Source organism: Empidonax traillii, unplaced genomic scaffold, assembly GCF_003031625.1.
Source record: "Empidonax traillii isolate 1590-97213 ecotype Southwest subspecies unplaced genomic scaffold, ASM303162v1 scaffold10:size5872457, whole genome shotgun sequence".
Taxonomy (NCBI): Eukaryota; Metazoa; Chordata; class Aves; order Passeriformes; family Tyrannidae; genus Empidonax; species Empidonax traillii.
Window position 1 is genome coordinate 3,155,716 of NW_020955203.1, and position 118,088 is coordinate 3,273,803.

Below are 118,088 nucleotides of genomic sequence, written 5' to 3' on the forward strand. Positions count from 1 at the left end.
GAGAATCTGGTCTAATTAAAATGCACATTGATTACTGTCAGGTTGTGGAAATGCTGACATGCTGACACGCAGGGATTGATCCTGCTTGGAGATGGTCCACGAAGCAGCAAGCCCCAAAACTGGGAACTATCCATCTCTCCAAAGCCACAACGAGTAGCTGCTAAACCCAGGCAAAAAAAAAAAAAGTCCTCCAAAGTTAAGTATCTCAGCCTATCACTTCAAAACACTACTGGTCTGGGCAATGATCATCATTGTTCTTGTTAATTTTCAGTATGGAATGCCGCAGTTTAGACACTTTGGTACAGAACCATGCACATTCACTGATCTGCCCACAGCACAGAGTCTGCAAGACTTCAGGCTATGCAAGGGATCAGCTCAATAAAAGCAAAGCAGACAAGATGTGATGAGCAAGAGTGGTCAGTGTCTCTCCAAGCCCAGTTTGCTTACACAGTGCAGCAGGACAGAATCAGGAGCCAGCAGGAGGGGAAGGTTTCAAGATGTAGATGAAATCAGCAGTGAAAGAAAAGTAAAGTAACACAAAACTTTTCAAACAAAAGAAGCTTTTAACAAATCTGCCTCCTTTACAAGATTAGGGAATGAGAGAGAGTAGACTAACAGGAAGAAATTCTTGATGGTGAGGGTGATGAGACAGTGGAACAGCCAACCTGGAGAAGCTGTGACTGCCCCATCCCTGGAAGTGTCCACGGCCAGGTTGGATAGGGCTTGGAGCAACCAGGTCTAGTGGAAGGTGTCCCTGCCCATGACATGTTAGAATGAGATAATCTGTAAGGTCCCTTCCAATTCAAACCATTCTGTGATTCTATGAAAAGTATTTTGCCCCCTAATGATTTGTTTCTCTGGAAAAAGTTGCCTTTTTTAAGTGGACATTTCCTCCCTCCAGCATTATTTTTTAATCCCTTTCTTCCTGTCTTCATCCTCCTACTATCCCATTTTTCCATTATGAAAGAAGAAATAAACTTTAAAAATGAAATTACAGCTGAACACTTTTAATAAAACTTTCACAAATAATCTCAAATAAACAAATATTAATCTGGGTTGGAAAGACAAATTTTAGTAAAATATTTATATATATTTTTCCTTACTTAAGTAGATTTACTGGAAACCACCTATAGCCAGAAATAAGTTCATTTATTTTCTTGTCCTAAAAGAAGAGAAAGATCAATGGTTTTGGTTCATTGTTGACTAGTTTTTAAATTTTTTTCGCTACATGCCCACATTGCAGATTGAGTATATGTTGGGAGAGAAAGCCAAATAAGGATCTAACCGTGAATAAATTCACAGTACATGCATTGCTGAGGAGAAAATATGTGAGGGCTCCCAGTGAGTGGTTTGGGTGCCCTTTGTGTTGAGTTGTGTCACACTCAGACACATCAACAACATCCACATGTGGATGTTTCAATGCCAAAGACAGTATAAAATGATGCCTACATTTATACTACTCAGACTGTATCCCCTTAGGTAAAATTACGTCAATTTTCCTTGTGTCAGGTCACTCACCTTCAGAAAAAGGAAACCAATACATCTTATGACCACTTGAAAAATTCTATTTAATCCATTGACAAAATTATAGACAACAAATATTAAAATACTTTGACCTATCTATCTAATTTATTGATACATTTTCAATCAGTAGATAAAGTGATGCTATACACCAGAAAAATAATGCAATTCACTGGACAGAAGGAATGGAAAACATGACTGCTCAACTTTGACTTATATTCTTTAGCAAAACAAATAATTGCTGTAGTAGGTAATAGTTCATAGGTGATTTTTCAGGTAAAACAATACATGTCACAGGTTTGTGGACAGAAGAATTTTCCCTTTTGATGGTCAAGTTCTAAATTACTGTGACAGACATTTCACTGACAACCTGTAATGCTCAGAGATGGGTCACAGTGCCCATCCAGTTCATGTACTGGATGTAGCTTTCTGAACTTACAAACCTTCCAAAACTGCAAACCACCTTGGACAAATCTCCACATAGAACTTCACATAGGCACATCCTTCTTCCTAACACAAGACATAAGAGCTCTTCTATACCATGACAAAAAAAAAAGGAGAAAAAAACACCAAACCCTGGATTATTGACAATTTGCAGCTGGAAGGAGGTGCTTCACGATTCATGCCCTGCTAGGAGGATGCTGTGAACAAAACATTATTTTGCATTGCAAATAAATGGGTCTGCTCAGTGCTGTGTAAATCCCTCCAGGTACCAATGGTCCATAGCTCTGAAAAAAAATGCATTTGCAGAGCACTCACTGTCAAGAAATCCTGTCTCTTGGTGCCAAAGGGTTAAGAGTCTCTCCAAATCAGAGGATAAACTCACTAAAATGGGCCATTACTGGAGAAAGAAGAAGCCCCAAGACTCCTTCCCCATTTCTTTGCCAGGTTAGCAGGAGAAGCCAAAGAGTGTAATACAGGTTTGAGTGCACATAAAACAATAGTAAGCTCCATAAGGAGTGAGGATTCCAAAGTAAATAGAATACTGAAAGTCAGCAGAGGCAGAAGTTAACTTAATATAAAATACTTGACTCTCAGGTAAGGCATTAAGATGCTGTTTTGGCAGCCAGAACTAATAGCAGACTTGCTGAAAGGGTATTGGCTTCAGAAAGAAGACAAATACAATCCTAATCCCTTTTTGCTGCCACACACTGGAGATGAGTGAAACCCAAGGGGGAAATTCTTATTACAGCAAATAGGTGCAAGTCCACAGGAAAAATTAAGTCAACTTGACAATTTACAAATTTCCTTTCAAGCATGAAAGGTGGATGAAAACAGAAGGTTATTTTTAAATCCAAACCACAGTATTTTGTATCTGTTAATATCACTGCCGAAGAATAAGGGACACAGGAAAAGAGTTCATAATGAACCTAAGCTTCATCTCACTGGCACGAAGCCAGGACAAAATAACTTTTGTCAGACAAGCAATATTAGAAAATCTAATACCAGGAAGAGACATTTTTCCTTCTTCCCATCAGGGGCAGTGAGACCTGGCAGTTTATCCACAGCTTTCCGGGTGAAGATGCAAACCAAGGTAAAATCTACTTATCCCTGACTTTGCTGGGTAAGGAATATACAGTACAATGTTCCTCAGTTAAAAAAAGAAAAAAAAAAAGAAAAGAAAAAAATTCCTTTGCTGTGTGCTTCACGTTCCTCCTGATTTATTCCCCTGCAGACAAAAGAGGATTAGGGATAATCAAAGTTTGCCATCAGCATACCCATACTATTCCACAAATGAAAGACCTTGAGCTTTGTGGAAAATACCCATACTGTTAGGTGGGCATCTGCTTAACTCTTGTGGACCTTTAACATGTGTTTTGAAATGCTCAGGCATGCCAGGACCTAGCAGTATTAAATCTTGCTTTTGTAGGTGGAAAAAATTGCAATCCATGCTCTGTTACAGTGAATTGACCGTACAGATAAAATTATATCCTACCCACTACATAGAGACGGACACACTCCTGAATCTTGGTCTCAAGTGCTCCTGACTCCCTTCTGACTTCCAGCAATCTGCACTTCCACTGCTCCCTTGGAGAAAATGCCTCCCTCTCCCAGCTTATTTTGGTTTGGGTGTACAGTAACACAAGCATGGTAGAGCCAGTGAAGATCATACCTGGGGCAAAAATAGGTGGTTTGGGGGTGAAATGCCAGCTGCTGAAACCACAACTTCCCTTGATTTTCCAAAAAGTGGCTGCTTGGCTTTTTTAACCCATCATATATCCAGATGCCTCTCCCTGTTAGAGTCAGGAAATCAAAGCAGATCATTCTGTTCAAGGAGCTCCAGGAACACGTGGCTGCCATGAAAATGTGCCCTACAGCCAGAAAAGATCTGATGCTGAGGGGTAGAGAGATGCTGGAGGAACAGAAACTACATTTCAGGCTCTGAAAGAAGGAATTTTACCCATCCCTTGCAGACCACAGAGAAGTTGAAGGGGATGAGAAAATTAGTTTGGAAGTTTGCTTTGTTGCTGCTCACAGAGGTCACCTGGGTGGAGAAACATATTCATTCCTGGGGGCAGTCTGCAAACTTAAGGCTGAAGCTGAGGTGAGTCTTGCAGAGATAACTGCCCTGAGGAGAGAACATCAATTAAACTTCTGAAATGGAAGACACCACAGAGGATCATAAACAAGACAACATTTAAATGTCTCTGTCAGCAGATACGTTGGATTATCATCTGCTACCTCAGACAGCAAAAGGATGACCAGCCAATAAACACAACAGAAATGCCCAACCACACAAAATGCTACTGGAAATTTCCACGCCATGACAATAGTGCATTTAGCAGTACCTTTTTATGATTTTCCTCTATATGACTTATAGCTGAATGTAATATATATGTGCCTTGGATAGTCTGATGAGGTCCAGTGTCATATAGAATAAGTTAATTACATAAATGCTACCATGACTGCACTGGAAAGCTATTAATGTACAGAAGGTGTTCGCAGGATTGGGACCTAAACTGCTACCTCATGAAACTTACCCTTAATTCTTTTTGTAATACTGCTTTTCTTCAACAACAGCACTGAAATTGAGGATTGCTTAGTGAGATATCTATATGACTATCTCTATGACTATATAAATATTCATATAAATAAACATTTAATATCTGCAGATGAATGTATAAATATCTTTACATACAGAGATTTGAGCAAGCTTTAAAATACATATTTGTTCCAGCAATGTCAACAAAATTATAACAGATGAAGTACAAAATTTTGGTTGGTTTGGTTTTTAAGATTTTTCAGTACAGATTTGTCCTCTCTAACTTTATATATTTTGTTAATTGCTGTAAGTTAGGTCACGGTCACCCTTGTATTTCTCTACAGTTGAAAGAGAGAAAGAGATGAAGTTATTCTTTGAGAAGGTGACTCTGATCTTTTTTGGGTTGAATCACCCTCTGACGGTGCCTATTTTACCCCTGCCTAAGTGGCCAGTATAGGAACACTTCTTAATTAGCATTCTGGCTAAAAAAAAAAAAAAAGAAGTTGAATTTGATCCCTAGTTCCAATTCCTTGGTCAGCCAAATAAAACAGCGTTTTTCCTTTTCTGAGACAGATCAGTAGAAAGGTGTTTTGAAGTCAGTGAATTTTGCCTGGTTTGCACAGTGGTTGACCTCATCTGGGGAAAGACATTTGGGACTGGTGACATCAATTCTAGAGGTGTCAGCCCAACATGACTGGTCTCAAACACTAATGTTACAACTTTTTGACAGCTGAAGTTGCATGAGGTGCTCTTCTCCCTCCTCTTTTTAATATATGCATGTTTCCACTCAGCTGGGCAAATCTCAGGTTACCTTGCAAAATCACCCCTTAAAATTCAAACATAACCAGGATGAAACACAGTGGTTTTTATCAAATTCTTAAGTTGTTGTGCCTACCATTCAGGACAGAAAATTATTTAGGCCTGAGCTATACATGTAGGCTTCATCACAGATAATAGAAAGACGTAAACATCTTCAGAGGGTAATTAATCCGCAAGCTCAGTCTTGCTTTTGGTAAAGTGAAAGTCTTTTTGGGGTGGGTATGAAATGCAGGACTACCTTGCAACAGTGAAAAATGGAAGGTGTTATGAGACAAGAGTGAAGATAACAGTACAGCTACTAAAGCTCTGAGCTAGGGGTACACAGGCTGGAATTCATCTCATCCAACTTCATCCTCTTAAAAGGTCATCATCAGGTTCTAGGTTATGGAAAGAGACCATAGAGTCCACTATTGACAGCTAAAACACTCATGGCATCTGTCAACATTTGCCATCAGCTTTAGCAAAAACCTTGATAACTAGTGATCAGGTGCCTTAATTTTAGTCAACTTAAGTGGGGTGAGATGGATTCCATACCAGATATGTCCTATGGAAGCGTATTTGTTCAGTTTAACTGTTGAGTTGGGAACTGGTCACACTCCTTCAGAAATTCTCCTATGCTACAGGCTCAAGAATTTTGAAGCCTGGAAAAAAGAGTATTAGCACACCTAGTCTAACCACTTGGATACCATCAGCTATTTGCTGCCACAGAATTATAACTGTACTAAACCAAGTCATTTGTTTTTGCTTAAACTTAATCTGTATTTGGCTACATTTACTTTTCAGTTTTGAACTGAAGACATCAAAAGCAAGAGACTTTCCCTCATCTCTGTAGTTTGTTCTGAGAGTTAATTCCCTTCTCCACTATAAATGTGCACCTTTTTCCCCATCTGAATTTGCCTGGCTTCCAGTCACCGACTCTTGTTAAGACTTTATCTTCAAGATTCAAGATCCTTTTACAACCCAGTATATTTCCCTTCGGAGGCAACCTGCACATGGTCACAGAGGAAATATATAACAGAGCAGGGAGCCAAACCTTACAGTCTGAAATCTCAGGATAATGCCCAGATCATCAGCTCATCCATGCTGCTGACAGCACTTTGGAGAATGGGGATGGATAATGGTTATTAATGCAGCATGTAGAAAGGGTTTTACAGGTGGGACTGTGAGAAAGGACAGTGCTACCTCTGCCTCTTCCAGTCATACACACTGCATGTGGCAGCTGGGGCACCACAGAAGACACCTGGATTTACAGGACACAAACGGAACTCAGGAACTCAGCAATGTCTGGCTCTGGCCTCTCATGAGACAGAGTTTCCCACATTTCTGCTTCAACCTGTCTCTAACCTAATAGCAAATGTCTGACTTGATTGTACTCTGACTTTCATGGACCAGATGATGCTCTCTGCAACACTGCAAGTGCCCCTGAGCCTGGTACCCTTCATCCTCCTCCTTCAGCTTCTCCTCCCAGCACCCTGAGATTATTGTGGCAAAGACACATGAAAGGGCACACAACTTATATGGAAAGTGGCAAAATTCATACATGAGAAAGCACCTTCTCCCTCCCTGGAGCTTCACCTTGCTATTGTGAACTGAAGCTCTGCTCTCAGTCTGCTGCAGCCCCACATAAAAAGAAAATTGGTTCTCATAAATTACCTCAGAAATGCACATTGCATGTTAATTGTAAAATAAACAGTTTAAATTCATTTCATTGAGCACAACATCAGAAATAAAATGAGCCAACTGCAGTAGATTATTTTTGTTGGATAAGTTTCAATCATCTTTACTGATGCCCTTCATTCTTCTCCTGATTACCATCACTAAAAAACCCCATAGCAAATTTCATCTGAGTATCTAAAAATAGAGATATTTATAACTTAGCTGTTTTTGTCTCGCAGTCCTCCTCCCCCTTTCCTCCTTGCATTTCTGATCAGACTTATTTCAGACCCGGTGAAATATGTAAAACATCCATGCAAAGACTACGTACAGAAGGGACTCTGGGGGCTTCACCACCTTCTTTTCTATCTGTACCAAAGGAGTAGCCTCAGTCCACCCCCATTTGCTCTGCCAGAAGTTGTTGTCCCATGAGACTTGCTCTCTCAGCTGCTTCTATGAAGAGTGCCTGTTGTCACTGAGATTCAACCAGGTTAGCAAAGAACTCCTAATTAGACAGGTGAAGCAAACCCAGTTTGCTTTCACCAAAAAAAAAAAAAAAAAAAAAAGTGAAGTGGACAACACAAACAGTCCATCCTGCAGGTCAGTAAGAGCAGAAGGGAATAGATGGAACCAGAACAGAGAGTAGCATCTTCTTCAGCTACTTGCACTGCAGCCAGGAGATGTGTGATCAACGCATTAGTACGAATTCTCATTTGGAATAAGAGTGCAAGAGTGCCACAGCTGCATTGACTTCAACAAGGAGCCAGCTGATAAGGTGGATAAAAAAATAGCAAGATTCTTTCACAAGTCTCAGAGACAGGTGAATGTCACCCTTCTGAGTGTGATCTTTTGGTTGACATCCCAAAAATTAAGCAATTCATATTGAAGCCAGGAGTCTACATGTTGAGCCTACATGATCACTTTTGTAGGTTGTAAGTCATACCTTAAGGCACAAGATAACTTGAAACTTAGCCCAGGCTTGTTTTAAATTCAGCTCAGGTTCATAGAACTACAAACCTCTGTGAACCCTGAGAACTTGGCTCGGTTTTAGGGTTTGAACAGTCCAGGTCTAAACACATTTAAAATACTTTTTCTTTTTACAAAAGCAGCTTGGGCAACAACTCGAAGCCTTGGGAAAAGTTCCTTTGCATAGGAAAATAGCTAATGCATCAAGTTATGGTTTCTTAATGGCATTCAATTAACACATCACCGTTGTTAGTTGATTAAAAATTAACTGTGAATACACATTTAACATTTAGTACTTATAAATGTTCCTTGATTTATTAAAATTGTCAGGAGTTAAGGAGTCTTGGGATAAGCAAGGAATATTTTCTTTGCCTATTTTGGTAACTCTGTAATGAAGCAAGCAGCTTTTAATAGAGAATTCAGACTTGCTGAAAACTTCTGTAAAGCACATTATAAATCATTCTTCAGAGATTAAACACTCACTTTGCTCAGTTCATGTTGTTCGTGAAAGTGTGTGCTGACCAGCAGCACTTGCACCAGAAGAAACCCTCTATTTCAGAAGTGCAAAAGAAGAGAGTGTTGTTGGGAGGATGAGCACAGATGAGTTTCTTCTCGTGTTGTGTTTGCTGATGGCAAATCCTCTCCACACTGACTTTTTGGATTGCAGCATGGGCAACAAATGCCACCATGGGCCTCTTGCTGCATAGCATCCCCGTGGCAGTGCTACATTAAAAGGCAAGGGGTGACACCTCAGCCTGTTATCCGGAGCAAGCAGCCAGACAGCCAAGCTCAGGAGAAGCACGGCCACAGGGTGAACACGGTGAGCATCCCCCACATGGAGGGTTTTAAGTGACTGGCAATCCCACCCGACCTCTGATGTTACTTATAGGACCATCCCAGGCAGACCCATCAATGCAGCCAGCCTGTACTCCCTGCCATTTGGCACTGGTGTAGTTCCTGCTCCTATGTGGGATCCTCCTAAATTTGGACATGATGCTGAATGCAGGGCTGACTCTGACTGCACGTGCAGTTACTGCAATCACATGTTCAAATAGACATTTAAGCCTCTGAAGAAATATTTGTACTCTCAGATGTGACTAATGTGTTTATTGAACCAGGTTCAGGCAATGACAGGCATGAGGACACTGCGGAAATAGAAACAGTCCAACCAAGAAGCAGCAATAGCAGTGCAAAACGCTCAACATTTCAGCTAAAGAAGTCAGGGAAAAGAGGACTTTCCTCCTACCTGAGCACTGACATTTCAGGTCTGCCTGCTTTAGTTCACAGTCGTGCCTCTCTGATTAAGTGTGGGACATATGGATGCAGATCACAAAAACAAGACCCCTACAATGTGAGCATTTGGTCACCCTGCTCATGAAAAGCTGACAAAAATCTCTTAAACACAGAAGCTGATTTCCAACACTGTAATTTTACGTTTTTGCCCTTCTACATTGCTCTACTCCAAGTGAAAAGCAAATGAGAATAATTAAAAAAAAAAAAAAAAAAAAAAAAAAAAAAAAAAAAAAAAAAAAAAAAAAAAAAAAAAAAAAAAAAAAAAAAAAAAAAAAAAAAAAAAGAGAAAGAAAAGAAAACAAGCTTGGGAGCACTTTTTATCACATCCCCCTCTGACTTGCTCCCAGGGAACACAGCAGTGTTTTTCCCTAGTTCTGCACCTAATGAAACTCTTGTCATGATGCAGGGATTAATCTGATTATTTATTATTTGCATTAGGATGATACCATCTGCCCTTCCTTCCCCTCTCTTCTCTTCCTCCCTGCATGATTAGAGATCTGTTGTGTTGAGCAAGACGGGTACTGTGTTAAAAAAAAAGGTGGTTATCCCTGTTTCAAGGAAGGGAAGTGAGGTGGGGAGAATTTAATGATTTAGATGGAGTTCGCTGAAGCACAGTCAAAAGCATCCTATCCATTTCTGTGGGCTCTGTATCAGGCCCTAAGCATAAGCCTGCTCTGCATAAAACATCACTGTGAGATAGAGATTTAAATTGGCTCCGAAATAGCTGAGTGTCTGCACTGCAGCAACACCGCCCGAGGAGAGGCTGGTTCTGGCTGTGGGAGCAGACTGGTCATCCCAGCCTGGTGCTGGTAAACTGAGGTCCTGCAGCCTCCCCATTCAGAGCTGGCTCAATGTACAGCACTCCAGGGTGTGTAGAAAGAACACTAATGCCCAGGATAACCACCCTCAAACAACACAGGAAGCAGTAAAACGGGAAAACAGTGTTTCCATCCGTAAACTGTACTTTACCACCATCCAGCCTTAAAGAACACCTTGCCAGGCTGATAAAACAGGATTCAGGATGAACTGAAAGTAAGACATTGTTTTTGATTTCATCTCTTCTCAAGTCTTCTGCCATATTTATTGTGTCTCTCATCATGTTTAAAGATCCATTTTATCAGAGATGACCCAGAGGGAGTCTCATCAATGTCTACAATATCTGCAGGGAGGTCTCAGTGGATGGGGCCAGGCTCTGCTTGGTGGTGCCCAACAACAGGACAAGAGGCAATGAGAAGGTGTGGAGTCCCCCTCAATGGAGGTATTCCAGAACTACCTGGACACCATCCTGTGCCATATGCTCCGGGATCACCCTGCTTGAGCAGGGAGGTTGGACAGGATGACCCCACTGCGGTCCCTTCCAACCTCGTCCATTCTGTGATAACTGTTCCCCAGAAAAAGGAATCATGAAATATCCTGTGTTGGAAGGGACCCACGAGGATCACTGAGTCCAACTCCTGGCCACGAACAGCACAACTCCAAGAATCCCACCATGTACCTGAGAGAGAACTCTGGCAGGAAAAGCATTGCTTTATGATACCAACAGCGTAACTCCTAAATGCTCTACCAGAAATACTTTTTAATGCTCATTTTTAAAATGAGAGACTTTCTATATAGCAGTTCTTAGACAAGTTTTTTAAGACATCTAGATACTTAAAGATGCTAATAAGTGATAACTGAAGTTAAGATGCTTATCTTCTGCTGGAGTGAATGGGAATGAAACACATAAACACTTTTGAAAACCTTCCTTTGTGTCTGCTGATCTTTAATCTAAGCATCCTTGAAAATCTGAGTCTTGTGTGCTTTTAAAAATGAGATGTCTGTGCATGTCTGACACCCTTAGCCGTCAAAGTATTTTGTTAGTGTTACTCAAAGACAGTGATGACCCAAGAAAAATCTAGCACTAATGACCTTTTTTGCCCAGTGGGGATGCTGACCTTCACATTGGTCAAAAGTCCATGAGCTGATGACCAGAATCCCAGAGCCTCCCTGGCTACACCCTACTCTACTTACCAGACTGGTCTTGTCTCACCATCTGCCCACAAGAACCACATGCTGCTGTTACCAGTGTTTACTGCTTAAGTCTGAGCCTGACATTCTTCAAGGAAATGAAGGGAAAGGGCTTACTCACCCCAATGCTCTTTGTGTAACAAGTGTGACAGAGCTTATATGCCTCAGAGACAGAGAAGGATCTACCCAGGAAACAAAAATATCTCACATAAAGCAGGTATTTGTCAGGTTGTGAGATAAAAGGCTCATCTACAAACACACAGAGGAGCCCAGAGCACAACAGTGGGGAGGGGGAGGACCCGAATAACTTCATGAAAGAAATGCGCCTCTGTCATGCCTCATTTCAGGGGTGCCCATAAGGAGCATCACCCCACCATGGTGAGTCACAAGAGCTGTTTGCTGGAGCACCTCAGGGACAGAGAGGGGTCACTACCCAGTGCCAATTTTGAGAAGAGTGTTTTGGGATAGGAAGAGACTTACTCTGGGATGTTTAGGGGAAGTCAAGAACAAAAAAGGTGAGAAAGGGAGGACTGGGTGAGTCAAATGTTGGAAAACAGGAGAGAAAGGGGACAAAACAGACAGCTGTGTGTAAATAGGACTGGTCAGTGCTCTTGTCTGGATCCTCTGTGTGCGTGTGTGTCTGTACCGCTGGAGGGGGGCTGCAGGCTCAGGACCTCCTATGTCCAGGTGCCAGCAACATGGGGGAGATTGGGATTCACAGGCAGCTACTGGTCAGACTGAGTGTCCGAGCCCAGCTACTGGTAGATCCATATTTTATCCATATGTGCATATTTTGTGCCAAGAGGGGGGGGGCTGTGGTGGGATCTGGATTTGTATGGCTCTGGATCCACCTCTATATAAATACTTATGGTGCAAAAATGTGTTTGTGTGCCTGCTGGGAATACACGCTCTGTCTCTGTACTCGTTGGATCCCTGATCTGGATCTGAGGCAACCTCAGCTCCACCAGGCTGCCGAATTTAATCTTTCCCTAACAATATTTGCAAGCCACTAAAAAATTCCAGAGAACTAAAATACGCTAACCTGAAACAAATTCATCTATCTCAGAGTCAGACTTTGGAGGTTTGGAGAGACTACTGCATCGTAACGCTCTGTTTGATAAGCTTTGCCAGCCAGATCCGAGGAAGGGAAGGAGAAAAGGAGGTACCTTTGGACAGTCCTGCCAGGGAGATGGACAGGGGAGCTTTTCTTTTTGGTTGAATGATCTCAAGCACAATGGCAGGGAACAGTTTATGGTGCAAAAGGAAAGATAATAAGAATCTAATGTGGAGGAAATTTTCAGATTAACAACTGTCTTCTCACTCTCTCCACAGGCTGATATTGCTTGGTGCTTTCATTTTCTGTTACGCTTTAAATCCAAGCCGACTGTGATCTCTATTGATGAAGGCACTGAGACAAAGAGCAGTTGGGTGCCTAAATATCTCTGAATATCTCCGTGGACATAGCTCTGAAGACCCTGGGCATTCAAAATTCAAAATGAGGTTAGATTCCTCCAGCTGTAGAACAATAACTTTTATAGCCCTTTTCCCCAGACAGTCTCAAAGTCTAGAGTTTGAGACTATAATGAGAAGTTTAGAGCAATTGAAGTCTCTTATTTCATATTCATCTGAATGAGGACAGCCTGGAACCTGGGATATCTCACTTTTTTGTTTAAATAGCTGGACCTTTTTTTGTCTATGAAAGGGGCCTTGAGTAAAGTAAGGCCTTGCGCTGAACTTGAGGACATGAGGGGTGGTTCAAATTATACCTATCAGATTCAGAGGCTTAACTTTGCCTAATTCCTGGATCTCACTGGCATTTAGGTTAGAGTTAACCACTGTTCAAATTTGGGTAAATTGTAATAAGGTAAAGCATAATTGTAATAAGGTAAAAGCATAAACACCCAGAGAGTTTACGACTCCCATAGATTAAACAGCTGAAAAGAGGTGGTGTTCAGGTGACAATCTGAATGTATATTTGGCACCAAATTCCTTCTTTGGGAGTAATCCTGAGATGAATTTATGAGGAACTGAACAATGAGCTTTGCTATCACTGTTTGCAATGGGAAAAGGTTTCATCTCACCTAGCTTTTCCCATTCCATCAGATAGCAATGAACCTAGGCTCCTTCCAGTGATAGAGATAAGCAGAAGGGATCCCCTCCTTCTGCAAAATATGCAGCATGAATTACCTCTTTCATAGTTCTGCCTTCCTCTTTCACCTATAAGAAGGAAATTGGATGTTCAGCTTAAAACAAGAACAGGGAAGAAAAGAAGGACCTTGCTTGGAACCACACAAAGCTTTCTTCACAAAGCCCTGTCCTAGCTGGCAGTGAGTTTCAACCAGAGAAAGCTCTGAGAACTGACCACTTGTTTCAAAATCTTATTCTGTAATTGGAAGATGTTCACTAGCGTGGTGCAGCTTGTTAATTATGAAGCATTAAACATGCGAGGCCAGATTTTGACATCTTGACAATGATGGCAATCTTGTATACAAATAGTCCTGCTGTAATAAATTGGACCATTTGTGTAATGGGATCCACCCAAGGCTATGAGTGACTCCGTGAATCCAAATCTGACACCTAATATTTATAACAGGGGACTAGATGACTCAGGGCTTCGTAACAAAAACACAGAGTTTTCTAGCCTCGGGCTACCTGCTTTAATCTCGCCGCTGTCAGCTGTGACAAAAAAAAAAAAAAAGTCAGCACCACATGACAGCTGTTCAGAGACATCCTAATGAGCGGGCGATGTCGGGGGTCCCGGTGGGCATCACCCCGGGCAGCAGGAGCTGCGCGCCAGCCCCTGCGCTGGCGGCCTCCGGGTCGGGGTCGGGGCATGTCGGGTGGCACAGGGACACCGGCACCGCCTCCGCTGCTCCCGCGGCAGCTGCTCCAGGAGAGCGGCACGTCCCAGAGCGCTGGGCTCGGTGAGGGCACCGCTCCCCATCAGCATGCACAACCCAAAAATAACCCATCCCCCCCACCAACACACACACACACACACACACACACACACACACCTCCTCCCCGACAACTTTGGCTCACCAGCGAGGCCTAAACCATGTATCCTTTGGGGAGCGCAGCAAACCCGGAGACCATAATTAAAATATGTTAATCTACACTGGGCACTTACCCATGGATAAACACTTCAATTTGGCACAGTTTCCTGCAATCTTCTGAGACTTGCGACTGATCTCAGAACCCCGCTCCTTTCCCTTTTGACATTTTTGGTCTTACTTTTGAGCCAAAAAGGAAGAAATAAATAAAAATAAATAGGAATTTAAGGAAAAAGGAGGGGGGGGGGGAACCAAAACCACTTGTTTTTCTCATAAGCTTTGTAATTCCAGTATGTTTTTACTGGGGGTGGGGGAATGCTGTCACTAAGCTATGTGTTCATTACAGCCAGGGGCTAAAAATGAGGTTGGCTCCCAGTTTTGCTTATGTTGTTAAAAGAGCCTCTGAAGCTGCAGTTCTGGAACAGGTCTCCTCTTTCTTTGAAAGCATGCTGTTTGATAGACTGTCATTTGTCCCCTCCTTTCAGAAGAGCCAGCTGGCAGCTAAGTGCTAAAGCCAGTGACTTGCATGTGTTTTTCTGACATTTAACAAATGGGAACAGCTTGCAAATCTGCATTAACTCACTCTGTCTCACAAATAATCATCGGCTATGCGGTGTAGACATTCAGAACATTAGCGCAAACACAAAAGGGAGCGGGAGTCTGTGGGAAAAACAAGTTGGCAAACAAAAGATGTTTCACTAAGGGACAGATAAAGCTTTTTTGGTTCAGATGGAGGGTTTGGATATAGATCCTGAAGTTGGGGAGTGGATGGAGGTATGAGGGGAGCATGGTGAAGGTAACTAATCCTCTCCCTCAATCCACATGGGAAGCTATCAGATGTGCACCTGAAATGATAGTGCCTTTCCCCCACCATTCACAAGTGTTCATCAGTGGAGCGTTTTCATTCTGCCACCACCACCTGAGACAGTCTAAGGAAAACACAGAAAGCACACCCACCATCAAGTTGTTTTCTCATCAGTCCTTCTGTGTAGGAGCTTATGGATGTCCACAATTTTTTCTCTTTGTAAATTAACATAAGAGTCTTTTACTAGGATAATGGATACTATGGCACTGTTCAGGTAATAAAGGGACTTGGATAAACTCAACATGTGATCGGTTCTGAGGCTAAAATACAGCAAGCAACACATCTCCCTTCTAGGCTCAGGTCTGAGATTTGGACTTTTCACTTGAAAAAGAAATGGATATCTAATTCCTTTAGCCTCTCTGAAAACTACAGCCACAGATTTAGGGAGGGAAAAAAAAATCCAACTGTTACGTCATCGTAACCTCTCTTATTTCCCCCTTCTAAGGACCGAGAAAGCCTCATGCCCAGGTCACAATGTGGACATTTTCCCCTTCCTTTGTAGGTTCACACTCTTATAGGTAATGGGGGAAAATGAAGCACATGTAAAATTATGGGAAAGCCTTGCATACAGACCATATCAGTTTGTGGTGATCATCTTCCTTTGCAATGGCACTCAGGCCAGGACTCCAGCATTTAGACCAAAACCCCTCCCTTACTGAGCCTAAGTACTAGGTTCTGTGCCCAAGAGTCATCACAGACTCATGGCACCTGCATGTACATCTCTTAAGGCTGTGAATAGTGAGTTGCAGTAACAAAACTGGTCCCCTTTCCAGGGCAAAAGAAAACCCTCACAACAATGGCACAGTTACGTGGATATGATTTCCAGCCAGTACCTGACGGATCTGAGTGCCATTAAAAATCGTTTTGCCTAGCGAACTCAAAATACTTTGCATTACCAGTAGCTGAGAGGGACACGTCTTGGCTGCCTCGTGCAGCGCACTAACATTTCAGAAAATATCACTCCATGCGAATGCACCCATATTTCTGACACAAGGTAACCAAGAGGGTATAAACTATATACTGTGCCATTTTGTCCCTGAATTATCCTGCCTCACGCTAGTTACAGGCTAAAATATTGGCTATATGCAAGTTTTTCACTGGTCTCACTAACGCCAAAAAAAGCCCAGGATCAATCCTTGTGCCAGCTTTTCCACTGGGCAGAATTCGTCAGCCTGACCCCATGGGGACACAGTCCTTCAGGAACCTGCCTGACATGTAGGCAAAGCCTTAGTGTGCTCATGACATTGAAGACAGCTGGACTCTTCTTCCACTGGGGGCAAAAGCAACCCCATACTTTTCCTGGGTGTGCAAATCCTGCCCCAGAAAGAGCAGTAGGGCCACAGGTGTCGGCTGGCTGTGTCTCCCTTCACCTGAACATCTGCAGGAATGTTTTTTTTTTCTTTTGGGGGTTAAAGATTCAGGATTCATTGAATCAGAAACCTGATTTAGTGGGTGGCATCCCTGCTTATGCAAGGGAACTGGAACTAGATGATCGCTGAGGTCCCTTCCAACCCAAATGATTCTATGATTCTAAGTAAATAAAGAGCTATTTTTTTTTACTCAAGCTGTGTTCCCCTCCCCTACCCCCTCTACTAGTGTACTAGTAAAAATCATCTGGTCATTCCAATCAGCCACAGGAAGTTCAAGACCATGGATGATAAATTATATGCACCATCTCTAATTACTCTGTCATCTGTTTTCCCGTAAGTACTGGGCAATTTCAGTGAAGCCTGAAGTAGGGAACTCGAGTCACACTTTCTTGTCACATGTGCACTGTACTTTGTTTGCCTCTCTGAAATACAAATGCTGCCATTTTTCCTGTAGCATCCATATTTCTTTTCACCACATCCCTCTGCCTCCTTCTCTCTCTCATTCCCTCTCTCTCTCACAACACTTACAAGTTTCTTCCTGACAAAATGTCCATCTGTAAAAAATAAACAGAACAATAACACCTTGTAGGCATGACGTAAGTGTTGCTTGGGTTTTATTTTTGTATGAGTACCTATATATTTAATTAAGCACAGTCCTGGCAGCTTTGTAATTGCTTAAGAGTGTTCTAACAAAAGCCTAACTGCTGAAGTGGGCAGAATTGCATATTCCTTCATTTTTCTTGCTCTCCTTTAGCGCATTCTGTGCAGTGCAGCAGCGAGTGTATGATTTACTATTGTCCTGTAAGAAGCTCTGCAAAACCCTACCTTTGATTCCCTTTCCCACCTCGGACTTTGATACACACAGGTACACATTTCGTATCTGCAGTGGTCCCAAGGGAAGACTTGATTCATTCCTTATAACTACCTGCAGTCAATGGAGTTTCAACATCACAGATGAGTTTGGCCCCTCCAAGCAAAGCTCTGTAGTGGTTACAAGACATATATGAAACAACCCAAAAGGTATTCCCGTCCAGATTATGAAGCAGCAGATCAGGCAGACAGATGGAGCAGCAGGCAGACAGGAACAGATAGGATTTTATCTCAGGAAAAGAAATGGCAAATAATTCCATGGCTGAGCTAGGAGCAGTGCAGCTCTGGAACAAATATTTGAAAGGAATTTCAGGGACTTGGAGGCAAATTGCAACTAGTAAAATAGATATAACCAAGTGGAGGAAAGGGCAGTTCTCAGGCATGCTTATGTCAGGTTCTGCTCCTTGACCCCCCTGATGCTATAGGACACACCTGGCCACCAGATACAACCAGTGTGTGACCTCTGAAGATGCTGGGGCGAATCTTTATAAAACAGCAGGGAATAAAATAAAAACTGCCCAAAGTTTACTTTTGAACAACCTGCACCCTAGAAAATAAGTAACTCTGGGCCAGCAGGTGGTCAAACTGAGGAACTGCAGGGTAAAACTCACATTCAGAGGTTTCACCCGAGGTCTTATTACCCAAGCCAAACCCTTTGGTTCAAAGCCATTATGCAAGAGCAAATCTGAGTCATGAGATCAATGCTACAGCTATTCCTGAAACTTTGTTTCTGTGAAAAATGTTCCTGCTCACAGGGGCTGCCATGAGACTAATGAATAGACTTTGTCCTCAGGGAGAACTTGTCCTGTGCTCAAGGAGCTTTAGGTCAGGCCCAGGGCTGTTGGTTTTCTGTGATGAGGCTTGCCATGGACAAGCAAAGAAATATGAAGCAACACACAGGGACTCACCCTTCCTATGGAAAAGTTAGGTCTAGGTAACAGTCATTCCCTACTAACTCTGTATCATTTAACACTGTATAACATTTTTAGTTGCAACTTTTCAACCTTGATGTCATTCGCTATTGACATCATAGCGGGGGGGGGGGGGGGAGGTGCTCCTGGTTTTTTTGGTGGGTGTGGTGGTTTTTTGTTTCGTTTTTGTTTTGGTTTGGGGTTTTTTTGGTGGTTGGTTTTTTGGTTTGATTTGGGTTTAGTTTTTTGCTTGTTTGTTTGTTTGTTTGTTGCAGTTGGATAATCAGAGATACCAAACAAATATTTGGAGGTTTTAGGGCTCAGTGGCACAGAATACCTCAGAGACAAATCGTTTGAGATACTTTTAGAAAAGACCTGGCAGTATTTTTTTTTTTTTCCCAGGAATAAGGATCAGCCTAACCTTTCCATGTACATTAAGCAACAGTATTGATCTGCAAACCTCCAGGGACAGCTTATAGGCGGGAGAGGTCAGGAAGAAATGCTCCCAGTTGCACAGCAGGGTGTTCATTGGGAGGAACCTGAGAGAGATATTTGTTATTCACAATTTCCTGGAAAATCTCGCTGACCTCTCCACTGGTACTCCTGGCTGTAAAAAAAAATTTGGGGAATGAAGCCAAACCAAAGCACCAGATTAAACTATTGAGCCTGGGATGGAACGTGAGAGGTTACCCAGCACAAAGTGATCAACAGGTTTGAGTTAATGCTATGAAGTCAATTAATGCTGCAAGACCAAAATCTGCAGGCAAGGTACATTCTCCAATTTCCAGGTAGCCACTGCAGCATCATTCCTATGGCTGGAAATTCCTTCCCTCCTTACTTTTGGAAACTAGCAGTCGGAAAAGAGAGCTGCTGCAATTGAGCTGTCATCTCTCTAGACCTGCTCCCTATCTCTTCCAGCCTATCCTCCAGAAAATGTAAAAATTGCAGAAAGTCAAGAAGTAAGACACAGGCATTTATGGCTGTGCAGGTATGTGTTTGCACGCATGTGAAGGAGACAGATGGGGAGAGGATTCCTGACCCAGAAGTGTGATTAAATCCAAAGCAGGTTGATAAAGGATCTACTGTAGTAGGATGTATTAAAAAAGAGAGTTATTGTATCTTCCGAACTGATCAAGGTGATAAAGTAACTGATCACACAGAAGAACTGCTGGAGCTGCACCCAATTCTACTCTATGAGTAAACAGATCCTGTGGCTCATTCAAGAGGCTATAAATTTAAGCTTGGTATTTCAGGTCTATATCTAAAGAGTGACAGAACCTCATATCTCCTGATTCATCCAGAAAGAATGCATCATCTTTTTTACCAATCTAATCAGGAACACTTTTGCCATGTTCATTTTTCTTTTTAAGTCAAAAGAGGCACAGAAGAGATTTAGTTGCCTTATTTTTTTTTAACATATTTTTAAAAATTTTTTCCCCCTTCCTACTGGCTATGGAGAAAATAAAACCATCCTCGACTTTGCTAAGCCTCTGACACAGGTACCCTCACTACACATCTCCTAGCAGAGCAGCTAGTTCCAACCCTGTTCTTTAAGTACCATCTAGTGGTTACAAATATATTTGCATTTCTGCTGTTGGAGGATCTTTGGATTCAGATTTCTGTCTTTTAGAGCTGAATTAGTCTTACCATTTTCTGACATGAAATAAAAAGCAACACTCTTCCACCTATTATTCCTCCCCTTTTTTAAAAGAAAGTAAAATCTTCATGTCTTTTTACCCACCTTGTCTCAGTCCCACTGGGGGCAACTTTAGAGAAAAAAGGGCTCAAGAAAAATGTAGTTGTGTCTTTTTTTCTTTTATATATAGAAAATAAATGTCAATCCATGATCCTGCATTACCTCATATTTCTTTTTTTAAATAAAAGTAATTTTTTTCCATTAAGACCTCGACCCATATGTCTCTGAATATGCATTTGAGAATTGGCCTTCGATTTGAGCCATTTATTACTTTTGAAAGTACTGCTCCATCTATCTGCCTGTCTTACATTAATATCTCTCTTTGTGTGTTCCCCTTTCCATATTGCCTGCCATCTGTTATGTGATCACTGAGATATAAGCCTGGTCTGCTTGTTCGATTAGTTATCTTGCTTTCTATTTTAGTGGACATTGGTTAAATGTACCTGTGCTGTCGCCCCCCTGATATCAGCAAAGTTACACCATGAACAGGGAGAGGTGACCTCCTCTTTTCCACCAAATCTATGTGATCCTCTTCCAGCACAAGGCTCTGAATGTCAGCCCCCTTCAAACAATTGTCTGGGAGAAATTTGATTGTTGTCTCATTTTAAAATAGGTATTTATGAAAGGTTACATGAAGATGTTGCTGAAGGCACCTGTCTTTTCCCCTGATTACAAAGGTTGCTCATTGATGCAGGTCAGAGGGGGCCCCTGGACCATTCCTTGCCATCGATGTCCAGCATTGGGTCACACTCCTCGTGAAAGAGCCCTCAGGAGACCTCTCCTCTGCCTGACCAGGGCTGGAGGGAACAACAGCAGCTCAAAGGGCCAAAAATCAGGTACAGTGAGTTGAGACCTGGCATGCTCAGGCTTTTATGTGCAGGGCAGAGCCGTCAGGGCAGCTGTGGAGTGACAGTATGATGCTGTTCACCCTCCAGGAACCAGGACTGCTCCAGTAGCTCTCACTGGCTCCTTAACAGCTACAAGGACAGCCTGGACACCAGCCTGGGCATAAACATCCCTAGGTGTCTAAATTCAAGTGTTTTACTTACACACAATATCCCACTCAATACTTCAGTCAGCTAAAATTTGGCAAGACAAATTCCACCATAGAAGGTTACTAATTTCACCTTGTAAGTCTAACTGGCAAGTGATGTGAGAAAAATAAAGACAATAAAACATTTATCATTCTCACACTGCCTCAGCACGGGTTATTACCCTCTCTGAGTTTGTCCCCACAAACATTCAATTTGGTGTTTGTCACAAGTGATGGAGCAGGATCCCATAAAGAAGGTCCTGCTGCTGCTGGAAAATGTTTCTGTTCCTAGTTCTCAGTCCCAGCTGCTTATTTCCTCTCCTCCACACTGGAGATTTCCTGTCAGATCTGCAGGTAACCATAATCTAACTCTGGAGACATCAGGAATATGAGCATGAGAAGAATTCATATTATGATGGTTTAAAAAGTCAGTCAAGTTCCTGAGAAAAGCATCATTTAACTACTTTCCATTTGAAAAAATTTAGAGATTCCCCCCTTTTCCTGTTGGAATACAACTCATGCTGCTTGTATCATATATCATAAATTGCTGCCTAATGTTGAGCTGTGAATTTTCATCCTAGAAATTCTGCTGGAGACATTTTGACATGAGCACAAGATTTATTGCTGGGCAGCCAGTGGATCTGACGTCTGTGATGACAGATATTCTTTTTTCAAATGAGTATAATGACACTGAAAAGAACAAGATCAAACTTAATGTCCCTGAAGCCTTTTTCTGCGAGTTGCAGATGTACCCACAAGCAGATTCTAAAGGAATCCCCATCAGCAGAAGCAGCGGCATCATATATGTTTATCAAGTAAGAAAAATGTACATGTCTCTTTTATCAGGAAAATGTATTTTGCCTGCAGGGTTGGGGGGCAGGAAGGTGGGATGTGGAGACTTTAAGCCAAACCAGTGGGGAGATCCTGCTCTTACAAGGGAAGATATGGCACATCCGTGGGCTACAGCACATTTCTGTTACGTTACCCAGAGCGAATAGTTTATTACGTATCATTACCTCTGAACAACAGATAATCAATTTGGATGTGTCCTTATTTACCTGGACAAACACTGGAAGGCTTTGCAATTTAATGGCCTAACTGTTTGTTAGAACAAATAGACCTATTCAATTCTGAGATCACAGTCAATCTGACGGTTTATAGCTGGTTGGTTTCTGCTTTCAAACTGTGAAACTCTGATTTGTTTTCAAGGTGTAAAATTAGCAGTAACATTTTCACATGCTAACGGATAAGTCCCTTATTGAAACATATGACTGCACTTGCTCATTGCAGAGTGAAAATAGCCTTGCTCTAAACCCCAGCACAAAGCCTGTGGCCTGCCTGAATCTCACAAAAGCCCTGAAGTGATACCAGGTGTGAACCAGCCCAGGCAGTGGCTGTCTGCTAAAGAGTGAATTTCCTCTACTAATTTACAGGTTGGAGCAGGATGTTTTCCACTCATTATTAAATTATATTATTTGTATACAGCTCTGCAGAGTAGCAATGGAGTGCTTGAGCAGAGCATGGGCATTTAAAACACTAATTCTTCATTTCATCTCGGAAATGACTAGTCTCGGTAAATCATTCCGAACCCTGAAAAGGGGTGTTAAATCATCTCCCCTTGGTTTAGTAATATATTCCACAGTGTAATCACACTAGTGTAAATAATCACAGGATTAAAAAATGAAGGAATACCTGAACTCAAACCTCTGCCTGTAGATACCTGAAACCAAAGGAGGGGGAACAGCATTACAAGGAAGGGAAAAGCAGCACGGGAAGAAAATGCATTTTGCCATACTAAAACACTGGTGTTTTTTTTTTTCTGCTCAGTTGGGTAAGCCAAACTAAATCTTCAGGTTCAGGTAGCCAAGGCAAATTTTGAAAATACTGAACCAGACTACAGCGAGAGAGTTGAAGATGGAAAAAAGGGTGGGAAATGGAACACCCTGTAAATCTGGCCAGTATAGGGTGGGTTGCTGTGTCCAGTACAAACATCACCCTATCCAGAAATATCGCAGCATTAATCTGCTTGAGAGACTTACTGGAGTTTGGAATTATAAAAATGACACCTATTAGGATGTACTGAAAGATATATGTGGAGTGTCTGTGACAAAGGAGACACTCCAGAACACAGTGATGTTCCAAGAGGATGCTTCAAAGTGGTACGTGAATGCTTCCAGCCCTCTCTGTCCAGAGGATAGCTCCACCCGGATGTGCAATTTATCTGCACCTATCTGCATTTTTCATTGTTTTTCTTTAACTTTAGTGCCATTTGTTCCTACAAGGAAAGGTAATTACACCATAATAATGTTACTTTCCTGCTTTGACACTGCCCCTTTTGCTTTAAAAGCCCATTCCCTTGTTAATTTTAGTAGTCCTTCTCTGAAGCCATTCCTTTTTGGATTTCTCTTTTTGTGGCCTATAGTGCCTGCAAGATCCTGACTGAAAACTTTTGTACTTGCCTTTCATTTAGTTGCACCACTTTAATGATTTACAGACATCACACAACTTATATAAAGCCATGTTTTTTCCCCCTTCCTCAGTGATTACTAATGATCTATTTAAATCAGAAATAGTTAAATTAAAATTCATCCAAACCTTACAAATGACACCACAGAATAGGTAGAAAAAGGATCTTAACAGCAACCTAAAGGAAAGATCCACATCTGACACAATATTTTTATGAACTTCACTTACATTGTGGTTATCTCACTCTTGGCCATGCTGAGATGGACTACTTTCTATTTAATAAATATTCCCACTTAGCTCATAGAAACTGAATATAACCATTTTCTGAAATGTGTGTTAGTTAATCACCAACCTACAGAGAGCAGATGCCTTTCAGTTCCCAGTGATAGCTCTAATACCTCTACTTAAAGTCTTGATCACCTAATAACTAAGGTAACACACATTGTCACTTAGATTTCCACATCACAAAGCTTCTAAAGTCTTAGATTTTGTTTGTTTGTTTGTTTGTTTTCAGTTCTTAACATAAGTGATATTTATCAATCTTTTACCGCATTTTCAATTCAAGGTTTTCATTAAATGGAGGGAAAAAAGTCACACTGAATCCTTCTTATTACCATTAACACTAATATTATCATTGTCATTACCTGGCAGGGAAGTAAGTTCTTTAGCTTATTACTAAGGTTTCTTGCCTTGGAATAGGAGGCTTTTATTGGAGGTCCTGAATAAACTTCTAGAAACATTTTTGAACCATGGTGCTGTAAGGATTTATTCAGTTATTGCCAGGGATCAATCTTTAAATTAACTGTGCCTTTATAGCACTAAAATTCTGCTTTTTCATTAGTGACATAGCTTAATTGCTTCACAATCAGGAGAAAAAAAAATAGAAATAAGAATAAAGAAAAAAAGAAAAGCAGCAAATACCTGCCTGACTTAACCACATTAAGCAGCATGGTGCAGAATATAACTTAACAGTCCAGTGAACTGTCAGTGGCAGAAGTAATTGGAAATTGGTGGGATAGTTCTCCATGTGATGGGGATAGGAGTTTTTCATGCCTGTTTTTAATGGGCAAATAGCTCTCAGGGCAGCTTCATATTCTGTCATTAATTTGTAAAGATCCTTTATAATGTAGAAAAGTTAAGATAGCAAAAAAAAAAAAAATCCAATTACATGTTTAATGACTTGGCATTTGTGGTAATGCTATCTAGCACTAATTCACCTGTTAGAAAACAGTCTATCTTTTAGCCCCTGGGGTTAATAGAGTGCAAAAGCCTAGTCTTATCAGAGGGTGGGAGAAAAGTGAGTAATTTTTTCCTACCAATAAGAAAGAAAAGCAAGAATGACAAAATTGATTATGAATTTTCAACTCGCTTTTTTTAAAGCTTAGCACTACTATTTATGAAATGTTTTTTAAAAGGAAATAACAAATTTATAAATGCTGGTGCCTCACTGGTCCTCAGGATTTTGCAGAGGCACGTGGTGTTCCTTTTCCCATCTGCCCAACATGAGCACCCGCTGGAGTGAGGTGTGTACCCAAATCTTGCCACGGTGCTGCACTGGTGATGCTGCATAGCCTGCCCTCGAGATCAAGGCCTGCTTCACTTCTACGTGGAAGTGGGACTTGTAATCAAAAATATGGTTTGATCAGCCAATAGGTGGATGGATGGATGGATGGATTTATCCTGGCCTCAGCTGCGTGTTCATAACTACACCGAAATCAACAGCAGATGCTTAAATGGAACTAAGAGAATTTGTTCCACAACAGCAAAGAAATAGAGCTTATGCAAACATACATATTCATTTACATGTCTCCCTTTATCAGCCACTGCTTTATTTGCATCTCACCCCGGATAAAAGGTTAGCAAAGGCATTTGTAATGAATGCTTCCATTTTAAAACATTTAAATAGTCTGCAGTATAAATTGCATATTCTAACTGACTGCTCTGGTGTGAATTTCTAAGTCCACTAAAAGGAAAAGAGGTAGCATTTACCGTGTTTATGCAGCAACTTCTTTGCTTAATACCAGATTTGTCTGTGTCATGGCTAAACCAGGATTAGCAGCAGAAATGCTAAATGATGTTAGAATTCAAACAATTTTGTGTAGTCCATGTAGAACATGGAAATACTGGTACTGTAAAAAAAAAAAAAAAAAAAAAAAAAAAGCAAACAACTGCCATCAGTCCAGTCTCTAAAACCAGCAGTTGAACATTAAAGGTAAGTTTTGTCTAATGGCTGGAACACAAGCCCTGAAATCAAGGTTTATCACTCCTGTTCCTGGTTTATGGTTATCTGTCAGAAGAGAGCTAATCAAGGCTGAATACTGAGCATCCAGACTACTGAAATCCAGTGATTTCATCTGGAATTCTGTAACCTCCCATTTCTGAACAAGAATGCCTATAACTTGTACCTAAACCTTTTATGGGCTTTGCTCTTAATCTCAGTTGAACAAGGAAACATTGAACTTTATGTTACCTGTACTCCATGATCTCTCATCTGTGGCACGGAAGATACAAAATTCAACACACCTTGAAAAATTTGGATGTCTGTGATGCTTAGAGAATCAACACTTCCAGTGTGCCCTTCAGTGACCTAGAGGTTACAGAGAATATACATTTATCTCAGCTAAGGGAGGGGATTCACCCCATTTAAAATTAGCTTAGAGAAACAGGGCTTAATACAAGTAGGTCATGTAGGTCAATTTTTTGAGAAAAACAGGACTGCAAATGGTGGTACATCCTGACCTCACACAGTTATTGAAGGTGGGTGTGATTATATTGCTCTTGAATGTTACCTTGTAACATTCCTTGCCTTACTCCTTACCTTGACTCTAATGCAAGGGGAAGCCAGCCCAGATGAGGTAAAATTACGTATCCCAACACGACAATTTAATTTTAAAGAAATTAAAAATCGTTAGTTTATGGTCAGAATCCTTATTTGGATTTGGAAGCTATGAAAATAGAGTCTTCTGTAACTGGATGGATGTATGGATGGACTGTAACTGCAGGATGGATGAATGGTCTAAATTTTGTCTTTCCTGTATGGTCAAAACTTATGTTTGTGCTTTTTATGTTTGTTATTTTTTAAGTTGTTATTATTGTTGCTTCTTATTTGGAACAACCTAAAAGAGATGTTCAGCTACTTTGTGGATGCATGGGGTGCAGAGTCAAACTTGTTTTCCCTACATTAGTTGAAAGTGATATGCCCTCATTCCCATGGCAAGGAACATTTCCTTTAGAGCAGCTGACAAGTTTTTCAAGGTGTTTCTGCACATCCTGTAGGGAAAGCAAATTGTCATCAAAATTGAAAATTCAGAATATGTTTTTTTTTTTTTTTTTTCCCCTGAAGGTCCTTAGGGCTCTTGAAATGCTAAGCAGAAAACTGAGCTCAATGCATATGGAGGAGATTTTCATATTTTAAAAGTCAGACAGAGTGTCAGCCGGCAGACGCAGCAACTCCAAGAATCTTCAAAAAGGCAGAAGCAGGAAAGTTTACTGCTTGTTCCACGGACACATTATTTTAGCCTGTGTTCTGCAGATTGAGAGGCAGATTGCCTAAGGTCAGAGGGTGACCCTGCCCTGCAGCTTAAATATTACTTCTTCTTTTTCTTTTTTCTTTTTTTTTTTTTTTAAAGTGCAAATTTACATTTGGCTGCAACCTGCCTCCTTAATGATGGATCGGCCTTTTGTGCAGGTATGAGCTCTGATTGATGGGGCACAGGGATAGGACAGGAGAATGGAGCAAACAAGTTTATAAATTTGACATAAGATTTGAATCGCAGCAGGAACTCTGCCAGTCTCCTTAGGCATAAAATTGGACTGGCTGGAGATATGTAATGCATGTATGATGTTTCAGCACTTATTGCTTTCATAATATCTTTACTTACTCAGTTAACAGACTACTGAACTTGCAAAATCTGGCAGACTAGGTTTTTTTTTTTTTTTTTTAAACAAATTTTATGAAGGGGAGAGGGAAAGAAAGACCTGAAAAACCTAAAATTACATTCCAGGTCTTCATCTGGGGTAATCCAACGTAATTTACTTGATTTCACTGGAGTTACACTGATTTTCCCTAAGTGATGACCTGACTAAGTATTCTTATTTTATCTTTTTTTTTTTTCCCTTCTGAATAGGCTGTGTTGACATTTCATGTTTTCTATTATTATTACTCCTTCCTAGTCTTTGTTTTGGGAATTATATGGCTTATTGACTAAACAGCATTAGAAAACTAAAGTTAATAGGCCAAACTCTTCCCTAGTGCAACTTAATTGTGTTCAACTTATATAGAGTTGACTGAGTTCAGGGACTCCTCCAAAGGGGGTTATTGCAGAGGCTGATTCTACAAAAAAAAGGGAAGTCTACAGCTTTGTTGTCATTTCAGTGGAAATGAAATGTTGCAAGAAGTCCAGTGCTTCATATTTAGCTGATGTGATGAAACCAGAGTGTACTGAGCACAAAAAGGTAAAATCATACCTTGTTTTACTGGATTAGAACAAACACTTTAATATTATCAAGAATTCCTTTAATAATACACCTGATCATGTCTACCTGTTCCATGGAGAGCTCTGAGTTGCATGGCCAACCAGAACGACCATCTTCTCCACCATATTATTATCCAAGGAGGTATTTTAAAGACATGTAGATGTGGTACTTGGGGACCTTAGTGGAGGGCTTGGCAGTGCTGGGGGAAGGGTTGGACTTGAGGATCTTAAAAGGTCTTTTCCAACCTAAACGGTTCCATGACTTTTAAATTCTATCAATGGCAACTGAGGGAGGTGCTGACCGACTGGCATGACAAATGCCCCAGGAGCAAAGTGAGACTCTTGTGGTTGTGTCAAAATAAAGAAAGTGGTTTCTAATCAGCAATTTACAAGGACAGATTTGTTCCAAGGCTAGAACTATAAGAACAGTCAGTTTTTAGATCCAAATGATACCATGAGGTTTGACTTTAACTCCAGAATAACTGCTTTTTGTGGGCACTTAATATCATTCAGTATCTATAGTATAAGAATCAATGACCTTTTAATGCCCTTATAAATAAATATAAAACATACATTTGAGGAAAGGAAAGATGGGTTCTTTTCTAAAACTCCATTCTTATCCATTTTTAAAGGAAATACAACAACCACGAGTTAACCACCTCTCCACCGTGGTTCTGAAAACCTGGCCATCACTGTGGTATCCAAACAGCAGAAACTCTCTCTGCTGTACATCCAGCACGTAAAGTCTTTCTCAGGATATTACTAGAGGGAAAAAGGCAGTTGCCAAGTCAGTTTTGTTCCAGTTCATTAGTGACCAAGAGTCATTATCATCTGACAGATGTACTAAGGGTTATGTATAGTTCCTGGTTGTCTCAGTCCAGTTTTTAGTGGACAGATGTCCACATTCAGAAAAGACAAAACAAGTCTGACAACAGAGCAACTCTGCTAAAAATCTTTACCAAGAACATGGGCCTTGGTTGAACACCTGAACTGATCAGTCCTCTTGAGTATCGTGGTAGTCCCACTAACAGAAAATAGATGGTGTACGAGGCATCAGTGTTGTCCTCCGGAAGATGGTATATACTTCTCAGTAGGATTAAGAGGTTACATATTTCTCTGTGGCTATCAATCGAATATGAACTGCAAGTGATAGTTTTGCTTCAAAACAAGAAAAATAGCTCCATTTCCTCCAAAGAGAATCATGTCAGTAGCAGACCTCTCTATTGCTCCCACAGTTTTCTCGATGCTTCACCTCGCCAGACTTCTGGGACCTGACAAACTATCAGACTGAAAACCAGGAAAGGGATGGGGGAGATTTTAATGCATGAGCAAAGCAACGAAAAGTGTCAGTCTCCTGCTTGCCATATGTTTTCCCATGACAAGAATGGCATGACATAAGCAAATAACTAAATCTAGGTGCAGATAGCCAGTTACTGATAGTCTTAATGAGAAAAAAATAGATTCCGCTTTGTATACTTTCTTCTTAAAGACAGTGCAAATGCTTGCATGTGTTGAGTTAAATTGGTGTTTCAAGATCAGACCCTCAGGTAAATGTTAGGGCACTGCAAGAATGTGTGGCTGTGCTGTGCTGCGGCAGAAAGCCAGAGCCTGTGCCACTGCCAGAAAGCAGGAAAGACTTGTGGGGCAGCCAGGTCATGTCCAGACCTGGGCATCAGGCATCTCCATGGGGGATGGATCATTAGTCCAGGAGTGGGAATCGGCTCAGTGGAGTCCATGGCTGAACCAGGCAGGGCTGGGGTGGAGTACAAGACTGTTTTCTCTGGCCCTGCTGGGACACAGAACTGCTTGAAATGGGGTTCTGGGCATAAGAAGGTGACCAAGGCCTTTTAGTCCCTCACACTGCTCTCAATTTCACCCAAAGAACAGAAGGGACAGATGTCCCTTCTTCTGTTGGCATGATGAAGAATTTGTTTCACAATCCATCTGGAGCATCAGCAATCTTGACACTCTGGTTCACTTCCAGAAATTGTTCCTTCTATCACATATATGCAGTTGCCTCTACAGTGTTCATGCAATTTCACTCCCAGACTTCCTTCTGGAATATACTGATTAGTCTTCTTAAAGAAGAACCCCAAGCGGAGTTGTCATAAGACTTTGCTTATGGAAGTGCTACAAATCAGCAACAGAAGAATGGATGTGCCTTGTTTGACACTCAACAGTCAGAATAATCCTGCCCTACTTCAGTGGGCCAGAAACATAAACACTCAAACACCACAGAGTGCCCTCATGCCGTTGCCCTAGACGTGACACTATAAAGAACTTCCTGCAGGCAGCCAAACAACATTTACATCATAAAATCAAAGAATCACAGAATGGTTTGGGTTGTTAGGGATGTTAAAGGTCATCTTGTTTTAACACCCTGCAATGGGCAGGGCCACCTTCCACTAGACCAGGTTGCTCCAAACCACATCCAGACTGGCCTTGAACGCTTCCGAGGACGGGGCATCCACAACTTCTCTGGGCAACCTGCATTAGTCCCTACACAATGTCTGATACTACGTCGCCACTTTGAGATGAAAAACACACACACAAGCAATCCCGTCTTTTGGGCACAGAAGTGGTCACTGAAGCTTAGAGAAAAGACAGACCAAGTATTATCGCAGTTGGGATGCGGATGGACCAGTCTGCAGGGCCCAAGTCAAGAAAGGGCAGGTGTGACTCACACAAACTAATTGACCCAGGGGCAACAGCCCACTATGGCTGTTTTCATCGGTACAGATGTTGCCATAAATGCTGAGTGCCCTGAAGGACACACAGAAGTGGCAGCAGCTCTGTACCAAAGGGCCCTGTTCAGCTTCCCTGTGCCACCTTGGCTGTAGGCGTGTGGCATTTACAGACACTGCTCCTGCTCAGGCACCCGTCACCTCTGGCAGATCTGTGTCAGCAGCGTAGGCAACGACTCCCAGATATGTACAGTATGCTCATCACAACCTTTTCCAAGCACCTCAGGATCCCTCAGGTGAAAAATACTCTTTCCATCTGCATCTATGGCAGTATCTGAGAACCTATAACTGTAAGGTTATTTATATGAGATAGTGGTATAAAGTGACATTTCTGATTGATATAGCATCTTTCCTCAATTTTACTGTCAAAAATGTCTTTGCTAAACATTTTTCTCTTCTTTTGCTTCACCTAATTTACCCATCTAGTTAGACATACCAAAATCTGAAAAAGCTGGGAAATAAAACACTTCAAAAACTTTTTTTAATGCTGACTTCTGTATTTTTTTCCCTTAGGTTTTTTTTTTTCTATGATAAATAAATGAAAGTTCAATAATGAACTAAAAATGCTTGTAATGGAGAGACTGACTATGAGATAACTGATACTACTAATGCCATTATTCAAAAAACAATCTAATTTTTTCTGAGAATAATGTCAAAATAGGAACACAAATATAAAGGTAGTCAACTGTTTGTATACACACAGAGATAGCTTTGGAACCGTGAGATTTATTTGTCTTTTAAATTTTTATGCTTTTCTTCTTCTCCACACCCAGGAAGAACAATATGTTTATTTATTTTTGTTATGGTAAAAAAAGGGTCAGAAACCAACCAAACAGATGGAAATCAACAAAAATTATGAGGCAGGCAATAAATGAATGGTAGTTGCCAGGGCTATTGAAACTGTAAATGTGATCAAAAAGTGGCAAATTAAGAAAGAAAAAGCTGGATAAAAGATCACCTTTCCTGTGTAAAGGAATTTATTAATTTGTGTTTCATTCATGCTTTGCACTCATGACACATACTAGTGTGGCAGCGCTAGAAAGCAAAGACCATATTAGTGATATATGGTTCTGGGTCATGGTCTTCTCTGGTTTCCTAATTGTTTTGGAGAAATAAGGAAGAAAAGACCACCTGGTCACAGCACCTGATGGGAAAAAAAAAATAGTGTTGAGGTGAAAAAGTCCTTCTTTCCTGACAAGAAGTGTTCTTCCCCTGCCTTGGCCTCTTCCCTCAGAGCTACTGGTTTAGAAGAGAAGAGGATTAGCTGGTATGTCCTTCCCCATCCACCCAGTAACTCATTCTTGCTGTGAAAATGGAACAGAAGATGGCGGTTCCAAGTGACAATAATCTCTGTTTTTAGTAAGAGCTACGCTGGGAGAGAGCACCTCTGTCTGCTTCCTCAGGACCAACCCTGCTCTAAGCAGAATGAGCTACAGCAAAACAGCACTTTCTACACTTTTGTTCATCAGTGCTGAGAATTTCAGCAGCTGTGGTGGAATATAAAACACAAAACTCCTCTTTGTCAGCGTTGGCTGCTTTGCCTACGTTGACAGAATAAGCGTAGGATAGTAATGACAACATGCATATAATAGCTATATTTTTGTCACTTAAAGATGCCTACAACTTGTATTAATACTCAAAACACTAAAGACTTTTTAAAATCACATGAGTATTTACAATATCTAAGCTGGTGATTTCTAGTTGCCTGTGCCAGATGCGGAGCCATTCTGCACTTAAATTTTGCAATGTTGTTTTCTGTGAGGTGGTGATTGCTGATCACCTGCTGCTGCTGACAGATGAGGTTTCAGGGAAAAAAAAAAAAAAAGTCCCAAAGTCAGCAAGGTAATAACAAAATGATCACTATGAATTCAGCGATCAACCTGTCCTCTGGTGGCAGAAGGGCACAGTCATTTCTGCTTGGTCTCTGTCAGTGAAAAGGAGAAAAGGAAAAAATTCTTCCCTGTGAGCGGGGTGAGGCCCTGGCACAGGTTGCCCAGAGAAGCTGTGGCTGCCCCATCCCTGGAAGTATCCAAGGCCAGGCTGGATGAGCAACCTGGGATAGTGGAAGGTGTGAAAGGGCAGTGGAATGAGATAAACTTTAAGGGTTTTCCAACCCAAACCATTCTATGACTGGTGGACGTGCGGATGGTGAGGAGGGCTTTGAGGGGAAGCCGTGAGAGGAGCGGCTGAGGGCACTTGTTCTGTTCCACCTGGAGGAGACTGAGGGGAGACCTCATTGTGATCTTCAACATCCTTATGAGGGGAAGGAGAGGGGCAGGCACCGATCTCTTCACTTTCATCTCCGGTGGGAAGACCCGAGGGGATGGCACGAAGCTGAGCCAGGGGAGGTTCTGATTGGGTATCAGGAAAAGGCTTTTCCCCTGGAGGGCGGATGGGTGCAGGAACAGGCTCCCCGGGACAGTGGTCACAGCATCAAAGCCTACCGGAGTTCAAGAAGCATTTCGACAACGCCCTCAGGCGCGGGTTCTTCTTCGGGGTTCCCCTGTGCAGTTGCAGAAGTTAAACTGGATGATCCCTGCGTGTCCCTTACAACTCAGCATACGACTCTGTGGGGCTGCTAAAGCGCTCCAGCCACACCCGCCCTCAGGCGGGACCGGAGCCCTCCCTCCTCCCGCCGAACCCGCGCCCACCTCACCGCCCCCCCGTTGGGGGGGAGGGGGCGCGGCGCCACGGCCCGGCGGCCATTTTGCTAAAGGGCCGGTGCTGCTCCTTCCTCCCTTACTCAAGATGGCGGTGGCGGCGCATGCTCGGAGCGGGGAGCGGCGCTGCCCGCCGGCCCTGAGGGGGAGCGGCGGCCATGGGCGAGACGGAGAGGCTCCACTATGTGTACAGCTGCGACCTGGACATCAACGTGCAGCTCAAGATGTGAGTGAGCGACGCCGCGGCTCTGCGGGGGGAGCGGCCGCTGCCGCCGCCGGGGGGAGGCCGGGCCGCCCGCTCCTGGGCGCCCGGCGGTGCCCGGGTGGGTGCGGGCGGTGCTTTCCCAGCACCTCCCGCACCTCACGGCACCCGCGGCCGCTGTCCGGGGACGGGACGGGACGGGGCGGGCGAGGGGCTGGGCTGGAGTTGGGCTGCGAACGCGGATCTCCGTCTGCTCAGGTCCTCTGAGGCAAAGATTGGTTGTCAGTGCAGCCTGGTAACTTTTCACCTGCCGGTGTCACAGAATCACGGGAAGGTTTGGGTTGGAAGGCACCTTCAAGCTCATCCAGACCTACCCCCCCGCTGCCAGGGGCAGAGACACCTTCCATAAGCCCAGGTTGCCCCAGATCCTGTCCAGCCTGGCCTTGAACGCTCCCAGGGATGGAGCAGCTTCTCTGGGCAACCTGTGCCAGGGCCTCACCACCCTCACAGGGAAGAATTTTTTTCCTAATATCTCAACTAAACCTGCTCTCTCTCTCAGTTTGAAGCCATTCCCCCTTATCCTGTCACTCCAGGCCCTGTCTTTTCTCCAAGTTGCCCTCATTTGCTGTAAGGCCACCGCAGTGTCACAGCTCGATCCTCAGTGTTGGGGGAAGGAGACAAACTAGTGACACCGTTCCTGTTTCTTCCTGTTCTTCCGTGAAAGCAAGGTGCTCTTAGCCGGTTTTTTTTATTGGAAAGACCAAGTGCTGCAGCACCTAAGTACGTTCCCAATTGCACATATGGAAGCACTTCTGTTTAAGCTGAAATTATCGTTCACTGGTGTATTTACCTTTTTCTTTAAGTCACTTTTCTGCATCGCAGCAATGGGATATTTATAGTTGTGCAGGAAGGATGTAGCTGGCTCTAAAATGTAGTGTACCTGATGGTCATACCTTAAAGTACATTACACTTTTCTGGCAAACTAACTTTGAGAAAGTTATTCAGGGTTATTTAACTGAACAGGTGATGGTAGTGGAAGATGTCCCTGGTCATGGCAGGGCATTGGAACAAGATAATCTCTAAGTTCCTTTCCAACCTAACCTATCTGTGATACTGGAATCAGATTCATGTGTCCTCTTTGCTGTTTCATTCCACCAAACAAAATTAAATTAGCGCTTTTTTTTTTATTTTTTTTTTTTTTGCATTAGACTGTATGTCATCTTGGAATGTGCAGTGCTGGGGACTTGCAAGTAACTTGTTCATCTGCTCTGAAGTGTTTTTGTGGTACAGATAGATTTCTGTTTGCTGGAAGGTTGATCTTATTTCCTGTCACCACCACGACAATTCCTTTTTTGTGTTAACATGTGCATCCACTGTCAGATATTCAATGTGTTTGATTGTTTCCATCGTGGTCTAGCCAAAGCCTAAGAAATTCTGCCGTGACAGTAACAGTGTGCAAAGTGTTGCAAGGCTTTAACCAAGTTTTTCTTGAAAAGTCTGCTTAACTGAACTTTGTTTTGTTGATGATTTGAGAGATGACTGACATACAAAGCCAGTCATACGTTTCATAAATCTTAAAAATTAAGATTTACTTACCATAGCAGGTTTGGAGGGTTTTTTTTCCCCAAATAGTGTTTGGAATGCATGTAATCTGATGTTTGGTTTGGTTTGTTGATAATAGCAGCATATGGCATCTCGTTGTTGCCCTACTTGAGGTTCCTAATTTGAAAATATACAGATTGTACTAGAAGTTATCTCCATTGAAAGGCAAACAAGTAATTCTTGCCTCCCCTGCTTTTCCCTCCCGCCTCTAAATCAGGATTCTGTTCCTCTCTGCTATCTGGATTTCACTACCAGGAAATAATGCAAAGTAAGAATAGCCTTAGTACTGGGTTATCTAAATATGAGCTGTGGAAATACAATAGCATTTCTATTATAGATAAAACAAATTCTGGTTTATCTATGTTTTCTCTTTCTCTTTTTTTCTCCTCTGTCCCTCCCGTAGAGGAAGTCTGGAAGGGAAAAGAGAACAAAAGAGTTACAAAGCTCTCTTAGAAGATCCGATGCTGAAGTTCTCAGGACTGTATCAAGATACCTGCTCTGACTTGTATGTAACTTGTCAGGTGTTTGCAGAGGGGAAACCTCTTGCTCTTCCTGTTAGAACTTCCTACAAGGCTTTTAGCACTAGATGGAAGTAAGTGACTTGCCTTTTATTTCATATTCCTCTTAGTTGCTGGGGCATCAAGTTATATGGATAGATATATATGTGGTTTTTATTTCCGTCGGAAAGATTTGGTTTCTACTGTCTTTTTCAAATGAGTTATGTTTTTTCAAGTGTCTGTATTGGCTAGTGTTACTCTGACAGCACACCACCAATCTTTTGGTATAATAGGTAAGTGGTAAAATTGTTACTTCTCTTGTTACTTTGTTGTTTTTAAAATTGTTACCTGGGCATGTTTTACTATGTAAGTAACCACTGAGGCTTGGACTAGCACATTTTCATACTGTTTGTCGACAGCCTTGTCACATAGTCATCAAGCCAGACTGTTTTTCTTTTGGTCTTTAACCTTTTAGTCTTGCTCAAGACAGGTATTTGGATGGTTAAAGCCCGTAGGAAAATAATCCTTCTGCCCTTAGAAGTTGATATTCTGAAGAGAATCTGGGTTGTATAAACTAATACAGAGTAACTTGAATTCTAAAGCTTTATGACTAATAAAAAGTGTTTCTCTGCAGCTGGAATGAGTGGCTGAAGCTGCCTGTGAAGTATCCAGACTTGCCTCGCAATGCACAGGTGGCTCTGACCATCTGGGACGTGTATGGACCTGGTAAAGCCGTTCCTGTGGGAGGAACAACGGTCTCACTCTTTGGGAAATATGGGTAAAAGTGCTTCTTCTTCTGTGGTGCGCATTTGAAGCTCACTTGTGAATAGTGAGGTAGCAGTGGTTATGAGAGATAAGTTTTTAAATCTTCTCTAAACCATGTTAACAATTACATGTTTGAAAAATCAGATACATAGACTATTTACTCTCTTTCTTCCTGACTCTGATTCATTCATGTGACAGTGTGGTATAAAAGATGCCTTCTGTGTAACACCAAAATTTAGGCTTTTTTAAGGTCTGCAGGGTTGGATTTTAAGGTAGCAAATGCTGAAATCATATCTATACTTTTGTAATGCATGGATGCCAGTACTGAATACTTAAAATAATTGATTTAATTGGCTTGCAATTGGGCTGTTAATGTAATATTATTTATAGGGAATATCGCTCAGTAAATCAGGGGTTTTCAGAGTTAATATTCTATGATCCAACAGAGGATACATGGAAAGGATCTTGACTGAGTACAAAGGAGACTGGAAAAAATAGGATGTTGTTCAAGGAAAATTATGAGGCGTTGGTACTTTTTGTGGTTTGGAGTGAATGTTAAGTTTTGGATAGTTCAACATTGTAGTGTTCCTGTAAAATGTGACATGAACACTTTATGTGCATCAGGGATGCTGCTATATCCTTCTTTTCCTTACTCATCCTCTCAGCTGGGATGTGTTCCATTCCATACAACTGACTTTAAGTAAGTTTCTGACTATTGGGAGTCTGTATAATCGAGTGTTTAGCAAACAGGTGTGAGGGAGGAAGTGTAAATACTAATGAGACTGGAAAAAAAGACTAGAAATATTTTCCTAGTATTTCCATATAATGCTGGAAAATGGGGAAAAGTAGCCTGTTTTGTCTTACCAGTGGATAAAAAATAATATGGTTAAACTTAAGTGCAGAAAAAGTTTGGATTAGCTTTAGGAAAGCTGTTCTAATGATACCTGAATGCAGGAAGTGGCTGTAGAGGGAGAAGTTGTCATTGAGGATACTGCTTTGACAAAAAAAGATTCACGTTGTCTTAGGACAGAAAATTGAACTGCTGGTAGTGTGTTAAAGCATTAGAACACAGCACAGCACATGGAAAAAAGGTAAAAGTAAAGTAAATTTATAAATCTTTTTTCCAGCATGTTGGACCTGGAGGAAATGGAGAGACAGCAGTAAAAAAATTTTGAATTTTGTAGTTTGTAAATGGAAACCTTGGTAGTTGTATTCCACAAAGTGATGCGTAAATTTAAGGTCAGACAGTCCTCACTGTTAAGAGTTGACTTTTTAAGGTGTTCCTTTCACTTGTATTTACCTGAAGTTGTTAAAGTGATCAGCTCTGGCAAAGGTAATGCACTTGATTTCTTGGAGCATCTTTTATAGGTGCTTCTTTATATAGGTGCGCAAATATGCAAGGGAAGCAGGGTTTTGCAGAGAGAAAACGTGGTCGATTACCCTGCAAAGTTCTATTCACTGCACACTTTCAATTATCAATTCAATTTCAAGCATAGATGGAGAAAATGGTGTGTGAAGGGTTGTGGCATTTTTTTCTTGGTGTGTTTTTTTTTGTTTGGCAGCTCAGAAGGCTGCTTTATGTCAGTTGACCTTCAAATGAAACTTAGGTAGCTTTTTAGCAGATTTTTTTGGGGGGGTTGGCAGACCTAAAGTTACTATTATAATTTGCGCATGAAGAGGAATGCTTTCTGCTTTGTTACAAATAGTAAAGCTATGAAGATCGAGCTTTGTCCTCAGGCTGTGTTTGTACCTGACTTCAGGAATTACCCATTTTTCTTCCACTTGCCAAGTAAATTATCTCAGACTTAATATTTCTTCTAAACTCCGTGTGCCAGTAAAATGAAGGCTGTAGGGGGCACGAGGTGCAAGTCACTTCTACAGTAGAGTTCAATTTTGAAATTTTGTAGTTTTGGCAAATGAAGCTGCTTCATTTTCCTGCAGCTGCTGCTGTATTTTGATTCCTGACAGCTGCATTACTTTGAATTTACTGAAGTGATTCCGCATTTTTCCCTGCAGGATGTTTCGACAAGGAATGCATGACTTGAAAGTCTGGCCCAACGTGGAAGCTGATGGCTCAGAGCCCACCAAAACTCCCGGGAGAACCAGCAGCACAGTCTCTGAAGATCAAATGAGCCGCTTGGCAAAGGTAATGGAATAGCAAGTAGCCTTTAAAATGTATGTGACAAGCTTGCACTTCACTGGAGTGAAAGGAAGACAGGCTCCCCATTCTGTTTTTTCACAGGAACGCTCCCTTCCTTTGGTTGTTTGGGTATTTCACAGGATTTATACAAAGGAGCGAACTAGATCATGCTCCTTTGCCTCCAAAGTGTTTTTTTTAAAGGGGACTTATAAGTACCTTCTAATACACAAAGCATTGTGTTGTAGCAGCTTAACATCCAAATTCCATCAGATTTAGTAAGAGCACCTCCTACCAGTAACTTTTGAGGACAGTCTAGTTTCTTTCAGAAGCCATCCTTCAGCTTTAAGGCTGTCTGGTGTAGTGTTTACATGTGTGTGACATATCTCTGCATTAGAAAGGACTTGAATAGAATCTCAAAAGTTTCATTCATTTCAGCTCATAAATATATATTCATCTTAGTATTTTATTCTCCATACTTTTGATGACAGTGTATATTCTTGCCATCAAAACTACTGCTGGAATTGATCAGAAAGTGTTAGTTATTCAAATGTTTTACTAGCTGATCTCTGATTACTCAGGTAAGATTACCCCAAAACTTTGCAAACCGCTCAGTCGACTTACTCTCTGAGCTTTCTTAGTCTTGGTCTCCTAATTTTCATCCTCACCTTTGTACAACTTCCAGTGAAAGAAAATAGGTCCAGTGCCAAACAGATCCACTTTTTCATCTAGATATTTATCACAGCAATAAATTAACTTTCATTTAGGGTCTGTCTTTTATAAGTTCACATAGAATTTATAATGGAAAACTCATTAAAGACACTTGATCATAGTAGAATAAATCCCCTCTGGCCTACAGAATCTCCATAGACAGACACTAAACATCAAGGCTTGTTTACAGTTCATCAAATGGTTACATGATGTATGCAGTGGGTTTCTGAGAAAGGGTTTTACAGTGCAGACCTTCCCTTTCATGGTAGTTCTGTTAAGCAAACATTAGCACTTTCTTATTTATACTCCTTAGCTCAAGAAGCACAAATAATGTAGACTGTTTCAGTCTTAAAAATAGCTGGTTATGCTGTAGCCTGTTCTTCTGGCATTTCCTAATAGCCTCTGAGCAATAGGAGGGAATTCTTCTTTCACATCCTATTTGAGAGTTGTTGTTAATGGCTAACAAAAAGCTGATAACATCACTGCCCCCATTCTTTTCTTCTGAAAGCTGTTTTGGGAGATACTAATTTATGAAAGAGGAGAGTGTTTGCATTGGTACTTTGTTGTGGTCCTTTATAAAAACATTTTATATTTAGACTGATGCTAACGAAATGAGTAGGGTTTCTCAGTGGTGTGTCTGTGAGAGTTTTCATTTGCACAGCTGTTTACGCAGCAGAGGAGGTTCTTGTGTTGTGTCGTTCCTAAATAGCCATTGTTTGAGCACAATCGGCTTCTGTTTCTCTGTGACTTACTTGTCAGTTGCTGAATGCCTCCTCGTGCTACTGTGTAAAGGTATATTTGAACATAGGTAAGAGGATAACAAGTAACTCTTGAGAAGAGCTTGCTGAAGGACCTTTTCTCCATCTAAAAGATAACTTTTTTCTGGACATACTTCTGGGTCTGTGTCTGTATATGGTATTTATTATTACAGAGAATTTTTCATAAAAGTGACAGTGACTAGCTGGTGAAGGAGTTGCATCCTTTTACCTTGAATAATTGGTACTATGTCAAGTATTCCCTTCTGTGTTGAGGTACCATACCATTGTGCTCTTACAAAACACATGAATGTTGCTGGTAAAATTGCTACTGATGGAAAAACCATGGCTTGGCATCCTGGAGGCATTGTGAATGCAGATTTTTTTGTGTACTAAGGAATGTTAATGAGAAGAGTGTGGGGTACCTTACCATGCTCAAATATTAATGCTATTAGAATATCTCTCTCATGAGTGGTGCTTTAATTTATTCTGCTTCAACTAAAACTACTCTCAAGTTCTTTTTGATCCATTCATTTCCCTCGGACCTTCTGCTGGCTGAATGAAATTAGGTAATAATAATGTTGAGGCACTATCTAAAGGGATGCCTCCTATTTAGTAGCAGATGATGAATAGTTCTCTTCCTGAAGGGAATGCACTATCTTCTGTCTTATTTTAAGCTTTAAATATTAGTCCAAGAGAACAGTTCTTCATGTGTACATATAAGTCTGCAGATCTTCTGGGTCTTGTATGCAGATCTAATTATGTATTGTGACTTTTTTCCGCTGTAAGGGAGGCTTAGAGGTTTAAGATACTAATAATTTTCTTCTAAAACATACAAAATTACTTTTTTCCTTTATTCTCTAGTGCAGTGAACAAGAAAATGAACTAAGAATTTGTGACCAAGTTATGTAAATAACATTTTTTTCCCCAGGACTTTGATAAATGCTATCCTCAATCTGTGTGTCAGTGCTATATGCAAGTATGTGGTATTCTGAAAACTTTCATATGTTGGTTTAAGGTGGGGCTTAGAGGGGCTACCTTGAGTAACTCAATAAAAAAATACTTTTCTTAGATAAAAAAACAGTGGGGAGTAACTTAGAAGTGGGTAAAGTGATGGACATGGAAGACTAAGGAATTTCTTCATTGCTAAGGAATTTCTTCATTGTTGAGAGTGAGAAGATCTTTTCTGTGCACTATGTAGGATATTTTTGAATGCATTAAGTGATGGTGTCCAGCCTGCCTGAAACAGCATTTTGGGTTATAACTGGTGTGCTTGCTTCTGGTTCTCTGCTTTTGAAGTGTATTATGAAGTTGCATATGAGGCAAAGGCCAAGTTCTGTATTATCCTTTTAGTACAGTCCTGCCACATTCTGTCTCTGCAGTGTTACTGAGATGAAGTTTGGTGAACTGGCTGCAGACTATAGCATAAGATGGCAAAAAAATTATTACTGTATTGTGCTCCTGTTTACGTTACATTCAGCTAAGCTAAAAGAACCCAGACACTGAATTTTTGTTTTTGTTTACATCCCACATCCTGAATTGTTATTAAGAATTAGACTTTGCCATGTCCCCTGTGTCGTCCTTCCTTTTCTTTTTGTACTGTTAAGTTTCTGAAGTTTGTGGGATATAAAGATGAGCTGTTCCAGAGTTTACTGGAGACAAACTAAATGAGAAAGGCCCTACTGTATACTGAATGGAATTAATTCTTAGAAGTTTCAGTGGTCTTCCAAAGTTTACATCAAAATGTAACTCCTTGTATCGATCTGTGCTATGGTCTAGAGCCTAAAGAAATGTCAGGTGAATCAGCTGCTGCAAGCAGAGAGTCTCATAGTTGTTACTGGATTGTGTTTCTGTGTTTCATGGAACGAGTTCAGAACAAAGGACATCAAATGGTCATGGCTAGTTTACTATTTAGTGCCTTTTGAAATGGCCAGTCCCTAGCAAATCAGGAAATGGGTTAAAAAAATTAAAAAGGTAGGATTTTCCTCCCAACTGAATAGCTTTTTAGTTGCTTTTTAATTTGTGGCTGCTTTTGATTAGTTCTTTACTTTGGTAGAGCCAAGAACTATACTTGAGGATTAATATTCAGTGAAAAATTTTAAACCTTGTCTCTAGTAGACTTAATAGGAACTAAGAATCAGAAAAGCTAAATCAGATAACATGTTTGTGAAATGAATGAGTGTTGGCATTCAGAGCTAATGCCGTGCTTGCTTTCATAAGTCATCTGCCTTAAAATTTAATTCCGATCTTGAGAGGATGCAGCAATGTTATCATTGTCTTTTTTCATGCAGCTCACTAAGTCTCATCGGCAAGGTCACATGGTGAAAGTGGACTGGCTGGACAGACTGACCTTTAGAGAAATAGAAATGATCAATGAGGTAGGTTACTGAACATCAGATTTGTAATTTTGGGGGGTTTTGACTTGCTAATGTGGAACCTTCACTTGCTTAGGATACCAACTCTCAAGTACTTGTCCTATTTTTCAACTGCCGCTGTATATGATAAATAAATCTTTAGCTTCCAAAGATGATTTTATTTCAGCAATAATGAGAATAACAGGATAGTTTGGGTTGGGAAGGACATTTAAAGACCATGTAGTCCATCCCCCCTGCAATCAGCAGGGGCATTTTCAACCAGATCAGGTTGCTCTGGGCCTGTCCAGACTAGCCTTGAATGTTTCTGAGGATGAGGTTTCTACCATCTGGGCAACCTGTGCCAGCGTCTCACCACTCTCACAGTAAAGAACTTCACCTCATATCCAGTCTAACCCTGTCCTTTGCCAGTGTGAAGCCATTTCCCCTTGTCCAAAGTCCCTCTCCAGTTCTATTGGAGCCCCTTTAGGCACTGGAAAGGTCTCTGAGGTCATCCTGAATCCTTCTCTTCTCCAGGCTGAACAGCCCCAACTCTCAGCCTGTCTCCATAGCAGAGGTGCTCCGGCTCTCACAGCATCTTAGTGGCCTCCTCTGGACTCACTCCAGCAGGTCCACATCTCTTTTGTGCTGAGGTCCCAGAGCTGGACACAGCACTCCACGTGGGGTCTCACCAGAGCAGAGGGGCAGAATTCCCCCCTCACCTTCTGCCCAGGGCGTTTTGGGTGCAGCCCAGCACAAAGTTGGTTTCTGAGCAGTCAACTCACAGTGCCGGGTCATGTCCAGGTTTTCAGCCACCAGAACGGACAAGTGTCTTACGTGTTTTCAACTTCAAGTGAACTTGATCACAGAAGACAGACTTTATTAATAATTGGGAACAGCTTGGAGCAAACCGTTCGGCATGGCTAACTTAGCTCTAGGATTTAGGTTGTGATGGGAAGCTTTTTAGACATACAGTCTGGTCCTTGCCTCTAGACCTGTCCAACTGTATTTTAATTTTGGGTACTGAGGAAAGACATTTGTAAGATTTGAATGGTTATTAAAAAAAGTAATAATCTGGTAGTTAAATATCTGAACGAGGTTTTAGCCCTCACTGAGCAAAATCACCTTCCAACTGTTTAACTCATTATATTCCTCTTGCACCACAGAACTCTGTTTTCTGCTTTGTGCTGTGAGATTTTTGTTGTCTTATTTATAATTCGACCTTTTGGAATCAGATTTTTTTGTTTAACTAAAATTTGTGTTTTTATAAACTCTTATGAATATTTTAGGTTTTTATTTTTAGAAAAATAAATTAAATTAAATTATCCCCCTCCTTTTTCTTTTCTTGTTTTACCCTCTTCACTTACTGCAAAAGTACAGAAAAATAAAAGTTACTAGTTTGTAGAGCAGTGCTTTAAATAGAGAACCACTTTGCCTGTGCTGTAAAGTCAATCCATTATTAATACATTAAATGAACTGAAATTGCTCACTGTTGAAAGGGATGTGTGCTTTTTTTTATTAAATGTACATTCCTGGTGGTGGTTATGTATAATAACTTCTTTCTTGTTTTCCACCTAGATTCTAAAATTCTAAGCACTTTTTCTAGGTAAAGCGTCTAAAAAATGCATACATGAGCAAATCTTCCTCTGAAAGTGAATGAGCTGCAAATCTAATCTTGTAGTCCAGGCTCACTTGGCCTGATGTTGCCTAAAAAAGTGATTTTTTTTTTTTCATATCTTCTGTTTTTTGTCTTTGACGTGCATAATTGTATGTAATGATTTAGGGGGAAAAAAAAAGCAAACACCAGCAACCCAGCGGTCACCTGGTAATCCTTTGTTACATTTTTTCACACCTTTAGCCCACAGTTGGAAGGCTCTGATGAAAAAAAAAGGTTTTTATCTGTTACATGTGGATGTTTATCATGAAGTGGGAATGTGAGGTAGTAAGAATGTCAGGAAGGAGGTGATATGGTCTCCAGTAGTGCTGTGAAATGATTAACTGAATAATTGCTACAACAACTGATAACCTAATTAATCAGTTACAGTACAAGGGAAGTAGGGTAATTGCTGTACTGAGAATGCTCAAGATTGATGCCCTGCAATAAATGATACACATCTGTGGTGATTCTTTTCTCAGAGGGAAAAGCGAAGTTCCAATTTTATGTACCTGATGATTGAATTCCGCTGCGTCAAGTGTGATGATAAAGAATATGGAATAGTTTACTACGAGAAGGTATGTGCCTTGCAGGCTTTATGGTCGTCCTTAAAAAGCAACATATGCACCTAAAATGGATGGAGTTTTTCTGCTGAGGTGAAATATTCTGCTGCAGGATAGCAGCAGACAGCTGTCATTGGCAGTTGTTTATGTACATACAAATCAAAGTGTATAAATGCAACAGGTTTGCAGAAGTCAGTCATTTGTGTAACAGAGTTCGAGATTACAGAATTTAACAAGTGTGAGTGATTAAAAAGATTTTGATTTATAGTTCCTTCAGTCATCCAGCAGTACTTTCAGAGTAGCTGTATGTAGAATTATGACTTTCATCAGGAGGAAGCGTAGCTGCATTGAGTGGTAACTTTATAAAAGATGAGTTATTAAAACTTTGCGTGGGATCTCTGTTGGTGAATATTTTCTGTAAAATGAACAAATACAGAAGCTTAGTGTTCCGTGCTGAAAATACTGTGGAAGTGATTGAGTAAAACACTTCTGAATTGTAATGTCTTGCATGTTTTCTTGCTGTTTACAAAACAGATCTCCAAAGCAGTGCCTTCAGTATTTTTTTTGAGTTAGAATTTAATGGGGTGAAGGATTAACAGTGAGATTAACAGTCAGCAGTGTGGCACTGGAAGGCATTATCAGTACTTTTATGGACCTGTGTATTGGGGAAAGACCCACTCAGAGAGAAAAAAACAGTATATCTGCAATCTCATTTCAAAGAAAAATGCCTCTTAAATTTTTCAGCATGTTTCGATTTGTAAGAAGTCAGAAAGTTACTGAGAAATGCAGCTTCATGGGAAGGAGAAAGAGGGTAGAAAAAGAGGCTAGAGTCGTTCTGAGATCAGAAGTACTAAGTTTAAGGAGCATCTATTCTGAGAATTTTAGAGAGTGTAATTCAGTACACAAAAAAGTTAATACAGTGGGAAATGGATTACAAGTATTTCTCTGCGTGTGACAACATTACCAGTTGATGTGGACAGAAAAGCTGTGATCTAACTTAAAATCCTTGAAGAAGGTAGTGAAAAATACAGTAATAAATGGCCAAAAGCAGGATTCCAAAAATATAACAAAAATCTGAGAAGGTACAGGTTAGAATCTGCTTCAACTGTATGATTTGTTGCAACTTAAAGCTTGTTTTTCATTTGAGCTTTGGGTGTGTTTTTTGGGGGTATTGTTGTTTGGGGTTGGGCTTTTTTTGATGTTTTTTTTTTCGGGAAGGGGCAGTAGATTTGATTTTCTTTTTGTTGCTTTGTTTTTCTTTTAGTTTAGTTTCTTGGTGAATTTTGGAAATTGTAGTGAAACTGTGCCTTGGGCAGATGGCTAGGTTAGCTCTTTAGCGTTTCATTTTTTGGACTGTAGTTGATCATGAGACCCCTGTCCACATTTCAAAATCTTTTTGCCTTTAGAACAGCTTGTTTCATAGTGCTTCTGTACACTTATGGTAGAACCAGCAATTGTGGGAGACAAAACTCCATTCTGTTACAAATCACAATGAAACCTACAATGTGTCAGATTCCCCCCCGAAACAACATAAAACTCCTTACTTCTGTGGAATTCAAAGAAATATTTGTCTGGAAAGCATAACAGAACATGATAAAAACATATGTTTTACCAACAGATTTTTATAAAAGAATGTGCTGTACCTTCCTCAAGGTGCAATCAGATGAGCATGGCTACCATGTGGCTTTGTGTCCTCTTGGCTTTTTTCTTTTCATAATTGAACATGACATTCCTAAAAATGACTTCTCTCCCTTACCCCCAGCAACCTGCCATTATAGATGAATTGTTCCTGATTTTCACACTCTTTTCCTGATTTACGCTCACTTTTTTTTACCCATCATTGTAGTCTTACAGATGTGCAAGGTGCAGGAAAGAAGATTCAGAGTTTGAGCATGCACCTTTCTTTTAACGGATGTTTCTGACCCATAATAAGAGTGCATGGAATAGCATAACTATGAATTGTCATCTCTTGTGGAAATAAAGTAATTGAATGTGTAACAGTACATATTAGAGCTATAACTAACTGCAGTTTGAGGGATTTGTTGTTATTCAGTAGCTTTTCAACAAGTTCTTGACCCTTTTCTGACAGCAGTAGGAAATGGTACATAAATTAGTGCCTGTTTCCTCGGTTTTGTCATGCTTCCAATTACAGCCTGCAGTATATGTATGGGGCATCACCAATCCAGTGCACTGAGCATAATGAAAGTGGGTTCTGTTGTCACCTGCCTGTGACCGATAGTCGAAGTGGAGATTACTTGTCACACTTCTGTTGATGTATTTGTTTTCAAGTGTTTAGGAAGAAGTAGCCTGTTAAACAGCGGCTGATAGAATTTGAGATTCTTTGACTCGACATTCAATTACAATGAAGTGAAGTGGCAGTGTCTCTTTCCGTGTTCTCTGTTGACTTCGTTTTAATACAGCACCCAATTCGTGAGGGATAGAGTCTGCGAGTAATGAGAGAATCTCTTCGGGTTCTCCATTTAGGCAGAAATTCAGTGTGACTTACCAAGAACAAATAACATCAGAATTTATCATTTATGTGTTTTTGGGCAGGTTTCAAAGTGAAACTTGGGTTTGAATAAATGATTGCACTGCTTCACCCACTTTACTGAGAAGTTTGATTATCAGAGACTTTTACGTGGATTTAAAGAAAGAAAAAGTAATGTCTGCACCACTGCTTGTCGATTTACTTGGGAGAAGTTGGATCTCATTGGTGTTACTTGAAATGATATTTTGGTTAAATAATAAGATAATTAGAACCTTCTTATTTACTGATGTTGCAATACTGATTTTCAAGTAAGCAGAGAAGAATGTTCCTGGTTTGGACAATTCTGCAAATTTTATCAACTGTCCTAAATAGACTCTAATATTTATACAAAGTCACACACACTGACCTTAATGTAGTGAAATAACTCTATAGCTCTGTAACACAGCAGTTTAAAGCAAGTTAGTGCTTTTCAGTGTTGACGTTGCTTTTCTGGTGGCAGAATAGCAGGTCATCCCAGGTTCTGGGTGCCGTGGGGAGTGATGCAGCCAAGAGCAGCAGATTCATGGAGTGAGGAGGTTGCTGCAGGCCCAGTGTCTGCACCATGTTCTTGTTTTTGGGACTGGCTTTCATCACGTCCCACGGGGCTCGATGACTGTTGGCAGCTGGAGAATGTCAGGGATTTCTAAAACTTCCATGACGTTAGCTAAAGCTCACTGCATGGGCATAACAGGAAAGGCACTTCAAAAGCACACACCTGACCAAATTCAAGTGATAATTTAGGCACTGGTATGGTTTGTAACTTTGTGTGGTCAGGGTTATGGTGCTGCACGTGATGCTCTCCAGGTAGAGCTGTATATTAATCCAGTCCAAAGGGTAGTTCAGCAGTTGACATCCTTCACCAGAAAATTCATGTAATTGTGCTTTCTCGAGGTTTTCATGAAACAGTCTCTTGGAAAATGTTGACTCCTGACACTTGTCCCACAAATGCTTGGCAAAACTTGGTTTCATAGCCTTTGGCTGAGGCTTTGTTCTGTAACACAGTGAAACACTGGGAACAATTTTCCTGGTGCTTGACCTATGTGCCTAGAACCTTTCAGCTTTGCTGCCAAGTGTAGTCTAACTGCATTCAAAGAGTTTAAGGAGCAGTCATTATAATTATTCTTTTGAAAAGTTCAAAAAAGAGATGCCAGCAATGAGTGTAGAAATCATTCTTCTAACACTAGTCTTGGAAAAAAAATCCCCAATCTTTGTTTTAGAGGGTGTTACAAACATTTGGGCATGAGGCACTGGAAGGCTTTGCACCTTCTTTTAGGTTTGTAACTAAGCAGATTTTAGGTAATAGTGCTTTTGTCATTCTCATGCTGATGAGTTCTGAGTTGTTAGTAGACGTCATAGACTTCTGATGGTGGGGTAGGTGTTCCACTTTTACAGGCCTGCAAGCTTTCCTTTTACAGTTTAAGTATCTGGGGTTTTTTTCACTGAGGGAAAGATGTAGTAGTATATGGTGCTTATCCCTAGAGAATCCATGTGGGACATGGATCTTAAAAGTGCCTCAGTAGGATTTTGAATGCTTGTGTTAGTTGCTACTGAATCCACTCCTGTGTCAAGTTTCTTATACAGGATTTTTATGTGAAGGTTCTAAATGGAGTGGAAACCTGTCACTGGTGCATTGGAATCCTTTGTTGTTACATTAAGGTGAAGTCAGACTGCAGCCTTATTATGGTTTTGAATTGGAAGATAAAGAATTAGTGGATAGAAATCACTCTGTTGTCTCTTGTCATCAGATGCGTTTATGAAGATAAGAATTTCCCACCCCAACACTTCCACTGTTTTTTATATAGTTTGACTTTGTAAAACTGCATCAACATGATCTGAGCATTCTGTCTGATGAGGTGGCAGAGGTTTAGTACAACTTAGTGAATGCTGATCTGTCACTGTAGCTCCAGCTCAGTTCAGTCTATTGTTACAGTGAGGCAGCAGTGCTTTGTTATTATGGAAGTACTTGGAAATACTGTGAATTCTATTCAATTAGGTCAAAGCAAAGTTCATTATTTAGGCATTACGGTTTTAGAGCAGAGAAACTGTAAGCAAATGTCATCTTGGTCCTCTTCAACATTTGCATGCATGTTTTTTTCTTTAAGACTAGTTGGAAAAGCAACCCTGCTCATGTTTTGGGACCATTACCAGCCACATCCAGATTGTACGTTTATTTCCCTTAACTAGGAAGGATGTATGTGTTCTTACTGCTTTTATTTTGACCGTGAAATTGTTACTTCAAAAAGGCATAGGACACTAAGAAATGCAATACAAGTGTCTTTCTGAACATGCATTTTAATAATAAGAGATATTTTACCGTAGTCAGTGACACAACATTTATGTAGTTGGAGAAAAAAATGTTTCTACTGGAAGGTTAATGGCAATTTTAACTCATGTTTTTCATTGGTGATGAATGATTCTTTTCTTCCCCTTGAAACAAGCCTCTCCTTTGAAAGTTATCTCTGAAAATTATAGAAGCAAAAGCTATCCCAAGAGGCATATGTGATTTGAAAAAGAAAAAAAAAAAAAGGAGTGTGGGGGCAGAAGTTACCTCAAAGTTACATTACTGAGGGAAATTTTGATATGACAAAAGAACCTTATTCTGGGCTGAAATTTACATCAAAGAAAATGAAAAAAAAATTAAGTATAAATAGAACATAGCACACATTATGCTAGTGTTGTCTTGTTTTGTGTTTTACTATTTTATACTGTCTTTTAAATTAAATGTTCTTTCGTGTCTCATGGTGATTAATGCCTAGCTACACTTCTAAGTTTAAAAAGCCCAAAACCACACTGCTATGATAAACTGAGGAAGAACAACAGAGTTACTGGCTTTGTTATGTGGTGAAAGGCTTTTAATTTCTTTTTCTTCTGCCTGGTTCAAACAAGAATCTTTTACCTTTTCCCTTCCTTTATTTATGAACCTAGGTTAGACCCATCTAAGGAAGGCCTCTGGAACCCTTATAGATAGGTGCATATATATCTTCTTAAATTTGTCTGTGTTGAACATTTAGGAAGTTTTTTCCTGCAACATGTCAGTTATTTCTAGGAGATGATTTTGTTTTGGTGGAAATACAGAGCCTGGTTTGTTTTAGTTTTGTGCTTGCAGAGAACATGTGGAATGATAATGGCAAATTTTTCCACTCATCTGTGAGGCCAGCGCAGTAGTGAGTTGCCAAGCTGTATATCCTTGGGTGAACTTCCATCTCTCTTGCCACAGTATTTGTCATCTGGGCAAAATAAAAATAATTCCTCTTTTATTTTATTTTTTCCCTTTATAACTGTCAAATGTCAATAGGGTGCAGTTGCATCATTCTTTCACTGTAGTACAATTCACTGTGCACTAATGTGATAGTTGGTTAATATGGTTAATATGTCTTTAACTTTTTATCATTTAGGACGGTGATGAGTCAACTCCAATTCTAACAAGTCCTGAAATTGTTAAGATTCCAGATCCCCAGATGTCTATGGTAAGCATGCTTCATGTAATGCCATCTATATTTTTGTTCAACTTTTCATAGAGATGAAAGCTTGCTGTCTTAAATACTTTAAAATTCCAGTGGAAAAGTGTATTTGACCAGTTGATCAGTGGGTTTGAATTTTGTAATTCCTTTTTCTGCTGCCGCTGGTTTAAAATAAAATAATTGATTTAGTGCTTATGTTCATCTGCTCCTTTCCGTTCTTAACGTGCTTGCTTCTGAGGTGTACATAGGGAAGCAGAGAAGGGGGACTGTTGGCAAAAGAGGTCAGAGGGTGGGAAAGTAAGGTAAGAGGGAGCTGAAGAAAAGAAAAGTAGAATTTTAGAGGCTGGTGCAGTAGCTCTTGGTCAATTCATCTGTTAAAATATTTTCTCCCTACGCTCTCTTGTATGTTGTCTTTCATGTAGACAGTGCCTAAATACAGTTCTAGAAAAGATTTCCATTATTGTGGATGCCAATTCAGTGGGACTGGTATTGGCAGCTTTGGGAACCTTAATGTAAGTGGGCTTGTACTGGCAACACTGTTTGAGCACCTTGTAATCTAACACTGCAAGAGCAAGTCTGACAATGCTGGAAACTGCCTTGGCTGCTGAAATCTTGTTGGCACTGTGGCTCCTACTGTCTCTCCTACTGTTTCTAACATGGTATTAACAGTGGGACAAGTTTTTGAGATGTTCTTCTTGCATACAAAGCTTTATGCTGCAAACATCATCCTAAAAAGATGTTTTTGAAGTGTCTGGCACGTTTGAGTGCTGTCAATCATGTATGTGTTGACTGAAACGCTTACCTTTTGCAGCAATTCACCGGAAGGCGAGGTAGAGTTTGTTAACTGTGTGAAGTCATAAACCAAAACAAGCCCTCAAAATTCCTGACAACCCTTTACCCGGAGTGTTTTGTAAAACAAACAAATAAACAAAAGGACAGAAGATGCAGGAATTTTTTATGTGAATTTTAACTGCCATGCATTTTTCAAGAGGCTGGTGATCTTCGCTAGATGGTTTCATTTCGGTATTAATTTTCTGTGACTTATAAGTACTTATGAATACTGACTTATCCTCTGCGTTTAGGAGAATTTAGTAGAAAGCAAACATCACAAGCTTGCTCGAAGTTTAAGAAGTGGACCTTCTGATCATGACCTGAAGCCTAATGCAACTACACGAGATCAGCTTAATGTAAGTCAGTCATATGATGGCTAAATTCAATTTTATTAGGTAGTTTAGTGATAATATATTTGACAATATATTATGAGTCATAATATATTTAATCGGTGGCAAGTTAATTTGAGTTTATAGAAAACCATTAATGATGAAGTGCTGTGAAGTGTTTGTTACAAGGGCTTAGTTAGAAGGGTCCAGCTCAGAGAGGAGCAGAAGGTACTTGCTCAGTTTTTTGTGAAACAGTTTCGGGTGGGTAAGAATGTGTCTTTTGTGCATACCACGTAGGTGTGAATGGTAATCTTAAAGTAACCATGTATGTTCTCCTGCACTGCCAGTTCAATCACACACATAGCCAAGGAGCGTCACTGTGATAGCATGAGAACTTTGTGTTGTTGGAAAGCTCTTTTTTTATACCCTAGTTTTTTTTGTGTGCTGTCAGTGTTGTGCTTTGTCATAGTGTACTCCATTAACTTGCTGGTTATTTGCCTGTTGATGTTTTTAAACTCACTTTCTGACCATGTATCTGTTAGATCATAGTGAGTTATCCACCGACAAAGCAGCTAACTTATGAGGAACAGGATTTGGTTTGGAAATTCAGATATTACCTTACTCATCAGGAGAAGGTAAGTTGAATCATAGAATGGTTTGGGTTGGGAGAGACCTTGAAGATCATCTAGTAATGATCTGGAATTGTTGGACAAAACTTCTTAGAGAAAGAAGAGCATCATCTGGCAGTCTTTCTACAGTATCCTGTCCTTGCAGAGATACAGAGCTTCAGTGTCTTAGAAGCTAGCCAAGATTATTTTATTTGTTCTGTAATGTTAATGTTTTAAAAATTAGTGACTGACATTTTTCCCATTAAATTGAGTGAACTGGGTATTACTGCAGTAGTCTTTCTGCAGGCACTGACGGTCAGCTTAATGTGCCAGTTTTGCCAGTTTTGTCTTCAGCAGAAAAAAATTATTTAGGAGGAGCTTCTTCATCTCTTTTAGACAAGGGTTAGTATTGCAGGAGTAAGGAGCAACACACCAAAAACCCAGAGTGAAATGAATAATGAAATAATCCCTCATCAGTGGGCATTTTTTTATGTAGTGCTAATTGTGATAGAGCAGGAACAATTATCTTTACATTTTATTTGGATAACTGCTGTTTTTTGGGACATATTAAAAGAACTCAATATTGTATTGTCAATTATATCAGCAAAGTCTGTGCTTATGTAAATATAATCTGAATCTAGTTCTACCTTAATGCAAAACATTAATTTTTGAAATAATTTGTTCAGCCTGACATTTTACTGATGAATTGTCCCATCTCTTTCTGGTAAGGCCCTGACAAAATTCTTGAAATGTGTCAACTGGGATCTACCACAAGAGGCAAAGCAAGCCCTGGAGCTACTGGGCAAGTGGAAACCCATGGATGTGGAAGACTCTCTAGAACTTCTGTCATCCCACTTCACCAACCCAACAGTTCGGCGCTATGCTGTTGCCAGGCTCCAGCAGGCTGATGATGAGGTATTCGCTGGTCTGTGGGTGCAGGGAAGAGTCAGCTGGTCTCAGGAGTTTTAGTTGCATTGAGTACTTGAAATGCTTGCTACGTCTCGAGGCATTCAAGGGAGTAATAGTGAAGGAAAACACCAAATAATTCACTGTTTTGCTATTTACTGTAAGCTCTCTGAGGAGCAAAGTCTTCACATTATTAAATGTCATTCGTTGATAATTGTCGTAGCATGAACAGCCAGCAATAGCTGGTTTAGTCAAACAAGATAAAACAACCGTATGTTCTCCCCAGAAACCCCTGATAAATTTTGATTGTTAACCTGCATAGAAGTGCTCTGAACTTAAATAGTCTACTAAAGGATTTTCAGCAAATCCATCTGGTAAATTGAAGCAGTATATTGTCATATTCTTTTGCTAAAGAAAATAAGTAGAAGAGCATCTGGGGAAATAAGGTGTTTCTAATTGTATACTAATTAGAATATCATGCGCTCTGATTTGTGAGTAGAGCCCATGTAATAGAATCTGTTAATTTTCAGTTATTTATATATTTTATTTTCTCCTGACCGTAAAAAAAAAAAAAAAAAAAGCCAGGTTTGAATGTATTACCATGACTCTTGAATCCTTAGCAATCAGTTGAGTTTAAAATAGGGAGCATAAATATATCATACTTTCTCAAGCCTGCTTCAGTAGCCAAGATAATACTTCTTTGACTTTAAAAATATACCTTTTACAAGGTATCTGAAAGTAGGTAAATGAAGGAATTTATGAATAGTATACGCAACAAGTTCATTTTAAACAGCAAGATTAAACTTCTGTTCTTCAGTCTAAAATAAATCAGATATGTGGGTTTTCCTCTTTGAATCCCCATCTACACAAAGGATTAAAATGAAAGTCCATAAGAGCGGAGAGAATCTCACTTCAGGATACCATGACCCAGAGATAGTTTGAATTTTCTTCTTGGGAGTCACAAACTGAAAAGGGTTTTATTTGTGGATGCGGAAAGCAAGTAGGGCAACTTAGCTAAAGAGAATTTTAAAGTAGTAATTGTGCTTAAATATTCACTAAATTAGCACTAACTGTCTTTGAGTAACTAAAAAGGGTATGGTAATTCAGTATCTTTTGGGAGTCAAACTGCATCCAACACCAGTTTTTCTATTCTATATTACTTGTTAGGGAGACCTCAGTTTCCATGTTGTTACAGCTCACTAAATCCTGACCACTTTTTGCTATAAATTAGAATTTTGAAAACATAGTGGACTTCTAGTTTGTTTTAACTGACACCCTTAATTTACTTCCTTTTATGTTTGTTTTTTTTTTCTTTCCTCCATAAGGATTTGCTGATGTACCTGCTACAGTTAGTCCAGGCATTGAAATATGAAAATTTTGATGACATAAAAAATGGACTAGAGCCTAGCAAAAGGGACAGTCAAGGTTCAATGTCAGAAACTATGTCAGCCTCTGGAACTAATGCAGAAATAGACAGGTAAGAAGCTTAGACTTCCAGCCGAAAGTCAGAAACATGCAACATTCTAAGCAATCAAATAATTTCTTCTTTTTTGGGACCTTTGCATATTCAACACATTATTTTATAATCTGAAGCAGTGACAGAAAAAGAAAATTAATGTGTTTCCCGGTTACAGATAGTTTACAGAGCAAACATTCTTAATCTTGAAGTTGTGGCCTTTTCACTTGACTGCAGAAAAGGAAGACAGCTTCTGAAGAGCAGGAAAAACACTGTTGTTGCTTCCTTCTGCAAAAATTAGGATGTCTTCAGTGAAGTGCTGTGAGACTCCAGTTCCTACTTTCATGTACAGAATGTATATCTGAAGTGCAGTCAATCTGAAATGGAAAGAAATTTCATCCCACTTCTGCAAAAGGTGGTGTAGGGAGAGACCTGGGGAATCACACTTCTTATTCTTGCAGGAATGCAGAACAAAGACTGAGATATCTAATTAAGAAAGTATTATGCAAAGTGTAAACCAACCTAGTCAACCAAAGTCTCCTGTGAATATCTATTACAAATTGTCAGGATTTTTAGTCTTAAGCTTCTCATCATTTGTATCATTAGGGTATATTTTTTGATGTTACAATTCTACAGCTTTTCATTAATCATTCCGCAGAGCTGTAGAGTGGGTGTCCTGGAATGTGTGGTGTATTTTGAGGCTGCCATGATGCTTAGACATTAGTAGAGCTATTTGCATGCTTCCTTTCAGGTAAATTTACTGTCTGAAAATTTTGCCTTGCAAATATTTCATTTATCTGCTCTGTAATGTGTAGCTGCATTCCAGAGACAAGTGCTTGCAGGTGTTGTCTATTAGCAGCTTCATCTTAAGCACTTTTGAAAACAGCTTCTCCTGAAAATGCAGATCTGTTAAGTTCTTATCTATGTCTGCTTATTTTGTATGGAAGATGAAACAAAATGCAGAGTTTGATGTAAGTGAACGTCCTTCGCAGCCATAAACTGTGTACAGACACAGACACAGATTTTTGCTGTTTTCAGGAACTGCAGCTGTCAAAGTTACTGTTTAGCAGTTTGTTCTGAAACAGGGTTGGAATGCTATCTTCAAAGACACTTCTCTTTCAGTTTTCTGAATTTATGTGCTGTGGAAGTGAAATTCATTGTTGTTTCCAGGCATGCTCCCTGGCCCCCAAGCAAGAACTTTGAATCATGCCAATTACATGCTTTCCTTTGTGTAGTTCCCAGATTATGAGTCCTATTCCACCTGTCTCCTCTCCACCTCTTACTTCTAAGACAAAAGAGCTTGCAGAAAATGAAAACCTTGATGTAAGTCAGATTTATCTTGTATTTTTGATACTTTTTTTATTGACCTGGTACTGTTTCTAACTTTCATTAATGAGTATTTTGGTCTTTCTCCAGTATCTTGCTGAATACTTAAAGTGCCCAAAGAATATAAACGTGAACTAGATGCTAAGAAAAGAGCAATACAGGTCATTTATTTCCATGTGTGGTCACACCATCTAAAATTGGGCGACTGGGCACTGAATTTTTCATAAAATTAAAGTCTTCTTCTTTGAAGGAGAATATTACTGCAAAGGCTATCACATTCTTATCCAAAATTGATAGTTGATGCGTTCAAGGTGTTTTAAAGCAAGTTTTTTAATGTAAAACAGTTATCCAAGTGTTTTAGCCTCTGCAGTCTGTTCTTCCTGTAGCCATGTTCTTTGGCATGTCATCCTTTTCGAACCTGAGACACTGTTGATTTATTTCTGCACAGGATTATTCTCAGTTTGAACAACAATATAAGAAGAGTAATAGAAATGGGACAGGACAGAGGGAAAGACAGAAGGTAGAAAAAGTTTGAGGGAATCTGGGTTTAATATGATATGCAGGTTAATTGGCCTTTGAACTAAAGATTGCTGTTGCAAATCTTCCTATATCAGTCTCAGTACTGAATAGAAAATAAGACTCAAACTGAGCATATTGGTAAAGATACACAGATTTCTTGTTAGTTGAAATATTAAACCTTAAAGAAGCAGCTAAATGCTATGTATCCTGTACATTTTTTTTTTCTTAAAATGTAGAACATCTTCAAGATTTTTAGATTCTCTGGATACAAAACAGGGTAGGAAATGTCTTTTGGCATTGAATTTTACAGCAAGGGATAATTGCATAGGAGGGAAATAACATAAATAGAAACTGTATATTAAAGGTTTATTTTTGGACATCATGTACTTTTGAAATAATGGTAAATATATTACTGGAGTAGTAGACCTTTTTTTACTTCTAATGGTGTTGATGGATTTGAAGTAATATTAAAACTATTATGATTTAGATATTAGGTTGGGTTGGATTGTGATTTTATAAGGGAATATATCTCTCAAAACTTGCTTATGTTTATTTGGGATTTTTTCTAAAGTTTGTCTCTTTCAGGTGCTTAGACATTTTTATAACTTAATTTTGCTCTTTTTAAATCCCTTCCAGCAAGACCTTTGCACTTTCTTGATATCACGAGCATGCAAAAATTCCACGTTGGCAAACTACTTGTACTGGTATGTTAGAAATGGTTTATTGTTGTTAGAAATGGTTATTTATTCATACTGTATCAGTATGTGATTGAAATCAAAGTATAATGCCCAGAAGGGTGCTCAGCAAAAGATGACTTGTCTAGAGAAGTAGAGAATCTCGGTTTCTCTTGGGGTGAAGTAGTAGATTTAAAATAATATACATTTGGACATTATAATTTTTAAAAGGAGGTTGTTTTTAAAATGCACAAATATCCTTTACTGTTAGAGAAAGAAAGGTGATGTCTAGGGAATTAAGTAGAGTGTTATGAGAAGCAGCCGAACTACAGGCTGTAGGTTTTCGTTCAAATTGTTAATGGTGTTGGGGAGGAGACAAAGTTCATCTTCTACTCTTCTGTTGGTTTGTGTTTATAGTTTTGGCTAGAACATTGAAGTTATGCACTTCAGTGTTAATCAAGAGTGTATTTTGTGAAGATTCATAAAACACTAATTTGTTTTTTCCCAAGTTTTGGGTTTTTTTATTCCATTTGTGGTTATGCCATGAGCACAAAATGTGCACGTGTGCTTTCTTAAGGGTGAACTCTAGCTGTGAACAGCTCATCTAGGTAGTGGAGATGTAGGATTGCTTGTCTAAGGATCTTGTGTCACCTCACTGGTTGAAGAATTAAATTAGATGCCTAAACCAGTCATCTGAAAGCCTTCCAAGTAAGCATTTGCAGATAGGAGTTACCTCATTTGAAGAAAGCTGAGATGAGTAGAGCTGTGCTGTGTGAGTGTCTGTATATCAAAGTACATGTATGGGCATATGCACAGCACACAAAACTATTTACTTGCATATACACATGCATTTTAAAAGTGAGAGCTTAGGTAGGTGCCTTTTACATGACTAAACGCAAGTCACATGACTCATTTATATTCTCTGTAGCTGCATCTTGTAATTAAAAATACTAATATACAAGATCTTATGTTAACATACTAACTAAGAACATTAACCACAGAGAAGTTACAAATTCGGAATGTGACATAAACATAGCAAACTGTTCTTATAAAATTCTTACAAGAATCCTACAACCTATCCTGAGAGAGAAATTTATAAATGGGGTTTCTAACTTTTATTATTTCACTGTTTTTTTTACTAGCTTGAATTTAAGATATTTAAGTGCATGATATATGTACACTTGTGGAGAGTAATTAGTTCTGTTGCTGTCACCAAAGATAATGTCTGGCTTGAGTTTAAAAAAATGCTGTTAAATTCAAATGACTAAAATAATTGCAGGATGAATTGATGTGAGTAGAAATCAAGTGCTTGACCAAATCAAATATTGTTCATTAAGATGTGTGTTGGTATTTGGTATGTTACCGTGCTTCTACCTCACTGATAAAAACTATTCACTTACACTTCAGTGACATCTCAGAAATTCAGGCTACAGAAAGTTCAAACATCCATAACTCTGAAGTTTTTGACTTATGACTTAAAAAAATTTCAACAAAACAAACAAAAAAAGCCCACCAAACCAAAACCCCCAGTCAATTTATTCTTTGTTTTCTTTCTAGACATCTCAATTTCTCAGTGACAAAATACAAATGTTGCAGCCACTGTTTGAGCTGACGTAGCCATAAATCCTCATGGCTCCTGATCAATTGTACGTTTCAACTGTCCAGACACAGCATGCACCTAAAATAATCAATGGAAAAAGTACAATAACCCTTGAAAATCAAACCTTCTGCTCAGTCACTTGTCATTGTAAAGCTATTCTATGCTTTAAGAGCAGCCACAGAAGTCTGCTACTGCTTTTTCTGTCTCCTCTGTGGACATATGAGACACCTGTCCAAGTATGAAGCATTACTCTTAGTCCTTATTTCAAGATAGCTTTGAGAAACTGTCTAGGACCTTTTAACAAATGAAGATGAAAATGGCATGTTTCAATTCATTACTTCCAGCTTTCCTTGAAGTTTAGCTGTGCAGACTTTGTAAGTAAGGACTTGTTTTTACACACGCGTTCATGAGGGAGCATTATGTGTTATAGTATATTAGCCAAGTCCTACAAGGAATCTTTAGTTACAGATTCCATAATACACATGGAATAAGTTACGTACGCCTTAGTGTATGTAATATGCTGAGTATTTATAAATAAGACTAGTCAAATCTGATAAGCTGCAAATGACAGAGCTCTGATCTTGTCCCACAGTCATTTAGTGGCAAAGAAGTTCTACATAAGTACATAAGGAAAGGGTAATTCCAGCTGCCAGTGCAAAGTCCAAGTCCAATTTTTGAACGTGTCGCTTTCTTGAATGAGTCACTTTTGAATCCAAATGCAGTGTTTGAAAATCAATTGACTTGCTAATTTCTTTTGAACAGTGTTTATTATGTTTCTACTTTTATTATATGTTTATTATAAATTTTTAGTGGGAAGTACCAACTGACCAATAAAATGCCTTTTTACTTGTCAGTGCTGCAAATAGAAATAAGCACGAAAGCATTCCAAATGACTTTTTAATGTCAAAACATAAATTCAGTATAACTGTCCCAAATTATACTGTTGAAATCTTGTACCTGGTTGGTAATTTTAGAAATGGAAAGTTACTTTGGAATGTAGACTTTGCAGAGCTGCTTTAGGGGCGACACCTGGCACTTCCACCACTGCTGAGGGTAAAACAAGGCACAGGTAGGGTGAGATTTTCCTTGGTTTTGCACGTGTTCTTGAATAGCAAGTTTGCAGCCACTGTATTGTGTCGAGGGCGTTAGCACAGTGGAAAGCCTGCTCCTCTTCTTGTACTCCTTGGTTGGAGTGTTCAGGTGGTATGGACTTCAGACTTGTCCTGTTTGAGTGATGACACTTTATGTAAGTGAAATAGCTCTGCAACTTTAACGGGCTCTCCTGATCCAAATGGGAATTCGGGACGATGCAGTTTTGAAGGGTTCACCTCTCAGTTGAACTAGAGATCTCCTTCAAAGATCAACTTTATTAATGTGTTTCGCTCAAATTGTGTAGGACAGGAGTACAGCATAACTTGGGTTGTTTTTGTTCTGCAGGTACGTCATAGTGGAGTGTGAAGACCAAGACACTCAGCAGAGGGACCCAAAGACTCACGAAATGTACTTAAATGTGATGAGAAGATTCAGTCAGGCTTTGCTGAAGGTAATGTCTCTGTGAAAGCAAATATGTAGTGGTTTGAGGTAGTCCTTCCTTAAGAAGGCAGAGGTGTCTAAGAGGATGGAACTTTTTTCTGTGTCACATGTATTGAAATTTTATAAAAGCTTCTACTTTTGCTTGAATTTTAATTTTGTAGCAAAACCAAAGAAACTGCCAGAAAGGAAAAGAACAGATACTGAGAACTCTTCTTTCTCATTGCTTGTTGCTGGTAGTAACATTCTCTTTCTAAAATCCTCTGCCTTATTATGGGTCTAAAACCCTCTAAAAGCCTGGTGTAATCAGGCTGGTTTATTTACTGTTTCTTTATTGGAAGGACTTGTCCCTGAAGTGCAAAATGGAGAGACCGATCTGTTGAATTCACAAACAGCACTCGCTGTTCTGTATGTCGGCAGCAGAGGGTGCTGGAGCAGCAGGAAAAATTAGCTAAAACGAAGCCAAAAATACTTCTGTGAATTGGATGTTATAATTTATAGCAGATGTGCAGTCTGTGCTGACTTTATTATATCTCACACTTCATATTATTTCCAGTTTTAGGGTCATTGCTTGAATCTGACTCTTAACGCTTCATAAGAATATTCCACACTTATCCTTACTATCTTACTTTGGCTGTGTGAATAGGTTTGTCATGCATGAATGTTCACCACTGAAATTGTGGACGCAAATTGAGGTGCACTGTTAGGTCAGATAATTGATTGCCACCTGCAGTGATTCTGATTGTGTTTTACAGAAAATACCTTTTGAATTGACAGGAAATTGATCGTTATTCACTTAGCTCTTAAAAGCCCAAAGGTCTAAGAACAAAGGAATAATTTCTAGATAAAATAATTACAGAACAAGGAACTAATTCTGTTTCTTTTCATTCTCTCAGGGTGATAAGTCTGTCAGGGTTATGCGCTCGCTGTTGGCAGCCCAGCAGACGTTTGTGGACCGGCTGGTTCATGTAATGAAAGCAGTGCAGCGTGAAAGTGGGAACCGCAAGAAAAAGGTAACTAAAAGGTTGGAAAACCTACCTGTGGCTAGAATCTGACAATAAGGATGTTAGCTTTTCGTTAAAAATTCCTAGAACTGAGATTTATGGCAAGTGTCCGTTGTCCTGTAATAGTTTTGCTTAATTGTAAACAAACTTAGGAGAGGTTTCAATGGGTCAGAGTTACAAAGTGTTCTGCAAGTTTGTAGATGAACAACAGAAGAGGCTCTTGAGAACACTTTTGGGGTATTTTGGCAAAAGAAGGATATGAGGGTAATTCAGTAGCTGATAATACAACAGTGAACGAGTTGTGGGGGGCATGGGAAGGTAACAGAGGTTATTGTGATGTATTATGTCAGGATAGATAGTGAAATTTAGTTAGCATCTGTATCTAATTTATAAAATTGCTTGACTATATAAACACCAGATGGAATATCTCTTTCTTATTCAGCTTACTACAAATTTTTATTTCCCTGGATTTTATGAGTGAAAGTTTGATTCCTTGGACATATAAAGAGTTGAATAAATTGATATTTGTTAATAATACATCCTTTGTTTTACATACCTAGTATGTGTTTTATGTTTTGTAGGTTTTTTTCTTAAACAAATTTTCATTCTTTTAGAATGAGAGGCTTCAGGCATTGTTAGCTGATAATGAAAAGATGAATTTAGCAGATATGGAACTTATTCCACTTCCTCTGGAACCTCAGGTGAAAATTAAAGGAATAATCCCTGAAAAAGCCACACTCTTCAAGGTGAGATCTTCTGCATAGCTGAAATACAAACAAATCTTGTGAGCAGTAAGCTTGGAAACATTAGTTGAAAGATTTAAATGGACAGACATAATTGAGGCAAAATGTAACTGTAGCATTCTCTGAAAGCGGTTAAACAGCTCTTTATGTTCTTTTTTTTTTTTTTTTTTCAAATTCCAAACTTAAAAGCAGCTTTTATAAGACTGATACAGATTATGAAGTTCAGAATTTCACAGAACTTTCTTCCAGTGTTCAGCAGGAATACTTAGGATCAAAATTGTGCAAATCAAGGCAGATGTGCTGCCTCTCGGCTACATGTGCGTATCTGCTCCGTCGCAAAATAAAACTTAAGTTCACAGGGAGTAGAAAGCAATGAAGTGGCCATGTCATGCAGTTGCAGTCAGCTGACAGGTAGATCCTATATCCCTACAAGTGCTGATTCTTTAAACCAATCTGTAGCAGCTGCTTGTGATCATGTGACCATCCCTTAATCTTAACAGCCAGTGTGCTGCTGAACAGGCTGGGGTTATTTTGCTTGTTATACTGCTTCAAGTGTAAGTTATTACCTGTGGTCACAGTGATGTAGGGCCTCTTTACAAATTTGCTTTCAATTCATATAGGTGACTGTAATCTAATTTTAAGATGACCAAAATATGCTTTACAAGCTGGGCCTGTGTCCAGGAGGCATTCTCTTCCAGTTAAAAAAACATACAAGCTGCTGTGACAGCCAGAGTTAATCTGTCATCTCTTCTAGGCCCTGAATTTATTATGCTCAGTAGTTTCATCAGGCTGCCTGTTGGCTGTGATATGATTTGTATTTACTTAAAATCGGAATATTTTTGCATAGTTTTCTACCAGCTTTATCTTGCTTCTTTATATACCTGTTCTTTGAAGGGTATGCATGCTCTTGCACCTTTAGTTGGAGTCAACATTGGAAAGATTTTGTCAGGGAAACAAGGTTTTGCAGATTTGAGTCAGCATTTTTTGTGAACGTGATTTAAAGCTCGAGGAAAGAATGTGGACAAAAAGATTGCTGGAACAGCATCTAAATGTTTCCTATCAATAATAACAGCTGAAGTTGTTCAGAACAAACTTGAATCAGTCTTTTATATATTGGTCTTCTGTAGCAATGCAAAAAATTTAGGACCAAAACCATGGGATGTAGCTTGTTTCAAACTCAGATGTCTTTTTCTTCTCCTAATTCTAAAAAGTTACTGATTTCCATTTAATATCTCACTCTGTGGGGAAGAAAAAACCTAACAGACCTAAAAAGGGAAGAATGACTAATTTCTGGTGCCTTGGACATCACATGTTAGGCCTGCATAAAGAATGATTTTGCCTTTATTTATGGAACTTAATAATTTTGAAACATTAACTGTATATGAAAATCTAATCTAACTGCTCAATATTAAACCCTGTATCCTTGATTATTTTTGTTTGTTTTGATTTGGAGGGAAGTGACTTGGTCAGTTGCAGTAGATTATATCCTTCATGTAGGTAATTGATCCTCTTCAACCCATTTTACGCAGAAAAATATTAAACAATTAAAAGGGCTTTCTCAAACAATAATGTAAAAAAAGGCATTTTTGCTTTTACTCAATAGGTTAAGGAAGCAATTAATTGTTTAAGATGTCTTGCCCCAAGCAGTTCTTTGTTGTTTATCCTATAATTGTGTATCTTCTTGTTCTGGACAGTTTAAATTAGTTTTGTTGTGACCTTTTGTATACTGCTTCTTTGTTGACTGGAATTACATGCATACAGAAAAAAAAAATAGAATACTTCTTTCCTCTTCTGCCACTGTGGGAAGTGCAGAGGGGAGAATGTATCCTTCATATTCCTTGGTTAAAAAAAGAAGGAAAGCATTTTAATGTGTTTTCCTTTTTGAAAACATGGTTAGATCAGACTTTTGGTGACTGGAAATAGTGTGCTCTATCTGTTGAGTCACTACAAATGCAATACAAAGACCTGTATTTCAGAACTCCGTTGTAGCCATGTATTCATATGAGCATTGCTGTGAACCAGCTTAGTAGAATATTTCCTTTTCCAGAGTGCCCTAATGCCTGCTCAGTTATTCTTCAAGACAGAAGATGGAGGCAAATATCCGGTAATTTTTAAGCATGGTGATGATTTACGTCAAGATCAACTTATTCTTCAGATTATTTCACTCATGGATAAGGTGAGAATTATTAATCACCATCCTTGTCTTTCTGTTTTCATGATTTTCCTTGTCAAAGCAAGACTGTTAAACATTGTTAATGCAGCTTGTATTGCTAATACATTCCAGAGTTCTCAGATCTCAGGTGACTTTTCTCTTTTCTTTATAGTCATGCAATTATCCTGTGTAGATTATAATTTTTTTTTTTTTCTGAATTGCCATACAGGCTTTCACTCATTATCAGCTTCAGTGAGAAACAGTGGAGATCAATGTCCAGTACACATCCTTTTAGAAATGGAATCTGCCTTACTGTTTCATTCATCTTTGCATTTGTGTGTTGTTTTTTTTCCAGCTGTTAAGGAAAGAGAATCTGGACTTGAAGCTGACACCCTATAAAGTGCTGGCAACTAGTACAAAACATGGTATGAATACTTTTATTTCCTAAAGATACAGTATGGAAAAGAAACTTATCCCTGTGTTCGTAGAGAGTGTGTAACAAAATCTTGTTGCAATACAAGTCATGAAAATAAACACCCTGAGTGATCACAGGATTCCATAGCTCACTCAGATACCTTCAATGAAAGAAGCCTGGTCTGGATTTTGGAGTAGGTGACAATCAGCAGTCTGTCAATCTTTGCTGGTAGCTTGCTGTGTGATCTCGAACAAATAACACTCAAATTTGGGGATGTTTGCATGAAATTGAGGAGAAAACCAAAACAGAATCAAACTTGGCTATGCTTTTAGATACATTCTTGGTAATGTTTAGAAAGCCATTAAGGTTCTTTCTCTTCTCACGAAAACTTGGAACAACAGACCTTTTGCAGGCTCATTTTGGTGACAAATTGTTTTAAAACTATTGAAGGCAGAAAACTGGAACATGGGACAAAAACGTGGTTTTTTTTTCTGATGAGAAGCAGTTGAATGACTGTGTGTTAGCGTTGTGTGTTCTTAAACATGCATTATAGAGTAGCTTGAAAGTTCTGTGTGTTGGAGACCTGGTTGTTTTCTCTCGCAGGCTTCATGCAGTTTATTCAGTCAGTACCAGTTGCAGAAGTTCTTGCTACTGAGGAAACAATACAGGTATGTGGTGGAGGGATTTTAAGTCGTCTTCTGATCAAACAGTGTATCTTGCAGGGGTAGGTCTTGTACAAAATTCTTTCAGTCTATTAACTCATTTTTTTAATCTGTCTTTAGAATACAAATTACAGCTTGAAACATTAAGGATATTTACAGCAGATGTTTTGCTTTAAAAACATATACTTAAATGACTGCTTGAGTATCTTGTGTTCTAAAAGTAATATGATTTAAATAATTAAAGTGTAATTTAGTTGTGAAATTGAAATTCTGGCTTCGCTGTAATGATGAATGGGAGATACTGGACACTTTCTTCTTTTTGGTTTCACAGTGTTTGTCATTCATTCAGTAGTTTTGACTTGACACCTTGTCAAAGTATGCTGTAATGATTCTTCTGATGTAACAACTAGTTTGTTCATATTTCTGAAGACCGTTTCCTTGCTACAGTGGATGAAAAATACTGTAACTTGGCTTTGTTAGAAAACTTTCTGTAATTCTCATGGAATCGAGTAGGGACACATAACCATAGTGGCACACAAAACTCATGCTAGGTCCAAGCACACAAGCCAAGCTAGGTAGCAGAGCTCAGCTGGTTGAGATAAATATAGCTAGATAAAAACATACTGAATTGCCATATGAGGTAAATAGCTAGTAAGTTTTTTAATGAAAACAGAATGTATTTATTTGGATTCAATTTGTCACAGTACCTGTTTTCAGTTTTTTTGTAGTTGATACTGAAGTTTGCATTTGTTTAAAGCTCAGTAACAGTGAGCCAAAGCATACTAGCTCCCACCTCCTGTAAACTACATATTTTAAAAATATGGAGATTAAAAATTGCTTGGCATTGGTCATTATCATTTGCTTAACAAATAAGAATATCAAGTGCTTATCACTTACAAAAAATGGTTACCATTTATCAATGAGCAGCATAAATTTATTATCAAGTTGAATAAGTTTATGTAGCTTTCCGTTCCGTAAAGATTGTGGCAAACTTCATCTGCACAGTCAATAATCATACAGATTATAAAGCGTTTTCATGGCAATCCTTTGTAATCTTAGAAGTGTACTATTCATAATTTAGTTTGTTATGTGCTTTTATAAAATAATGTGTTTAGAAATGCTTGTGAAACTGTCATTTTGCAATTACTTACTACATCAAATTCCAATAGGAAATAGGTATTTTTGTTGCTCTGCAGACACATAGGAGCAGTTTTTCCTGTAAAAAATTGTTAATCCAAACAGACAAGACACAGAAAGAATGAGAGAGATCTTAGTTTGCTGCACTGATCAGTGGCAAAATACATTATAAGCCCAGACTTCCTGTGATGAGGTATGATAGAAGAGCTGGGCATTGTAGGCCAGGGAAATAAAAACTAAAAGAACACTTTTAGGTGTTGTAAAAGTTTGTTTTACTCCTCCTGTAAATGTTCATTTTAGATTTCACAGCTGTTGTAATAAAGATGAGCATTGTATATAAACATTAACTTCTGAAAAGATTCAAAGCAAGTAATCCAATACTGGCTGGTAATGCAGATCTGCAGGAAAGAGAAGGTGTTTTGATATTTGAGTGTTACTTACCTTCTAACAACAATCTTAAAATGACAGTTCATGTTTTAGAATTTCATTGAAATAATTGTCCTAATTTTTTCATAATGATTTTAATCACCTATGTGCATCCAGATGACTGCTATGCTCCTCTTAGGTGCTCCTCCTTAGTACTTGCTTAGATTTTGCTTACTGTAATGACCTTGTGATTAGGCTTGGATTTAATTTAATTGTCTTTTCTCTTAGAGAAGACAAAATCACTTTTCTTCTGGCTGGTGGCCCTGTCCACATTTCACATGAAACATCAATTTTTTATTATAATAAATTGTGATATTATAATAGCTTGGGTTTATTTTCTTTTTAAACTCAGTAGCAGCACCTGGTTTTGCTGAGGAATAGGGAGACATATAATGATGATAAACCTTGCAGAGAGTGCTTCCCAAGTGAAGTTACAAAGCAGGACCCTTAATGCTGGTTTAGTTTTTGTTTATCTGACCTAAGCAATTTGCCTGGGAAGTTTTGTCACTCATCGATTAGTAACTTTTCAATGCATTGGTAATTTTCTGAAACATTTAATAAAGAAAAGTGCTTTTCAGTTTGTGTGTTAAGTGTAAGAATGTGATGAATTAGGCAGAAAATAAGTAAAGCAATATTAAATAAAATCTCAGTAGGTATTTTAGGAGTGTTTTTTTTAATAAACAATAAACGGGTTTTAATAATGGCCATTTGTGGTCTCGATTCAGAATTTTTTTTTTCAAAGACCCAGTTTCATATCATGTGGAATAACTAAATATCTTCATGACATTCTCTCCAGAACTTCTTTAGGAAACATGCACCTAGTGACACTGGCCCTCATGGGATAAGTGCAGAGGTGATGGACACATATGTTAAGAGCTGTGGTAAGTTACAGTCTTACAGCTGATAACTTCATACCTGAAGTCTGAAGGATGGAGGGGATGAGATATTAAGACATTTCAGTTTAGATGACTGCAAACAGGACACTGTTCATGTACTTGCTGTCAAAATTCCTGGGAAAAAGATCATTTTGAGCCCAGCACATCATACAAAAGTCCTCTCTTTGTACTTCTATAGGAGAAGATAAGTTAAATACTCTTTACTTTCCAGCAATAAGCTTACCTCTGCCCCCTCTGCATTGTGAGTTGGGGTCTTCAAAATGCAGGGAGATCTAAAGCATTTATGTAACAATTCTTTTGTATTGAAATTTTAATTTGTTTTGAAAACATCAGGGTCTTCAAACTGTTCTGGTTAATGGGTGAAAGTAACAATTAAAAGAGTTTACTCTTTTTCACTGCCAAACTTTTACTGCTGGGCTTGTGAATGATGCTGACGTGAACATCCAGATTCATATCAGTGTCTAACGCTTGTTTGGAGTGCCCTTACAATATCTTCAGTTCAAAATAGCTACAGTCATTTTGCTCAAAATATTTCAGCTTCCTTTGAAGTATCTTAATCCCAATATTGAACCAATTTAGTCTTTTTAGTGTTAAACATGTAATTTTGTATTAAGAAATTAAAATCTGGGCAGTAGTGAGTAAATTTCAAGTGTTTTATTCAAATTTTCTTCATGGTGCTGATAATTTTGATTATTCTTCACCAGCACCATTCCTGCCCAAGTCTCTGTGGTGTATTTACTATCAGTGAACAAGAGTTAAGATAATGTCATATACTTTCGTTAATTGTGTGGAACTTGTTGCTCTCCAGGAAAGGTACTTACATTGATGTTTACAATTTACTTGTTACAGCTGGTTATTGCGTGATTACTTACATCCTTGGCGTTGGAGATAGACATCTGGATAATCTGCTGCTAACAAAAACAGGTGATTCTTTTTAGCAGTATAATTTTATAGCAGCAGTTGTTTAATTTCTAGTGTGTTGGCACCTTTTTATTCCATTTCCCCTGTGAGTATAACCCACTGAATGTTGTAGATTAGAATATATTTTAATATGTAAGTTGTGTTGTAACATTTAAGGTAATATTTGATCCAATGATTAAGAAGAAGATTTCTTAACTAGAGTAAATAAAGGATTTGAAAGATAAGCTACTTCAACTATTAGAATCGATGCTTTGGGGTGGGGAGAAATGCAAGTGTTTTTGTTGAAAATGAGTTCATATATCTGCCTAAACCTCACAAAGCTTTTACAAATAACATTTATTATGGGAATTTTTTTTCCAGTTTTTGTGTTGGGCTTATTTTTACTTGCTTGCTTACTTCTGAACTACAGCTTCCCTAGGAGTTCTGATGCCTTGAATACTTCAGTACATAGAGATGGAGAGTTAAGAGTTGGGGTTAAATGTTTATTATAAAGTGAAACGCTTATTGAATGAAAAACATATAAACAAAAAATGTTATTTGGAAAAAGAAGTGCATTCACACCGGAAGCTTGTTAGTTTTACAGATAAGGCTGAAGCTTTGAACAGGCCTACTCTAAAAGAGTAGAAAATTAACACTGGGCCTTGATTAGGGTAAAAGGTCTTTCTCTAAGCTCATGGGGGAACAACTGAAGGAAGTGTATTTTTTCCTTATCTGCTTGAAAATGTACAAACAGTAATTTAAAAATGTGTCTTGGGAGGTCTCTGTCATTATAGCAGTGGTGATGGGTGTAAATCTTTCCATAGCAGGCTCTGCTTGCTGAAGTAGTAATAGTTCAGGGTTTTGATTTGGGGTAAAATGCATCTTGCCTGTCTCTGTGAAAGAGTAGCAGCACAGTGGCTTAGTGGAAGAGTTTAGGGAGTGCAGCAGAGGGCAGTGCATGCCCACTGTACATCCCCAGCCTGACTGCACGTGCTCTGCCACATACTGAGAGGTTTTGTGAGAAATCCTTGTGTTCCAAATACAACAAAGACTTGCTGCAAAGGCTCGTGTCTTGCTACTGAGAATCCCCTAACCTTAAGCTGGGAAAAAATAATTTCATTCTTCTCTTGAAGGATCCATGCTCTAAGTACCTCCTTCAAAATTGAATAACCCTATATGCATCCTTTCTTGATGATATTTATTTAATGAATTAGGGAGCCCCTGGTGGTCTAGTGGTTAAGGACGCGGCGCTGTCACCGCTGAGGCCTGGGTTTGATTCCCGGTCAGGGTCACTCCCCGGGCAGATGGAGCTCGTTAGCCCTTAAGGCAATCCATCTACGTCCTGAGGACCTCGCTGCCACCGTCCAAGCTCGCTTGGCCCTGGCAGATGAACCTCAGGATTAAAGGGTGGGCTCAGTTCCGCGCACACTGTGTCTCACCTAAAAAATCCAATGCGCAGGCTGGAAGGTGGAAAGACCTTCCCCGGTTCTTCGTTGGCGAAGACTGGCCATTATATTTAATGAATTGAAGGCTTTCAGTACAGTAAAGAATGCTGGGTACCAGCTTTGGGCTCACATACTTCTCTTGGATTTATATGGCAATAAATATCATCAACATTTTTTGTCTCTGCCTTTTAGTTTGGTGAATGCAGCCACGTCTCTTTTTGACTCCTTCCAATAGAATTAGTGCCCTACCTTCTAACATAGAGATATCTATGCTTATAATAGATATAGTGTAATTTAAATATTAAACGATAGATACTGATGTTCATAAAAACAAAGTGTTTCCCACTTGGTGTTAGGGATGTATTTTTTACATGACCATGTCAATTATCTTGATGAAATAATTTCTGCTGTCTTTATGACTCTTATGCCTATAGTTCTAGAAATAGAGTGACTTCTTTTTAGTAGTCTTGAGTGGGACATCTAAATTTTCAGGGTTTTAAATGCTCTGTATCATTATACTTCAAGGACAGCTGTAGAAGTTTTTTTGGAAAGAGATATGAGAAACCTTCAGGCAAAACATTCTTATCTGTCAGTAATTTTAAAATTACGAGAATACTTGCATCAATTTCATGAAAGGGCTTTAGCTGGTGACCTGAAGGTCATATTATGTAGTCGGTATTACTTAACAAGAATATTTCTTTTCTCTGAAAACCTGGAATTTTCTGCTTTGCTGGAGATGAAATACATTATCAATTGCTCTGTGTTTTAATTTCTTGCTTCCCAATCTTTAGCAGCAAATATTACTGTGCCTTGTGAACAGTAAGACACTGTTTTGCGGCTGAATGCCCAGTTTTAAGCAATATCAGGGCTTCCTTTTAGAATTACAGACTGGTTTATATATCAAAGCCAGCATCTGAATTAACAGCTAATGTTCCCTTTGTTGCCTTGGAAGGAAGAGCTGTATGATTGTGAAGCTGGATTGTGATACACAATGTGTAGCTGTTCAGTTAACTTTCATGGAAGATGCACTAGGCTAGTGTGTTGCAATTCATGTCTTCACCTGAAAACATTTTGTTCTGCATTTGTTCCACTCTCTGATTTTGATTGGGATCTAGGTACTGAGAAAATACCCAGATATGGATATCTTCATCTTTCAATAGCCCTTAGGGACCTACGTGTAGGTTCAAGTTCCCAGTATGGGTTCCCAAAGTTAAGGTGCTTTGACCAGAGCCATACACTTGAAATTGTTGTGTAGCAGGAGGGCAAATTGCTACATGGATAAAATCAGGTAATAAATTTCTTCAGTGCAGGACAGAGACTGAGCAGTCAGAAGCTGAAACCCACATTTGCTTTTAGCATCATGTGTCGATAGGTGAAAGGGCTGGACTGTCTTCTTATGTAACGCTCAGAGGTAGAGCTGTGGTCTGTCTCCAGTGTGAAGTGCACCAGTTGACATCTGATTTATTCTTCAGTCTTGGTTAAAAGGGTTGCCAGGTAAGACAGCAAGGACCTAACCAGATCCACATGTGACATGATGCCATGTGTTGGTTGTACTTCAGTGCTTTTCAGTCAAAACAATCTATCATAAAGCAGGTTTGAAGATTACAAAAATTGAAGATCTATGGGATTCAAACCTTCCTTCTCTTACTTCAAACTCTTCCATCTCAGTGTTTAGATAAGTACATTGTTAAATACATTTATTGTTGTTGCAAACTACTATAGTATGTAAAATGAGTGGAATTTTTAAACTTGTTTTCAAATGTTACTGGCCTTGATAGGGGAAAATCCTTTTTTTAAAAAAATACAACTAACACATACTTTGATCCTTTATATTCTCTCTGCAACTCCATTTTCTGTGATGCTTATTGCAAAAAAAACATAACTTTTAGCTGTTGATCTGCTAAAACATTTTCTCTTATAGGTGTCATAAACAGTATTTCTTATTAAACAATATACATTAAACATATTTTTTTTTCTATAATATGCCTTCATGGAGTGCATTTTGAGAATGGACAGCTTGAGGGGAGAAGTTGGGAGTTACAATCCTCAGGACAAGCTGAGCTCTTATCCATCATATGGATGACAGAGATAAGCTTTACTCCCAGCTGTTGCTGCATAATGACTTTAAAACCTGTATCCTGAATAAGTTGTTAAACACTCATGTTACTTTCACTTTTGTGTAGTCTTGGAAAAGTTGTAACATGCTGCTGATGAAAATGATGACAATAAATTAGGAATTCTGATTTTTTTGTCGTGGCAATGCTCTGTTAGCAAAGGTGAGATTTTGTCAGTAATATCAGAACTTGCTGGGAAAGCCAGAAAACCCATCCATCCAACCATTTTTATTAGAGGAGTTTTTTAATCCTGTTGTTTCAAGTTTAAAAATAGGAATTCAGTTAAAATAGTCACTAAATTGAAACTTTTCTGGTATGAGCCAGGTTAAAATAATGGTGGCACTTGGGGATTACAGTAAAAGCACTGAAATACTGAGCTTGGGGTTTGTTTTGTTTTGGCTGGTTGTTTTTTTTCCCTCCAACAAAGAACAGAGCAACTTGAAATAATTTGTAAGACTTTTTTACTGTTAAAAGACAGTTGTCATCAGGCTTATTTTATTTCAGTAATTGCATCTAATTTGCTTTGTCTTCTGCATTTTATTTAAGGTTTTCAGAGCCCTGTAGTGGTTTTCAGCAGTTTTTTGTAACTGCCCTCTAATGAGATGGAAAAGTTGCTGCTATATGAGAACTTTCTCCTCTACTAAATCTAGGTGTTAACAGTAAAAGTGATGGACAAATCAGCCTCTCCAGCTGCAGTAAGGTGTTATTGGCTACTGCAAGCACCAGGTATCAATTTTTAGTCTCTGAAGGTCCATGCTTCACTTAATCAAAGATCGCTCTCAAGGCTGAAAGGAACTCAGATGGACTTTGAAATCCCTGAGGCCCTGACTGCTAGTCAGGGAAACTTTCTGTGTTTCATGCCATTTCCTTGAGGTCTCCAAGGGCCTTTCCTCTTTATTCCGTATGTTAGAAATCCAGGTATTCAGTAGAAAAATGTAGTCAAATCCATGAAATAAATAAATAAATTTTTAAAAAGGCAAGCTTAAAAGTACCCACCACTATCAGCTTTTAGGTTTTGAATGAAATAATTTTGTGTGCATGCTGCATTATTGCTTATTCCTGCAAGCTTTTTATCCTCTTCCAGTCAGTAACTGCCTTCTCCTGCTCTTCCTACAGTAAAATACTTTAAATGGGGAGTTCAGAGTGGGTTTGAAAATACAAAATATATTAAATGGAAGCTTTGGACATACGTTACTAGGACACTGTTTTTTAGGTAAGAGACTCTGCAGGAAGTCTTTCCTGCAGAGATTTTTCCTGCTTCCTGAAAGAAGTCTCTTAGACTTTGAGGAGTGAGCCACTTTGAACACCAGAAATGTCTCTCCAGAGCTCTGTATCTTGGACTCTGTGTAGGTGCCTGCAGTCTTCCTCTGAGCCTTGAGACAGAGCTGGAATTTCCCACATGCCTCTCTGTGGTCTCAAGGTGCTTCCTGAATTGTTTTCTCAGATGCTTGAAATCCCCAATTTTTGTAAGGAACTCATTTTTAACGAAGTGTCTAAAGATTTCAGTGTCTATATATTAGACATCCAAGGCCTTTAATATCTAGCCCTACAAGAATTTAAGAAGTGCAGAGAATGAAATCTGTTTCACCTTCTGTCTTAAATAACTCCTGTTTTTAGTTTAAATCATGACTGAAAAGAAAAAAAATCTCCCCCATATGATTTAGCAGTCATTTGGGAACAGTAATGAACCGAAGCTAAAGGTCCAGTTTTGTCTGTAATTTATAGGCATGTCTAATAATAAAAAGCCCTTTTAATTAAGATCTAATAAATCTGAAGAAGTTGGATCATGGCAAAACATGATGGCCTAAGAGATAGAAGTGTATGTGTTATGACACTCACACTGTCTGTTGAAGGAAGGACAAGTAATTGTTTTATAAAACGTGGAAGTTCAAAGCCTTTAAAGGAGGTGGTGTTACACAAGGGTCACATGCAGTCTAATTTAGTGAGCATGCAGGTGATAACTGTATATAAATACCATGATATCAGTATAAATGATTACAGTGAGGCAACTGGTACAGGCTGTACACTCCATCCCTGGAGATATTCAGGAACTGCCTGGACACGGTCCTGGCTAAGGCAGCTGGCTCTGGGTGGCCCTGCTCGACCAGGAGGTTGAACCAGCTGTCCTCCAGAGGTCCTTTCCACCCTCACCCATTCTGTGATTCTGTGAAATGAAGGTTTCATAGAATCGTCTTCTAAATTCAGTTGAGAAGTGTATGTGTGCTTCTTGCCAACCATATTACATAACTAAGAAACTGTCAAATACAGACTGCACAAATTTTGTGACACTCCAGAACTAAAAATCTCGCTGAAAGCCTGCCCAAACAAGATGCTCCTTCTGCTGTAGAGTGTTTTTCAGCTATGGTTGCTAGACGAGCAGTCTCTTACCTGAGGCTGACAAATTTCAAATGAGTAATGTTTGAGTAATGTAGAAAAACAAACAAATGAACAAAACCAAATATCTTTAGATTTGCCGAAAAAACAATTCTGAAGTTGTTCCTGGCAGGTTTTGCCCCCATCCTTAAGACACGTATCAGGAGTGATGGCTATGCTACAAGACAATGAGCTTTTCGCAGTGAAAAGTGAAGTCTTACAGAATAAAAAATCTTATTAAATATATTTTGTCTTCTTAAAGAAATGTATATTTGGTACAGTAATTTCTAGAGAAAAGTGGGGGTTTTTTATGTTTTCGTTTTGGTTTTGTTGGTTTGGTTTGGTTTTTTCTAATTTGTTTTGAAGTTCATATAATAGACAAAAGTTTGCTTTATATAGACTGCATTGTCCAGATTCCTATTTTTATCCTGCTCTGTCTGCTACTATTTAGTATTTTCTGGCACTAAACCTTGTCTAACAGATAACAGAAAATTTTTCCAGCCTTGTTCTTGCGATAGGGCTTATGCTGAGTGATAATATCACATTCATTAGTATTATGAAAGTGGAAAAAACATTGAGGGTTATACACTAATATGAATTTCATGTGGGATGATCATTTAAGATACTTGCAACCTTTTTTCTTAGTATTAAAAGATTTCAAAGCATCAAATTTATTACCTTGATAAATTTATTATTTATTATTTATTAATATAAGTAAGAACATAAACATCACCTAATTGGCAGTATTAAATTTGCAACCAATTTAATTTGTCCAAAGCAGGCTTGTTCTTCACGTCTCCAGTTGTGGTTAAGTCCTTGAGGGGAACATGGGTCAGGTTTCTCTGTGGAAATCTCTGGGACTGAAGTTCTCCCTCCCTGTGGCTGCTCCCTCTGTGCTGGTGCAGGAGCTTCGGGCAGGCCCCAGGGAGAGCCCTCTGTCCGTTTTCTCTGACATGGTGGGCTAGTTTAGTTGATCTTGGAGGAGCTGCATTAAAATTAGTCAGGCCTGTGTTTAGTTCACGTGTTTGAAAAGTATTAAATATATTTAATGCATTTAAATGGAAGCTTTGGAGGTACATTTTTCAGTCAGCTGGAAAATCTGCTGAATTTTGAAGTTCAGCTAGTAAAACTGCAATGTTAATGCAGGATGGCCTCATCTCATACTTTCTAAGTGTTTATCACTCAACTATTGAAATGTTTTTAATGTTTTAGGTGTGTCTTTGTTACCTATATAAATTATTAATTATCATCTTTTATTCCCTATCTCCAGAGTAAACTAAAAAAAAAAAAAATACTGCCACAAGAGTCACTGTTTTATTCAAAATGTTGTCTCCTGACTCTTCAAGGCGACAGGTTTGAATAAGTGAACAGAAAACAGGTCCCCAAAACTGTTTAATTAAACATTTTTTGTAACTTCATGGTAGCAGAGGTTGTGTATGTTCTTGCTTCAAGAAGCTGGTGTACAAAAGTGATCTCTAAAAGTAACTCCTGTACCACCACAGAAAAAATATATTGAAGGAAAGAAGAGTTTTTATAGCACAGATGAGTTACACAAAATGTAGTGGTTATGCCATTTATGAATCAGTAAGTACTTTGCCTTGCTTTTTAAAGTTCCTCATGATCTCCCATAGAAAATTAACTGATGAAATTTGATTCTTGGGTTGAAGAAGTGCTTATGACACACCTGAAACAGCCTTCTCTGTTAAAACTACTTTACTACTCAGTGAAATAGTCATAGTGGTGACTAACTGAAAAATACTGACTCTTTTTTCTTTTTTTCAGGAGAGCTGAGCACTTAATCTTATGACAATCTCAGTAAATACAGGTGCTGTAGGTTAAAACACCTCTTAGCAAAGGCATCCCTGTGTAATGCTGTTCAGTTCCATAATTCTGAAACAAGGCCCTGTGTTCTGTGCTGTCTGTCTGGAGAACAGTCATGCTAATAATTTTCTACGTTCTTGTTTAGAAGATCTTTTATCTTGTACTTGTGTGAATATCTGCAATCTCACCATTTTTTTGTCATGTAGTCCTGCTAAGGCCCAAGTCAATTAAATTACACATTTCAAACTGAAAAAAACATTTGCAGAACACTTTGAAAATCTTTTTTTTTTTTTTTGCTTTTTTAAGTAAATCAAGAATGTTCCTTGAAAATGGCATCCTTAGAATTATGAATTGTCCGACTTTGATTTCTATTAACAACATTTTTGTTTGTGTATTTATATAATATTTAGTCTTCACTATATTTAGATATTTTAGGTTTTTTGCAGTTGCTGGTAAACTGAGGTTTAGCAACTGAAGTTCAGTTGTCCGTTTTGCCACTTGTTGCATCTCCCACTTGGCTCAGTACTACTGAAGGGGAATACAGTGAATTCTCCCCAGTAAAGGTGTGAGCACTGTGGTGAGCAGCATTGGCCATGTGAAGGCTCTTGATGGGAAGGGAAGTTGCCTTGTATATTTGAAGACAGGAGGTGTATACAAGTTTTTGTCACATGAATGCTGCAGAAATGTTTTAAATGTAGTCAGTTGGTCTGAGAAGGGAAAAGGTAATGACCAAGTGATGTAGTTCATTTTAGGACAGAAAGAGTGCATGACAGACTTTGGTTCATTTGCAGTGCAATTTTAGATTTGGAGTTCTTGTGATTGTTCTTCAATATATTTCCAAGCTGTTGATAAATTTTGATGTTACTCACAAGACTTTTGAAACCACATTGAAATCTTCTTTGGTATTTAGTGGCTTCCAAAGGTTGTTGTTAGGATCCTGAGTCTTATTTTCCCTTTGTTGTATTAGTTCTGTGTTGAGTTTACCTTTTTCCATGCCACAGCAACCAAACAGCATGCACACATTACACTGCTTTTAGTATTTATTTTAATTTGCTAATACATTATAAAGACAGTGCAAAGACTTAATAGTATCTATTATATAAACTTAGCATTAAATATCTACTAACCCGTTTCAAATATTGGTTCAGTCTTTGTGAATATACTCCCTGTGTTTAAAAATCAAAAAAAAAGTGATCTTGCTTTTTAGTACTCCTATTGAATTTGAAATCAGCTTTACCTCTTGAAAACCACAATTTCAAGTTAACTACTGAGGATGATAGTATTACTGTTATAAACCTTACAGAAAAGAGTGAATTTTATTTTCTGAGAGCTCCGTGCTGTCTACAGAGACTGGACTTCAGGATTCTGTTTTTCTGAGCCACTGCATCAAGAACTGATGCTATGTGACGTGTTTGCCTTTCCTTCTGCAGGTAAACTGTTCCACATTGACTTTGGTTACATTTTGGGCCGGGACCCCAAGCCCCTTCCTCCACCGATGAAGCTGAACAAGGAGATGGTGGAAGGCATGGGAGGGACGCAGAGTGAGCAGTACCAGGAATTCCGCAAGCAGTGCTACACGGCCTTCCTGCACCTCCGCAGGTAACAGGGCAAGTTCTGTGCTGAAATTTGTTAGAGCCATCCTAAAAGCAGGAGAGAAGAAGAGCAAATGAATCACTTAAATGTTTCTGTTGAAAACACAAAACTTGCTTAAAGTGTGAACGTAAACTCAAGAATTTGTATGAAACAAAGGAATGAAAACATCATAGCGCTGGTGGATCTTGAATGTAATTGTTCTTCGAGTTAAGTCCCCCAGTTTTGCTTGTTTAATAACTTAAATAGCTTTCTTTCAGAACTTGAGTGGGGTGTCAAATTATGTATTTCTCTCTTGGATATGTTTTTGCCCTTAAGCATGTTTTCCTCTGGTTATTGATGATCAAGTAACTGTCATTTTAACTCTTAAGTCATTACTCATTTGCTGCTTTATCCTCCTCCAGTTTAGATTACTGATGATCAAATTCTTTGGCTTGAAGCTGACACACACATATGCTTAGTTGATTTCAGGTCCTATGGGACAAAACTTAGCTACTTGTAGTGACAATCAAGTATGTTGGAAATTTCTTTAGATACCCAGAACTGTGGCAGCTCAAACCTCCTTAGACTCTGTGTATCTACAGACCAACAGTTCTATCCTTTAAATTTGGAATCAGCTTCATTCTTCTGCAGTGACTTTATTACTTACCATCAACTTTCTGAGACAAGTAGCTCAGCTTTGTTCTGTTTAAACAGAACACAGGTAAGCACTCTTGGTCTGTCCAGGGATTTGATTTAGCACATCTTCAATAGAGATGAAATAATCTCACTTTAATATCAAGATTACATAATGCAAACCTGCAAATATGTGGAAAAAAAATCAGTAATATTGAAAACATATGTGAAAAGTACAATATAATATGAAAAGCAGTCAGTCAATGATACGAAAAAAAAAATGCTGCATGTAGTTCTCCACGTGTTAAAAGGAGAAAGAGTAAGGAGATGATGTAAGAACTAACATTATTAACGGCTTAAGAGCAATTCAACAACTTGAAAAAACAGTGGCATGTTTTCAGCAAACAATACTTGTGGCATCAGAGAACGATCAGAAAGGCTAATGCATATTCCAGCTTCTGAATTGCTTAAAGCTGTTTTGTAATGCTTTATTTCTTATTTGTCATATAGTTAAGTTGTTTTGATTGTTTAAACTTAGCTGTTTCAATGGAAAGGTCTGTTGTATCAGTGAAGGATTATTCATTGAATTAATTTATGTAATGATTTGCTACAAAGATGATCATTAAGTGTGGAGTATATCAGTAATTTGAGTATACAACCTAAACTGTAAATCAAGATAGGTTCATTTTTAATGTCTGAGATTGTAGTTGTAATTATAGTCTCTCCAATATTTGTTCAGCTTAATAGGGAAATATTTTTAAATGGTTCTGCATAAACATCCTTAAGGCTTTCAACAAAGATAGTATAGGATAATATTAGATTTACTGTAGCTTTAGTTCAAGCAGCTAGAACTAAAAATTATTGAGCTTACTTGCTTATTGAAAAAAAATAATAATTTTATGTGGAGCAGCTTAGCTCTAACAGTTCTGCATGTTGGAAGAAACCCACTCACAGAAACACCTTCTGGCCAAGTAGTGTGAAACCATAACCTCTGATTGCTAAGACAAAATGCAAACTATGCCATGTCCCCCAGTTTGTGTTTCATTGTTGTTGTTTATTTCGCTGAGGTATAACCAGTTCCTTACATATGTCAGGTACTGTATCTCGGTGTTTCGGGATTTCTATTAGAATGGTTGTTGCGTAGTGAAAACAAATACAAGGAATTTAAAAGTTACAAGTGAAACAATAGTTCTGTTCATTGATCCAGATTGTAAGCATTTTGGCATTATCATCATGGTCATTATTGTGTGGTTTTTTTGTTTGTCTGGAGGCTTTGGGGGAAGTTGGGGAAATACTTTCTACTTCTTTGAACAGCAGTTTTGAGTTATGTGTGTTTGTCAGCAGTGCTGTAATGAAGGAGCAGCCTCTGCATTCTGAATGTGTTGCAGGGCAAGTTGTGGCTGGTATCATTTATGAAAGTCAACTGGACATAATGCTGACTGGGGAGTATAGGTAGTCTTGAGAAGAAGTGAGCCATGGGGCGATCCCAGGTTACACTGAAGAAAAGGCAATTGCATTTTAAACTTTGGAATTTTTGAGTTAGACCAGGTAAACAGGGCCCTAATCTGGGACTGCAAATAACTGTAAACTCTCCTGTCCTTGTCTTGTAGCTTCAAGTTTGGTAGAGTATTTGCAGTGTCAGCAGCTGAATATTTAGTTGCTTTAGGACATCTGTATGCAAAGGAGCTAAGTAAATGTTGAAAAAAGAAATAAAGGAATGCTTAGGATCAAGCATTTATTTGAGATATTAAACACTTAAAAGTTTCTGTTCTCAGAAAACACAGCAGTGAGAAGTTATACTTCTGTCTGTTGTGCATTTATTTCTTGATACATGAGGCCTTTTCTATTGTAGGAGTTATTTTGTTGTATTTCTTAAAGTTTAAGAGCCCTTCATGTTCAAGTCATAAGTTAATCAACCTTCAGTGTAGCCAAGTGCTCATCTGTTTCCTAAGTTAGCTTGTGCTGAGCTTTGAGGAGAGCAAAGAATTATGTGAGAAGGATTTAGGTTTGGATTTAGGTGCTTAACTGACCCTCCTTAAACCTGGGAATTCCTGTCTCCAAGTTTGTTCTGGTTGTGAATGGAAGTCAGCCATTCCGGAGGACTTTGTAATGCAGATGTCAGAGATGAGTGATACCACTTGCTTGACAAAGGTGTTTGTTTTTTATGGGTCATCCTCCTAGCTCAGGTGGGTCAGCAGAATGTCTCCTCTTAGGATGAATTTGGGCTGTCAGTTCACCAGCTGTGAACCTCATGGCGTATTTACCAAAGATGTAGCCTGTAAGAAGGATGGCAGTGGACTACTGAGTTTCAGAAATGCTGGGGTGAGGGGCAGAGGAGAGGCCTGCAGATAGTATAGTGAGCAACTCTTTCTTAATCTGAGTTTTTTTCTACTCAATACTGTAATATTGATACTACCTTTCCTTTTTTTTTTTTTTTTTTTCTTTAATGAGGTTCTTCATATGATCTTATGCTTTAAGAAGCAAAAGACCTGATTGTGGGGAACAGAACCAGCTCTTAACTGGCATCTAGCAGTGATGACTAGACCTTTAAAATCTTTTTTACAAGCCTCCATTAAATAAATAACTCCAGTAACCCACATGAAGTGTTCATAAGCCCTTGTCCTCTATGTGTTTCAAGAGCAAAAGGGACTCAGGGTCAGTTCAAAGGTAAAACTACTACCAGTAACCTATGACGGGACTTGAGAGCGCATACCTGTAAGATTTAAGCATGTTTAAAGTGAGATTTGTTTGTTTCAGGCAATTAGGGGAAAAAAAAAATCATTACTGTCTGTGACGTCTGTTCCTGGCAGCAAAGCAACTTGACTGCCAGATTTCTTATCCAGATCTGAAGCAGAATGGTAGAATAACTCTTCCACTTTTCTTTTAACTTGTGATAAAAGTGATTTTCCCCACTCCAGCCCCTTGCCCCAGCAAAAGTGAAGCAGAACAGCTGAAACAAATTAGACACTGAAGATTTCTGGCCTAACAGTTTATTTTAAATGCTTGTGTTATAAGACCTTAAATCTTATATTGGAATGTGTTAGATAGTGCTAGTTCCAGATAATAATTAAGTGTCAGGAATGTTTGATTGAATTACACTTTATTTCTAGAGAGATGTTTTGTTGAGCAGTATTTATTTTGTAAAATATGCCCATGAAGCAATCATTTTGTATAGTTAAAATACTTTGTACTTGCAATTGTCAGCTTATATACATTCAGCAGCTTCCTAATAAACAGTGTTTGCTGCTAAGAATTCATTTTCTGTCATCTGTGAAGTTCCTGACGCTCTTAGCAAAGCAATATTTCAGATTTTGAGGTCTGTTACGTATGTTGTCTCTTTAAGAGAACTAGACCTCTTTGCAGAGGAAGGGGAGTTTCAGTTTATGTTGAACAGCTTGAAAATTACCCTTTCAAAAAGCAACTTACAGCTAATTGCCTGCAAGGGCAAAATGGCTTTCTTTAAAAAAAAACAGTTCTGAGTGCTCCCAACACCATTTCAAAGCTGAAAACTGTTCTCTGCCTTGTCTGTTTTAATGGTTATAGATGACATATGTACTTTGTAAGTGTAGCATGCTACCACTGTTATTGGAGCTTAACTGAGCAACTGAAGACTTGGATCTGGTTAAATATTTAACTTGTTATGTCAAAAGCCCTTAGAGTGACTTGAAAAATCATGTCTTGTAATTATGAAGAGTTCAGCTCTTTGAATGCTAATTTATATCATCCTGCTGTATGGCTTTTTAATAAAAAATAACCTTTGAATCAGTATTCTAGCAAATGTTTGTCCTACTTGAGGTAGAAAATGGCATTAAATCTTAAAATATATGAAATCACAGTTTATGTTTGATGTGTCTCTGAGTAAATGTTCCAGTAATTTTAGAAAATTATAACAAAATCAGGGCAATTTATTCAGTTTTGGCTGTGTGAAAGAGTTTGAGGGTTAAACTTTGATGATTAATGTTAATATCTTATGTTCTTAGCATAAATATATTCAATTCAATAAATTCAATGTTGCAAATGGATTTCTGAAGAATTACCAATTCACTCTTAAGATGATGAGTTCTTAAGTTGTTTACCAAAAATGTCTTTTTTACAGTTTACAAAGTGTTTTACGTAATTTGCTCTTTCTAGGTACTCCAACTTGATCTTGAACTTATTTTCTCTCATGGTGGATGCCAACATTCCAGATATTGCCCTTGAACCCGACAAGACAGTAAAAAAGGTAACTGAATAGCAGGTCATCTCATTACGAAATGTTCAGTCACCTGTGATGACTTATTTGTGTCTGACCTGAGAACACTTGCTACCATTCAGGAAATTTTGATCAGTTTCTAGAATCATTGAAGTTAAAGATAGGAGGGTGTACTTTGAGACCACTTAGCACGTCTGCCCATAAATACAGAATGGCTTTTTATCATCCCTGCAATAGTGCACAGTCTGCCCTAGCACTCTGTTCCAAGGGGTGTTTTAGGTAAGGACAGTGTTCCCACCTCATCAAGCCTTTGATAACCAAAGCAATCAACACTGACTATATCATGAAATGTTGTTTCATCTAGTCCAGAGTCCTGTAAGTCATGGATGGTTTTATAAAACCGGTCTGCTGAAGGTTTGAAACCTGTAGACTGGTATATCGTCATCACCAAGAAATTTTTGTTTATTGTGAAAACAGACTGATGTCCCATAATTCTGACTTTGTCCCTCTACTCCAGCTTGAGTCATTCTTCTCCATTTGGTATTTGAGCAACAGTTGACATGGAAAATACTGGATCCCTGTTCATCTAGATTTCATTGCACTTACATTTTAAACAAATGTTGGCTCTTTTATAATCTGATATATAGTGAAGGGCTATCTATTTTAGTTCCACAAAGGACTTTGTGGAGCCTCTGTATCCAATGGAAATTAGTTCAGTGTAATTTTTATTCCAGCAGCGGATTTTCTCTAAAAAAGGTTGTTCTTCATTGTTTTCAATAAGCTATGAAAGCAGAGATTCAACATCTTTAAATTAATATTTCATGTTCTAATATAATTTCCCTAAAGAAAACTAAACTGTGACTTGAAGAAATTTTTTCTGTTGCCTTCAAGAATCTGAGCATTTCTGTTCAGACTTTCTTGGTTTCAAGTTGATACAAAGAGTTCGTATAGCTGTTCAATTTCACTTCTGGGAAGGCTGAGCTGGCCACAAATGCTGTGTTTTGTGGTAAGGATGACAGCCCTCCCTCCACATGACTGTTTTCTTGAGAAAATGACAGCTAATTCTTTTTCTATATCAATGTTTGAACCTCACCTCTGTTCCCTAAATGCCTTACAAAGACTGAGTAGGTAACTCACATATAACATGGGAGATAAAAAGCCTAAAGTAGCCAACTGAAATGGTTCAATACCTACCAAGTTCTGGGAGTAACTACATTTTTGTAGAGCCACCTTCTTTTGCAGGAAGAGACCTTCCTAGCAGTGTGCAACTCCTGTCTATGAATTTTATTTTTATACAGAAGACTTGTTTAGTTCCGGCTACCCACTGGAAAAATGCATGATATACAGTAAGGGAGGGAAAGATTTTTTTTTGATTGCAAAGTCTACATAAATCCTAGGAAATTTGAAGTATGTAACTACAGGCAGAGCAGAGGCTAATTTTTGGGAAAGTTTGTTGTTAACTGAAATAGTCATCAAGAAACCAAACAAATTATTTCATTGAATTCCAGAATTGCTGGTTCTTTCATGTTTACATCAGTATATTTGAGACTTGCTGTGCATTTTAATCTTAATCACTATGTATTCAGAGTTCCCTGTTGTTTGATTATAGAATCCCAGAATGGTTTGGGTTGGAAGGGATCTTAAGATTCATCTTGTTCCAACCCCCTGACATGGCAGGGACACCTTCCACTAGTCATTTGACAGTGTTCATTCTTGCCTTGAATGCTCTCTTGTGAGCTCGATATGTTTTTATCAAACAGAATTTCCCAGTGCTTGCTAATGAACATGCAACATCCTTGTTTCTCAATGGCATTGCATTTTTTGGTAGTAAACTCTCTAGAAGTGCTGTCCAAGGGTATGTGTTTCCTGTAATTAATGATAGTAGGACATCACGTTCTATAAAATACTTGTAAAGGATTTTTTTAGTATAGCAGGGTTTGAGTATTTCAGACACTTCTAAAACTCTTCTACTCCATGTAAATTTCCCATCTAATTTTCTTGAGATAACAAATCATGATACAGAATTGAAATCCAACAAGTCTTTTCTACAGTTAAAAAGTATGTTACAGTTCGCTGATGTACAGTAGTTAAAAATCAAGATTATGTAAAGCATGATGGCATTGTGTGTAACTGGAGATCATGGAAGGAAGCAATATCTAAAAGGAAGTTGTGAGAGCTGTGAATTAGATCCATGTGGTTACTTCTAAATTCCATTACAAAGTATAAATAATGGTTCCTTCTTTGTGTGAAAAGCGTAGTTGTTCTATGACAGATCACTATTAGATCAAATGCAGCAATTAGTTATTGGGATTCTTAACTCTGACAGTGACTGCAGCTTGGTTAATTGTGACTTTTACCCTCATGTAAGTTCAAGGCTGTCTATTCACAGAGGCTTTAAAATGTGTTAACAGCTGGAACTGAAGCAGTAAGGCAAGCGCTTCTGACAAGGAATGCAAATCACTTTCAAACGTTTTGAGAAGAAAAGATCCAGTTTTCCTGGGTCCTCTAAGTTAATTTACAGTGTGCTTGTTCCTTTAAAAAACAAGAGAAGACCCACACAATAACGAATTGTCAGAAAGATAGCCAAGTTGTTCAGATCTCCCAAGTATTTTTATTTTATGTAAACTTTTTTTTCCTGTCTGCTCAGCTGTTTTTGACCGCTATTAGCAGTTCAGATGTAGTCTTTTTGCTTCAAAATCAGCCTTTGAATATACTTACTAAATTTGTGCAAAAAATAATACATGATACGGGATCCCTAAAGATGAGATGAACAGAGGAACTTTCCATAAAGCAGTTGTTGATACTGTAATCTACTGGATGCATATGACAATGTTGAAAGCTTGTACTACAGTAATTGTTTTGTTTAGTCCACAATTTTGGGGTTTACTGTTTTACTGGGAGAAGAAACCCCAAAAAACAAACCAAACAAACAACAACAACAAAAAAACAAACAACAGAAAAAAACAACCAAGAATCACAAGAAAACCAGTCAACAGCTGTAAATGGGCTAGAATCAGAATCATCTTAACCCGTTATAAAATGGTGAATAGTTCATTTTGTTAGAAAACTTGGTTTGGTTATCTTTGTTAACTCATCTCAAATCACTTATAAACTTTGTTAGTACTACTAAAAAAAAAGGAACAAGGTGTCTTGCATCTCTTGGGTTGAGTGGCAAGTTTGTTCAGTCATTTAACAAGGTAATACTGTACCTTGTTGTAGGAAAATTGAATAAATGCTTTCAGCATCTCAATTGATTTTTATTTTTTTCCTTAAAGCTTTAACAAAAAATCCATATATATATCAACAGACTCAAATTAGGTAAAGATCCGTTTTGGACTGACCTGCAGAATTAAATTACCTTTGATGTGTGAGACAAGTCGATAGCCATTTCAGCCGTGGTATCCCTTTCACCGGAGACAAAGGTGGAGATTCACAAATGTTTCTGTATCTAAGAAGGTGTCCTGGTAAACAGTGTAGGTGGAAGTTCATAGACAGCATTTTCCTCGCTGGTGCGGCAGTGCCACTCACAGTCATTTCTGTAGAGCCTTCCTTTTGGTCCACGCTCACTGGAGCCAGTGAGGCTCTGCTCTCACAGGCATTTGAAGTCAAGTCACTGGAGTAACTAGTTAGGTTACCTTCTTCACCTATATTTTCAGATTAATCAGAATACTAATTTTATAATTAAGCTGCATGGAGAATGATGGTAGAAAAAAATTCTTTTTAGACAAAGGACTGCTTACCGAAGTATTGTATATCTTACATATATTGTAATGCCTGTTGAAGTATTATACTGCACTTATTTTGTCTGTTTGGCTTAAAGATCTTTGATACTGGAATTTTAGTAGGTGTAGCTATACTGCTGTTATCAAGTAGGCATGAATTACTCTACATGTTATTTCTAAAGAATATTTATTTTCCATGTTAGATGATAGCTCAAGTTCAAGTCTAATCTTTGTCTTCACAAAGAGACATCGCATATCATCCTCACTTCCAGTAGGTAGGGAGGTGCTTTACGTTGCAGAAAGTATCTGCCTGCTGGTGAAAATACAGTCAGATGTAAAAACGTGCTGATGAGTAAAGCTGCCTTTGGAAATAAAATGTGTTTTGTTTTCCTCTTTCCTAAACTTTCTGCTGAGGTCTTAGAGACAGAATGGAAGTTTAATCTTAGTAATCACAGACATATTGTAAATAAACATAAAGTTTGCATCTACCATATGGTAATGATGGCTAGAGTGAAGTAAATTGAAAAAAGAACAAAGAATACGATTGACATGGTCCATATCTCAATGTCTTGTACTCTCTCTCTTGTCATTTCCTGTGGTTTATAGGTGTATTATTACAGGATGCTTGCTAGTTAGAGTAGTTAAGAGAAGATGGTTTAAAGTCAGCAATCCTCAAACTTTTCTTATGTTCTGACAAATAAGGAAAACAAGTAAGATCATAAAGAAACTTATATAAAGCATGTCCTCTTCAATGAGGCATTGGATGATTTGAGTTGTGATTTCATTTTTTTTTCCTTTAAGTAAAGACTCCTATGATAAATGAGACTTTTTAGAAAAATCTGAGTGCAGAAAGTATTCATAAGGAATATCACTACTAACCTGGGGAACAAAAGGGAAGGCAGGTTCTTTATCTTTTTTCCCATAGTAATTTTTCTTTTTTCTTTTGCAAAATATTGTCTATTACCTAGTAACAGCTTGACATCCCAGGAAGCTCACTGACAGACTGTAATTGTATAATCAAGCTTAAAATCTAACTAAAGGCATATTGCCCAGGTGTTGTTTCTGTCTAAGAGTGTTGAAAAGTCTTGGGAGAAATGCGGATCAGGCGAAGTCAAAATTGAAACAGCAGCTTGTGGCGTGTGTTACTTTGTGCAAAATAAGTATAGATTGCACCTCTGACATGGTTTATGGCACAGGTGTGTTCCTGTCCTCCTTGAAGGTACTTTCACATTCTTCCTGTTCAAAAGACAACAAACTCTACAGAAACTGATTTTGCTTATCAGAGAAAAGTGGCAATGGGTATATTTTTTTTTTCTTGTTGGCATGAAAAGAAACAATCTCCCTATGGCTTCAACTGGAGATATGGATTTAGAGCACACCAAAATTTGACATTCCCTTCTTACGACATTGTGTAACGTTTGTTTTCAGAAATTAAATCAGTACTGACCTTAACAATGCATTCCCACAGCTAAAATTGGACTGACAATGAGTGAGTCAGCATTGTCCTGATAACAAATAAAGCTCTGTTTCACAACTGTTCTTGGAGAAGCGAGGAAAAATGTTTATCCTCTGCTATCTGTTTGCAGTGCGTATATCCAGTATTTATAGATAGATAGGCTAGTCCCTTTCAGCTGTAAGAAAAGCTTCTTGTACTGACTCACTTGCCTCATTCCATTTTTGATCACTACTTTTCCCCACAGAAAAAAACGTGAAAACAGGGATTACCAGCTGCACGAAATCATTTCCATCCTCAGACCTCCAGAAATCCTCTTCAAATTCCTATTTAGTTTCATAGCAAAAAGCTTGTCATTTTTTGACCAAGAAAAAGTAGCTGCAGAGCTTAAAATTAGTTGTCTTTTTGATCCTTTCATCTCCTTTTGTCCTCTCCATACTATTTATAAGGAGAGCTGTCAGTATAGTGTGTTTCATCTCATGGTTCACGACACCATCTCCTACTGCCACTCTCTGATTTAGGCTTCTCTGAAAACCTGCCGTGGCTCAAAAATGTCACAAAATGAAATTAAATTGAAAAGTAGCAGGAGATTCTCCCCAGTTTGCCTCTCCCTTTCTGTGGCCTCTGAGGTAATTGCCTTTAAATTTTCCACTCTTAGCATATGCTTTTCAGTTTTTCAGGAAAAAGGCAGAGCTGAAATCTTTATATTGACCTGTCAATGCATAACTGATAATACAATGAAGTTATCCCCACACTCAATTTTTTTTCTTCTGCCAGTGCTCCTTGTTTTTCTGTTTCCAGCACAGCTGCAGTGCTAATTGCTAATTGTTGGGCTTTTTAAAATTAGCCAGTGCTATAAATCCTAAGTAGTAATGACTAAAATCTGGAGTCAATTATGTAGCCAGTTTTGCGTAAGGAAGAAGTAGACCATCACTCTTCAGATGCAGCTAATGGATTCAGCATTGTCACCTCCTAACAAAAAAAGCTTTTGATTTTTCTACAGGAAAGCCAGATGGTTTCTATCTGTCCTTCATAGCAAATTTGACCTTTAAATGAGAAAACATCAGGGACCAGTGATTCATTGGCAGACAAAGGACTCAGCAGGCATTAAAGGACAGTGTCCTAATTGCCTGAGCTGTGTTTCAGATACCCATTGATTAAAGAAGGTTCTATAAAGATGCTGCATTACAGGAGAGGTTATTGTGAGCACAGGCAGCACAAATACCTGGCTCCCAGCAAGCAGGAGGTAACTGCTGTCCGTGAAAGTGGCCCTATTCAGTTTTGACAGTGCCTTTGGATACACACAGAAAAGGCTGCTCGGAAGGGAGGAAAATCCTTCTGTGGACTGAAACACTGGGAGCACCCTCTGTGTTTCCACGTCTGATGAGGGGTCATCCCCCTTGATAAGAAAATAATCAGTGTGGTTATTTGGAAACTAGCTAGAAGACGGAGCAGACATTTTTTTGTTCCTTAAACATTGAATATATCTAAGTAAAATTTTTATTCTACAGGTATAAATGCTGAAGCAGAGATGTGACTGGAGGTATAGAAAGAGTTTCTGAGCTAGTTTGTTCCTAAGACTCAGCTAATTTTTCCTTTTTTTTCTTTTTTTTTATAGTCTGGCTTATAGTGAAACTCCTGCTGCTCTTTCCCCCCTCCTCTGTCCTCTCCAGTCAGTCAATGGATAATTGAGAGTGAGTTCCCAAGTTAGTGAAATGGAAAGGACCTCTAAGTTGGAGCTTGACAAGCCCTTTTAGGCAGTGATTTTCTGTCCCTTTTCACCTGACTGAAAATACAACTGTTTGTTAGAAGGTGGCACTAGGAAACCTTCCTGATGCCAGTAGGAAATTTACATTTATAGGAGAAATAAACTCAGTTTTGCTTTATTAGAGTCTGTTTGTTTCACTAGTCATATTTTCTTGCTGCTCTAGGGAGGTTTATTCTTTGTAAAAGTGTCACACTGCCACAGAGCTTATTTTGCTTCAGCAGACATTCATCTCTGTGTCCATTTGGGTAATGATGCTGCAGCTGCATGCCCAGCTTTGCTGTTTGTAGGCTGTCAGTTTTTCATATATGTTAATTCATTTCAAAAAAAAAATTTGAATAAACATCATAACATGAACAAAGTGTTAGAACACTATTGTATTCCTGTTGCTTTATATCGCACTCTCTAATTGACTGTAAGTTTTTGGCCAGCATGATGAAATTCTGAGCTGGAATAGTATCATCTTTGTGTACTGTAGCAGCTGAAACCTTGATTTTCACAGAAGTTCAATTTAGAGATGTTCTCTAACATCTTTAGTACCTTCTATTTCAAAAACAAAAATTAGGGAAGCCTACATGGGCTTGTTTAGAAACTGCGGTTTGTTCAAATTCAGCCCTTGAAAACAAAGGCTGTTGTTGGTATAGTGTTCCAAATGAAATTGTTCATGCAAATAAAACATCTGAATAGTTTGTGCTGTGAGTTGTTTAGGCTGCAAGCAACATGGAAAGCAAGAAAGTGTTTTACTGGAAAAGATGGAATGTGATAAGGGTTAAATAAAGCATTTAATGCCAATTTCTGCTACACAAATGTTGGATACTGAGTGCTGGTAAGAATTATAAGGCAAAGCAGTAAAAATAATAATGAAAACACCAGCAAATACTTTTTTTTTCTTTTTTCTGGCCATAAATTGATCTTTGTCTGAGGTTTTAGTCATGATGATATCCAATGTATATTATGACATAATGGATACTGAAGTTTTTCTCTATAAGCAGTTGATTTTTCAATGAGCAATCCCATAATAGTGTGATAAAATTATATAAAACACAAGCAGTGCTGCTTATTCTTGCTGGAGAAATAAATACTAGAGCAGCTACCAGTCTTCAGAATGGCTGACTTGCAATTTGAAACCTAAACAAGATTGAGAAGGGGTTCTCATATGTACATCTTCTATGTCACCTTAAAATGCACTGCTAACCTTGCTCAGTAGTGATGAAACGAAGAGCTTCATGAGAGTTCAGGAAGTGTGGATTTCGATGCTGTCCTGAAGATGATAAAAGCTTCCACAGAGTTTTTAAAAGGTTCATCATAACCTTGAGCCCTAAGTATCTAATTAATTTTAGGTAATGTTTTAGCAGTGAGATGATGCTTTCTAGTGAAATTGAAAAGAATTTCTGAGTTTAATATGATTCCCGTGGCCCATATTGTACATTAGAGCAAATCTGAGGACAAAGAAAAATAAAAATCCATACAAATCTACTCTTTGGTGAGAGAGAAAGGGAGTCCTGTGGTTAAGGAACAAAAGGCCTAAGTGAAAATCTTGCAGCTTTACAAGAAAGTGCACTTACCCCCATAAGCACTATTCCTGACTGGGTTTATGTGTGATATCTCAATCCTAAGCCTGTCACAGTTCTGAAAATGCAAAATGCCCAAAAAGGGTAAACCTGGGGAGATTTATTCAGCGGAATAAAGGCACTGACCTGCCATTACCGCAGGCCTTTAACTACATTTTTTAATAAGGTTAGTGTTTTCTTGAGTATTTCATCTCTTCTTTTTACCATCATGTTTTTTGTACTTTACACAGCTCTGTGGTGCTGGCTGGGAGTTTTCTATGAAATCAGCTTCATAAACACACTTGGTGTCCTTTTCCAAACAATATTAATTCTACTTCTCCTTGAAAACACTTCAAACAAAAATATAGTCCAAATTTATTAGCAGTTAGCAATGCCCATTATTCTGGCAGATGTTATGCTCTTCCCCTCTCAGTTAACTTTGTGCTGGGATAATGGTGTGAAGTAGTGTTTCTTTCTTTTTGTTACTGTAAAATATATTTTTTCCCATGTTTTGGCTTATCTTGCTAAGTTCCCATCCTATGTGGGATTCTGCTGCAGGCGATGATCAGCATTTTTTTAGCTCATCATCAGATCAGCAAGTAATTAATTTATATTTTCTTCTGAACTGTCCCTCATGATCTCTTCCTCTTATAATTTTTATTTGTCTTTTGAAAAATAAAAGCTCTACCTTGATAACAGATAGTAGCTTTCTCACAAGGCTCTTTAAATTTTACTGAAGGATAGTAAAATTTCTAGTCACTCAGTTTCATATAATTCTGCAGTCCTCTTTTGTTTCAGTTTGTTACTAAACTATCCACTCTGCAGGGGAATAGGAAGTGGACAGTTTTAATTTAATTTCAAGTTGAATGTCAGTACCTGCATGAACTCCACTTGTTCATTCAACCTTGAATGTTCAAGTTCTTCTGTCGAGACCTAATGTTAAAAACCAGTGTTTGCATATGGTGTGGGGTTTAAAACTTCCTTTTCTGGAAACAAAGCAAAAGTTTAACCAGATTCATCAAATATATTTCTGTTCTATTTAACAAATACCAAACTAAAGCTGTACTGTTGATTTAAATATCAAAGTGGCAACTCAAAGTAAATCTTCAGGTGGAATATCTTTGATGCCTTCATGGTGGTCATCCTTCAGAGGTGTGTAGAATGACATAATTGTATAACTCATCAGAACTTCACCCTCCAAAGTCACCTGTATTTTTAACACTGTGCAAAAATCTCTTCCTGGTTGGCCTCCTCTGTGAGAAACTACTGGCTCTTAGAATGCATAATTTATATTGGAACTCAGAGATTTCAAATAAGAACTACTGTTGGTTTTCCTACAAGAACTAGAAGTCAGTTGCTGCTGTTGCAGCTCAAAAAGTAATTTATAATTCTGCTGTGTTTGTTCTCATCTAGGTTCCAGCAGTCAGTTTAAGTGTAGGGCTGAAAAACTTTCATGCAAAGATCTGATACTCAGCAGCATTTGATCCTGCTGTTCATTGCAAACTGATTTTAAGATCTAACCATGGGTAAATTTCTTTGCACATACATCAGTGTGCCAGTGTGTTTCATAGGAAGTAGGTTTAATTAGTCATTAATTCCATAGAATTAAGCTGCTTGTTAATATCCCTAACTGCAGGAATTCTGAGAAGGTCTTCCATGAGCAAATTAGAAGATTGCTGAAGTGTTTGATTACTAGAGTTGTGTAAAAGAGCGTTATGGTGTTTTTTTCCTTTTTTTTTGAAACCTGGAGTGAGCAATTTTCCTGAATTCTCATTAACATCACCTTTTCTGTGAGCATGGAAATAGATCTGAAAGAAATCTGTACTGTAATTTGGGGAGGTATTTAAGCTTGTGCATAATTGCAAGCATATGAATAGTCCATTAACTTCAGTTGGATTCTACTGCGTGCGTCACTGACTGTCTAAAAACTTCTGATATGTCTGTGGGAGATAATAAACGTCCTTCTCATCGTGTTTGTTACGAAGATAAAAGTTCTGTACTATTAGCCTGAAATATCTGCTGAATCTCTCCCTGGTACATGCTTTGTTGAAAGTTTGAACTTTTTCTGTTAAATCCATTCTTTCATGTTGATCGAACTTCTTTTTGAGAGGAAGTTGAGGAAAAACTCAATTTATGCTTGCTTCCAACATATCAGTAACAGAGTTATAATGGTGTTTTGAGTAAAGCAACTTTATGATCATAGAGCTCTTTTTCAGCCTGATCCACTGTATGATTCCATGATCTTTCCAAACTTGGCAGGCTAACTTAGGCATTTATTACAGCTCTGAAGGGCACTATTTTACAATAGGTTGTCTTTGAAAGGAACACAGAGTTATACTAAACTGCATTCTTGGAGCATTTTTGCTGTCATAAAGAGCGTGGTTGAGTATGTGGTATCCTTGGTGCACAGAAAGCACACAAAATAGTAAGAAAAGGCTGATCACCTCAAAAATTAGACCTTATTAAGTGCATTGTTGAAATATTTTGGCTTGCTTTTTTTTCAATGCCCAAAATAAAGGGAACGTATAAAAAACATTCAGGAAAGACTTGATTCCGTCTTACAGTTAGTCTCCTTAGCCACAACCACAAGAAGGTTAAGAAGCAATGTAAATCGTCTGATATTTGCCTGCATGAGGGAGATTTCTGATTGACAGCTCTTTAATAGAAAAAGTTTTGATGAGCTCAACTGTTTGAGATGGAAATTGGACAAATTCAGATAACAAATAAGTCACACTTGTTAAATAGGACAATTAATCATTGAAACAATGTACTGAGGATGTGAAACATTCTGTCTTTGTATAAAGATACCATAAAGGAGATTCTCATAGATAAAGTAGAAGATAAGTACTTGGTGAAAAAATTGTGTGATACCATTTTACCTAGTTCATTATGCAGGAGGCTGAAGTACTTGAATGTGATGGTCTCCAGAAGAGCTCATGTCATTTGAGATTTATCTTTATGGGAATAAAGCATGTTACTAGGTGGCAGCAATAAATTTGCTACAACTAATGTGGATTTGCTGGGCAATTTACATACTGTGATTAGCACTGCTTTGCAAGGTAACAGGTGCTTTGAGGGGTTAGTATTGATTAGGCAGTGCTCACATCTAGACTTCTCAAGAGAGATTTGAAAGGGGAAGGGGATAAAACCAAGCTCAGAAGACTCAAGGCTGGCGTAGCCCTATATGATGGAGAGTGTTGCCATCTGGATCAGTTCTGAAAAACCACCATGGAATTAGCTGGAAGTCAGAGAAAGGCCCTTTCATTAATGTTCTTGGCTTTGCCAAGATGGAAATAGGGAAGTGTGGATGTTGCTGCATTCTTAATTGTAGTGCATTGAGCTTTTAATTCGTACATGAAATGTGTTACTGGAGCTATGATTAAACCATGTTGCTATCAAAAGAAAAACAATGTGAGGGGTAGCAGCATCTCCAACTCCTTGTGTTCGGTGGATACAATCAAAGTTAATGAACTTCATACTCACCACATAAAGGTCAGTTTTGAGAGAGTTGATTTGCTCACCCCTTCCTCTGATTCTTTATTCTTCACTTAACTGCCTTACAGTTTCTAAAAGACGGTGTTGCCTGAAAATAGGTGTAGAGTAAGGAAGGGTTACATCTTTTCAGAAATTGTTAGGGTCCTCCAGACTCTTCAGATTTGCATTTACTATGCAAAGCTGTGTGTTTTATCTCAAGTGGCATTTCATTTTTAGTAAATGTTGAGTATTTCCTCTTTTTTCTTGTACCACTTCAGTTCTGCTTAAACTTGTATGTCCAATTACTTCCCTTGACTTTCTGGCCTTGAGCTTTGGGATTACTAGTTGGGACAATGAGGTGTAGGGGCCTGTTTCTACCTTATTTAAACACCAATTTTCATGAAAGGATTTAAAATAGGTGTTTCACAGCCCTGTAAATTCACAGCCCTGTAAATTTCCAGCAATCTGCTGTAACTTAGAAATAAAAGATTCTCTACTAAACTTCCTTTGCTGAAATCGCTTTGTCTGCTGCTGTATACACACATAGCACAGTGCAAGTTTTAACTGTTGGACTAATTTTAGCCATTTCTGCCCCCATTCCAGGTGCAAGACAAGTTTCGTTTGGACCTGTCTGATGAGGAAGCTGTCCATTACATGCAGAGTCTAATTGATGAAAGTGTTCATGCCCTCTTCGCGGCTGTGGTGGAACAGATACACAAGTTTGCACAGGTGAGAGATACCTTCTGCTCAGTTGCTGGTCTGTGTGAAAGCTGAACAAGGTGAGAGGTTGCGAGGGGTTGAGTTTAAGACATAACTTCACTGTCTGTGATGTTTTAGTTCATTTTCCTGCAGAATAAAACTCTGTTTTAACTGCCAGGACTGGAGAACAAACTTCATAGTGATCCTAGAAAAAGTTGGGAAGCACCTTAGCAAATATGTAGGTTCTGTCACCTGGGTTAGAGTAGTTCCTGGTATCAATCCTGGCTGGAGAATGAGGAGAATTAGAGATGCTGAGAAGAACTTAGGTTGCTGGTGAAGGAGAGACTGGATATGACCCAGCCATGAGCACTCACAGCCCAGAAAGCAGAATGTGTCCTGGGATCATTCCCAGCAGTGAGGGCAGCCTGGCAAGGGGGATGATTCTGCCATTCTGTGCTGCTCTGGTGAGACCCCACCGGCAGTGCCACCTCCAGCTCTGTGCTGTCTTACTGCCAGCAACTGTAAGACAATAAAATACTTGATTCTCATGCTAACAAATCCATGTTCACAAAGGCATTTCTGCTTCGAATTTCCAGTGGTTTCGTTTTTCCCTAAAACCATCTGACATTTGGTTTGTGTTTGTCCAGGTTTTAAGATATTACACTGTTTGCCTGAAGTATTAGACTCATGACAAGAAATGGAAATAAGAGGAAAAATGAAACTGCTCTGAAAAGCCAGTCATTATCCCAGTTGTTTTTATTGATTCTTTCTTCAAAATGCTCATCAAATTCTGATACAAACTGAACAGAACGGTTTTTATGGCTATCCATTTTGCTAAAGATCTTCTGTTGTTGTCTTCAAACTTAGTTTTTATTTTGAAGAATTGCACTATATAGTGCAGAATAAGAAGAAAAATGTCATTTACATCTATATATATATTGAATAAAGGTGATCTTTTATGTGATATGAGAAAAGGAGGTGTAATTATATGAAAATGATGTGAAATTTGTTGTCATTCACTGTGGATCACTTTGGTCTTTGTAATTTCATGACGCAAAGTGAGAAATGCCTGGCATCTGTCTTGGGGTTCAAATAAAAAAAAAAAAAAAGACATTACAAACATTCAAGATCAAAATTTTAAGTGCCTCAAATATATGTGTAAATCTTTCTTTTAATCATGTGCAGTCACTTTTTTTAAGACATGTCTTTTTACTTCATTGGTTTTAGATGACTGCCAAACTCTCCCAGATAATTGTTATTTCATTTGTGAAGCTTTGTTAGTAAGTCGGAGTTTACAGGTTTGATTCAAAAGACCTTTACTTTTTCCATTCAGACTTGTTCTTGCTTGATCTTTCTTCAGCACTTACATCTGCTTTTAAAATCTCAGGACAGATTGTTCAGAATATTTAAAAGTACCAAAGAATGTCATCCCTGGCTTCTATGGGATAGACCTTAGAGCAACCTGGTCTAGTGGAAGTGTCCCTGCTGCAGAGTGTGCAAGCTGCGTGCTTTTAGCTTTCCTTTCTGCTTTGGGCATCTGCTGCCCGCAGTGAAAACAGTCGTGTGTTGCTTTGTAAGTGCTTAGGGCATCTCTTGACTCCGTGTGATGTAGGATTCTTCTGCTAGTTTTAGAGTTCCAATTATTGCCTTTATTCATGCTCTAAAAACAACAACACTTACAGGCTTGCCCCTGCAAGGATACTGGATGCTTGCAAGTGTGAGGAGGATGCAAAAAGAATAGTCACAAATTAATTAGCTGCTGACAAGTCTCAAGAATCTGAGCTCTATTCATGTATTAAAAAAAAAAAAAAAACTTACAAAAAATTAATTGAAATTAAGTGTAATTAATGTCTATTCCCTTTATATTACAAGTGAAATAGGACGCTTTTTAGTGATATTTAGTACCTCTTTGGTCAAAATCATTATCGTTCCTTTTTGTCTGAGGCGGTCTTAAGAATTTGCTGCTGTAGTCGGTCTTAAGAATCTGCTACTGTAGTCTTCATGGAGTCTGTAAATCGTTAAACAAATGAACAATTAATGGGTCATTGAATTTGCTCTAAAGGGGTCATCTCACACAATGGGCAATTGAAGCTTTCAATTTGTTCATTTATAATTCTGCATTGAATTGCCAATGGTCTTGCTCTTAATAGTATTATAAGTTGTCTGAAAAAAAACCCAGCACTACACAGGTGTTATGACACAAGTGTAAAAACAGCAGATTTGGCTTAATGCCACGTGAAATTTAATTTTAAATGCTCTTCAGCACCTTTTTTGTTTATCAATAGATATTTGTTCTCTTATTGCCTCCAAAATAGGCCAACAAGGAATCTGTGCAGTCTACTGCAGCACTTAAGAGCTTTTTAATAAGGTTGGCTATTACAGTAACCACAGTGTTTCAGTATTCTATATGTCACTCTGTAGTAAGTTAAACGCTTGGATAAAGTACTCAGGATGTTTTGGAATCAGCTCCGTATTGTTCTTTTGTAACAATATTGTAAATTGTGTTCAGTTTACAGCTGTGTTATGCAGCCTTTCGTTTAGTTTCTAATGTATCTCTAATCTGTTATTTTATCAGATATTTTACAGACCTTTTTATTCAGTACTTGTCTCCTTAACAGTTATCTAAAAAACATTGTCTGAAAAGTAAATAAATCTAACATTTAGAATAAGATAACGGTGTTGTACAATAGTGCTCAAGAGGAGGAAGAAGTGCATACCAATTTTAATCGATACTAACAAAGACTGGATAGCCATTTCTCCCTGGAGAGTCATTTTCATTGTAGCAGTATTATTTATTTCTGCAGAGGAAGGAAACAATCTCCAGTTGAAGTGTCTAATTTCACATTTTATTTCCCATGTAAATTTACCAATCAAGTCTGTTGCATTTAGGGGTGATGTTAAGCAGTGATTAGAAAAGTGAAATTTTGTTGGTTATGGGATGTACCACCAAAAGTGTAGCTGTACAGCTTTGGGGTTTTTTTAATGCTTGATTGCTGTCTGCTTAGGAGCAAATTCAATTACTAAGTTGTGGAAGTTTATGGCTTTAGAGTATCTCCAAACTGCAGTCCCAGTGCTGCTGCATCCCAGAATGCAAGGACCTCAGGACAAGGCTTCTGTTTCTCTTCCTATTGGATGCCAAAATAAAATAGGGAATGTCTGTCAGCAGAATTGTGTGGATTAACTGAAATCATTTGTCAAGGCATAGATAGAGTTGGTTTCCATGCTATTTTTTCTCTTAAAGGGCTGTGAAAATCATCTGCCACTAGGCATTTCACCATTCTTTTAAACACAGAATTCCATTTGCTCAAAACATTTGTTCTTTGAGAGTAAACCAGGTTGAATAAACTGTTCTATGTGTTTTTTCTTTCAGTATTGGAGAAAATAAACCTTTTGCCTACACATGGTGGAAACAAACAAATGCTCAAGAAAGAGACTTTCTCAAGCCATTTGTGGACTTCACCAAGCAGCTTTGGAAGAAAAAAGCTGCAGATTTAGGAATATGGAGAACTGAGAACTCAGAAGGTAGAGAAGCTTTTTGAATCTCTGTTCTTCACAGATTTAAAACCGACCAGTTTTTAAAGGAAAATGATTGTTTATACCATCCTTTGGGGCCTCAAAGGTCGAAGTAAGCAACTTCCTCTCAAGCCAAAGATAACTGGAAGAGTCTGGATTTGATGGGGAATTCTTGTACCTGTTAATATATTTTCTTATTTAAAATATAAGTACATTCAAAGTTACAGCAGTGAGGCTGCAGTTCCGTGGTGCAGTGAAACCCCCACAGAACTATGGCAATCTCCTTTCATCCCTTCCCACCAAATTTGGGTAAATTTTAAATGTAGCGTCTTATGATCCTTTATTTCCCACCTCGGGCAATGTTACCATTTAGAAAGGACAATCATTTCTTGCCTGCTTACAAAAATGTTTTCAAGTGTTGATAAGTTACCCAGCCATAGGCAGCCGATTAAATCATCACTAACAAGCTCAGCAACCAGAATGCACAGTGAGTGGTTCAGTATTTCACGCTTTTACTCTCAATGTTTTCTGTACAGTGATTATATATTCCTCACTGTAATAAAATCTTCGTTGTCGCAGTCTTGAGGTGTTCTGTTTTGTCTTTTTAATCTTACCTGCTGAGACATGGCATATTGGAGGATTATGTTTATAACTCTTGGCTTTTTTTGAGGATTTTCACTTCTCGGTTCGCTTGATGCTGAAAGAAGGCCACTTTTGAAATGACTTTTGTGCCACATGTTGAGTTCATAATGAATCTGTTTTGTATGATCAGCAATGTAATTAGCTCTTCATAAATGTGTGGCTCTCTTCAAAGGGTGCTCTTATACTCCTGTATTTTTCTTACATAACAATTTAAGCCAGGAAGAAATCCTTCCCAATTATAAAGATAAGAGGGACTGATTTGAATCTGAATCTAACTGATATTTGTGAGTGAATCTTGCTTTGTGCTCTTGCCCTTCTTTTCCCCTGTATGTGTCACTTAAGAACTGCATTACCCTAGTTACTAATAGTGTTTGTGTCAGCTGGGAACACCCAGTGCCACAGAGGAGCCACACTAGTACCTCTTACCTTTCTTTACCTGACTCTTCTTTGGAGAAGTAGTAATTACCATTTTGTTGCAGGTTTTCTTTTGGTCTTGCTTCATCTGGCACACTTATAAACTTCTCTACTGACTCTGTTTCGCATGAGCTCATTCTACATACAGTGCTTTGTGGTATCTTCCAGGTATAATTCTGAGAACCTGCACTTTTCAGACATTCAGAGAAAATTCTGAAAAAGGTTTTTTTGTTGTTTGTGGTTTTTTTTTTAAGGTGTATCCTATATGCTCCTGTTTTGAAGGTGTATCCTATATGCTCACACAACTTTTGATCTATATGAAGCAGCCACACTTTATTTGACTTGAATTCCTGTCTCTTAACCCCAGCCCTTTCAACTGCATATATTATATATCTATTTTTCTTGAAGAAAACTTTCTGTTCTTCCTGCTCCAGACTAATTGCCAATTGACCAGGCAGGCCAAGGTTTGTCTCCTCATTAAAACCCAGAAGACATCATTAGCTCAATCATACAGCACATTTCACTTTGCAGGGAGGTTTATAAAGTGTTAAATACTAATTTTTATGAACACATTACAAAATAATGCATGGTTGCTCAGTATGTTGTGTTTTAAAATTAATTAATGCTGGGCTATACCACAGCCTATTAAAAGTGTACAGTAAGTCAGTTATAAATATTACAATGTGAACCTGAGTGGAACCTGTGCACAGTAGGTAAGGTTTAGGAAGACCCTGACTTCACTGTAGATCACTGAACACTTCATAAATGGAGAACATCAGGCATAGAACATTCTTCTATATGTAAATAAATGTATACTTTATGCCTCATCTTCTAAATAGCAAGTATTGTTGAAAATTGTTCTTACAAGTCCACACATCAGTATGTCTTTTAGGGTTTTTTTTAATACTCATGTACACAATTCTGGGTTTTTTGGTAAAATTTGATGGCTCTTGGTGCCTCATGTGGTGTCATTTCTTTCAAGTAAAACACACAGGAAAGAAAAGGATAAAAACCTGAACAAGCTGAGGCATTAGGGGGAATAAGTTACTTTGTTTTAAATTAGAAGTTTTCTTTTTAGATATGTTAGTTTAAAGCTTTGACTTACTAAATTAAATATATGGAATAGGTTATCTGTCAAGGCTCAATATCTCTGTATAATACCATGAGTATATTATGTGTCTGTTGTCTCTAATAACTTCCAAATCCCTTGAATAGCTACTGCAAATTTTGTCTTCAGGAGTACAAGTCTTGAAGCTAGAATCCTTACATATTGGATATTAGAAAGAAGTTCTTTACAGAGAGAGTGATCAGGCATTGGAATGGCCTGCCCAGAGAGGTGGTGGATTCTCCGTCCCTGGAGGTTTTTAAGAGGAGGCTGGATGTGGCACTGAGTGCCATGATCTGGTAATCACAGTGGGGTTGGATCAAGGGTTGGACTTGATGATCTCAGAGGTCTCTTCCAACCCAGTTAATTCTATGATTCTATGATTCACAAAGGTAGATCCCTAGTCAGGGAAGGGTCTTCAGGGGAGTGTCAGACTGGAACTTCACCCTGCATATTTATTTGTGTATATTCATATGGGGTGGGTGCACACACAAACACAAAATTCTGGATGGGGTGAGGCTGTGAGCCCCGTCATGTGTATCAGAGCATGATGCAGTATTTGGAGGAAACCAGGCTGTATCAGTTGTGTCACGGAATAACTTTTCAAAAGTCATCCTGTTAAGTGTCTCCAGGAAGCATTGCAGAGAAAACAAAACAGAACAGTAATTTTGCCATGGGCTTGTTTTGCCCAGCAGTTGTATTTTACATAACTGGAGACAAAAAGTACAATAAATCTTGCTTGTGGGTGCTTTATTTGCCTTTCAGCATTCCTCTTGGCTTCATCATGATTTTATTCTGGAATCTCTGGTGGTTTTTCTTTGGGACTGAGGGTGGAAGAAGCAAAAGAAATCATTAATTTGTTTTTTCTTCCCTTCGTGTAGACTGTCACTGGTTGTTTTCAATTGCTGGTGCATCTGGAGCAGAAAGTACCACAGTCAGCTTTTCTTCTGGGGATGAAGAAACAATAATTGCCAAAGTAGAATTTTTGGGAGGATGGAGTAGGGGAGTGAGAAAGAGATGGATGGGGTCTTTGCTTTAATATAAAAGGCATGTATCCTTTTGGCAAGAAATGTCCCTGTCTTTATAGACAGTTACCTGGCTTTGTTGTTCTTGTGTGCAATCTGAAATAAAAAGCACTTTTGAAAGGCTTTAGAGGGGTAATGGCTTTGGGAAAGGGAAGAAGGAACAGAGAATGGCAATCCTAACACCTCCTCTCAGAGTGGGGATAGCAGAAAGAGAGGCAGTCTGAATGGCCTGTCTTTTGAACTCGGCAGAGGTTTTACTCACAAGACCCGGTGTCATCAGCAGAGGGTAAAATACTGTGCTTATTATGAAGTATCTGAAGCTCCTACATTTAAGGAGTCTTAAGGGAGTCATTGAAAACAGATTGCAGGTAGATTGTGTTAAAATAGATTTTTGTAACCTCTTCAGCTGATGTGATGATTCTTTGAAATAGTGAAGCTACTTGAAGTGTGATATTCGTGTCCTGACTTCCATGATTTAGATTGGGCCCTGCCAGGGGAAGGAATTTTCACTTTGGAGGATAAAATGCCCAACCTCACTTGCTTCCAAAGTACTGAGATGGTTCACCTGCATGGGTTCAAACCTGGAACAGCAAGAGCACTGCTTGGGGGGGAATTCATAGCTCATCTACACACAGGCATTAATCAGTTAAGCTGTGTGTGGGACTGTCCTTTCCAAAGGGGATTAAGCTAAACCTCAGGGAGTTACTTAAATTCCAAATAAAATCTCTCTACAATTAGAAGCTGTGCAAAACTTAACAGAGCCACTTTGAATTCCTTCCCTTGACAGAAAAGCATTTGTCCTAATTTTTTCCCTACTGCTTTTCATCAGTGGTGAGGGATCAGAGGATGGCAGTTTCACAGCCTCAGCCGAGGATCAGTGTTCGCAACCTGCAGTGCGCAGAAAGCCCCGTGAAGGTGTGGCTGAGCCAAGGAGGGGCTCTGGAATCTGTTCTTCTGTGGTAGAGCCATTCGGCTTGGCCTAGCCTGTGGTCCTCACAGTGACAGTCAGATAATACCACTTCCCTCCTCTGACTGGGTGCTTAGATACTGATTGGAGTATGTAATAGGTAAATCGTACAGATCCACATTCCTCAGTGTCAAACTGCTTTTTCTGTATGTGATCTCTGAAAGGAGAAGATAGTTTGCCACAGTTCTTTTTTTTTTTGCGGTGTGTCTTCTTTCACTGTGAATCAGATTGTAAAGTTAATTGTAGCCAAAGGCTTTCCTCTCTCATGTCTGTTTAATAAAACATCTCTTTCTGATTAGAGACTGAAAAACCCACATTACAAAAGAAAAATGGCTGCTTTTTAACTAAGTTTATTTTCTTTCACAGGCACATGAAAACAGTTTTCTAGCAGGGAAGAAGGGAGGTAATTAGGTATAATCGTTGCTTTTAACAAACCAATCACAAATTACTTCCCTTTGAACTTTAGGTGGAGTAGCTTAAGTTCCATGTCTACGTGTGTGTGTAGAGAGCTGTGTGGTGATGCATCTTACCTGTCTGGTGATGTAGTGCCTTGTGATGAGGCACTGTGTCCCCAGAGCGGGGATAGAGCTTTTTTTCTTTTCCATTAAATACTGGATTGGTTTTTTCCCCCACATCTGGGGGTGTCAGTTTGTACTCATTCAATGCAGTCAGCTACCTGTCACTTTTCTAATGCTGTATTTTCATCAGCTGACATACGAATGAGAGATTCTTGACAAAAGCCCAGCTGGTCTAGTAGCACTGTCTATTCCCTGAAGTAGGCAGCTTCCATTTCATCTTAAACTTGGAATTTTTCTCATCTGATGATGCAGTGACAGACTCAGGTGCTGAGTTTTCTGACCCAGTGGAGGTGAAGGGGAGATGGTTGATGCTGTGATGGTTGTCTGAGTCATGCACAAGCCTCAGGGGTGAGGACAGCAGCTTGCATGGCTTGAAGCTCTCTCTTTAAACAAGTGGTTCAGCTGAGGTCTCATCAGGTTCTGCCAAGGCTGCATTACACTGGAAGCTAATTCAGTTTCTTTTCCAGGGGAAATCACAGAAACAAACCTGGGGACAGTGAATGAGGTTTTCTTAAAAGTAAAGTACATGGCAGAGACCTGGCTATGATGAGAGCTGTACCCGCTGAAATCCAGAATATGGGAAAAAAAAATGTGGTTGTACAGTTCAGAGGTGTTTTGTGTAGTTAGTCCACAAAATTTAGTAAAACCTGTAGGTGGTATCATCTCAAGGATGTTGGGCCATATTGCACCTATCTTTTCCAAGCTGCAAACAAAATGCCAAGTAACAAGGTGCTGTGGCATCTTACTCTGCAGATGAGATGGCAGGCTTTAGCTCCTGTTCTGCTTCTAACTTGACAGATGCTGCTGTTGAAATGAGAACTGAGAGGCTCTGTGTTACAGTATCTGTGGCTTTCCTTGTCCATCAGCCTTGAAGTTTTTTTGCTTTTCGAACTTCCATTTCCCTCTCAGCTCTGTAAACTCGGCAGTGCAGGACCCACCTTTAACTTGTCTCACACAGGAAGTGCCATAGCTTTGGGCTTTAATTTCGTTTGGGTCTGGGAAGTGCCACTTGCCAAATAGCAGTGTGTTTTGATTGCACTTTGCATTCAGACTTGGTTCACTGGCTTGTATTTGTTCCGTATCTTAGAGCTCAAAAGTGCCTGAAGAAATGTACTCGCTGGAACCCCTGTTCCTGTCAAACAATGTTCTGGCAGTTCTCTCCATCCTTCTGTTTTGGAAAGCTGTAGTTAAAATAGGGAAAATGAAAAATGTTTCTGTGTTTTCATTTATTAATCCTAAAGTTCTGTACGTTCACAAGTAAAATTTAACTGAAATACAGCAGTTTTTCAGCTTAAGCAAGCAACAGCCACAAGACACATTGTCAGGCCTTTTTGTTGGGGTCCACATTTTCTGCATCCATGTTGTCCAGCTTAATGGCACCTGATCCTGATTTAATGTGCTGCAACAGATAAATTATTTTATTCAATTAAGAGATCCAGCCAGATGGATAGCTGGAAGCTATGTGGGTTTTTTCTAGTTTAACACCACATGGATTGTAAATGGGTGCGTACAAGAAAAACTGAGAATTACAAGTCCCAAGCATTATTTTCTCATTTACAGTTGAGATATATAACAAACAAGAAGAACAACTCAATTAAGACTTGGAAATCAGCATAAATCAGGATGACCCCACTTCAATTTTACATCTCCATTATGTGTGTGCACCAAAGGCTTAGTTAACATATTGTTTTTCCAAACTATTTCATTGTTTGGTTGCCCCCATTAATATCCCTGGTCATGTACCTGCTAATGTTCCTCAGTAGTTTTAGTACTGAGTCTTTTGTTCAGCCATAAAGGTTGTTGTTTTTACTTTGAGTTCTATTTTGATTTGCCATTTTTCAGCCATGGTGTTGGTACCCATGTTTTCCATGTTATATTTGCCACCCTGCCATGGAAGGGGTACCCCAGACCATTTCAAATGACAGTGTGTGTTTAGCTTTAGCTAAATTAAATCAAGGCCTACATGCCTACTGTAGAACAAGCTGATTCTGAAATTACTGCCTTCCACTGACTGTACTGCATAGATTTCCATGGACCATGCTGGGAACTCGCTGCAGGTATTTATATGAGGCTGAAATACACACAGGGCAGTTCTGTTTTCCTCTACTGGCATGTTGCTTGCAAGGACCAAACAGAGGACATCCCTAAGTGGATGTCCCAGTCATGGGAAATTTGGATAGTTTTAAGGGAGTCTGAGGTTCAAGGCACTAGGCCATCTCCATCTCAAAGAGGAGGTTGTAGCCATGCCATGCAGACACATTGCTCTCTGAGCAGCGGAATTCTCTGTGAGATATGGATTAAGTGTGCATCCAAATCCCATTTAGGCTTTGATTTGTTTGTATAGTCACACACTTGTTGTCTGAGAGGCGTCATAGGTACAGCAATGTCCCTGTGTAACCCAGAGAAAGGGTTAATCCTGCCACGTTTTCATCCAGCTTGTTACCTTGAAAAAATCTTTGTTTTCATGAGCTCAGCTTCAGCAGAAGTTCAGAGCTTCACATATGGTAAAGTGTTAGGAGTACAGCCCCATCACTGAGCACCAGGATACTTTTCCTGCTCTGCACTGGTGCAGCCTCATCTGGAGTACTGAGGCAGTTTTGGGCACCACAATATGAGAAAGATATTGAGCCATCAGAGAGTGTCCAATGAAAGGACATGGGTATGGTGATGGGCCTTGATTTGAAGCCGTGTGAGGAGCGGCTGAGGGCACTCGGTGTGTTCAGCTGGAGGAGTCTGAGGGGAGACCTCACTGTGGTTATACCTTCCTTGGGAGGGGAAGAGGAGGAACAGGCACTGATCTCTTCACTGTGGGGACCAGGGACAGAGACTGAGGGAATGGCCTGAAGTTGTGTGAAGGGGAGGTTTAGGTTGGATATCAGGGAAAGTTTTTTCCCCCAGAGGGTGGGTGGGCACTGAAGAGGCTCCCCAGGGCAGTGGTCACAGCACCAAGCCTGACAGAGCCCAAGGAGCGTTTGGATGATACTCTCAGACATGTGGTGTGACTCTTGGGGATGGTCCTGTGCAGGGCTAAGAGTTGGGCTCGATGATCCTTGTGAGTCCCTTCCAACTCAGCATGTTCTGTGTTTCTGTGAAATGCCCGTGGATGGGGCTCTGAGCAATCTGGTCTAGTGGAAGGTGTCCCTGTCCACAGCAGGGGATTGGAACTAGGTGGTCTTTAAGGTCCCTTCCAACCCAACTCACTCTGTGATTCTTTGATACCCAGAATGAGCGGCCTCCCACAGAACCCTGGGAGATGGTGGTGTCCCAAGAAGACAGACTGCTCTTCCCTGAATTTATTAGTGGGTGATGTGGCAGCAAAGAGTAGCACATCTTCTCAGAAGCTGGAGCAGATTCAAGTGTATTTCACACGACTAGGCACATCAAGCAAGCTTAAATCATGGAGTAGATAATTACATTGCCCCAGGAAATCAACTGGCTCTTCTGTTATGCTCAGCTTTGGGCTCCAAATCTTCACCAACCATCCAATTGCCATGGTAGCAAGGCTTCAGATGTGCTTGCTCTCATCTCTCTTATTTACCTGCTTTCAGGTATTTTGTGAAGCTTAAAATAACAAGTGTGTTTAGTTGCTGGCAGCAGAAAGATGCCAGGCAAGGCATAAATTATTAACTTTTCTAACATAAAGTTTGCATTAATTTTCTGATGTTAAACATGACTTTCTACTCATACTGCAGTTTTTGAATGTCTTTTGATGATTTAATTGATCATTCCCTTTCTATTTTGTTTAATTCCATAAAAGCCAGCATGATAGAGGGTGGGAAGGGGACTACTTTTCTTTTTTATTCTTATTTTTTTAATATCTTTATTTATATTTATTTATTGCCAATTACATAATTAAAGAAAGGAGCTTTACTTGAACTGGAAATCATTACAGTGAGTTTCTGCTGACACAATAAAGGACAGACTTGATCACAGTCCTCCACAGATACCATGCCAGCTGTTTGCCATTTCAAATGCATGAAGAGTTTTTGCAGTCTCCTTTAAATCCCATGTAACAGGCATCAGGGATCCAAGTGGTTCTTGTTTCATCTGTTGCACCCATCTGTGTTGTCATCACTTGACCTTTTAAGTTTGCAAGCTCTTCTGAGCAAGGACCATATCATTACATTTGCATAGTGATTATTACCAAAGGTCTGGAATCAATGAGCGTTCCTATAATATAAGTAATTATGGAAGAAACCAGCAATCCAAGCCCAAATGACGAGGCATATGTAAATAACAAAGCTAGATCTTGATAGTTAAATTGACTGTAAAATGAGAAGGAGCGCTGGATAGTTGCACAGAAGACAGGAGAAGCCCTCTGAATGAAAAGTATACTCATACATTTTCGATCTGGTCATCCTGAAAATATCAGAAAAGAAAATGATGGTTTTGTTTCCTAAATCAAAGTGAGAAGAACTGCCAACTATTTTTTTTTTTTCAACCAAACTGTGTAAGTAACCAGTAAAATCCTTTTAGTCAGCTTGCTGCACGGCACGAAATGACTTCTGGTGGAGAACAAAACAGGTAGTACATTCAGAGACCTTACCATTAGATAGGATAGAGCTGGAAAGAAATGTCTTGTCCAAAACTCGAGTCAGAAAAAATGTTATTATGTAGGTGGCAGTAATGCATTCTTCTGAATATTTGACTCTGCACAAGGAGGCTGTGTGTTGGATTGCAAAAACATTTATCCAAGATTTATCTGTAACAAAATCACAGAATGATAGAATAGTCTAGGTTTCAATGAATCTTTAAAGACCACCTAATCCAACCCCTCTGCCATGGGCAGGGTCACCTTGCACTATCCCAGGTTGCTCCAAGCCCCCTCCAACCTAGCCTTGAACACTTCCAGGGATGGGGCAGCCACAGCTTCTCTGGGCAACCTGTGCCAGGGCCTCACCACCCTTACTGTAAAAAATTTCAACCTAATATCTATCTAAATTGACCCTGTTTACTTTAAAAGCATTATCTCTTGTCCTATTGCGGCAGGCCTATTAAAAAGTCTGTTCCTATTTTTCTTGTAAGTACTCAATGTTTTGAAAGTCTGCAATAATTCCCAGTGGATCCTTCTCTTCACCAGGCTGACCACCACTAACTCTCCCAGCTTCTCAGGAGAGGTCCATCCTCCTGATTATGAAACAGTTTTGCCTTTGGCCTCCAGGGAATTTTGAGTGCTTCTCGCCATTTTGGCATGAAATTTGAAAATACTCCAATTCCTTCCCCTGGCTTTGAAAAACAAGTTACATAGAGGTAGGTAGAATGGGTAATGAAGGCATAGGTGTTCTTTCGTGTTTCCTTCTCTATTTCACAAGCCAGAAATCTTCAGCCCTTGAACTGTTTACCCTACATGTGACTAAAATAGTGCCCACAGTGTTAACAGAGGTGTCTGAATTCTTCACAGTCACTGCACAGACTAGACTGTCAGTGTAAAAGACATTCCAATAAGCTATGTTGTAGTCATCTCAAAAATCACTTTTGGGATCAATATGTTACTTCAGTAGTCCATTTTTATTTAAACATTTCTACTATTTGTATCTTTATATTCACTCCTCCCCTTCTTTCACTTCTCTGTTTTACCCTAGGAAAATAACTGAAAGGGGGCAAAAATGCTAATGCAAAATAAATTACTTTTCAAGTTTTTGAGAAAGCAAAACCTGAAGGAAGAATAGTGGGAAGCATTTGAAAATATTAGTAGTGGTAGTAAAACAACAACAAGAACAATAATAGCAATAATAATCCAACCACCATAAGGGAAAACTGACATAATACAACTCCAACTGTTAAAATGCCTATTCAGAAAAGAGATCTCAGAGTTCTAATACACAGAATATTTTTAGGAAGATGTCTTTTCATGCTCAGTAGCAGCCAAAGAGCAGGATTTTTTGGAGTAGGAGTAGAGAGAATGTACAAGAAAACATCCTCATGCTGCTTGCTGCCTATGTGCATCCACACAACTGAGTGCAAGCAAAGCTATGGTTGTCCCATTCCAAAATAGATACGTTGGGTCTAGAGAATGGGAAGATGAGTAGAAAGCATAACCAAGGGAAGAAAATGCCTCCTAACACGGTGCCATTAGCTAGATCAGGAAACTTCAAACTAGGAAAGAAATGGTGAAAAGGGATGTGACAAATGTCTTTAAAATCTGCAGTATTGTGTCCAGTAAAAGAAAGAGAGAAACTTACTGAAGCAAGTCCAGCAAAGGGACACAATGATAATTAAGGGACTTGCCCATCTTTGCTGTAAGGAGGGACTGAGGGAGCTGGAACTGTTCAGCCTGGGGAAGAGAAAGCTCAGGGGGTTTTATCCATGTGCATAAATAGCCAGTGGGAGGGAATAGAGGACTGAGTGTCCAATTCCTCTCAGTAGTGCCCTGTGTCAGGACAAGAGGCTGTGAGGGTCACCAAATTTGGGAACAGGTTGCCCAGAGGAGCATTGGAGTCTCCATCAGTAGAGATGCGCAAAACCCAGCTGAACAACACCTGCTCCAGGTGACCTTGCTTGAGCAGAAGGGTTGGACCGAGCCATCTCAAGAGGCCCCTTCTATCCTGAGACATTCTATGAAAATCCTGAGTCATACAGGGGGGGAAAAGTGAACAAGAAATTATTGGTTTTTCCTCTTTCTTAGTGAACAGATGGTATCAAAAGGAAATTAGCAAGAGAGAGGTTGGAAACAAATAAAAAGAAGAGCTCTTTACACAGTGCATAATTGAACTATGGAGCTCCTTATCATGGAGTTTTGTGGATGCTAAATAGCAATTAGATAAACGCATGGAAGAAACATTCATCAAGGTCAGTCAGATGCGGTATTACTCACAGTTCTTGAATTTCCTGAACCTACAAGTCACTGGAAGCTGAGAATAAACAGAGAAATGTTAATATATTCTTGCCAATATAGTCTTACCCTTCTCATAACCCTTTACTTTTGTTACTTGTCACAGTTGAGGACATGACATGATACAGCTGACCTTGCATAGCTGGTCCTGTGTTTAGAGGTATAATACATGTGCACTTTGTGATCCATTTCATTGCAAATGCTCTGTTAAAAAAATACATGAAAGAAATGGGTATTTGTCTTAGAAAAAGAAAATATGCCTTGAGAAGAGGAATTAGTTGCACAGAGGTCAGATTTGTGGAACAAGAAAGTTCTATTTTTATAGCTGCTTTTGATGAATGCTGTATTTTAATTTTTTTTAAATTGATATTTAATATATAATACAGGAAATCCCACACTGAAAACTACTCAAGCACAAGTCGATATTTAATATGCTTTTCAGAGGCCTGGTGTAGTTTTGAAGTACTTTACTTAAGTGACATAGTGCAAATGGAAATTAGGAAGTCTGTGGCTTTTGCAAAACATAAGAGTATGTTAGGAGACTAAAGAGTTTCCTGTTTAAAAAAGCAAACCGTGCAGTTTTAGGAAAATCTGAAGCATATGCTGAAGAAATGTTTTATCATAATTAATTCTTAGGCAAAATAGCAAAGGACTTGATTTGCACAAGCCAGAAAATTGGCAATCTCTGTAATGGATGAAGTTGAGAAGACTGAACCCTGGGGGTTATTTTTAGTTTTGATTATGACAAACCAAGCAAATAAAGAAGCCTCTACACTACTGACTGACTTGCAGTGCAGGGAAGGAAAAGTCTGGATAAGAGTTTTCATATTTCTTTTTTGTCTGAAGACCCATGTGCTCAGGCAAAGAAGAAAGAACAAGTGGAAGTGACAGGATTCTGTGCAAAGAATCTGTACAAGGTTGAAAATGTTGAAAAATTAGACAGCGTGGGGATTAATTGAAGTCTGGGCAAGAAAGTTCTCTCTTGAAGATGAGAGCAGCTGAAGCTGCCTTTGAACTGATGTCAGTGGGACACTGTGATTAAATACATCTTGTTTTTAAAGCACTGCTGGTCCCTGTGGAGCAGTGATTAGGAACCCAGATCAATTATACGTCGGTATTGGTTTTTTCTGCCTTTTTTCCTGCAGTGCAAGCCTTTGGAATGAGACGGTAAAAAAAGGAGGAACTGCAGGTTGCTGACCTAGGAATGCTGTTAGTTTTTGGGGGGCAGGAAAAGCCTCACGGAATATCGCACCTATTCCTTCCTCTAAGTTCATTTCGGATATTCCAGCTTTTATTTTGTTTTTTTTCCCTGTTTCTTTACCCTCACACCTGCCCTGGGTGAGCATTTTATTTAAGTATTAGATCTCAGGGAAATACAAAGGAGAAACCTGAGCCCTTCAAATGGTTTTTAAGCAGAATTTGAGTGTCTGTGGTGGTGACACCTTCCACTGAGTCAGGCGGGCCTTTGACAAATCCCTCAGTCTCTCCCTTTGACCTTAAAAGTCTGTGCCTCATGTTCAGCGTGATCTTATGCCTGTTTTGCTAGGTTTACACAACACCAGCACTTAAATCAGGACTTAGGTTACCCTCTCAGTTTGTGGCAGCCTCATTCTGATGGGTTTGCTCCAAGAAATATGAAATATATGCCCTCCAGAAACTCAGACATTGCTCAGAGTTTCACCAGCCACATCACACCAGTTGTCTGCTACAACTGATAAAAGTTCTCCAGAAGAAGGAGGGACAAAGCCTTGCCCTTCCTGGGCTCCCAGCTGCACAGCAGGGTTTGGCATCCTTCCCCTGAGTGCTGCTTCTTTCCAGGGGCTGTCCTGTGATTTCCCTCAGACCTCTCTACTAAGTGAAAGTCCCGCCATACTCCAGGGGCTGGAGCAATGAGATGGCCAGAACCCGCCTGTGTATGGTGTAATCCCCCAAGCTGCTGGACTACTTAGTCATTAGAGCTCACAAAAGCAGCTAGTTTTTATGATTGATTGATATTAATTACCTTTAGGATATAATCCCTCCTGTCTCTGACTATTCAAATACTCGCCTGAAAAGTCAAGCGAGAGAAAAAGAGTAAAAAAAAAATCCCTCTTGGAAACTGCTTCCATATCCATTATTCTTAGCCCATTGGCTGTTAATTATTCACTGTGTGTGAGCTCACATTATCATGCCTTGCAGAAAAGGCACCATGAAAGATGTTATAGATAGCATTTATGAACACAAAGAGCTTTGAAAACCCACTTTCAGTCCATAACAGCCAAGCCAAGCCTACACTGCAGTGAGTCAATTGCCTCTCAGATGGTTTGGACAGACTTTCAGCACATAGTGATTTTGTTCTCTTTAATCACTCTTCTACAGAGGGACTTGCTATGAAAGCAAACCCTGGCCCTGCTGATAAATGGAACTGAGAGTATTGGGGTTTTCTCCCTTCTTGCAAATATAAAAGCTGTAGACATATTTGCACATGTTTCGTTCAGCTTTGTTTTCAGAGCAATGTTTTCAGCTGGTGGAGCTGTTTGATTAGGCAAATTAACTGGAAATAATGTCAGCCACAGGAAAAGACCCAGAGTGACACAGCAGGACATGAGAGACTGCTCTGGAAGAGGTAGTTTTCACCTGAAGGCAGTAGAACTCATTTTGGGATTCCACTTTAATCATGTGCTGTGGTCTCTCAGTATGTAAAAGAGGCTCCAATCAAAAGGGAATTACTGCCTGCAGGTCCAAGAGACATGAAAAATGATGAGCTGCTTCCATGGGGAATGATTTACTGGCTGAGCACAGGTCCATGAGAAAAAGAGCTTCTTTAATTCTGTTTCTTCCTAAAGGATGAGGAGAACATACCTGTGCTGTGGCTCAGAATACCTATTTCAGATCTTATTCCTTGTGCCTTTCCACATGAGATTTTCCCCTAGCAGCAAACCCAGTTTAAGAAATCCTTTCCATTCCATTGTCCCAAGGGCTCATTCCTGTCTCTGTGTGACACCGTAAGGTTGTGTGTGATGAAATCGTATGAATTAACATGAAACACAATGAAAAACCCAGGACTCTTCTGAATGAAGAAATGGGATGAAAAAAGAATTTAACTGAGAGAAGTGACAAATGTAGTCAAATTATTACTGGCTGAAAGAATGATATGCCTTGTCAGTACTTAAATGAACATAAGTCAACTCCTGTGCACCACTTGGAGCTCCAAAAAGTTGTGATATGAGTGAGGAAAGCTCCCTACATGATGAGGAATGGACATAGGTGCTGAGCTATGGGAGAAAAAGGGATCCCAGACCACCCCCTTCCCCAGACTTTAGGGAATGTCTCTATGTTTTCAAAAGGCAGCTGAGCTTCCAAAATAAGTCCAGTCCTTCTAAGGAGTTTCTTCTGTAAGGGGTTGAAATGCTTTGCAGAAATTTCATTGTGGACTGAAGGTGGTTTAGAAGATTGGTACCCATTCATCTTGATGTCATTTAATTTTAATAATCAAATAGTCTAGTGGGACAAATGAATGGCATAGAGACCTTTAATGATGCGGATTAAAATTTTGGAAGCAAGGGGTTTAATAGTCATTAAAAGTCTTTTTTTTTTTTTTTTTTTTTTTTTGGTCTCAGGCATGCTAGCAAAGCTATAGGAGATGCTGTGGAGTTTGAATTAGGCAAACTGAAGCCATGTTCTAGGAGACATGCACATGTCAGGTGCAAAAGGAGAAAAAAACCCACTGTCAGCTTTTCTTTCTTCTAAGTACAGATCAAATCCAGACTGACATTTCTTGGACACCCAAAATAATTAACAGGAACAACTCTTTCTTTGAACATTGAAAGTCTTGAAGAACGGACGAAACTGGTCTGTTATGGAGTGGTGAATCAGCTGAACTTTCTTGTGCTTGCTAAAGTGCACGCAGTGACAGTGTTTCTCATTTTAGTCTTGGGGTTCTTCTCCTAAAGCTAAGGGGTTTAAAGTTTTGGTGCTACTTCTCTGTTTAATGATTCTTGCTCTCACACTGCAGCCGTTTTAATCAGCAGAGAAATTAATAAGGTCTCCTTTCTTGATTAAAGATTCATTTCCATGAAACATACATTCATAAAATCTCTTTGAGACCTCCCCGACCCACCAGATATAGTTGAAATCAGCTGACAGCTTTAGCAGTTGTGCTGTGAAGAAGGACAGAAGGATGAAAAGTGATAACATAAACCTCCTATCACTGAAAATGCTCTTCTTAGCTTTGATGTCTTTCAAATTAAAATTATGCTAGTTAATGTCTTCCCTATCAATCCTCAAAATAAGGTCTATTAGGAGCTTGGATTTTATTTTTTTAAAAAAATCTATGAACCCCTTAGAGTGTCTTGTTGAAAAATGCTGGTTTATCATTTTGGATCAAGGGTGAAAACATTCATCTTTGCTGGGAACGTGTAGCCCTCACTTCTCATTGCCTAAACTGAACAAACTACTTCATTACACCACTTATTATTGCTAATGTCAAACTTGTATCAACCAACATTGCCTGTAATTCCACCTTTTGAATATGCCCTTCCCACTGTCCTTCGGTGTCCTTTTGAAGACCATGGGGCAAATTTGGGCAGCAGTTTCATGGATGTAAATGGAAAATACCCATGATAAAGCCTATACCTACCCCCTGAACATTCTTGTCTGCATTTTATTGCAAGCAGCTTGAGCAGCCTGAGCCTGATGAAGGATTTAAAGTCCCGCTCTGCAGCTTGAGGATCATCTGAACTTTACAGACAGCCCAAACAGGGCAAAGAGCTGCACTTTGCTGGGATTACACAAAGTTCAATCAGGGTGAAACAGTTGTAACAGCCTTATCCAGCTCTGTGATTCTGGCTTCAAGCTTTCCATTAAATCACTATTTCCACAGCCTTGATGGTTTGTGATTTCACCTCTCACAGAGAACCCATTTTTTTTTCCAGGTTTCAGCATCTGCAGAGAAGCTTGAGCAGCTGTAGGAGAGACAAGGAGGCAGAGAGTGATCCCTGCAGCTCAGACAGGGATACAGTTAAGGGCACAATAATCTCTTTCTCTCTGAGAGGTGATGGAAGAGCTCCATAATGGAGCAGACATTCCCTGAACTGTACAGATGTCACATTAATGCCGTACCCAGGTGTACAATGGAAGCTAATTGAGGCAATTGAGCAAAAGATTGGTGCATTGCAGAAGTTGTCAGTCCGGCACAGGGAACCCAGGTGTGCGGTGGGAACAAATTGGATCAGGGACTGAAGGTGAGACGGGGCTTTGACAGGGGAGGCAGGAGGCTTGGGAGGGAGGAAAGATGAAAGAAAGGAATAATTCAATTATAGAGTTTGGTACAGCAAGGAGTGGGGGGGGGTAGTGCTGAAAATTAATGCAGAGCATGTGTGTCAGTGCAGGGCTTTGAGGCAATCAGTAGGATTTGATGGAGACCCCCTGGTGATGTGCAGGGAGGGCTGTTCCTCACTCAGATTCCAGGGTGCTGTGGGCGCTGCTGGGAGGGGAGAGGTGAGCTGCAGAGGTCCAAGGATATGTGTACTCCACAGTCCCCATCACAGAAGGTTGGAAAACACCCCTAAGATCATCGAGTCCAGCCATTAAAGCAGCACTGAGCTGAGATCTTTCTCGAGCAGACACTCGGAAGTACCGATCCTGCCTTTCAGATGCCTCAAGCGCTCCTTAGACACCCATTCTGAGGTTACTTCCCTCTGCTGTAAAGGCAGTCTGAGGCTGCTCTGAGCTCCTGCTGAAGAGCAGACCTCCCATCCACTGGAGAATGTGGAAATCTGGGCACAACAAGGGCTGGGTCCTTCCCACCTCGGTGCCAATTCAAGATGAGCTACATCCTGGCCCAGGGGTAGTATCTGTTTCTAATCAAGTAAGTTAATCTGAAAGCTTTCCTGCATCAGCTTTGCTCCCATTGCTGATGTTGTAACATCTGCCTGGAGAATTTGTTTGCAATCCATGGGGTTGCACACTATAATTTTTGAGCTGTTTGCAGACTGAGCGTGTGTTTTGTGCAAATTAAGCTGTTTTACTGCTTCTGTTTACTGTTGTAACTTAACAATGATGTAAAAGTGGTGTCAGTTCTGAGTTTCCCATGGAATTTGGCTTGTTGTGCCACCATCTGTCTGTATTACTGACTTTCAAAATTGTAGCCTGTGAGATAAAGACTGATAGTTTATCAAGCCACCTTTCCGATGTTTAGCTTTTTTTCAGGCAGACTGATGAAAACGTGTGTTGAATTCTAGTCTTATATGAGGAGCAAAGAGTAAGGCCTAAAGTAATCAAATTGAGCCAGAGGAGGTTTAGATTGTATATTAGGAAAAATTTCTTCACCAAAAGGGTGATCAGGCAGTGGAACAGGCTGCTTGGGGCAGTGGTGGAATCACTGTCCCTTGAAGTTTTCAAAAAATGTGCAGATGTGGGGACATGTTTCAGTAGTGGACCTGGCAGTGTCAGATTATTGGTTGGGTTTGATGGTCTTAGAGGTCTTTCCAACCTTGATGATTCTGTGATTCTAAGCAGTAACTATTCTGTAATGCTTTAGAAAAAGGTAATGAAATATTTTATACCTCAGTGCTCTGGCTCTTGTATGAATCGATCTTCTCCAAAGAAGGTGGTTCAAAAAAGCCAAACAAACCCAAAAGGCTGGGGGAGGAGTGGTTTATTTCTCTGAACAGTGGTTTCTTAAAGAAAAGGATCTATAGAGGGCATGACGACCCTTTCTTTTTAAATTTAAAAGGACCTTTTAAGTGATTTCTGAAAGTTAAATATCAAGAAATACATTCAGCTTCTCATTCATCATAGGCACCTGATGTTGCTGAAATGATTGCAGACCTATGGAGTGCTCTGGGCTCTGTGTTTTATATATGATTGCACTGTAGAAGGTAGGATTTCTAGCCTGCCTTGCACTTTGTTGTTTGGGGATGCACAAAAGTAGTTCCAGTTAGAGCATTTATTTAATTCACAGTAACTTTTTCAGCAGTTTGTCTTGGGCCTTTAGGTGACTCCTTGGATTTCCACTTCTCCTGTATAATTTCTTCTCGTCCTCATTTAGATTCTGTAAAGTCAAAATTAGATTAGAGCCTCTAGTTTTAAAAGACCATTTATGTACACTAACTCAGGGAAATAAAAACCCACCACACAACACTTTGGCACTGAGCAAGGCCCTAACTGCCGTGCAATCACGTTGAGCTGAATCTGTCCTAAAGTTTGTTCTTCCCGGGCAGAATGGGCACAGCAAACCATTGGACTGAATGGCTCTGCTGGGAGCAGTTACATCCTACATTTTTCCTGCAGCACACGCAGTTCCCTGCTGTCCCTTCAGCTATGTGAATACAGACATGTGTGGGGCTGCAGTTTAAACCAGGGCTGCAAAATTATCTGGGTTAAACCAAACAGCACAACCTTATTCGGTGATTTATGGCATTGTTTTCATATGTTTTTGCCTTGCCCAGCATCTCTGTAGAGTCTGTTGTGCTGGTACAGTAGAGGGGAGGGGA

General features: G+C 39.2%; 1 protein-coding gene across 1 annotated transcript; it reads left to right on the plus strand.

Annotated features, from left to right (window-relative positions):
- The first annotated feature begins 33,477 nt into the window (after nt 1–33,477).
- PIK3C3 (phosphatidylinositol 3-kinase catalytic subunit type 3) lies at nt 33,478–99,635 on the plus strand. The gene is made up of 25 exons (XM_027885420.1): nt 33,478–33,611; nt 35,593–35,781; nt 36,321–36,464; nt 38,468–38,597; nt 42,346–42,432; nt 44,542–44,637; nt 50,545–50,616; nt 51,693–51,797; nt 52,313–52,405; nt 53,108–53,293; nt 54,610–54,761; nt 55,976–56,063; nt 57,222–57,289; nt 60,297–60,402; nt 61,286–61,402; nt 62,008–62,139; nt 64,184–64,312; nt 64,644–64,713; nt 65,307–65,371; nt 67,725–67,809; nt 68,674–68,748; nt 77,908–78,076; nt 82,814–82,904; nt 95,442–95,567; nt 98,908–99,635. Exons 1-25 carry the CDS (start codon nt 33,544–33,546, stop codon nt 98,920–98,922), a joined length of 2,658 nt encoding a protein of 885 aa, XP_027741221.1. The 5' UTR covers nt 33,478–33,543; the 3' UTR covers nt 98,923–99,635.
- The last annotated feature ends 18,453 nt before the right edge of the window (nt 99,636–118,088 follow it).

What these genes read in the sequence shown, in the direction of transcription:
- PIK3C3 (XM_027885420.1), top strand. Translation starts at nt 33,544, where the DNA reads ATGGGCGAGACGGAGAGGCTCCACTATGTGTACAGCTGCGACCTGGAC. An exon ending in CTACACGAGATCAGCTTAAT is followed by an intron (nt 51,798 to 52,312) that starts GTAAGTCAGTCA and finishes TGTATCTGTTAG; the next exon opens with ATCATAGTGAGTTATCCACC. An exon ending in TTATTTCACTCATGGATAAG is followed by an intron (nt 64,313 to 64,643) that starts GTGAGAATTATT and finishes TTTTTTTTCCAG; the next exon opens with CTGTTAAGGAAAGAGAATCT.